At 41.8% G+C, this 144179-nt stretch overlaps 8 protein-coding genes across 18 annotated transcripts in view; 6 read left to right on the forward strand and 2 right to left on the reverse strand.

Annotated features, from left to right (window-relative positions):
• The first annotated feature begins 6073 nt into the window (after positions 1-6073).
• On the forward strand, positions 6074-39006 carry LOC103719050 (glycerophosphodiester phosphodiesterase GDPDL3). 2 transcript variants are annotated; one of them, XM_008808118.5, is made up of 9 exons: positions 6074-6438; positions 7310-7606; positions 21693-21805; positions 21915-22416; positions 23938-23976; positions 24081-24368; positions 26266-26405; positions 37320-37803; positions 38466-39006. In XM_008808118.5, the coding sequence occupies exons 1-9, from the start codon at positions 6318-6320 to the stop codon at positions 38762-38764; spliced, it is 2283 nt and encodes a 760-aa protein (XP_008806340.3). In that variant the 5' UTR covers positions 6074-6317; the 3' UTR covers positions 38765-39006. The 2 variants fall into 2 exon arrangements, with proteins under 2 accessions (XP_008806340.3, XP_017701195.3); XM_017845706.5 differs by having other exon boundaries at positions 6112-6438; positions 7307-7606.
• Positions 39007-40448: 1442 nt separating this feature from the next.
• Positions 40449-55959, reverse strand: LOC103719049 (E3 ubiquitin-protein ligase UPL5-like). Its single transcript, XM_039117365.2, has 3 exons — positions 53949-55959; positions 44044-44633; positions 40449-41008 (listed from the first exon to the last, which is right to left on the reverse strand). Exons 1-3 carry the CDS (start codon positions 55762-55764, stop codon positions 40745-40747), a joined length of 2670 nt encoding a protein of 889 aa, XP_038973293.2. The 5' UTR covers positions 55765-55959; the 3' UTR covers positions 40449-40744.
• Positions 55960-61543: 5584 nt separating this feature from the next.
• On the forward strand, positions 61544-81323 carry LOC103719062 (PTB domain engulfment adapter). 5 transcript variants are annotated; one of them, XR_003387879.4, is made up of 5 exons: positions 61640-61902; positions 70943-71024; positions 72444-72602; positions 73512-73675; positions 80210-81323. XR_003387879.4 is itself a non-coding variant. In XM_026809242.4 (4 exons), the coding sequence occupies exons 1-4, from the start codon at positions 61684-61686 to the stop codon at positions 79557-79559; spliced, it is 591 nt and encodes a 196-aa protein (XP_026665043.1). In that variant the 5' UTR covers positions 61544-61683; the 3' UTR covers positions 79560-81323. The 5 variants fall into 5 exon arrangements, 3 of the variants coding, with proteins under 3 accessions (XP_026665043.1, XP_008806353.1, XP_026665044.1); XR_003387880.4 differs by lacking the exon at positions 80210-81323 and adding an exon at positions 79429-79565; XM_026809242.4 differs by lacking the exon at positions 73512-73675 and having other exon boundaries at positions 61544-61902; positions 79429-81323.
• A 10550-nt stretch (positions 81324-91873) lies between these two features.
• Positions 91874-94664, forward strand: LOC103719048 (pirin-like protein). The gene is made up of 6 exons (XM_008808116.6): positions 91874-92144; positions 92250-92299; positions 92410-92448; positions 92542-92570; positions 92899-93065; positions 93846-94664. Exons 1-6 carry the CDS (start codon positions 92029-92031, stop codon positions 94342-94344), a joined length of 900 nt encoding a protein of 299 aa, XP_008806338.3. The 5' UTR covers positions 91874-92028; the 3' UTR covers positions 94345-94664.
• A 17383-nt stretch (positions 94665-112047) lies between these two features.
• On the forward strand, positions 112048-115252 carry LOC103719047 (tonoplast dicarboxylate transporter-like). Of its 2 annotated transcripts, none has more exons than XM_008808113.5 (6): positions 112048-112822; positions 113066-113543; positions 113965-114008; positions 114101-114196; positions 114311-114821; positions 114914-115252. In XM_008808113.5, the coding sequence occupies exons 1-6, from the start codon at positions 112400-112402 to the stop codon at positions 114946-114948; spliced, it is 1587 nt and encodes a 528-aa protein (XP_008806335.1). In that variant the 5' UTR covers positions 112048-112399; the 3' UTR covers positions 114949-115252. The 2 variants fall into 2 exon arrangements, with proteins under 2 accessions (XP_008806335.1, XP_008806337.1); XM_008808115.5 differs by having other exon boundaries at positions 112058-112822; positions 114170-114196.
• Positions 115253-115490: 238 nt separating this feature from the next.
• Positions 115491-116897, forward strand: LOC103699411 (uncharacterized). The gene has a single exon (XM_008781431.2). It carries the CDS (start codon positions 115640-115642, stop codon positions 116708-116710), a length of 1071 nt encoding a protein of 356 aa, XP_008779653.1. The 5' UTR covers positions 115491-115639; the 3' UTR covers positions 116711-116897.
• Positions 116898-139692: 22795 nt separating this feature from the next.
• On the forward strand, positions 139693-143364 carry LOC103723960 (tonoplast dicarboxylate transporter-like). 2 transcript variants are annotated; one of them, XM_017846844.4, is made up of 6 exons: positions 139693-141001; positions 141384-141864; positions 142225-142268; positions 142371-142466; positions 142575-143085; positions 143179-143364. In XM_017846844.4, exons 1-6 carry the CDS (start codon positions 140579-140581, stop codon positions 143202-143204), a joined length of 1581 nt encoding a protein of 526 aa, XP_017702333.1. In that variant the 5' UTR covers positions 139693-140578; the 3' UTR covers positions 143205-143364. The 2 variants fall into 2 exon arrangements, with proteins under 2 accessions (XP_017702333.1, XP_026656101.1); XM_026800300.3 differs by having other exon boundaries at positions 140431-141001; positions 142575-143352.
• Positions 143365-143481: 117 nt separating this feature from the next.
• EMB2761 (threonyl-tRNA synthetase, putative / threonine-tRNA ligase) overlaps positions 143482-144179 on the reverse strand; it is a 9810-nt gene continuing 9112 nt past the window's right edge. For all 4 annotated transcript variants that reach the window (XM_008815057.5, XM_088715732.1, XM_088715733.1 and 1 more), the window contains one exon: positions 143482-144041. In XM_008815057.5, the coding sequence (XP_008813279.1) occupies positions 143781-144041 (261 nt within the window). In that variant the 3' untranslated portion in view covers positions 143482-143780. The remainder of the gene's footprint in view (positions 144042-144179) is intronic.

The following is a 144179-nucleotide window of genomic DNA, read 5'->3' on the forward strand; positions in this document are numbered from 1 at the left end:
TCTTGATCAACGGCTCTCCGTCCCCATTCTTTAGCTCTACTATGGGGCTTCGGCAGGGATGCCCGCTATCCCCGTACCTATTCATCATCTGTTCTGATGTTTTGTCTCGATTGCTGCGGGCTGCATGTGTCGCCGGAGAGCTGGAGGCTTACGTCCCAGCTCTAGGGGCCCAGCCGATATCCCATTTACTATTCGCCGATGACTGCCTACTCCTGATGCGTGCCCGCGTAGCAGATGCCCGGGCTATTAGGCGGGCTTTGGCCGCCTATTGCTATGCATCTGGTCAGAGAGTGAATGCCCAGAAATCCTCTATCTCCTTTAGCCCGAGTTCGCCACTCGGGGTTCGACGTGAGATTCGGAGGATTCTGGAGATGCCTGAGCAGGACGGGACCTGGACATACCTGGGTGTTCCGATCACAGGTAGGAGACTGCGTGTATCTGAGTGCTCCGGGATGGTGCAACGGGTCCAGAGTAGGCTAGAGGGTTGGCGAGCAGCGTCTCTATCTATGATGGGTAGAGTTTTGCTGATTAGATCTGTTTTGGGCTCTATGCCTATCTATCTCATGACTAGCACGGTGGTACCACGATCCGTCCTACTAAAGATTGAACGATTGATTCGGGGCTTCTTATGGGGCTCGCTTGGTGGGGGCCGTGGGGTGCACCTGGTGGCATGGGAGAGTATTTGCCTCCCTCTCAGGGAGGGTGGCCTTGGGGTGTTGTCTCTCCGGGAGAGACGAGAGGTGCTCCTCGCCCGGCATGCTTCCCGCTTCATCCTGGAGCCGCAGAGCTTCTGGACCCGGATCATGACCGCCCGCTATGGGGGGGTAGGCCGGGAGGGCGGGGTTCGAGGTGGGCGGGGGTGTTCCTTTTTATGGCGTGAGATTGCGAGATATGTGCCCATGGTGTCGGTTCACACTCGATGGCTGATAGGCGATGGCCGCAGTATTGACGTGACCAGGGACTCATGGGTTGATGGCCTCCCCCTGTGCCGTTGGCCGACTACTGTTAGTGTTGAGGCTGGGGAGGGTTTACAGGTCTATGATCTTATGACTCCCGGGGAGGCTGGATGGGACGAGACTCGGTTAGCCCGCTTCTTCGGGGAGCATCTGGCGGAGCGGATTCGCTCCCTCCCTCTGCCACAGAGTGGTAGACCAGATGTACGAGTGTGGAGCTCCTCGACCAGTCCCAGAGTCAGGATGAGCGTCCTTTCTCGCATTCTTAGGCGGGAGTATGTACCTGGTCCTGACTGTGCCTGGATCTGGCGATTGGGCCTTCTCCCGAGGGTTGCGCTGTTCCTCTGGAAGGTGGTCTGGGATCGTCTTCCAACGAGAGCAGTACTTGGTGGACGAGGATTGAGGATCCCCCTGGAGTGTGGGGTGTGCGGTGTGGCCGAGACGGTCGACCATGCTTTGTTTCGGTGCTCTAGGGCGAGGGATACTTGGCGTTTGGCTGGGGTTCCGCAGCCGGTATGGTTCTGTAGGGACCAGTTCTTACAGGCCATGCGCCTGGCCTCGGAGTCCCCGGCGCTTCGTCAGGAGGTGACTCGAGTGAGCTGCACTGCTTACCAGATCTGGTTGGCTAGGACGCGCTCGTATTTTTGGTGAACGATGTATGCCGCCGAGATTTGTGGCCGAGAGCGCCCGGAGTCAGGCGGCAGAGATGTGTCATGCCTCCTCCACTGGAGGGACCTTGACAGCTCGGGACATCTGGGGCCCCCACCTTGCTTCGGCAGCATCTCACACGGTGTTTTTCACCTGGGAGCCCCCACCCCCGAGTTTCCTCAAGGTCAATTTTGACGGGTCAGTCCTAGATGGTGGCACGAGGGGTGGTGCGGGCTTCGTCATTCGGGACCCTTTCGCTAGGGTTGTAGCCGCTGGTGGTAGTCACTTATTTGATACCTCGGTTCCGAGTGCGGAGCTGAGCGCTGCCTGGGCAGGCTTTCGTCATGCTCGGTGCGTGTTACAGGCTAGGTCTATCACCCTAGAGGGTGATTCTGCCACCGTTATCAGTTGGATCCGAGAGGGTCCTAAGGGTGACGGTAGTGACCACCCTTTGCTTCGTGATATATGGACTATGGCGAGGGATGGAGAGGCCTTTCAGGCCAAGCACATCTACCGTGAAGCCAATGGGGCTGCGGATTGGGTGGCTGCATTTGTAGCTCGCCATTCCGGAGACACATTGTGGACTGGTGATGGGGAGTTGCCTTTGGCACTCCGAGGTATCCTATTTTTTGACTTTATTGGGTGTATCCGTACCCGACAGGTATGATCCACCCGTATTAGCAAAAAAAAAAAAAAAGAAAAAAGAAAAGAAAGACTATTCTGAATTAGTTAGAATTCCTTCTGAGCTAAGATATACCACCAGCCTTGCTTTGTAGGGTACTCTTTAAGGATGTAGCATGAATGGAACAATACGATAGTGGACTGTATATTGTATGGGGACAAAAGAGACAAAAAATCAATGATAATCCACCATGCATTGGGAACCAACTAGGCGGGAGCTAACCTATAACTATTAAGAAGAAGGATAACAAAGGGAGGAAGACAAAGCCTCAACTCAGCCTTTAGAGTCTCCTCATAAAAGCTAATCTGGGAGGGTAACAAGCATTGACCCTCTCCTTACCCCAAGAGAACCTAAAGAAGAAGCCAGTTGGGAGATGATAATATTTTTGGAACCGGCCTTAAGTCATCTTAGTCCAAGATGCACTCCTTAGTGCTGGGACCTAAGGTCTTCGGTTTAACGCCACTAGAGCTGTCCTGCCTAAGTCAACTAGCTAGTAGGATGCTCACTCTCAGACGAAGCAACTATGGCAGTCGAGAAAGATGAAAAAAAAAGAGCCAACCTACGAAGGTTCACCGGAAAAGTGACCGACAGAAGGCCACTTGGACACTGAAGAAATAAAGAAAATAAAGGGTCGAAGCTTTCACTAGATAGAGAACTCCAAGAGATGGAAAGACACTTGCAAAGTGGGGGGAACCGCCTCAAGCTTTCGCCCCTTATATAGAGCCTCAAACAATGCCGATCCCATTGCCCCTCCGATCATCTGTTTATTAGTAGCTATGCGTAAGCTTGGCATTCGGGGGTTGTGGATTTCCACGAATTGATCCTCTTCAGAACCGCAAGAAGGAATGATGGTAGCGGTGAAAATTCCGCCCATATGTACGACGCTTCGAAAATGGAACTGATTCTATGAAAATCATGCCCATCATTAAATACAATTTTCAGAAGTAACGAGGGCTGACAACTCCAATTCAACTTGGCTAGCTTACCCAGTGAATGATTTGATTATTTTCTTCGCCCGAGCTAAGCAAGCACTTCTTAGGTTTGAAAGTGAGGGGCAAGTGACATGGCTTGGATTTGCCATCCATAAAATCTCGCCTGACAACTCAGCCTAACAACTAGACGAAACATGTCTAGCAAAATCAATAGCCAATCAAATCTCTAAACAATCAGCATGATCAGTTACAACTCGATGCGACTTATTGTACCTGAAAAGAAATATCGTAACTAATCATCAGATAAGGAAAGCGCTCGATCATAGTGCACCTGAAAAAGAATATCCCAATTACTCCGATTAGTAATATGGAAAGAACTCAATTGCTCATCCGCAAATTGCGTGAACTTAATCATGCATATTTGCATCCACTTCTCTATAAATACTAGGCATGAGGACCCTCAGGTACGATAAAAAATCAAATTATCATGTTTTTCATATTTTTATTTCTCTTTTATCTCTCATGTTTCCTCTCAAAACTTTGTTTGACTTTAAGCGTCGAAAGATTCCCAATCAGACATATTCTGATGACCTCTTGATTGATTTATGTGGTTACAGAAGAACTCCAGCGTCGTGCTACACTCCTCCAATTCAATCGAGCAACGTAGCTCACCTATCAGCTAGTCCACCTATCCGGTCGAGTTTTGAGCGGCAACAGTATATACGAGCTAAAAAGTATGATCAATCAATATCAGTATGAGGTAGGAGATTCTATTTTTTTTTTTATGAATACATGAAATTAATCAAACCTTATAGGTATTTGTGTTTCACATAAACTAAGATTCTAAATGATTATGTAAAATACGTTCATATCTGAGTCTACTTACAAACATGTCATATGGCCTTGGACAATTTGAAACAGGACAAAAATTTTAATCAAACAAGATAAGAGTTTGATGGTGATGATTATTAATACTGTATATCGTGAGCTCCAAAACATCCAATACATCCAAAGGGTCAGCCCTCAAATATCAATTTCTTTTGTAATATTTTAAAAAGCCCAGAACTTGAATGTTTTAGATGTGTCATGGAAAGCAGAAGCCAATAGTAAGATATATCACGCTTATTAAATCAAAGGATAATTGAACAAACAAATCCCTCCCATCATGCGTCCAAAAAGATCAAATGAAAAAGAAGAAAATTGTAGTGAAAAACGGTGGCATTCAAGCAAATCCGGTCCTATATGAGGGGCTTCAAATTTCCCAAAGATAGTGGTGCCCTTTTGGTGGGTAAGGGGCCCCACCTGATCTCAAGCAGCCGGCGTCTCACTGGCCTTCTTCTGCACGGCGACCATTTGCCCTCTCGGCTTGTCGCCACGCTGGAAGAAATGGTGGACCGGCCGACCGCCGCCACGAACCCGCTGAACCGGCCCTCGCCGAGCCCACGTCACGGCTCGGCTAGGCTCAGACTCCGCGTGGAAGGCTGGAAGCTCAGTGCGGGTGCCGGGAGAGTCCATGGACTTGTGGTTCCGCCACCGGACAAGTGGGCTTACCCCCCACCTCAGCCCATCATGGGTTCCAGAGGCTGGCCATACAAAGGAAGCCTCGTTGCACCAATAATATATATATATATATATATATATATATATATATATATATATATATATATATATATATATATATCCAAACGCGGGTTGGATCGGACTTTGTCAATTGCGTTCGGCTTCAGGTTTTGCAGCTGGCAAGGAGCAAATGAATCCCGTGATCATATGGAACCCCCCCCCTCTCTTTTTTTTGTCATTTTGTTCACATGTATTGATGTGAACTCAAAATCCAACGGCTGATGATAGCCTCTTTTCTCATGCCATAATTTCTTTTTTTTGCCAATTTTTTTGTCATTTTGTTCATATGTATATCAAGATGATCACGAATGCAAAAATCTCTGCAACCAACTCTCTTAGCAAATTTTCATAGCAAATTCACAGTTGTATTAGAGGATATTGTGCACGTTGATGCCTCTGTTGAAAAAATTCTTATAGATAGAAAAAGATTAATGAAATTATGAGAAACTATAAATCTAAGATAATGTATAAAGAATTTAAAATATATTCTCATGCGTACACCTTCCTTATGTGCACCTGTAAATAATTACAGTGAATAAAGTTAAGCTACAGAGAGTATAACTGATGTGGGGTCTGCACTAATAAAAGTACAGGTTTGCCATGAATTTTCACCAGTCAAGCCATGATGGTTAAATTACCAAGCCAACAGTAAAACGAAAAGGTAAGGCGGCAACCGGATCGGATTGAGTATGCTTTAAGTCAAAAATTTATTAATTTAAAATAGACCAAAATTTTAAATTTTATTTTTATTTTTTTATTAAAATAGATAATTCGATTAAATCCACATAACTTATTTATTAAATCAAATAAATAAATTAAATAAATTTTTAACGAGTTAAATAAATTTAAATAGATTAAGTAAATCAGATTAAATAGATCAGAAATGGATTATTAAAGAAGTCGGATCCTGGTCTAATTATTAAATAGATTAAAATAGGTTAAACAGTTCAAAGAATTAAATCTAAATCTAATCTATCTATTAAATAAGTTTAGATGAGTTGTCTGGTTTATGATTTAAATTTATTTATATTAAGTTTTAATATGTTTAAAGTGGATCTTTTCGTAGATCGAATTAATGATCGGGTCATGAATTGCCGAAGTGACTCCTTCCTAAGCTTCAAGGCAACGGTCAAAAGTTCTAAAAAGCTTTCCACACCACGGCGGCTCGGCTCCAGCGGGTTGACGTTGACGAGAAAACAACATGTTATGTTCGTCTCTTTTTTCCCAATAATTAATTTCTCATCCTCAGCAGTGACCATCTCCTTCCTCTTAAAAAAGGAAACAATAAAACTAAAAAGAGAGCAGCGTACACGAACGTTCGAAATAAATCTTCGAGGCTTGTATGAAAAACCAAACATCTCTGGACCTGATAAAAGAAAACCTTATCGTCTCTCTCCTCCCAGTATACCAATCTTTGAGCTTCTACTGCAGAGAAAGAACCCACCTTCCTACTCTCTCTCTCTCTCTGTTTTGGTGGTGGCAATGAGGGGGAGGAGCTCAGGCTTGGAGGTCTTCTTCCTTGTTGCATTCTTCCTGGCAGTGCAGCACCTGGGTCTGGTCACAGCCAAGACGTCCAATTCCTCACGTTGGCAAACCTTAAGCGGTACACACAAACTCCTCCTTCAACCCCCTGCCCTTTATTGTTTTTGGAGGTTTGGTTCTTTGGTGGGATTAATATCGGCGTGTGGAGATAAAAGTTCTTTTCTTTTTTCTTTTTTTTCTTCTTCATGTTCTTTGTATGTGAATCTTGGTACTTTCTTTCTTTGTTATTTTTTTTTAACTGACAGAATTTTACGGATTTTGTATGGGAATCTTCTCGGGCTACTGGGTTTAAATGGGTTTAAAGAGAAAAAATTAGGAAAGTTTATAAATTTGTCGTGGGTTTTCCAAATATCGATGTCCGACTTACTTTTTATAAGATTCCATGAAGAGATTCTATGGGGATATAAGTGAATATACGTTTTTTTTTTTTGTTTTGATGGGTTTGATCTCCTTGATGTTCCGGAGAATTGATATGGGAAAATTCAGTCATTCGTAGTGAAGATGGTTAAGGGGTTTTAGTTTTGGGATTTTTTTTTTCTTTTTGAAGAACTTTTATGAGATTGTTTGAGGGAATTGAAGGGAGAGATAGGTTGCAATGAGAGAATATAAGTATTTTTCGGTATGCCCTACTAATAGAAGCCTTAATTTGAACTTTTTGCATTTCTATCCATCAACATTGGCTAATTAGAAGTATTTTAACCGACTGGAGATCAGGATTCTTCATCGAAAACTATGTCCTACAACCTTGAACTTCTTTCTTGGAGATATAAAGTTAATCCCTTTTTCCTGATAATGATGTAATTCATAGTCTTGGGAATGATATGTCTATCTGATTTAGATGGAAAAAAGCATTTAAATTTCAATTTCTTTTTTTTTTTTTTCTGTTTCTTTGTGCTTTCTTGAAAACTAACAAACAGTTTTCCATGTAGCAGGTAGAGCCCCTGCAATCATAGCTAGGGGAGGCTTTTCAGGGCTTTTTCCTGATTCCAGTTTAGATGCCTTCCTATTTGGAGTTTCTGTTAGCTCAAATGATTCATTTCTTTGGTGCAATGTGCAATTAACAAAGGATAATGTTGGGATTTGTGTACCGGATATAAAATTAGACAACTGCACTAATATTGCAAATGTTTATCCTGGCCGAGAGAAGGTTTACGTCGTTAATGGCGTGCGTACACCAGGCTGGTTCTCTGTGGACTATAAAGCGACCGAGCTAGCACAGTCGGTTTCATGTAAGTGAAGAAACATAGGTACTTTTAGCTTCTTACACTCCATCATGTTTAATTTTAACTTAAAGGTGTCAAATTAGAAAATTTCTAGCTTGGTTTTGTTTAACTATGTTGACACTCACCTGGTTCCTTATCCAATTTTACAAAATCACATATTTAAACTTTCAATAATTGAGAAAGCCATCTTACAAAAGCACATTTACAAACTGCTAATCGTTTAAAAAGGAGTTGACCATGAAATAGCAGTGATGAAGATAAAAATGAACATCTAAAATGACAATTTTTCCTAGCACAACTTTTTGAATGGTGCAACACTTCTTGTATATAGGCATGATTGCAATTCTTACTAGTTAGAAGCATCAAGAGGATTAGATATTTCAGATGACTAGTGCCATTTTCTGTTATTAAAATGTTAAATAATTATCTGGGTTAAATTTGTTTCTTTTCTTGGTAGATGGAAATTTCTTCTTATCAACATATTGATCGACATTCTTTATTTAATTCTATACAGATTCATCGTTAATTTTGTCCCATGTTAATCTTTGCCTTTCCATACTTATTATAGATGCAATGATAATCTAAATTCACGGGTAGGCCTGGTTGTGCATGTTACCCGTTGATGCTTTGGTTAATGGGGCATCAAAGGGGTGAATGCTAACGTAATGGAAGTTTTATAAGATAAAAAGGATCGAACTACCATATATTGTAGCTATTCCATGGTGTGCGTGCTTTGCCGTTACATGCTGGCATGCCCCACCTTGTTCAGGGTCAATGTTATCAAGTCTCAATCTGCATTGTTGGTTCTTGCCACCTGGAATCAGCATGGTCCAACATGTGCATACAGGGGTGTGTTCCTTTTGTATCATGCATGTATCTTGCAGGCTCGGATTGGCATGGCACAATCTGGGAGAAGTATGGTCATAGTAGTCAGATTTTTTGAAAAAAATCACATGATGTTCGGCTTTAGAGGGAGTCTATGCATTGATGAGGATAGTCATCCAGATCATTGTCAACAAATTTCTCTATTGTACAAAACAATGAAAAGACAAAAATGATTGTCAAATAAGAATATCAAAAGGATGTTTTTTTCGGGTTATTAAATATCATTTATATCTCAAAGAAATTTATAGAAGGCAGGTGTAGGATCAAATCTATTATTGGTCCAGAATATGCAAACAATGAAAATTTAAGAGGATACATGGCATGAATTATGTTACTGAGAAGAAGCTGAAGAAAGAACTAATCCTTTTTCGTGGGAAGAACTCTTTGTCGCAAGATCTATCATAATCAAAGCTACAATAACTCAATAACTAGAATCAGAATTTGTCGTACCATGTTGAACTAGATGGTACGCCCTGTACTGTACTGATTCGGTACCAATACTCAGTAGGAAAGATGTACCGACATTCGGTACACCGAAAAGACTCCATACCATATCGTAGCGACACAGTGCTAGTGTGGCACCGGTGCAGGTCCGGTACCGAGACGGTAAACCTTGACTAGAATGTCCCCTCACCCACCCTAACCAAAAAAAAACTACCCACACAATAAAATTTGCAGTTTATTTAAAAATTTTGTATCATTGCCTTTTGCTTAATTTATCCTTTCAGAGACATACTTTTGCCAATTTATGACATCATAGTACTTTGGCAGTGTCCCTATACCCAAAGTTTTAGGGATTGAAGGACTTTACACCAAAACATTCACTTGCATTTGACACCCATACCTGACTTAATATTATATAGGGCATGCACAGAGCTGAGTGAGGATGCAAGGTATTGCTGCCATATTTGGATCGCTGACATGTGCTGGTTCTATTGATCTGCAAGACAACAAAAGGGTTAGAGAATGCGTCAGAGCTTTGCTCCAGCCGGATCCTCCGATGCTTAAGTCAGAAAGGATGCTCATGTGGGAACGAAGGAGGAATAAGAGATGACACCGTTTTAATTGAGGTTTAGCAATTAACTTTCATGGAGCGTCTTTGGGTTTATTTATAACTGAGGGATATGGAATCCTTGAATGTTGCATTCTAACAGCCTAGAGTCATGCTGTAACCGTTGGAGATTCTACTGTAACTGCATGAGATCTGGCCGTAACCACCTATGATAATGCTGTAACAGCCTAAGATCGTGCCATAACAACGACAACATGCAGTAACCGCTCGGGTGAGTGGGTACCAGCTATAACTTGTGCCTTTAGCCATTGTCTGAGGTGAGAGGGCCCTGGTTGGCTTGGTGTTGAGTCGAATGGTTGTCTGGCTGAGCTAAGGAATCCGACCTCAAAGGTTGGTTTCTTATGATCTGCTTGGTTTGATCATTTGGTTAGCGGGAATTGACTCGGTCTGATCATGTGGTCATGTGGAGGTTTCAGGGTTGCCATGTCGGCTGTGAGCTGGTTGAATTTGGTCGCACTACGTCATCGTGCTTATTTCATGCCACATCATCTGCCCCCACTTTTTTGAAAATCAGTAGCTCGGCTCGAGGAAATAGTCTACTTAGGTGCCTTCAGGTCGACAACTCGATGATCTGCCCTATTGCGACCACAACTCTGAACATTTGATATTTATCTCGTAGTTTCAAATTTGCTGCTAGAATGTATGACGCTTGGAATCCCATACTTTAATCATAGGAATCACTTTGAATCCGCAGTCTGTGATCTGGTATTTTAATGCCGCCACTTTATGCATTGCGTACGTACCACGTGACACCTCCTACGTAAGGAGCTTAGAGGCGACGATTTGAACTGGGTGTTAGGTGGGCAGGGGCTGTCATCAAAGCCGTGCACTTGGCAGTATTTGAACTGTTCATCGCATTATAAAAAGGGGAGGTAGAGACTTTCTTCTTCACTGCTACGCTTTTGTTGTGCGAGTGCTTGAGACTAGAGTTCAGAGAAGAGTTTTCACCTTAGATAAGGGCATAGAGAGCACCTTCCTTCCTTCGAGGTATGTCTTCTTTGTCTTTCCCCTTTGCCAGGTCGCCCCCTTGGTAGCCTGCATGGCTGCACCTATTAGAACCAGAGAGGTTGAGTTAGGGAGAGGCAGTCTCTCTAAGGCCAACCCTGATAGGATTAGAAGTTACAACATTCCCACCTCTATAGGACTTCTATTGCCCCATCCTGATGAGGTGGTCTTCAAACAGAGGGTAGACCATTTGCCGTTGTATGAGGACACCTTAAGATAGGGTTCAGACTCCCCATACACCTATTCATTAAGTCCTTGCTAGACTCATATGGTCTAGAACCCATGCAGCTTGTCCCCAACTAGTGGCGGACGATTGTAGGTTTCATCTATTTTTTTTGCCTTCCATGAGCATAAATTGGTTTTTAAGTTCTTTTTTATTTTGAAAAAGCACCCCACCAAGCATGGGTGGTGGTACCTGACCTCAAAGAAAGCGGTTAGGTCTTTACTTGATAATACCTCCATCCATGGATGGAAGAATCGATTTTTTGTGGCTATCTCTCCCTCCAACCCGTGGTCTGTTTCGACCAGTTGAGGGCCCATGACCGGTAAGCCCAATAGTATGCACTTCTTGGAGCTCTGTAAGGAGGAGACAATTCAAACTGTGGGCCGACTGAGAGCGTTGAGGCCTGAACAGCTCTTCTCTGTCGAGAATCTAGCCTAAGCTAGCTTCTGCGATCCTGGATCTTCGAGTAAACCATCGTTAGCTTAGTTTTTTATTCTATTTACCTTCTTTCGTTGGTTTGTGATATCTTACCGAGCTGAATTTTGTGGCAGATATAGAGATGGTGCCTTCGAAAGGAAACTTTGATGAGAGTCGCCCAGGAGGCTAGGAAGAGGGTAGTGAAAGGAACCTAAGTCGAGCCTTCTTCCAGGAGACCGTGATTGCTTCCTTTTGTGCCTCAGGAGGATCGACGACCCAAACCATGCCCTACCTAGCCACGGGATGTCCAGATTCAAGTGGCTCGTGAGAACAACGAGCCGGAGTCCGCTGATGCTAACTTCGTCCCTGATCAAGGGGTGAACTTCAAGCTCACGGACAGGGGACTTCGGGAAGCAAAGCTTCTAGGTCCAAGGCTTGCCACCCTGTCACACCCCAAATCCACCACCCGAGTTGGGCATGTGACACAACTGCACATCCCTAGAACAAGATCCGAGAGTATTAGAAGGTTTGAATACAATTTCAACATTATCAAATAATGAGATCTATATTTCAAAAGAAGATAAAAAAAATTTCACCATTAACAACTAACAAAGGTTATCCAACTATAAATTTTAGTTATTTGATCTGTATCAATGACATTCTTACCATTTCGTCTCTCACTAACAATCCTAAACCATAGTCGAGTATTAAACATTTTGCGAGTTTGAAAAGTAATAGAATGGCTAAAGAAGACGACTCGCTACCGAAAACGGGAACAAGATTGCCACTGGACTATCCCATCCTCCTACCCTTACTCGTGCTGCCTTTTCTCCCCTAAGTCCCTCTCTCTCAACTAGCCTAGGTTCGACTGGGAGTGCATTCAGCTAACACGGGTCATAGGGTCCTACCTGACAAGCTACCATGGGTTGGTCTTTTGTTGGGCAGGACCTGGTTAACAAGGTAGTGGGCTCACTTGTGTAACCTATAGTCACATCGATCTAGATTGTGAGCCTGAGTTTGTTTTTGCTTTAACAAATGCTTACAAAATCCTATTACCATGTTTTTTAATCGTCAGTGAGAATTCAAGAGATACCTTCTTGGAACTATATCAAAAGTACTTTTTGAAAGACAATGAAGATAGCGAGCCACTCAGGAGGCATCCTGTGGGTTGGGGAGGGTGAGATGCATGTTGCATTACAGGACCTTTTGTTTGTCGATTCTATTGGGTGTATTCATACCCGTGATGTATGAAATGCCCGTTTCAGCAAAAAAAAAAAAAAAAAGATAATGAAGATGGGTTTCTTCCAATGTATCCAAGGAAGTAGTATGAATTTGTTTTTACCAATTTTGGTGTAACTTTGTTCAAATTATGACCTTTAATTATTATATTGTTGTTGAGATGAAGTTTTTCAGATTGCAGTGCTTGATGAGGCTTTGAACTCGATCATGCTTGGAGGCTTGCTTCAGCCAATACACTTTTCTTACCATCGTGGTGGTCTTTGTGCCGCCATGATGGTCTTTTGCCTTTAGGTAGGCCTTTGGTCCTGCTTGTTGGATGATTAGGCTAGGGAGGATCGGAATGTACAGTCTTGCTGCTATTATGGTTGATGGCTATGATGGAGACAAATCTCCTCAGATCCCAAACTTTGAAGGCGATAAAGTTGGGCCCAACCAGAGTGCAACTATGGTCGATGGCTACGATAGAGGTGGATCGCACAGACCCCAAACCCTTGAGGGCGGCAAAGTTGGCCGAACCATAGTTTTTGGCCTTGGGTAATTGGGTTATTGCTCTAATTGATGGCTGTGATAGAGATGGATCTCCTTGGACCCAAAAATCCTCGGCCGATAAAGTTGGCCCAACCATAGTTTTGTGCCTCGGAAAGCATAGCTCGTACTTGATGGCTGCAATAGAGACAGACTTCATCGGATCCCAAACCCTGAGGGCGGCAAAGTTAGCGCAACTAGAGTGACATTATGAAGAATGACTATGACAGAAGTGAATCTTCTCAGACCCCAAACCCCCGAGGGTCGTAAAGTTGGCCTTGGTCATAGTTTTCGGCCTTGGGTAACTGGGTTATCGCTCTGGTCGACGGCTGCAACAGAGATGAATCTTCTTAGATCCCAAATCCTCGGGCGACAAAGTTGTCTCAACCAGAGCTTTGTTTTTTTAGGGTAGTCATGTTGCCTTCTTAGTTGGTGGTTGCGGAAGTCTGGCATTCCTCATTCCCCACACTCCTTAGTGCGGCAAAGTTTGATCGACCTTCTTCACTTTGCAAAATTTTTGAGTTGCAAGCAATCAGAAAAAAATGTTCATTAATGGGATGAAGTGCAGAATTTACAACTTTGAAATAAGTAACAAGTGCTTAATGATAGTGAATCCTCATATTCTCAGAGTTTCATGTTCAATGTCGTGATAGTTCGTTGAGGTGCTATGGCCGGTATGTTCTAGAATGCATTTCCTCGGCAACTTTGTAGGGTCCTTTACAGTTTGGGGTGTGCTTTTGTGATTCTTCCCCTGCAAGTTGTGTTCTTCTCAGCACAAGGTATCTAGGTCGGAAGAGTCGCCCCTTCACCCTAGAATTGTAATAACTGGCCACCCTCTATTGGTATGCGGCTATGCAGATCTGAGCTCGTTCTCAAACTTCTACGATGAGGTACTGTTAGACTCAAAGGTCTTCATGATTTTGCTGCTCGTCATAGTGCTCCATGCTGTGAATTGGCATCCCGATCTCTACTAGTACCACGACTTCTACCCCGAAGGCAAGGTTAAAAAATGTTTCTCCGATCGGTGTTCGGTTGTGCGGTATACCCAAAGAATGCTTGGGAGCTCATATGCTTAGAGCTCCTTAGCTTTGTCATGCCGGATCTTCAAGCTCTGTAGGACTGCTCTATTTGTCACCTTGTTTTGGCCATTGGTCTGCGGGTAGACAATCGAGATGAACCTATTCTCAATGCCAAGCTCCTTGCAAAAGCATCTGAAGTGGGCATTGTCAAACTATTTGCCATTATCAGTCATCAACACCCTTGGAATACCAAATCTGAGATGATGGACCTCTAGATGAAGTCTCTTGCATTCTTTGATCCAAGCTAAGGGATCAACTTTGACCTATTTCGTAAAGTTGTCGATCGCCACGATAAAGAATTTTTTGTCTAGTAGCTAGAGGAAAAAGACCTAGGATATCCATGCCCCATTGAGCAAAGGGCCATAGTTTGCTTATAGGCGTTAGCTCGGTGGCAGTCTGATACGGGATATTTGAAAATTTCTGATATTGGTCGCACTTCTGGGTGAATTTAGTGGCGTCCTTCCTCAAGGTGGGCCAATAATAGCCCTGCCTTAATAACTTGGAAGCCAGTGGTCCATCCGCAGGTGATTGCCACAAACTCATCATGTTTCTCTTGCAAAACATAGTCCACTTCATCTGACTTGAGGCACCTCAAATATGGCAAAGTAAAGGATCTTTTGTAGAGGTTCCTGTTGAGGAGGGTGTACCTAGTAGCATGAAGTTTGATCCTTTTGGCTTCTTTTATGTCCTCAGGAAGGTTTCCGTCCCAAATATAGCTAAACATGGGGTCCATCTAGCTCAACTTATTTCCACCTGCATCATAGAACTATTTCCTTCTTCAATGATTATGCTCCGTAGAACTTCAGTCTAGATTATTCATCCAAGATTGATGGATGCCGAGCTAGCTAACTTCGACAACGAGTCTGTCTTGCTATTCTTGGACCTTGGTATACGATGGATCTCGAAGTGCTTAAAGTCAGAGACAAGCTACTGCATTTTGGCTAAATAGCGGACCATCATTTCCTCTTTGGCTTCATAGTCCCCTCGAACTTGGTTCACTACAAGCTGGGAGTCGTTGTATATTTTGAGCTGATCTACTTCAAGCTCTTTGGCAAGCTTAAGCCTAATCACCAAGGTCTCATACTCAGCTTCATTGTTGGAGGCTAGGAACCAGAACTGAAGTGCATACTCAAATGATTCTCCCTCTAGGCTCATAGTATCAGCCCAGCTCCGCTTACAGCTGTGACCCATCGATGTATAATGTCTAGGTCGGGAGGTTATTGGCTGAGGTAGGCACTTGTTTTACATTCTCCTCTTCTGGGAAGGTTCACTCGACAAAAAATTCTGCGAGGACCTGAGCTTTGATGGCAGGTTGGGATCATACTGAATATCAAATTCCTTGAGCTCTAGAGACTACTTGATCAACCTTCCTAATGTCTCGGGTTTTTGCAGGATCTGCCACAGTGGCTGGTCGATCAGGACCATAATGGTGTGCGCCTAGAAGTACGGCCTCAGCTTTCGAGCTGAGATGACCAGGGCATAGGCTAGCTTCTTCGCTCTTTGTACCTCGTTTCAGCATCATAAAGCATTCAATTGACATAATAAACCGGCCTTTATTTCTTCTCTTCTTCTCAAACCAGAACCGACCCGATGTCCACTAAGGAGACGACTGGGTAAAGATAAAGTTCTTCGGGTTTTGGACTATAAAGGAGTGGAGGTGCCCGAGGGCCTTTTTGAGCTCATCGAAGGCTTGGTGACATCTCTCGGTCCACTCAAAATTTTTGAAGTTCTTTAAGGCCATGAAGAAGGGGAAACAATTGTCCGCTGATCTCGAGACGAACGTACTCAGAGCGGTGACTCGTCCCATAAGGCGCTAAACCTTCTTCATGGTTCTCGACAAGGTCATTTCTTGAAGGGCTCAAATTTTCTCAAGATTTGCTTCTATGCCCTGTCGAGTCACCATGAACCTCAGGAGTTTTCTTAAGGATACCTTAAAAACACATTTCTTGGGATTAAGCTTCATCCCATAATGGCATAGAATGTTGAATGCTTCTTCCAAGTTGGTGATGTCTTGCTCGACTTTCAGACTTTTCACCAACATGTTGTCCACGTACGCCTCCATAACGCAGCCAATCTGATTCTTGAAGATTTTGTTCATCAGCTGCTGAAAGGTGGCCCCAACATTCTTCAGGCTAAAGGGCATGACCTTGTAATAGTATAGCCCTCTCTCTATGATGAAAAACGTCTTCTCCTTGTCTGCCGGATGCATCTTGATCTAGTTGTATTCAAAGAAGACATCCATGAAGCTAAAAAGTTCATGTTCCAAGGCGGCATTCACGAGCTGATCTATCCTTAAGAGAGGAAAGCTGTCTTTCGGGCAGACCTTGTTGAGGTTAGTGAAGTCGATGCAGATCCGCCACTTTTCATTCCTTCTTTACCATCACCATGTTGGCCAGCCAATCCAGGTAGTAGACCTCCTGGATAAATCCAGCCTAGAGAAGCTTGTTGATTTCTTCATTAATGACTTGTTGCCTCTCCAGGGTGAGGTTGTGCTTAGGGGTGGCAATCGGGCCGGATCAGGCATAAACAGGTCGGATCAAATACAGATCGGGTCAGAAAACTATAAATGTGAACCCGACCTGTTTATTAAACGGGTCAGGAATTACAAATCTGAACCTGACCTGTTTATTAAACAGGTAACTCGACCCGACCCGTTTAACCTGTTTAATAAACAGGTAACCTGTTTACCCAACCCGACCCGACCTGTTTAACCTGTTTGCCCAACCTGACCTGTTTAACCTGTTTAGACCTGTTTAATCTGTCCAACCCAACCTGTTTAACCTGCCCAACCCGACCTGTTTAGACCTGTTTAGACCCGTTTAACCTGTTTAGACCTGTTTAACCTGTTTAACCCATTTAACCTGTTTAACCCATTAAACCTGTTTAGACCTGTTTAACCTGCCCAACAGTTAAACGGGTTAAACGGTTTAAACGGGTCAGACATCTAAAACCCGTATCCGACCCAATTAATAAACAGGTTAAACGGGTCGACCTGTTTACAACCCGAACCTGTTTAGGCCAAACCCAAACCTGTTTATGGCGGGTCGAACACGGGTCGGGTTGGCGGGTCGGGTCATATTTTGCCACCCCTAGTTGTGCTTCTTTTGCCGAACGAGCTTGGGAGCGAGGTTCATGTTGAGCTAGTGGATCATCACCAAAGTACCTATACTAGTTTTAGCAAAAAAAAAGTACCGATACTAGTCATATCTATGGTTGTCCATGCAAATATATCCGAGTTAGCTCTAAGAAAATATACTAGTCGAGCTCGTACCTCTGGCTCCAATAGGAAACCAATTTGGACTATTTGGGAAGTGTCTCCTCGTAGGGGTGCCAAAACTAGATCCATAGGTTCCCTCGTTTACTCCCTCAGCTCGTCTTGGGCATCTAGTCCTTCGATGGGGAGCGCTTCTTTATTCTTCGTCTTGAGGGAAGTCATGTAGCATTACCGAGCAGCCACTTGATCTCCTCAGACTTCCTCAATTCCATGCTTTGTCAGGAAATTCATCACTATGGTATGTTGAGGTGATTGCTTTCATAGCATTAAGAGTTAGTCGTCTGACGATGGCATTGTAAGCAGAAGAAATTTGGACAATCAAGAAGTCCACCATCACCATCAGCTGCTTGAGATGACCGATTATTAATAATGGGTAGCGTGATGATCCCCTTTAGCTGCACTGAGTCTCCCGCAAAGCCGACCAAAGGCACCTCGAGCAGCTTGAGCCGGTCTTTTGGAATCCAGTTCCCGGTAATACAAGATATCGGCCGAGTTACTGCTGTCTACGAGGGTCATTTTTACTTCAAAGTCCAGAATGGTCATTGAAACGATCAAAGCATCATCATGAGGCCTGAACGCCTTGCAAGTCCTCCTTGGAGAAGGTAATGATTTCTCTTGTTCTTTGCCTCTGGGGAAGTGGTCCTCTATCCTGATTTGGCGAACATAAGCCCTTCGAGTGCAACTACTTTCTCCTCCGCTAGCAGGTCCACTTGCAATGACTTCGATGACTCGGGCCACGAGTCATTGTCAGGAGAGCGCTGGGCCGAGGGGTGCTATGTAGGCAAGCGTTGGTCTCTTCTATATTCTCTTTGGCCATGCTTGATGAAATAGTCGAGGTAGTCACATCGAATGAGCTTCTCAATCTCGTCCTTTAATTGCCGACACTCCTCCGTGTCATGTTCGTGATCATGGTGGAAAAAGCAATACTTATTTCAACCTCTCCTAGCCGGATCTGACCTCATCCTATCCGGCCACTGGACCTATATCCCTCCTTGAATACTCATGAGGTCATTACTTCGTGGGTATCAGGAGAGTATACTTCTCATACCTTCGAGGGGAGTCCTTGGACGTCGTGGGATCTCCTTCCCACTCCACAAGTTTCTTCTTGTGGTGGGCTTTCTCGTCATCTCGTCCCTTCCTTTTTCTTCTCTGCTCAGTCGTAGTGTGACTTCCTCCGAGCATTCATTGTCTCCTCGGCATTGATGTACTTTTCAGCCTCCGTAAGGAGCTTTATAAGATCCTTACAGAGCCTCTTGGACAGGGAGAAGCTGGATGAGAGTTCTTGAGGCCGTTCATTAGGGCTGCTACTGCCAGGCCTGATCAAGATCACGAACCTTCCGTATTCGGAGTTGAAGCGGTTAATGAACTTGCGGAGGCTCTCATCCTTGCTCTGCCTGATATTCATCAAGGTGGCAGAGGTCTTCCAGTGACTATAGCTGCTGATGAAGTGCCTAACGAACCTTAGACTCAGCTGGTCAAATGAGCTGGTTGAGTGTGGTTGAAGGCTAGAATACCACGCTCAAGCAACCTTCTTCAGGGTGGCTGCAAAGGCAGGACACATGACAGCATCAGAAGCTCCATGCAGCAGCATGAGTGCTTTGAAAGACTCTAGGTGGTCGACAGGGGTTTGTCATGTCGTCATACAGCTCTATCGGGGATATCTTGAATCTCGGAGGAAGAGGTTCCCCCATGATTTGCTCGGTGAAGGCCAACACGTTGCTAAGGAGAGGCTCACTCGAAGTGATGACCCTCTTTTCCTTCACCTCCTCCATGACCTAAGCCAAACACTCATTCATTTCATCAAGCCGGTGGGTTAGATCGGTCCCCAGCTCTTATGGGGACTGTTGGCCCATTCCACGAGCAAGCGAGTCTCGCTTAGCGCTAGGACTTCCCTCGGGCTCCCTTGATTTGTTCTCCGAGTAGGAGCCTTCTCTAGTGTTCTCTAGGGACATGTCGTGGTGAGACTGGTCATTTCTCAGACTAGGCCCTAGTTGCTGATTCGACCGGTCTTGAGGTTGCTTTGCTAGTCCTTGCTCTTTGGGACTAGGCTCCTAGATAGATTACTCAGGGCCTAGACTTGTTGTTGGAGCCTGTTGAACTACTCTATGGTCACTAGTGCTCTGGAAGATGGTTGTAGTAGTAGAGTTGACAGTTGCGACTGAGGGAGATGGGATTCTCTCAGCGTGTCCTTTCTTGAGGAACCCTAAGATATGATAGAAGATAAATCAAACCGGTTCCTTCTTCTGGGGGGCATGGCTTTTCATTTGGTTCGCACAGATGGTGCCAATCTATTGCTATCAATCTCCGGATCGCTGATATATTCTACTTCCATCGATATGCAAGACAACAAAGGAGTCAGAGAACTCGCGGAGCTTTACTCCAACTAGGCCCTCCGATACTCAAGTTAGAGAGGGTGTTTGTGTGGAAAATGGAGGAATCAGCGAGACAGAGTATCGTTCTAATTGGGGTTTAGCAGTTACGTTTCATGTAGGGTCTATGGGTTTATTTGTAGCTGAGGGATACTGAATCTCTGGAGATTGCATTCTAATAGCTTGGAGTCATGTTGTACCTGATAGAGATTCTGCTGTAACCACATGAGATCCGGTCGTAACCGCTTGGGATCACTCTGTAACAGCCTAGGATCATGCCGTAACTATGGCATCAGTGTTGTAACCATGGAATGCCGTACCGGCCCGTACCGGTCCGGCCGTGGACCGGTACCGGAACGGATAAAAAACCGGTATTTCCCGGTTTTTTATCCGAACCGGCCGGTACGGGCCCGTACCGGCCGATTCGGGCCCGTACCGGCCGGTTCGGAGCCCGTACCGGCCGGTACCGGCCTCGTACCGGAACCGGCACAATTTTTTTTTTTTTTAGAACCACAGCGCCGCGCGCTGTGGTTTTTGAAACCACTGCGTACCGGCCGGTACGGGACCGGTACCAGCCGGTACGTACCGGACCGGACCGGTACCGTACCGGTCCGGCCGGCCACCGGTACGCCGACCGGTACCGGTACGGCGGACCTTGGTTGTAACCATTCGGGTGAGTGGGTGCTAGCTATAACTCGCATCTCTGGTTGTTGTCCGAGGTGAGAGGGCCTTAGTTGGCTTGGTGTTGAGCCGAGTGGTTGTCTTGGCTCGACCATCTGGTCAACGGGAGTTGACTCAGTTTGATCATGTCGAAGAGGTGTTAGGGCTGCCATGTCAATTGTGAGCTGGTAGAATCTGGTCATGCCACATCACCATACTTATTTGATGCCACATCACAAGGGTATGATCAGAGAAATAGGGATAGGAAGATACTTCACTAGAAGATTCGGAGAAGCAACTATGGACATTATCATGATGGATGTCAATTTACTGACTTGGAGTTTGGACATCTACAACGTACAGAAGAGATATCCTTTGTAAGAAGGATGTTGTTGAAATCAGGTCAAATGAGCAGTCATTTAAAAAGATGAAGAAAACAAGGAGGACTTGGATGGAAGTTATAAGAAATGATATCGAATCATTTTATACTGATACAACTTGAGGAGCAAGTGTTAGTATGCTCTACTTTTAGTTAGGATATGAAATCAATATATGATGACAGGACTTACACCTAAATGAGCATAACATTAATCTTGCACTGCATGTTCTATATCGACTGCAATTTATATGCATAGAGAAGTTATAGAAGATCATGTTTGAGTATGAGGACAGCATATGAGATTTATGCAGGCACCATGTCACATTTTCTGAGAACTAGGATGGGTGGAAGCTCTGCTGAAAATCAGGTTGGGGACAAGATCAAACCCAGGTTTCTTGTGTCCACACTAAGTGCTACTCAACCAGTTGACACTCCTTGAATTACTTATGTATAGCACCTTTATGTTGAGATATAAACCATGCCATTAAGAAATCATAGCCTAATAGCAAACCAAAAGGTCGGAAAGAAATAATAACAAGGTCATCCATTTTTTTTTTCAGGAAGATCGACTAATAGCAAGATTGGCAGTAATGGTAGGCTATCTAATGTTTGAATTGTTAATTTTTTTCATGGAGTTAATAAAAAAGTCTGTAGTCCATCGTAGGCTACTATACTAACTATTAATCAGAACATTGAAGGATTTAGCTTTGGTTATGAACCACGAATAAAGAATGATTCATGCAGCCGGCCCAAGTCAATGGTTTTTTGTATGTTATTGATACAAAAAAAAAAAAAAATGTCTGCCTATATTTTCTTTTCTTGTTGTTAGACTTATTTTGGTTGATTGTGATTATTGAATTACAATGAAAACAAAATTAGAACCCTAATTTTTTTGTGAATTACTGCTTTCTGCAATTGTATTACATGTATAGCAATATTCTCACTGTCCTTTACAACTTGAGCAGTAATACAAGCAATTTATTCTCGGACCTTTGTATTTGATACCATGTTTCCTATCCTCGCCGTTGATGATGTGGTAACACAAGTGAGACCACCTGGTCTTTGGTTGAATATACAGGTATGCACACATTGGTTTCACCTACATTCTTTGGCACTCTTTCTCTATTTAAAATTTTTTATGCAGTTGCTTCAAACTAACTTCTTGAAATTTTTATTGTGCCATGCAGCATGATATTTTCTACCAGCAGCACAATCTAAGCATGAGAAGCTATGTGCTTTCTGTGTTCAAGCGTGTTATTGTGAACTATATCTCCTCGCCAGAGGTGAATTTTCTCACAAGTATAGAGAAAAGATTTAGACAAAGCACAACAAAGCTTGTTTTTCGCTTTCTCAATGAAGACATTGCAGAACCTTCTACAAATCAAACATATAGTTTGCTGTTGAAAAATCTTACATTTATCAAGACCTTTGCCTCGGGAATTCTTGTCCCCAAACATTACATTTGGCCTGTAACACCTGATAATTATCTACAACCCTACACTTCCATTGTCATGGATGCCCATAAAGCAGGGTTGGAAATCTTTGCAGCGGACTTTGCAAATGACAATATTATTAGCTACAATTACAGTTATGATCCTTTATCTGAATATCTTTATTTCATTGACAATGGTTTCTTCTCTGTTGATGGTGTGCTGACAGACTTCCCTATAACTCCATCAGAGGTTGTAGGTAATTTTCTCTTCTTTTCAATATTAAAATTTTGATGTTGACCATGTCAAATTTTAATTGTATAAGATTTTATTTCCCCATAGAAAAATATCACCATATAAAAAGGTCATATGCAAGAGGATTATCATCAACTTGGTTGCTATTTATCATCATCTCTCCAACCTCTCATGAATTGCCTCTCATTTGAGTTTTATGTAGCGCCCTACTTTTTGATGCTGATTGTCATGAGATAAATGGGCACAAACTCTAATAGAAATTGATACTTAACAGAATGGACCTTCTATCAATAAATAATCTATTATCCTTCCATCACATTATGCTAGAACTTCATTTGGCTGTTCCTTTTTTTTTTAGTATATATAATGAGGATTGTCCTACAAACGATGATCTATTAATGTTGGTTAATAGCTAAATAAGTCCAGCATTACTGGAAACTCTGGATGTGCAGACCATGTTTTGATGAACTGAGCAAACTAGCATGATTTGGTCCACCTTGATATCAAGTAGGTTGGTCAATTGAGAGCAATATAGGAGAGTAGTTAAAATATCTGAACTGGATGCTTTTTCTTTTTTAATCTCCCCTCCCCTCCTTTGGAGAATAGGAAAATATCCCCAGATTTCTCCTCCCATATGCTTCCTTTTATCTAGAACATAGAGTCCTTCTTTAATATTTAGTTTGTCTTTTGTTGTGAAACCATCACATCCATTTGCTGATGCATTGCTCATGGACTCAGGAGCTGTTCATGTATGCTCATCATTATTTCATTCATAAGTTTATCTCATCTTTTCCGTGAGGTCCATTCCATTGACAGAGATCTTGTAGGGGATTATATATCTATCATTAAAATAGACATGTATATGTGTGCATAATTGTGGTTAGTAACATAGCATGAACTAATGAACTTAACCCCACTTATTATGTAAGAGAACATATGAGGATTTGCATTATCATTGTTGTCAGCAAAAAACATCATTGTCATCACCCAAGGATAGATCATTAAAAGATATGTTTTCCTATTTCATTATGAATTCCAAGCACACTTATTTGGTTACTAAATCTTAGCGCTTGAGCATTCATGTTTCTAGCTATTAGCTCTGCTTGGCAAAGAGTAATGTCATAAGTAGCTATTAGCTCCGCTTTCACAAATTATGTTTCTCACCGAAACATAATTTGTGAAAGCGTTTTATATCATCATCATTGAATTGTTCTGGTGCTTGAAAAAATTATTCGCTTATTCACTCTTTGTAGCCAATTCATCACATAAGTTGGGTACTTTCTTCTTCTGTAAAATTTATAACTTAAAGAACTTATTTTCTGGCAACTTAGCCCTAATATGATATGCATATCAGGAAAACAAACAGGTAACTGCTATGAACTTCTTGCAAGATTTTACCTTCATTTGTATTCAGTTTTTATCAATTTTTCATTTTATTATTTATATCCTGATTTGACCAAAACTGTAATTTCTTTATGCTGATTTGAATGGAAAGAAAACATTGACATGTATCTTTATATTGCAGCTTGCTTTTCTCATATAAACAAGAGCAGCATTGATCATGGTATTGGCCTTTTCCGTTGTAATTTGACTTGCCTCTATTTGTCGTACCGCTTGTGTTACTAATGAAAGGTCAACTTTTCTAATCTTTTCATTCTTATGGTGCAGGACGTCCTCTAATTATCTCACATTATGGAGCCAGTGGAGGCTACCCAGATTGTACTGATCTGGCTTATCAGAAAGCAGTTAATGATGGTGCAGATGTAATTGATTGCCCTGTTCAAGTAACACACGATGGAATTCTCATATGTATGAAGTCGATTGACCTTCTGGATGATACTACAGTAACAAGATCACCTTTCAGTTCCTATGCTTCTATTATCCCAGATATTAAGAGGACTCCTGGAATTTATACTTTTAATCTCACTTGGAATGAGATTCAAAAGAACTTGCAACGTAAGTTGATATATGTACCATTTCTCTACCTTCAATTTAAAAGTTCAGAATTATTAAAGAAATCCGTTGCATGATTTTTCTTTTAAAAAAGTAATATGTGATGAAAAGACTCAATTTGTTGTATGGTACGCCATACCGTACTGAACTGGATAGTACGGGGCATACCGTACAATATCGTACTGGTTCAGTTCCAATATACGGTATGGGGGGTGTAATAACACAGTGACAAGATGGCACCGATTCGGGCCTGGTACCAAGATGGCATATCTTGATTTGTTGAATTTTTCTAGACGAGCTTTAGATGCACCAGTGCTAGTTTTATCCTGGATAGATTTTTGGAAAGATTTTCTAGATTTTTATCATGTATTGGTAGTTTGGTACAGTTAGTTGGTTGACCTGTGAAGAGGAGGTTCTTAATAATTAATCACAAGTATAGCACTGTTCATACATTGTTTAGCTTAACAATTGTTGCGAGTATTATAGGGAAGCATGCTTAGCGTTGTGGACTCATGTACATGCCATGGCTTGGCATTTGAGAGTGAAAGCAAATTCTGGTAGCTACCTTCCCAAGTGTTGACCCCATAATTGTATTGAGACAAGTCCTCATAATCAACTTGGTGATACTCAGCCATCTGCCTCCATTGCCAAGTAGACTCCACAACCATTCCATTGCCTCTGTCACCTTTTTGAAGTTTGTTCTACACATCTCAAACGTCAGGTTTCCTTATTTTCCCAGCAAGCAATACTATTGCCCATTCACATTCTTGCCAGATACTATGGAGGAAGCAATGACATTAGAATCAAGTTTTCATCTCCATATTCAAGCTTACATTGACGCTTTGAAGTGCTTCAAGTGATGCGATTGTGTAATGATTATTGATTTTTTCCTGGGCCACCAATTCTTCCTTGAGAATCGTACTTCTCTACAAGATGGAAGCACGGTCCTCCTGGCACCATGATAATGTAGCTAAATCTTCATGAGATATGCCCATCAGTTTCTTTGCCCTCTTTGCTGCACCTTGTGTAAGCCCTGCTGAATCAAAAGTATCTGGAACCTTTTTTGGTGTAAGTAATTCTCCATCAATTTTCACCTGGAAATTTGCATTGGACATGTGCCACAATATTAGAACCAATGTCTATCAAACAATTGCTCATGACATTAATTTGTGGCCAAAAGCTTGATTGTTTTAGAAATTCATTCATTTGGAAACAAAGTCAACACAATGAATAGAGCACAAAAGCACATAAATAATTTCACGGTAATGCTGGTGAAGATCATCCAAGAGAGACCACCACTGTCCCATTACAAAGAAGGATTAAATCAGCGTGACTGAGTGTTTAATCTTCTTTGGACTTAAAATGCCATATTCCCAAAAATGTCCTCAAATAGGATCCATGATAGCTAAAACCTGTTTGGACTGCCCATTATGTGTCAGCATGCGGGTTCCTAAAAACTCGTAATGAATGGAGGAATGTCACAGGCACCAGCACATAACCATCATGTCTCGAGCAACTGCTGCCCTAAAAACAGAATTAACAAACTTAACTAACACATTGAAGTTGTTGCTCCCATGTTTTTCTTTTCTTCTTCAGGTGAAGAATACTACTTCTATAGACTACCTATGTATAATCAGATGAACCTTAAGTCTTTCAGCTACTGGTGACAGTTTAACATGTAATGGTTTTGATTTGTCACTGGACTTTCCTGCACCTTTAGTCTGTGTTTGACAGTCATGGATGCTTGTATCCTTCATTTGAAGCTTACCTTTAGTTTGAACACCGTCATAAATATAATCCATTAAGAGATTCCTTTTCTGCACATGCAAAAAAAAAAAAGTATTGGTACTTTTTCTTTTTTCAAACACTGAAATTAAATATTTGTCTCTACATGTTGCAGCCACCATGTCAGCTCCTTTCATTGAATATAACTTGGTGCGAAATCCACGGTACAAGAATAAAGGGAACTTCATGACATTATCTGAATTTCTAACCTTTGCGAAAGGCAAGGATCTATCTGGAATCTTGATCACCATAGAGGTAAGAGTTTTAATGGCACATCTTTTTCACTAACCACTGGAACCCAAAAGCTTACGCTGTTAGGGAAGGGGACCATGTGAAGGCATAAATGAGTCAAGAATGACTGAAGAATCAAGAAAATGGCTAGAAACAAGTCCACGTAAGAGAAGACTCAAGAAAATAAATTGGTAAAATTGGCCTGAATGGGATTTGAACCACCTTTGGCTATGATCCATGTTACCTAACCGCTAGACCACAAAAACTTAAGCTGTTGGGAAAAGGTCAACAATGTATATTAGGCCTTAAAACATCTCTTAGTCTATGAGATGAAACTGGATACTAATACATTTTGACCAACTGCATGCCGTTTTCTATTATTGCACCGGACAACATAGCAATCTGTTCTCACAACACTACTTTTAAGCTATATTTTTCTATTTTTAACTTAACTACTTAAGGTAAATGCTGAAGCTTCAAAAGTAAGTACTTCTATTATTGGTAATACAAAAGTAAGTGCTTTGCCTAGTCAGTTTGATACTTTGTCAATGTTGGTTCTCACTGGAACTGTTGCTTGATAGCAATGTTTTTTTTGCTTATTTCAGTAAGATAACTGGAATGAAATGTAGGGAGTGGTTGGGTTCTGTTAAGGAAATATTGTGATAGGTGAGCCTTTTGTAATGTTTTATATCAACCAGCATACATATAGATAAATTTAATGTGCATGATGAATAACTAAAGTGCCTCAGATTAGGTTTTAGATACATAGTCACAAGTTTGGCATTTGAGAACGATGCAGCTAAGCCCAAATATTTCAAGAATTCCACACAAAATCGCCAGAATTCGACAAAGATCTTCCAAGAATTTATGAATAGAAATTACAAATGTATCAAGGTTTTAAAAACCAGTATTGGGCCTATTACCAGTTTTTGGCTGGACTAGAACAATATTGGGTCATCTTGTACCAACACATAATATGGAGCTTTGTACTGGTATCATTCCAGGATGGCTAGAGATCTTTTTAATTTTTTTTTTAATTACTTTTGGGATTTTATGCATGATGAAGATGCTATTTTTTTAATATTTAAAGGATGTTCTTAAAGGTCTGTCAAATCAGTATGGATGCTCAATTATCAATCAACTAACAATATTTATGAGTGAAGGTTGGCAAATATAATATAGTATTGGAAAAAGAAAATCATAATAACTCATTTTAATAATCTGATCCCATATAGAATGTTGATGCCTCTTATATACAATGAAGTTTTGCTCGTAGTTTGGAATCGAAATATTGTACCAGCTTGGATACTTTCCCCATCCCTATTGGACGTAAGATGTCGGATGATGGACTGATTGTGGTTCCTCATGTCGTGAATGTGTGTTCATTTGGTACTCATTGAAGCCCCATCCCTCCTCAGGATAGTAGGAAGCAGCATTGTACTTAGAGCCTTGGCTATAGTCATATCTATAGGAGGGATAATATGCAAAATCAGATCTTGCCAGATATGATGAGTGGAAGAAATCAAATGGATCATACGTGGTTGTAGAATAATGTCCACTATGACTATCTCATGCACTAGGAGATCCATCCTTGGCATACGATGAGAAATGCTATTCACTATAGCTATATGATGCATTGGTGGTGTGTTACTAATAAGGTTCGCCGTATCGATATCGGACCCCATATCGGTGTCACACTATCATAGTATCGGTATGGTACAGTACGCGGTATGCTTGACATATCGAGTGTCGGTATGCCACCGGTACCGACCGGTACGGTACGGTACAGCATACCATAGTTACTAATATTAACTCCTTCCAATCTATGTTATAGCTCCTAAGTTTTCTTGTCCCGTATCTAATCTTTTTCATCAGCTTAACTTCTAACGTACCAGGTGTGCGTATAATCCTCCTATCTTTGAACATAGTTTCTTGCAAATGACCTTCCAATATCTGTACATACCTATCCCCATAACCCTGATTCTGTTTGCCCCCAGCTACAGCACCCTTGGATCCTCTCCTATAAAACAATGTCTCCCTCCTAGGTCTAGTTTGAGTTCAGGCCCCATGGTCTATCCGACATGGCATGCATAAACTCCATTGGGGAATGGACGAAGATCCTAAGAATAGTAACCATCGTCATCACCAAACTATCCACATTGCCTGCTCTGGCCTCCAAAGCTATCACCTAAACTGTCATTATCATCATTGCTGTTATCGCAAGATAATCTAGACAAACTAAGATCCAATATCTCTGAAGTCTTATTATTATCTTCCTTGATTTTTATCGTTGGCTACCTCAACTAGATTGGTTTCTTCTTTTCCCTTGGACTTGCTCTTCTTACTTCACCAACTAGCCTTGAAGGCTTGTGCACCGTGCCATGACTCGAACATTTGGTGATCGAATTTCTTATCAGAATCCTCATATTCCTATCAAGTCTCCTGACGGGTGGGTAAAATATGCTTCTCTGCCCATATATCTACATCGCACACCCCTATGTCTTTCACTTATGGTTCTATCCTGCTGTGGAGGATCCCCTGGTTCATCTAGCACTCATATCTTGAGTCTGTTGATCCACCATCCATCCAAGTATAGGATCTTCCTCGTTATGAACAAAGTCATCTGCTAATAGGTCTTTTTACCCTTGTATTGATTCAAATATTTCTATCCCAATCTCAATCTGCAGTATGCAAAAACTAAGTCGTGTAGCTGCTTGCTTGTTAATTGGTTTCACATCTTGCTATGGATTAGGGCAAATGTAAACATGTTCCATTTGATTTGAGTACCAGCTAGCTTACCTTCTCCTTTGGTGCTCATGATCACGAGTGGAGAATTCCTTCTTGACTTTTGAGTGGAATTGGATGGATAGCTCGGGTCTGCCCCTGGCTATGTGCTCTCATATGGATAGGCGTGGCAATCAGGTCAGGTTGGATGCAGGTCGGGTCGAAAATTTGTCAACCCAAATCCGACCTATTTATTAAACAGGCCAAAAGTTCAGATCTGAACTTGACCTGTTTGTTAAACAAGTAACCCAACCCAACCTGCATAACCAGTTTATTAAACAAGTCAAGTCAGGTTAAATAGGTTAAACATGTTAAGCTGCTTTTTAACGGATTAAATGGATTTAAACAGATTAATCAAGTTAAGTAGGTTGGATTAAACAGGACAAAAATAGGTTAAGTATGTTTTAAATGGGTTAAACAAATTTTAAACGGGTTAAATGGGTCGGGTCATGACCCGACCCAATTATTAAATGGGTTAAATGGATCATCAAAATTCTAACTTGAACCCAGCTCATTTATGACCCAAACCCATTTGTGTCGACCCCGAATTTGCTTAAAGTGGGTCGTTTGCGAATCGGGTTGATAGGCTGGGTCATAAATTGCCATCCCTACACATGGATGCATCGGACCCTCCACTCTACTGATAATGTGAAAACTGAATAATCCATGATACATCATGTCCTCGTACTCCCACAGTGCTTACTTAAAGATCCGGATGGCCTCCTGCGTCTAGCAGCCTCTGTATCATCTGAATCAGCTTGCTTATTCCCTTTGCCTTTGTCATCGCTATCATGATGATCATCGATCTCCACTACCCTATGGTCTCACCGAGCTTGCTTATGTTTGGCCACTTGCTTTGCTTCCTTTAGACTTCACATGTGGTCTCTTATTACTCATCTTACCTCACCATAATTCTTGGCACACTTCTGCTCAAAACTATAGTCGCCTGCTAAATGCCGCTTCAATTGGGTGACTCCAACTCTTTTATTGTCCATGTCATAATAATTGCATGCCCAGTAATGTCTCTCCGAGCCCATCCTTCCATGCGCCAATCAAAAAATCCATGCTCCCTGTGTATCATCCACTCAAAACAAGAATCACGAAGGATGTTTTCTATGCATATTTCAGATTGCTAGAATCTTATAATATTATTCATGATATATTTTTTATTTTTTAAATAATTTAAAAATTATGCTATTCTCTATGAAAAAATGCAAGATAATTGGTTTAGAATTATCAAACATATGTTCTTGTTTCTAACAATAAAATCATTTTTATAATTCTTTTACTAACTTTGTAACAATAGCTTGAAAATCATAAAATTATATGTTAATCCATAAAATACAAGATGGTAATTTTAAAACTCATCCTATTAATGCATCTTCCATGTTTATTACATTTAACTAATATTTTAAATTTTATTTTTTTACCAAAAATATCTAAAAATCATGAAAAATCCATAAATTTCTGAAATACATGACAATAAAATTTTAAAAAAAATCATCTGTACTTTAGGCTATATGCTGATAATTTTTTAGATTTATAAGGAACTTGTGATATTTTTACATAATTTTTTGATTAAAATATTAGTCAAATGGTTGTAACTATTTTCAAGAAGATATTTCATCCGCAAAAGTTATAGCATCCACATAAATTCAAGCATGCTAAATTTTTCGGAACTAAATTTCCATTTATTTATTTAATATTAATATTTTAATGTTGAAATATATATTTTCTAAAATTAAGATATTGGTTAAAAAATAAAAGTGACAGGTTTTTTTTCAATTTTTGCCTACTTTGGGCCAAAAATGGGGAGTCCGGAGGGCCTCACCCAAGTGGAGTGCCCTCTCTTGCTGCGGTGTTGTTGACACCTCCTTGGTGATGAGGGAAGAAGCCATCTCCCATTCCCCTTCTTTTTCTCCTCTTGTCCCCTCTGTCTTCCCCCCTCTTCTCACATTATGGAGTCAAGAGCCTCATGAGATGCCTAAAGGCATCTTTGAACCCCCCTGAGAAAATGAATCATGTGTCATTCCCGGTCAGGACACCCTCATACCAATAAAAGTCGATATCAGTATCGGTCAATACTCATCCCATTTGACTAGGATGGCCGATAAAGTTCGTTTTACCGGTCAGTACCGTACTGAACTGGTATGCAGTCTCGTACGGTTTTGACACTCGGCACATTTTGCTATCTTGTATTGTACCGTATATTGATACTGTAATAGGATAGTACCGGTTCGAGGTTCGGTACGAAGATGGCGAACCTTGACCAATACAAGTGCAAGTTAAGGATCTTGCAACCTTGTATATTGTAAAATTTTTAACCATAATAGTTGAACTATTCGCCTCAACCAACATTCTGCACTTATAAGGTTACTTGGAGTTTTAGAGCAATCATCATTTCATTTCCTTTTATAGTTTAATCATTGTGCATTCAGTTAGGGAAACTTGTCAGATTCAAATTTGGGGATTTATGTCACATTCTTTCTTCTTTCGCGATAATCTATTCTTACAAGCTTACAAGAATAGATTACTAATGATTCTAAAGTAGGCTTTCAGCGCGGCCCGGCACGAAGAGGGCCGTGCCTGGCACGGCCCGATAGCTACAGTGCTGGGCCGTGCCCGGCACGGCCCATTTAAAGGGGCCGTGCCGGGTCACAGGTTACTGGCCCGCGGGCCGACCCAGGCACGGCCCGCTTCGGGCCTGGGCCGGCACGGCCCGCTCTAGGCCCGCGGGCCAAGCACGGCACGGCCCGCGGGCCAGCCCGGCACGGCCCATCAGGGCCTGGGCCGGGCTGGCCCGCGGGCCTGGCACGGTCCGGGCCTGGGCCCGGCCCGGCCCGATAAAAATTAATGCTTCATAAATTTTTTTAATAAATTAATAAATATTGAAAACTAAGGATTTATGAATATAAAGCCACCTTAATGTTGGGGGGTTTGGCATAGACCCCTACCAGTTTATTAATTTAAATCAAAATGGTACATGAAGGGAGGTTTGGACCTTGGTCTGACCTCTAGAATACAATAAGAAAGGGGCCAAAGGGCTGAGGTTTGGACCTTGGTCTGACCTCCAGAATACAATAAAAATGTACAATTATAAAAAATTAAGAAATCTTACTAATCATCAGTGATTCAGTGAATCAGTATTCACTCTTCAGTCTTCAGTAGTGTTTGTATCATCATCATCAGAGGATGTTGTATTATGTCCACCTTTATCTTGAAGTCTTGCCTCAGCATCCAACCAATCTTTGAAGCAGAGAAGCATCTCTACCGTTTCGCCCGTCATCCTACTTCTCTTTTCGTCAAGAACACGCCGACCTGCACTAAAAGCGGATTCCGATGCTACCGTGGACATCGGCACAGCTAAAATATCGCGTGCAATTGCAGACATAACAGGATATTGATTTCTAACACTCTTCCACCAAGATAATACATCTAGATTCTCTATTTGATTTTCATCATATGCAGACTGAAGATCATTTCATAAATAAAATTCTAGTTCACTACTTAAAGATGAAGAAGATGAAGATAAACTTGAAGCATGTGTGTGTCATCTCTGTGCAATGAATGAAAAAATAGATGACGAACGAGAACTACTAGAAGAAGGAATAGAGGTTTGTATTTGTGTTCTAGATCCACGAATTTTTTCATCATATATAGCATAAATATCATAAAGAAGTTGTTTTACCTCATTTTTAGCAGGTTCAGGATCTTTAATCATATTTTCACAGTATGCATCAAGTAAAATTAGCACGCCATTTAATTTAACTCTAGGATCAAATACAGCAGCTAAGTTATGCATAGGACATATCTTGTCCCAATACTCATTCCATTTAGATTCCATTAGGTCAATAATAGGCATTAAAACATCATCATATCTATGTTCTGCAAATTTTTGACTAATTATATATGCTTGTTGTAAAAATGAACATGAAGTTGGATAATAAATACCAGAAAGAACATTGGTAGCATTATAAAAACTAAGCAAAAAATCTTCCAAAATTTTTCCTTTATTCCAATCAGTTTCAGTCAATGTAAAGCCTAATCCACGATCATTAATATATGCACTTAATAAGTTTCTATATGGGTATGCATCATGTATCATGCTATATGTTGAGTTCCAACGAGTAATTACATCAAGTTTAAATTTTATAAAACGTTTACCATGATTTATACATAGTTCCTTAAATTCTTGATGTCTTGATCTTGAAGCATGAATAAAAGAAACTGCATTTCTAATTTTACCAATCACATCTTGAATCATACCCATGCCAGCTTGAACAGAAAGATTTAAGATATGACATGCACATCTAATATGCAATAAATTTCCATCTAACATGGGATGCAATGAGTCTTTTAATAATGCAACAGCAGAATTATTATTAGATGCATTATCAAAAGTAATAGACATAATTTTATCATTAATATTATATGAACATGCAGTTTGATAAATGATATTTGAAATTTGTTGCCCAGAATGTGGAAAATCAAAAGCACGAAAAGCAAGAATACGTTTATTTAATTGCCAATCATTATCAATATAATGAGCAGTAATGGCAATAAAACAATTACTACCTACAGATGCTGACCAAATATCAGAAGTTAATGAAATTTTTACATTTAAAGTAGAAAGTGATTCAATTAAATTTTGTTTCATTGTTAAAAAGTTAGTCATAGCTACTCTTCTAAATGTACGCCTACTAGTTCTTTTGTAAGCAGGTTGTAGGTTTAATTGAACATATTCTTCAAAATTAAAAGATTCACATAAACTAAAAGGTAATTCATCCTTAACTATCCATTTTACAAGTGCTTTTCTTTGATTTTCATGATTATATGCAAAATTACCTACAAGTAATCCCCCTTGTATATTAAGGGTACTTTGAGTTTGAGCATGAGAATCATGCATCCTATGACTCTCTTGATGTCTTTTTAAATGCCCTGTTCCCCCACTACTACTACAACTATAAAGTTTGGCACATTTTTTACATTTAGCTTTCCAGACTCCATCAACCATAACTCTATCAAATTCAGTCCATACAGCACTAGTCCTCTTACGAGAAGAGGTTTGATCTTCACTCGGTTCACTAGTTCTAGAGGAACTAGGAACATGGGGTTGGGGATTAGTTTCTTCTCCCTCAGAAACAGGAGGAATGCCAAACTGACTTTCCTCAAAAGATGACATATCTAAATTGATGAATTAAAAAAATAAAAACTAACCACAAGGAGGATTGGAGGAATTGAGTAGAGGGTCGGAGGGCAGAGGCAGAGCCGCAGAGCCGAGATTCTGAGCTTCCTCTTGTGCTCTCAACAGGAGTGACCTTTTCTTCTCAACAAGAACCTCCTCTTGTGTAGCACTTGAACACTTGCTAAATGCAAACTAAAAATTAAATTGCTAGAAGAGCACTTTAGAAGAGAGAAATAATAGTATTAGAGAAGGAGAGAATAGTTGGTTTGGTGTGGTGAGAATGAGGGAGGAAAGGGCTATTTATAGAAGGCCAAAAAAATTTTTCCCAAAATACCCCTCAATTCAGCCGTTATTGGACTGTTGGGAGGGGTAAAACCGACTTTTTCCCAAAATAGCCGTTGGAAACGGCTATTTTCCTTACCCCTCACCGTTGCGGGCCGTGCCTGGCACGGCCCGTTTGCACCCGTTACGGGCCGTGCCTGGCACGGCCCGTGGCGTGCCGTGCCCGGCCCGCCAATAGACGGGCCGGGGGCCGGGCCGGGCTTCCTTTTGCGCCCGCGACGGGCCGTGCCGGCACGGCCCGCTTCATAAGCGGGCCGGGCCAGGCACGGCCCGTTTAGACCTTGGGCCCGGTGGGCCTGGGCCGGGCCGGCCCGGCACGGCCCGATGCCCAACACTACTTTCAGCCATGCATTCTAAATATTTGGTGTTAGTCAAATGCATTGATGAGCTACATCAAGGTTTATTTCTACATATGATTCCACTAATAGAACTTATAGAGCAATGATTTTGACTTACACATTAGCAGTTTAGGAATGGTTTAACAATTGTTCCTATTATCGATTATATGTTATCATGTTATGTTTTCTTAGTGGCCAGTTAACGAGAAGGTGTACTCTTTAAAGAAGAAACTAATTTAGTTTTGATTTTAAAATGGCGGCCCCGGAGAATTAAATGCAGTAATACTGGTATTCGTGGGTCTTACGTAATATGAGGCTTGGGGTTGCTGTAGAAGCTCATATTGGTTATAAGGTGGTGCTTGATGAAAAACAGGATTATACCTCATCTTTACTCAAAAGGGAAAAAGAGAGGGAAAAAGAAGCTGCAACTCCATAAAAAGTCACTTCATTTGAGAAAAGTGCAAGCAAGAATTGCCGAACCGGGACCAGTCGGCGTACTGGTCGGCACCGGTACCGGTTCGGCCAAAACCATTTTCTGTGGCCGAACTGGACCCCGGTCGGCACTGGTAGCAGTTCGGTACAAGCTGAACCAGCCGGTCGGGCCGGTTCAGCATTCGCATTGTGCAAGAAAAGAAAAAAAATCCTCCGGTTTCTTCAAATATTACAAGTTTTTACCTAGGAAAATGACTTCATAATAGCATCTAATATATGCTAAGACCATTCTAGTTAAGGGGGTACCTACTCATTTGAGGAAAGTGCAATACAAGAAAAAGAATCTATCTATTTCTTCGAATATTACAACTTCTTACCTTGGAAAATGGCTTCACAGTGGCATCTAATATATGCCAAGATTATTGTAGTTAAGGGGGGTATGTATTCATTTATATGAAATTCTAGGATATTGGATACAACAATATCGAAGAGAAGCTTATTGGAGTGGGACTTTTTACTATTACAACTGCATAACTGATCACTTTTTTAATTGTATTCATAGCACAACAACTTATAAAATAAAGGTCTTTCATTAGCTTAGTGGATTAGACTTGTTACTATTCTAACTTCATAACACTGTTACCAATCTCATCATTAATTCTATCATAAAACATAGTAACATATAAGAAAGAGGCCTTTGATTAGCTGATGTCTGAAAATTATGAATATAAGGTGCTAGTTTATTTCTAGGGAGTTGCTTTGAAGGGTTCCATATGATTGATGAAAGGTATGTCAAAATTTTGTATACTTTTTGGGATACTATATATGTATATAAAGGCTCGTTAGAAACAGGTAAGGGAAATGGTGTTGTCTACACTAGGATTGGTGCACTAGTTAGGGCTTCTGTGGATTTTCCTATAGGATTGGGCTGAAAATTCTGTAGAATTTGCGGATTCGGCTACTACAACCAGCAAGATCACAGGCCTATGGGCTTGTCTAAGCCTACTATATTCATAAAAATCCTATCAATAGATTTGGAATGGGCCAGCTTGAATCCTATAGGGAGAAAAAAAGACCTCAGGTCTTTCTTTTTCTCCTACAGGAATCGGCTGGAAAGATCTAATACATGGGCTGAGTTAGGCCTTATATTTTGTAATCCTAGAAATACTGTTTCCAATCCTGAGGATCCAATAGGATTATCCAAAATTGCCATAATGTTGAAAAATGATGTGGTGGGCCACCTAATGGTTGTTCAAGCTTGCATCCTTCTGTGAATTTACGTGACTGAATTTAGTTTTACTAGCTTTACTAGTTTTGAGTAGGATTGATCTTAGTTCTATATGAAAAGCAAAGCTTCATAAGTGGTGCTTACAATCATCCTTCCACATAATTATGTTCATAAAAACATCTTAAGAAACATGTTGAGGTTTTACAATCAGGGATAGAACATGACATGAAAGAGGTACCCTAATTATCTGACAGACACTAGCAATTGATCATGCTCTTGTTATAGTACAAATTGGAGGGAAAAAAAATCTTTTCCCAAGAACTCTGTCACATAGGATAATATTCACCAAATAAAAGATAGGGAAAACTGCATTTAATTCCTCCATTTGAAATTACGAAAATTTGTAAATATGAACCTCGAAGGCATCTTTTAGGAACTGTATTGTCTGTCATACTCGACCAGCTGAACTGTCATCTTTATGAATCCTGCTTCCCCAGGCATTAGTATTGTATATTCACAGAGTCATCCTAGTCATAAATATTTAGGACTTCTGATTGTCATTAAAATTAGTCTTCATCATCACCAGTTGCAAGGCTGCTGTTACAGTTAATTGCTTTATATGGTTACAGAATGCAGCATTCATAGTGGAGAAATTAGGAATTGGTGTAACAGATGCTGTCATCAACGCCATAAGTTTTGCTGGTTATAACACTCAGACCACTCCAGAAATTATGATTCAGTCTACCAATAGTTCTGTTCTGAAGAAGTTCAGGCAGCATACCAAGTACAAACTTGTTTACAAGATAGATGGACCGGTTGGCGATGCTGTCAATTCCTCGGTTGAAGATATTAAAGAATTTGCTGATTCTGTGGCCATTTTAACGGATTCCATCTATCCTGACACCCAATTGTTCATTACCAGTAAAACTGATATCGTGAATAAGTTTCACAGATATAACCTTTCTGTGTATGTATATCTTCTTCAGAATGAATTTGTATCTCAACCATGGGACTATTTCTCAGATCCAATTGTCCAGATCAATTCATTTGTCGAGGGAGCTAAGGTGGATGGAATCATCACAGATTTTCCACGGACAGCTAGAGCATACAAAAGTACGTATCCTTGACCATTTTCACATGATGCCCTTATTCTTATCCATACTTACAAGAACTAAGGTGTTGGAGGTTATGCTCATCATTGCAGATGCAAAAATAATATCAGTAGCATTGCAGTAACCTGTTGATGCGATGTTGCTTTGAATGTGAAGCACATAATTAGACCCATGATGTTATCCTTAACTCTTGTTTTCAATATGAGGATCCTAATTACCAAATGCAAGCTCCTATGATACATGGAGTTATGTCTCCTAATCAAGATCCGCAAAATCAGTATCGTATGGTACATTATAGTACACATCTCATACCAAGATAGGCTGCTAGCTCTTTTTTCTCACCCCTAACCGTGATACTGTCCAAAACTGGTTGGCACTGAGCGGTAGGAGATGTTCTACTCAGTTAGTATGGACCGGTTCAACTAATATACCAAACTTAACCTTAGTACCTTACTAGTACGGTCAGTATGGGATGATATGGGTCATTATGACCGACCTTGCTTCTACTGCTTCTATATACCTGGTCATTAGAAACAAAAGCATGCTATAATTATATGCCTCTCAAAACAAATGCAGCTGTACAGAATTGCTAATGATTCAATCCAAAATTAGCGATCTATCTGCATTTGTAACTGAAACCAACTGGTGCTTTGGATCATGCAGGAAATTCTTGTAGGAATTTGGGACCTAAGGCGCCCGTCTTTATGGAGCCTGTTGAAGCTGGAGATCTGTTGCAACTCATCCCCTTTGCGGCGCAGCCTCCAGCCTTAGCTCCCATGCCTGTCCTGAATGTCTCCAATGTGGTGGAGCCGCCTCTGCCTCCTGTTGCATCAAAGACACCACCCCCTGCCGGTGGAGGAACTGCAGCACCACCTTCTCAGCGGCCATCTGATGGGCCACGTTGCACTGCCTCACTCTTCATCTCGCTATCAATGCTCTGTGGATTCTTTCCATTCATCTGAGTCAACTGCATGCACGATCTTATCTTTGGACTCAGTTTGCTGAAGCTTCAACTATCGATGGCCCACCCACTGATCCTCTTTATTTTTGTTCATTGTGATTCCTTCTGTATTATTATCATCAATTTTTCTGTGTATGATTATATCCTTAATCATTCTCGATGGTGTTGTGAGCATCTGGTCATCCTGTAAGCATTTCACACATATCATGGAAATAGATCATTTGCGCTAGCTTCTCACAAAAATTAGATGGTACTGCCTGACTGGTCATCAAATTGTTCTGGTTTCATATAATGGTTAGCACAGCAGTATGGTTGTTAAGCACAGAAGTAAGTGCCGCTTGGTTGACTAATATCCTGAGAGATTTAAGGTGGTTGGTTTGTTGGAAGATACTCAAAAGTGTGATACACTGTTGCTTTGTCTAGAGGTGAAAATGGGCCGGCCAGACTCTGACCACATCCTTTTCCTTATCCAATTTGGATCAAATTCATCCGATCCAAATTCAGATATCTACGAATCTTACTGGATCTATATTTTTGTAACATGAGCGCTCGACCAGTGTATTTCAGTTATTTATCTACTTTTTGTTTTATTTGTTCATATATAATTCAAATATTATTTATATTTGAATAATATCTAACTTATATCTATATTTGATTAAAAAATATGAATATAATTAATATTTGACTTGTATACATACTCATTCAAAACAAATATGCAGACTTAATATCAGACTCGTCTGTGTATCTATTTAGAGAAAAGTTGGATACTATTTTTGGTATTTGTTTAATATTTGTATTCATATTTGTATTCATCGAAAAGTGTGGACCTAAATATGGACATACCATCATTCAATTCGTATCTGACCCATTTTTAGCCCTAACTTTGTCCCGCCTGTCTTAGCTAATATCTCAAGAAATTTAAAGAGGTTGGATTGTTGTCAGGTATAGCATGCATGGTACTTGGTTGCTTTTCCAAAAGTGAAATGGGAAAACTGTAGAATCCGTTTGAGGATACAACATTTCATCCCCTTCTGCAGAAAACCTTTGATTAAAAGCTCTGCAGGTACCAATTTACCAAGCTGGTCTTTTGTGGTTGTACCAAATGAAGAGGGTGCGTCTTTTCTTTCCCTTTAACCGAAAAGTTTATATTGATAAGCCTTAAAGGTGCCAATTTATCGAGCTGGTTAAATCTTTGATGATCATATCAATTGACCTTGATCAAATCCCACTTGGAGGGTTGCGGATACTTCGAGAAAGCCTGCCCCTGTTATATTCATATGTGGATCCATCTCCTGGGAGCAACTTGATTTGGCATTCACGAACTCAAAAGAGGCCAGCAGGAAAGTCAGTAGGCTTTCAAGTAATAACCTTTCCCAGAAATTGAGTCCATAATTAACTACCATCACAGCACCATATTTAACCAGTGATAATCACCTTTTACTTGATAAATTGACATCTGTATTTATCAACCTTAGCTCAAGCCAAAGGTTGCATACGAAAATTTACAAAATATGATCATTGAGCAATCATCATGCACTTCTAAGCGCTTATATTGCATGCATCATGCTTCCACACAACCATCAGCACTTCCATTTCAGTAATGGATATTTATTTTTTAAAAATAACAACACTAGATCAAGCCCATGGCAACATAAAAATTCTCAACTGCAACCAAGGAGAAAATCTGAACAAAATAATAGATCATGAAAAGAATGCAAACCAAAGGTACATTCTTTTTGTTCCCCGTTGGTATTCGCAGCACATGAGATTATTCAAGAGAATTCCAAAATAAAAAGAAATTTTTAGTCCTTTATATTTTGACATTAGATAGACCTCCTGAAGAGAATCCGGCCCTTCTATTTACTACACATATTAACAAGTTGAGCTGGACACCTTATATATGGCTGCTCTGCAACCCTAGGATAGATATTAATATGCAAGCAACTATACAGACATGGTCGTTCCCTTTGTCCGCTGATAGCTACCATATACCAAAGGTGCAACTAATATGCTCTTGAGTGATCATATGTAGCCGGCTACGCATGATGGATATGGAGTTGTAAACGGGGAGGCACAGGCGGTAGAAGCATGTATGAGATGTAGGTAGGCGGTCCTGAGATTCAGAAGCCTTGTATATGTACAATTTGGAACCCAGACCACCAAAACCATCAACAGGCAAGTATTTCACAGATGTCCAGAAGAAAAGAAGCACCCTCTGCTGCTCAGCAGGCATGCCCTCAACAATCTGTGGAAAAAAATCCAATGATCAGAGGCTGTAACTTCAGCAGGCACTGTGCTTGTTTAAAAATTCTCTGATCACTTCATTAATATTACTCATTGTGATTCTGCGTGAGAATTATGCTACCTAGAATATACTGTGAAATAAAGCACCAAGTTTAATCCAACAGATATTTTCACATATCCATTATCTCAAATTTTACATCATAGCATGCTGTCAAAAACAAAGCAATATATTATTTTAAGATTAGAATTTCCTAAATTGTGGACAGAATAAATTATAGCACATATACCATATTGTAAGGAATATAAAAACCGCATAACTCAGTAAGATTAGGATAAGTAAGATTATTTTATTGTTTGCTTGGCTCTTGATAAATAAATTGTTTGTCTGTTCATAAATATTTAATATAAAGTTGGGTTATTGGACTCCAACTTTTGTGTTTCTTTATGTTGTATTTCTCAAATGAAAACTTTCAAGTTACTGAGAAACCAACAGAAATAATGAAGTTAGGCAAGCTTTGCCTGCATACTACAAGAGATTCAATAAATTTCTAAGCATACAAAACATCACAAGGTCGTCGACAATCATGCCAAAGTACCAAACAATATTTTACACATAAGAGCTTCAAAATCACTCAAAAATTATCATTCAGCACATGAAATGCTCTAAAGATAACAAAGATTCAGATTAACTGCCAAAGAATCCTCAGGGACATTGAAACAATAAAATAAAGATGAAGCAACCGAATTGGAGATGCAAATGGATTAGGTTTACCATACCAAAACAAAACTGACATGAAAATCATCCAATCCAAACCAGAAGTGAAGTATGCAGTTCTGGTGTATGTTGAGAATGTATCTCATTTGATCTCATAGATCTGTTGAGCATGAATGTAAAAGAATAAAAGGATCCAACCAATTGAGAAGTATAGTATGCGTATCAAAAGTATGCGGATCAAAAACAACTACACAAGTCCCAACCCAACCCTCCCCAAAATTTAGATTTACAAAAACTTCACTCAATGTGGGTTACCTCCAGCTTGATGAGATACGGGCCTTGGAATCACGGCCTAAATGGTTAAGAGATCAGACCAGTTTGCAACCCAAACAAAAATTGCTACGAAAACTTTTTAAAGATAGAACTCCCATTATGATAATAAGTGTGGTTTGAAGACACTCCAAGTTGCCCACATAATGTTAATAATTGATTCATATCATGCTTTTCGAATTAAGATACAGATTTGAGCCATTTTCCATTTTGCAGTGCTGCTGTTTTATTGGCATCTCCATGTTATTATATATGACCTGTGACCAACCCCCCCTCCAAAGAAAAAAAAAAGAACCAACATCATATTGGTTCATTTAATCTTCGGAAAATGAGTCAGGTGGCAGTAATTCACATAAGGTATCCGAGATTGGTATAAAAAGAGCCAAGATCATATTGGTTCATTTAATAGTGGTGTGAGCGTAAGCCTATGATGTTGGGAGAGTCCACAATCTTCGGAAAATGAGTCAGGTGGCAGTAATTCACATACCTAAGTAAGGTCTGCGAGATTGGTGTAATGCATGATATACTCCCACAGGAAATTAGAAGGTTAAAGGAAGGGGTGGAAGCAAAACTTGATGAACATTCAAACCCATCTAATAGCACCCAAAGGCTAAAGTGAAAAGCAAACGGGACTGAAAACCTACTCTTTTTCGCACTGGCCCTACCCTTTTCTTCCATTTATATGGCAAACCCCTGTGGCAAGAATACAGATCTTGCACGATACTAAAAAGGCTGTACAGCTCTATTTTTCTATCCCTCTTTCTTGTCCTTCCCCCTTTCTCTGTCTCTACCTCTTGTTTGCTTCCACTCTCACTCTGCTTTCAATTGCATTAGCACTAAGGCTTCCCTATCATGAAGGCTGCAACCAAGAATTGAAAATTGTGTTTGCGCTCCCCCATAAGAAGATTCCAAATATACTTTCTTCTTTTATTTCTCATTTCAGCCCTCCGCCTCTTCTCCACCATATATTCTTCTTCTGTTTTTCTATCCTTGCACATTCACATTGTTGATTGCTGCTTAGATTGCAGAACTCAGCCCTAATTATTTCTTTGCATGACTATGTTAGGACTCATTTTCCTTTATCTGTGTTTCTGGTTATGGCAGAGGAAGGCTCTTCAGCGTCTATCGCATGATTTAGAAATTGAAAGATGCAGAATTTTATTTTAAATGTTAAGCTTGCCCTCCAAATTGCTTAGCTGATTTGACACTTCTGTTAAGTCTCTCAGGAAAATATCAAAGATATATTACCTAAATAATGATGAAATTGTTAAAGACTTTCAACTCCTAGATCGCATTAACAGCAGAACATTTTAGCCAGTTCTTATATGCACAGTTTGAGCATTCACCCACATGTGATGCCACATAACCAACTAGTTTTATGCAAAATGTTATGAATACAGCATTAGCAAGGACCATGAACAAGAATCATGCAACAAAGGTAAAATAAGAGAGCTGCTGTTTATCTCCTATGAGCATCAAAGAACCTGCTTGATATGCTCTGATCTAAGTCAAGATTACTAAACCAAGGAACACATGATATAAAGCCGCCTACAAAAACAAGCTATACAGAAACATGTAGTGGGTTAGGAGAAACCTCCACTATCACATGCAGGGCAATATAATACCATCACAAGAAGCAACAACAAATACATAGAAAAACTAATCACCTGTGACTGAAAAGGCTCTATTGGAAGCCTATGATAGTAATATAATCACTTATTCTTGAAAAACTTGTCTATATATTGTATATTTTATACTGAAAATGGAAACCAATTGTCAGATCAAGTGCTTACCTGAAGAAGTTTAAATTGGAAAAGATTATGCACTGCAGGAGGGAGGATTCAACTACGCTAGAACAAAATGAAGGTAAAAGTTGATATTTTTTTAAAAAAATAATCCATTTGAAAAATGGCTGAACTACTTATAGATTTAAAAGAGTGAACATATAGCATGGTAACAAGTTAATTTATTAACTTTAAATAAACCAATACCTTCCAAAACCAACATATTTGACGGTCTCTTGCCTTGTAGCCATTGTATTCAGTATGCGCCTTCCATTCCCTCATGCTAATGACACTATCACTTCCACCTAGCATTCGATCAAAATCTTCGAGGTCCAGACTTTGAAAGAAAAACTTCTGTTGGTTTGAATTAGCAAGTATATCGCTAAATCCCTGAGCAAAATGAGATATTTGTTCAGAAATGGATGTAACAAAGCAATGCTCAATTAGAAGGTTGATGTATTCCTCTTTATTCTGGCTATTTACAGCAATTTCCTTCCCTCCCGGACAGAGTTCGACAACCCTATGAGTCCCTAATTCTTCATATTCTCTGATAAAAGTTAGCCCTAATACATCTGAATCCAAAAGCTCAGCATCCATCTCCAAAATTTTTTTGCAGCTCATATATAAGCATGGATCTGCATTCTGAATATCTTCTAATGTAAGACCTTTCCCAGCTAGTTGCAAGAAGAACACACGATCAAAAACAACGCCTACTTGCACTCTATGCAGTAAAGCTAGTGCAATCACTCGTCCACAGAAGCCAAAGTACTTCAGGTGCAAAGGATCCACAGCAGATGCTGCAACATGCATAAATGATATATGTATGACATAATAATTCACACAGATAACTGAAAAGGCAGATAGAGTAGCATAAATGGATAATACTTGCTGAAGTACTAATAAATATTAAAAACAATTCATAAGTAGTTAATTCTAATATGACAACCCTAAAGGCTACCTGAAAGACTTTTGTCTGGGCTATAACGTCCACTACAAGGACTTGCAATTACTTCGTAATGCTAATGGCCTTCTTCCAAAAGGTATGATTACATCTATGAGAGATAGCCACCATAGGGTTAAAAAGTCTACTCTTCATCACTGAGATATTCTCAAAAAATGGAGCAAAACTTGGTGAAGTATTCCCCAATAATGAGACAACCACCTATTAGACAGAGAACTACCTTTTACTCTAAAACCAGGTCATCACTCTCTCATTAACAGCCAAAGTTGCAAAATTCAAGCTAAGCTAAACATACTGAATTTATTGCTAGACATTTGTTTAATGTAACAGAAGGCAAGATTCAAATGTTTAAATTGATTGGGACCCTCCGAACAAAGAATGAAATCATTGTTCACGTCACAGATGATAGATGACAGGACCACCACTAAGAGCAGCAAGGTCCTTGATAAAACCTGTTATGCATTAGGAATGCATGAAGGTAAAAAAACAACAGTGAGAGGGAGTTACTCAGACAGAAGCTTCATGAAGCAGGTAAATATCCAAAAGGAGGTACTTTATTAAGCGCCAAGAAGTTAAGGCATAATGACAAGGAATCAATCCAAATATTCAATTAATCCAACAAAACAGGAAACTAAAGGTTATATTTAACTCAAAAGGTGTCAAGAATCATATTGAAAACCTTATTGTCATCCAACTTGCAGAAAATTATAGGAAACCTTTGATCATATGTAAATGAGCATATTAAACGATCTGGATACTCTTACCCTCAAGGAAAGCATTTCATTTCTACAGACATATTCATTCAATGCATACCTTGTTCCATCAGCACAAACAACGTCAGCGATCACCTCTCTGACAATCTTCAAATATTCTTGAAGATCATGAAGAACCCATGTCCTTATGTTCAAAATTTGTAATGGTTTATTCTCTATGCCAACCTAAACAATTAAGTCAAAAGACCATCCATAAGACAATTTTTTGTTCTATTACAACTATAACAATGAAAGGATGTGATCTGCACTCCAGACTTCAGGCAGCTGATTTTTACCAACCTTTACTAGACATTCATGTTGATTTTAGTATTGGCAGTTTGACCACAAAATTTACATCGAAGAGTTTACATCATCATAATTGCCAATTTTCCCTCTTCTATGTTCGGCCTATGAAAACTACTTAGAAATTATAAATAGCTGACCTTTCTTAGAAATTATAAATAGCTGACCCCAAGGAAGAAACAGATAAAATCATTGCCATCTAGCCGCTTCAACCAATCAATTGCTCATCATGAAGAAGTTGAATACTCTCACTAAAGGGTAGAAGTAGTTGCTACAGTGAGTCAAAGCAAGGCAAAACTTGAGCCATCATATAATCATAAAACACATGCTTAATCATTTGTAACGAGTAACGACAATAATAATTTCCTGCTTTACGCTCATGGCATACTTGTTGGACTTGATTTACCAAATCCCCTCACACCAGGATCTGATAAGCTAACAAATAATCATCTTTGTAACCACTGACTTGCAGATTGAAGTGTTGTAAAAAGCACCCTTGTCTCATTGCCCAGTACCCAATCACAAGTACCTCTTGAAAGCAGGTCTTTATCTGCCCAAAAATTGCAATCCTCTAATAAGACCTTTGGTCACCTTGTCCACAGCTCAGTCTAAGCTCTAAAACCACCAGCGTTCTAGTATACACCATTAATATTTATGGGTTTCCCTTAGTGTATAACTACTCTACTAGGCACACCTAAATTCCCATCCTAAAAAACAGCTACCACCCTCCATGAACACTGGAAACCCCTCAATCTCAGAGATTATCTTCAGCCACCTTCCCAAATGAATGAGAAAGCGAGCGAGCGAGCGAGAGAGAGAGAGAGAGAGGGAGGAAAAGGATGTCCAATACAAATACTATACCAGCAGCCAGTGAGTAAACACTTCTTTCTATATCCAATCATTGGAGAGGATGTATCATTTGGTGAAAGGTAAGAATTAGTTTATATTTCCTGTTTTCTTAGGTCGAGGTGGAGGGAGGATGTTGCACATCCATCATTTATAATTGTCACAAAATAATCTAGGTTCATGTGAGATGTATAGATGATGACTAAACACCAAATCCTGTAAAAAGTGCGATGCTCCTCTCTTCCTCTATTTCATTTCATATACGGTATTTCCATCTTTTGCTCACCCCCATTGCTTGCTGATCAGACAAAGAAATATAGGTGGTTAGGCTCCCACTTACTATATTTTTTTCTCAGTTCTCTCTCCTCTTTTTCCCCTTCCCCTCCTGTATCCAGGACCCTCTGCCTTTGCCTTTCTTCACTTGGCTTGACAAGGAGGGGTGGCAGAAAAATGCAGTAATGCACACTTCCATTACCCCTCTTTCTCATGTACCTGTTCTTCCATTACCCTCCGTTTAATATGCTTGTCCTCCCTTCCTTGTTACTCCCTCTACATGGTTTCAAAACCCTAAAATTTTCTCTAGACTTCAAAAAGATTGGTGTCTTCAATAGTTAAAGCCTATTGAATCAGTAGCAATCCATCAATCATCAGACCTTTGTCAGACCCTATCATCATCCCCTCATGTGATAGACGCCATGATTTGCACCCACCTCCAATTGTGCATGTCTATCATAGGAGGTGTCGGATTCCTTATTCGAACGGAATTAGGTCTTAATTGCCTTAATTTGGAATTAGTAAATTAGTTATCTTATATTTGGTTGTCCTTTTCAATTAGACCACCTCCACTTTTGCATGTCTACTACAGGAGGCGTCAAATTCCTTATTTAGACGGAATTAGGTCTTAATTACCTTAATTCCGGATTAGTCAATTAGTTGTCTTTTATTTTGTTGTCTTTCTCAATTAGGCATATTGTCTTTCCATTGTAATAAGAGTCCAAGTTAGGTAGGACCGTAGGAGTCTAATTGGCATAAGGGTGCCCGACCCCTATAAGAGTTGTAATTATTTTCAATTGAGGGAAGAAATAACAATTCCGAAATTTTTCTACGTACTCTCTCTCCCTTTCTCACACTCTCTCTTGTTCTCTTTCTCTCCACCCTCTTCTCCTAACAATCCACCGGTGAGAACTGCCTTGCAGATCTTATCAACTAGATCTGCCTTGCAGATCTTATCAACTTGGTATCAGAGCTACAATAGTTGATCTGCTGCAATAGTCAACTCGCTACGGTAGCCGATTCACTACAGTATCCGATTGGCATCTAGCGTGGCTTCCACGTGCTCAGTTACAGATGAAGATCATGTGTCGAGGGTAGAGGTCGAGCTTCACAAGTCAACATGACCATATGTCGACATGTGGATGCTTTCGAATCCATCAATGCCCCCCTAGAGACCCTTTCCTCTAACGTGACTCTCCTCCTGAAGGACACGGAGAGTCCGCCTCGGTCTCTAGGAAGCTCGATTCGACGGATTCCGTTGGGTGACGGTGGAACAATTCAACCATGGCTCGCGCGGATGGACTTTTCGAAACTTACGTATGAAGATCCGACGGGATGGATCTATAATGCCGAGCAGTTCTTCCGCTACCCAGGCACCCCAGATGTGGAGAAGGTATTGTTGGCTTCCTTTCTCCATGACAAGGCCCTACAATGGTTCTAGTGGTATGAGACCACACATCCCCGAGTGAGTTGGCCAGAGTTCACATAAGCCCTCTATGTTCGTTTTGGGCCATCTGAATATGAAAACTTTAATGAGGCTCTCGCCAAACTACAACAAACGGGGTCGGTGCAAGATTATCGAAACCAGTTCGAGCGGCTAGCTTCTCGGGTTCAGGGCTAGCCAGAAGGGGCTCTTCTAGAAAGTTTTATAAGCAGCCTTCGAGAGGACATTCGTTTGGAGGTTAAACTTTTCTAGCCAAAGACAATGGCGCATGCAGTGAGTTTGGCACGACTACAGGAAGACAAGATTCTTTAGGCAAGATATAACTTGCCTCATCAGGGTCTACTTCCTACACTAGTGCAGAAGCCGCCGTTGGCCCTGCCAGCGCCCAGACCGGCCCCGAGCATTGGGCCAGGCCGACTCCCACTAAGCTTGTTAACAAGCCGAGCTGAGTCCGAGCCTCCCTCAGGCTCGGGCTCAGGCTTGGTACCGAGCTCTGTATTAGGCTCGAGCTCGGGCTTGCTTGGCAAAGTAAAGGCTCGGCCTTGAGCTCGTAAAGCTTGTTTCAATTACGAGCTCAAGCCCGAGCTCGTCTCTGCCGAAATCCTCCATATCAATCAAATGTCCAACCATCCAAAACCCTCTGACTCCATACAGCGCACCTTTGCGCTAACCCTCGAGAGAAAGAAAAGCCCTTCTCCCTCCAACGCCAGGAAACAAAGCCCAAACTCAGCAAGAGAGGAAAAAAAAAAACCCTCACACCCCTCCCTCCAATCCCTCTCCCTCCCCTGTTCCAACACACACACACTCTCTGAGATGGTGTTGAGGTGTTGAGAGATCGACGGGATGCAGAAGCCTCTGCCGGCGGCGGCAACGGAGGGGTCCAGCTTCTCGGTCCCCTTCAAGAACCCCACACTCTGGTGGGGCAGCACCCGCCTCATGCACTGCCAGCTAGTCTCCGACCACCACGACCCACCGACCGCCGTCCCTCCTTCGCCTCTCCTCTTCGGAGACCGCATCAAACCAAGAATGATCTGCCCCTTCTTCTAGACGCCCGAGGTTCGTAATCCGCATCCCCTACCGACCCAACCCGAGGATCCGGAGAGAGACAGGCCTCCCGCTTCGGAGGAGTGTTAAATCACGAGCCCAAACGAGCTCGTGAGCTGCTTGGGCTTAAGCTTGAGTTTAAACGGGCCTCATTTTGGGCTTGGGCTCGGGCTCGTTTGACTAATGAGCCGAGTTTGAGCCGAGCTTTTATCGGGCCGAGCTCGAGCAGCTCGGCTCGTTAACAGGCCTAACTCCCACCCCTGGGAGCCCCATCGCAAGTTTCGACAGGTGCTAGCCTCAAGCGCCTGACTTGGGAACAGATGCAAGCTCGTAGGAAGAAAGACTTGTGTTACAACTGTGATGAGAAGTTCGTACGAGGACATGTCTGCAAATCTCAGCAGTTGTTTTTGCTGATATCGAAGACAGAAGAGGGGGCGTCGGTACAGGAGGAGACGACTGCGGAGGGTGAGCAGGACCTGCTCGACTACCCCGAGATCTCGATTCATGCCCTGTCGGGATGTACCTCACCTCAAATGATGCGAGTAGCCGGGACGATAGAGGGTCGACCGGTATCGATTCTGATAGACAGTGGTAGCATCCACAATTTCATGAATGATCGGTTGGCTCAGAAGCTTCATTGTAAGATCACACCCGCAATGCCTTTCATGGTGATGGTGGCTGATGGCAACCGCTTAGCATGCAAGGAGGTCTGCAAGACTACAGACATTCAAATTCAAGGGCACCTGTTCCAGGTTGACATGTATCCTTTGGGTCTCCAAGGGTCAGACATCGTCCTCAGCATTCAGTGGCTTAGGAATTTGGGATCGGTCCTTCGTCATTGGGAGAAACTCACAATGCAGTTTGAGGTGTAGGGCGTCCGGTACCAGTTGGAGGGCGATTCGAAGGCACCCGTGCTGTCAGGTACCCTGCATTCGATCCAACGACTCCTATGTCAAGAAGCCGATGTGTACATTATGATGACGGGCCATACTGGGCAAGGGAGCCCGAACGGTGAGGAGCATGCTTTCCTCCTGGACCCCTTGCCGGAGGAGTTCAACCATTTGTTCAAGAAGCCACATGGACTACCGCCCTCTCGATCGCATGACCACAAGATCAAGATTGTTCCAGGAGCTGGACTGGCTAGCGTGAGGCCACATTGTTATCCGCACATTCAGAAAGAAAAAATCGAGCGTATTGTTCGAGAGATGCTGGATACTGACATCATTCGACCGAGTACGAGTTCATATTCTTCTCTGATCCTGTTCATGAAAAAGGATGGTTCGTGGCGGTTTTGTGTCGATTATGAGGCCTTGAACGACATCATAGTCAAGGACCAATACCCGATACCTGATACCAGGATTGACGAGCTGCTAGATGAGCATCATGGGGCAGTATTCTTCATCAAACTGGACTTAAAAGTCTGATTATCATCAGATTTGGGTCGCTCCAGAGGATGTACCAAAGACAGCTTTTCGCACCCATGACGGTCACTATGAGTTCTTGGTGATGTCGTTTGGTCTCACCAATGCTCTGGCTACCTACCGGGCCTTGATGAACGACATTTTCAGGTCCATTCTGCTTAAGTTTGTTCTCATTTTCTTTGACGATATTTTGGTCTACAAGAGGACATAGGAGGACCACTTGCGCCATCTTTGATACGTCTTCCAGACCTTGTAGGAGCATTGCCTCTTTGCAAACTTGAAGAAGTGCACTTTCGGCCAGCGGGAGGTTGACTACATTGGGCATCTCATATCCGCCCAAGAGGTAGCAGCTGATCCAGAAAAAATTCGGAGCATGGTGGATTGGCCGAGATCGTGAAATGTACGGGCTCTGCGGGGCTTCCTTGGGCTGACCGACTATTACTGAAAATTTGTGCAAAGATACCCAATGAAGATCTCTGATTTCCGTTGGGTTAAAAAGAAAGGGGTCTATGTGCAGGAGGCCCTCGTTCAGTGGATGGGATTACCCAAGAAAGATGCTACTTGGAAGGAGTATGACAAGTTCAAGTTACAGTTCTCTCATCTGAACCTTGAGAACAAGGTTCGTCTTGAAGGGGAGGGGAATGATAGACGCCAGGATTTGCGCCCACCTCCAATTGTGCATGTCTACCATAGAAGGCGTCGGATTTCTTATTCGGACAGAATTAGGTCTTAATTGCCTTAATTCAGGATTAGTCAATTAATTATCTTTTATTTGGTTGTCCTTCTCAATTAGGCCACCTCCACTTGTCCACGTCTACCATAGAAGGCGTCGGATTCCTTATTCGGACGGAATTAGGTCTTAATTACCTTAATTCCGGATTAGTCAATTAGTTGTCTTTTATTTGGTTGTCTTTCTCAATTAAGCATATTGTCTTTTTATTTTTAATAAGAGTCCAAGTTAGGTAGGAGTCTATTTGGCATAGGGACGTCCGACCCCTATAAGAGTTGTAATCGTTTTCAATTGAAGGAAGGAATAATAATTCCGAAATTTTCCTATGTACTCTCTCTTCCGCTCACGCCCTCTCTTTTCCTCGCATGCACTCTCTCTCTCTCCCCTTTCTCATGCTCTCTCTCTCTCGTTCTCTTTCTCTCCACCCTCTTCTCCTAACAATCCACCAGTGAGATCGCCTTGCAGATCTTATTGTCATGCCACTAACAGGTCTTAGTATACATGGTGCATAGTCATGATGTATGATATCAAATTTTGTCTGGTTTAGTTTATTATCTTATAGATGATCGTTTTAATTGTCAAAATTATGTGAAAAAATATATCCTTTTAATTATTGACTGCTTTAGGCTTAAAATCTGCTGATTGTGACACAATTTTTTGCTACATTTTTGTTTCCAATCCCTAGTACTATAAAATATGCTAACCAAGAACGATAAAAGTTGTTCAGATGACTGTAGAAGCAAGTTCTTACCAGGGTTGCTGCAATTTCCTCACCCTACTAAGGATACAATTTTTATCTCAATGTATTGTCTTGTCCTAGTAAAATTCTATTATATCTTAGGTGGTAATTATAGGATATTTGATTGTTCTTTTAGCACTAGTTAGCCCACTGTACTGTTCAATGTTTTGGATGGTCTAGGTCCCAAAATCACAATGTAGAATCTTATATACATCGATCAGGCTCTTGGCATGCAATAGTAATCTTAAGTCCCAATATATGATAGATGGTTGAGATAAAATCTCTTGCAGACAGCTTTGTATAATTGTTATTGATAGTGGGGGTACCAAGAATCGCGACTGAAAAAAGTGATCAGCAAAATGAATCTAAAGTAAGAGGCGGGCATTAAACACACCAACAATGTCATGATATTAAAAAAAATAAGCTATTGATGTCCCTACCACAAGGATGTGCTTCATGATTCCGCCAAAGAAAACTAGAAGAGCCCAACCCCCACCCCCCACCCCCCACCCCCTCCTCCTCACCCAAAGAAAAGGGTATTGCACTGCAGAAGAATATGGCATAATGACTCCTTTGCAACAGCAGTGAAAAAGGACAGTTATTGGAATGCAACCATTACTTTTCTCTAACTTATAACTTATAAAAAAATTATGACCAATGACATATACTGTGAATGGACATACCAGCAAAATGTGCATCAAACATAGTCCACATCAACAGCACATGTAAAAGCAATAAAGAACATGTCTCCTTCTGCCACCACCACTTTCCATCAATAACTCTTGGGTAATCTTACAGAACTCATAAAAGAACTATCTTATAGATGCCTCAATTTCATTATTGTAAGCCACTAAATTAAGGATACCAAATTGGTTGGCCACACTTTTACAAGAACATCCCCAACCGGTTTAAAATTGATCACTACCTAAAACAGCCAGTTACAAAACTGATGGATAACTAAATGGGAAATTCGATTGTAACAACTTAGACATGCAATCTCCCACAAAAAGCCCTTCCTTTCTAACTCACAATGATGCTTCAGTTCTTGCGACCACTTGATCCTAATCATGAATTTCCTGATAGCCAATCCCCAAAGGAAGACCTAATACTAGATAACATCGTGATTTTCAACCATACAAACACTTATATTTCTACCCAAGAAAGATTCTCAGCCTTTTTTCAACAAAATCTCCGAAAGCCATCGAAGTAACATGTAGGAACATCAATTTTTCATTTGTTCAATATCCACATTTTAGAAAACAGGTATTTGTTAGCATATTGTCCTATAAGCACCTCCTCCACACCCTGCTCTTTGGATAACACTTTAACTGGCACTAGCACTGTCACAACAGTGTAAGGGTGGAAAAGGCCTCTAATACATTTTTTTTATTTAACACCTTGAGATGAAGTCTTTGACTTTGTCCTTCATTATCTCGAGCGAAAAGTACATATATGATCAGTGGTGAAGCTGTACCACATTTATTCACTGTAATGGACAATCATTTCAGTAGGATAATGAATTCCTAGGTGGTAAGTACTATAATAACAGAAAAGAATGCGCCATTAGTAAAGGAAAAAATCAAAAGCATGAGAATATACCAGGATTTGGAAAGACTCTTCGACGATCATTTGCACACGACAAGAACAGGACATTTTGCGGACTGAAGATTGCTTGGCATACCAGACAAAACCACTCCCTTAAAACACCAGGGCCTGTGGCTACCTCATGTTTAAACTCCATGAAAAGTCTACCATGCAATGCACTTGCTTCAGCCTGGCCTATGTACTCAAAAGACTCAGCCAGCAGCTGTGACCTGTCTATAAGCATCTCGTGCAGCTCATCATAGTCATCCTTTCCATCAGGAAACATCATCAGTACCAAATTCTGCCTCGCCTCAAAATCTGTTACATCCTTAAGCTTCAGAAGCCAGCGAAGGTTTTCACTTCTCTTTGCACGTCTGATAAGAGCATTCAGAGGACACCGCCGAGCCACCAGAACAGAATGAAGCGACTCCCCTGCACCTTCATAAATTTTAGAAAAGCAATTCAACTCCGTTAGAATGGCAAGGATATGGGACCACCCAGCCCAACGGGCCTCGCTATGCACTGAACCTTTCTTCTCCAGGAAGCACTCCACCTTCTTAAGACACTGATCGGCCTCCATCAGGAGTTCTGCATATATATCATGTAAAGACCCAATCCAATCCTCATGCCGAGGATGTTGACCATTATATAATAGTTTTGGAATTGGACCAGTCTCACCCATCCAGTCCTGAATTGCCCCTCGCAAGGCACATGAGAACTTAGTGAACTCATTAAGATCGGCGGTTGCAACCATCATCGACTCTGATGACAGTCCTTCCATCACTGTACCAGCCATCTCACTGACAAACGGGAACAGCTCCACTATCACACTCACCACCGACTTCAACTGGCTGACGCACCTCCAATCCGGCGCCTCCAACAGCATGGAGTATGCACTGCGGCATGATAAATAAAGCTGCTCCTTCTTCCCCACCGTCCCGGCCAGCAATTTACAGAACTCCAGCACGATCGGGGCGCACCGCACCTGAACAGACTTTGGAAGAAACTCGGAGTTCGAGCTCAGAAAGAGCCGAATAGCCCTCTCCGCGACAGCCCGGTATCCACGGACCGCAGAAAGGTAAAGCTTGACGAGCACCATTGGGGCGCCGGCCAGGAGGAAGACCTGGAGGTGGCCCCAGGTGCCGTCATCGCTCTCGCCGGCCGCTTTGGCTAGGACCATGATGAGGAACTCCTTGACAAGTCCATCAATGTTCGAATTCTCCCTCATGGCACGCAGCCTGTCGGTATAGCCGCTCTCGATAAGCCAGGAGACGGAGGCAACGAGATCGTTGACCACCTGCCAGGCCCGGGGGAATCGGGTACTCCGCAGCCGCCCCGTGAGATGGAGGCAGCAGTCGTTCACGAGCGAGCATTGGGCGAGGGTGCAGTCGCCGGGGAGCTGCCGGCCGGCGTAGATCAGGCGCTGCTCCCACGTCGTGATGCCGGTGATCGTCCGGATCTGGTCGATCACCGAGTCGACGGTGTCGAAGGGGCTGGCGTGGATGACTAGGGTTTTGGACATGGCGCGGACGAAGAAATGGAGTGTAGAGGAGGGGGAGGGGGAGGGGGAGGAGGAGGAGGAGGAGGATGGGAAAACCCTGGAAGCGGCATCGGCGAGAGGGGGAAAGGGGGCGGCGGAGGAGGAGGAGGAGAAAGGATCGGGCGCAAGCATGCTCACGAGGTGGCGGGCGGCATCATCGGAAATGGAGTTGTCGTCAGATTCGAGGCCATAGTCGTCAAGCTTGCGCTTGGAGGGGAGGAGGTGGTGGTCGAGGCGCTGACGGAGGCGAGCGATCACGGCGGAGAGGGAGACGGTGGGAAGAACGGACATCGCACGCGCGGCAGCGGAGCTTAGATGTGGAACCCTAGGTCGGCATGGCCGGCGGACGGCGGCTGAGGAGGAGAGGGGATTGGGGAGAGAGGAAGGAAAAGGAGGTTGGGGCCTGGGGGCGAGGGGCAGAGAGGGGCACTGAACCTCGACGCGAACGCCGTCCAGTAGAGAGGAGCGACCGTGACGCAACGTATCACGTTAATGTTTTGTAGGGTTTTGTATGTAAAGAAAAATGATGTCAAGCTTGCACCAGCTGCCTCTAGCTAGAACCATTAATTTTACAATTAAGTCCTTCAGTATTTTTAAAATATATATATATTCGAAAATAATAAATTAAGTTTTTATAGAAATATGTGGATGATGAACTTTATACGAAAATTAAGAAAATAACAACGATTAAATGCTTTTAAAGGTAATTTATATTTTTAGTCCTCCAAATTTAGAGAAAATTTTAAATTCACATAGTTTAAAAACATAGTTTAAAAATTTTAAATTCACCTTTTGGTCGATTCCTACAATTTCTGGCACCGAAAAACCTTATTGGCATTATCGTCAATGTACCGATGATGATTAGGCATAACAAATATTTTTTAAAAAAAACATAAAAAAAAATCCTTCACTTCTCTTACTATGTTTCATCGTCATTTCTAAAATTCGGTGGCTACGATCGAAAAACTACCAATAGCGCTGCCACTAGACCTCGAGATATGAGGGCCATCACTGTCCTTGGCTGTGGCGCCAAGGGCATCATCTTCTGGAGATTTTCTGTAGACCCAGCAATCCTCTGTTTCTTTTAGTTTATGTAGTTTTCTTAATAATGATGCGGCTGGTGGTACTCATACGAGAGTAGTGTGAGCAGCCGATGTACCAAAAAAAAAAAAAAAAAAAGGGCATCATCTTCCGCATTCATCCCCCCTCCTCCCTAGAGGCCCTTGCCCTCGAGGCCATCTCCCGCTCCTCCATCAAGCACAAGAATTCCGTCTCTACCGGCACTTACTGTTGGATTTGGTTTGACCATAGCATCCTCCTCACTATTCGCCAACCCTTGCCTCCTTCTATGGCATCATCTCCGCCAACAAAAATGTTGGCTTCGTCATCCAATATTGCTCCGGTGGCAATCTCAACACTCTCTGCTGGTGCAAGATGGAGCAAATGTTCTCCGACTACATAATCTTATAAGCTTCACCATTCTCCATCTCCCCAAAATCGCTAGATCCATTCAATTTATTCTGAAATATTTCCCGGCTTTGAACATTAATTTGGTGCTCCTTTGATCTTCTTCAGGTTCTACATGGTGGAGCTGGTGCTCACCCTTGATTATTTGCATAGTTTGGGCATCATCTACAGAGATCTTGTCATAGCCCATTGGGTTGTGGGCTGCTGAGTGGCCAGGCCACAATGCCTCACATGCACGGCACATGAGAAAACAGGAAGGAAAACTCCAGCTGAGACTCTTCTTCCTCCCCGATCCTGATCGAAATCGCCCAAAAAGCATAGAGTTTCAAGGCGATCCAAAGACTGATTTCCCGTCTATTTAAGATCTCATCTTTCTCCTTTGAGATCCATCAACGATTAGGAGAGAAATCACCACAAATTCGAGCTCTCTTCTAGATCCTCCTTCCTCGATTCGTCGCCAGAAAACCACCGGAGCGCCTCACCAGACCGAGGTAAGGCTTCTCCTCCTCTTTCTTCTATGTTGTTTTTGGTCTTGTTCGTCGTGATTGGAGCCAGTGAACCATCAAAGAATCCCCAAAACAGGGGTGCCCCATTTCGGTCTTCATCGTCCTTTTTTTTGCCGTCATCGGCCGCCGGTTGGCCGAGGCTGCGGCCGCCATCGAGTGGGGGAAAGGCCACCATGGCTGCCACCCCCTTGGTTCTGCGAGGAGGAAGAGAGGAAGGGGCAGGTCATTCATAAAGAGAGGAGAGAGAGTTTCTCTCTCTTCCTCTCTTCTCTTCTTTCTTTCTCTCTCCTCTTTAGTTTTTCTCTCTTTCTATTTCTTTCTCTTGGTATTTTCTCTCTCTAGCTTGATCCGAGAAAAGTTTGGTTAAAGGGACTCAAAGGGTAGTCCTGAATTACTACGTGATAGTAGACTCTTTAGTAGACCAATAGAGGATTTTTGGTTGTCGGTTACCTCGGATAATTTTTGATGTTGATTTAGTTTTGTAGGAGAACAATCCTTTGGGCAAGAAGATGTTGAGCAGAGTTCTATGCACCTCGGTCCGTAGATCGCGGTGTGAGCAGATGATTAGTCTATCTGGATTATCAACAAAGAGGTAAGAATTTTTGTACACCGACCTATATGATATAAATATTTTGTACATATATATATATATATATATATGATATGCTAATAATCAAGATAAGCAAAAATCAAGAATAGTTTTATGATGGTTTCTATATTAAATCATATTTTGATCATATATGCTTATGATTGATAGTATGATAGATGCATATTTAAATATAACTTACACCTGCATAATTAGATTAACGGATGTAGTGCTCTGGACTAACTATGTTATATTGATTACCCCATTACAGGTGGAAAATGTGATCGTGGTTATTCTAAAGCCGAAAATAAAAAGAATTGATGTGTAGATATGAACTTGATTGAATGAACAAGGTCTTTGGGCTGATCTTATTATCACCAGTTGCCCCATCACAGCTGAAAATGTGATATTATCGAAGGACTCATCACAGACTAGAAATATGATACCATCGAAGGCTCCATCACAAGCTAAAAATATAATACTATCGATTGCTCCATCATAGGCTAGAAACATGACACCTATTGATGGCCCTGTCACGGGTAGGAGACGTGACCAAGATTTGCCCTAAAGTTAAAAAAATAATGGATATGGATCAAGTTAAAGATGAGTAAAATAAAAATCATTAAAAATGCTATTAAAATTTTATGAGATGTGGTATAATATATCACTCTTGAGTAGCTAGATTTCTATTGATATTTGATGTACATATGTATACTATTTATTCAAGTATTATTAATAGTCAGTTTGTGATTTCATTATGTGTGTAACAATTTCTTTTTGTTTTCAAACATATATCACACCACCTTTTTTTTTTTAGGGTCGCAGGATCCATAGTTTCAGATGATTTGGGTATGGAGTTCAAATATTAGAGTTATCAATTAGTTAGTTTGTTTATTTTTTGTGATACTGATGAATATTTGAAGATCTTGTAACTAAACTAGTTTGATTATTTGGATATGATGGATTTATTTATTTGAATTAATTGATTAATTGTGAAGTTATTAGTTTTTTTTTGTTCATCTTAGACTTTGTATGACCTTTAGGGCACTGTTTCAGGGCTCATGCGATTTTGTCACATGGTCAGCCTGAGTGATGGGTTCGAGGCATGACAGATCTAAAGCCTGAGAATGTTTTGATCCAAGAAAACGGTCGTCTGATTCTCCTTGACTTCGCCCTCTCCACCGAGCTCCTGATTAGATTGTTGGAATTCTCAAAACTCCCCACCAAGAAACTCGGCCCCCATTGCTGTTGTGATCCTTCATCGTCGCCAGCCCAAAATGAGGAAGTGCTTGCGAAGCACCTTCTCCTGCAATGCCAGAGGAGGACTACATCTTTGCTGGGGATGAGTCCACCTCTAGGTCGTCGGCATTGGGGAAGTCAAACTCATTCGTGGGGACAGAGGAGTGCATGGCACTGGAGATCTTCCAGGGGGAAGGCCATGATTTCGCTATCTTGCGCACAGTTTAAGTTTTTTTTTTTAAAAAAAAAGAGAAGGAAAGGTTTACTAGTGATCTCGCCAAGAGTTCGAGAGGTTCCGACAATTTTGCCACATCATCACCAAGAGCATGAGAGGATTTGGTAATTCTCGCCAACAACCTTACGCCACCTAATCCGATCAGGGAGAAACAAGAATTCCCTCAATCAATTTAAATCGAATCTCTCCAAAAAAAAAAAAAGATGAAAATAGAAGAATTACACGGCTTAAGCCTATTTTTCTTTGATTAATCTAAAATCAAGGTACAGAGTCTTTATTTATGACGGTGAGATCCGTTCCTGTCCAATTCAAGTCAAATTTTTTTCCTAATTTTAATAGAATTTTTTTTAATATATATATATATAAAACTAGTAAAAATAAACTCAAAAAAATTAAAATTATTTAGGAGGTACATCTCGATTTTTATAGCAACTCTGCTTTTTGTCGCTTCGCCTGATTCTTCTCTGGTTGGAAGATATGCCCGGTCAAAATCTTACTTAAAAAGAAAATTTTTGGTTTGATCGTCGTATTTTTAAATCTTAAATAATAGAATTTAGGTTTGATCACTAGAGATGCTGCCCCCTATGAGGTGAGGTGTCACGTCGTAAATTTCAAAAAGCAATTTGATTTTTATTAAAAAAATTAAAATCATTTTAATTAGACATCGTAAGATAAAGTTATGATCTTTGAAAGTTTGACATGCTATTCGACTTTTCGATATGATAGATTTTGTTTCTGGACCCTATCTAGTCATACCCGTAGTAGTCAAGGTAGACTGACGGTTTCTCTGGATCACCACTGCCGCTGTTTGATGTGATGAGGAGTTTCTCGTTGAAGAGAAGAAAAGGTTTATTTTCTTATTTTTTAAAAAAATCAACTATTGTGCTATTTCATCAGTATATGCTAATATTGGTGCCAGCAAAATTTTCCAGCACCAAAAATCTGCCAGACGAGCTATAGTTAACCACACGCAAAAACCTAGGAACCTTATTAGATAAAAACTATTTAAAAATATTTTCTAAACTTGTAGAACCAAACATATAATTTATTTTATTTCAAACTACAGATAAACTGCCACTTTCAAAATTAAATTTAAATTTATCCCAACAATTATCTTTGCAAAAAGCAATTCAAAAAATATTAATTTTATAATATCATTACAATAAAATTTTATGTATAATTGCTATAATGCATTAAATTTTATGATAATTATTTTAAATTCTCTTTCAAGACATTCACTTCTTGGATTAGATGGCAACATTCCATAATCCATAGTTTTTTATTTGTAATTCTGCACATCCTTCATAAAATTTTCTTTGGCCTACCATTTGGATTCTAATACGGTCTAAAGTATAAACGCATCCAAAATCTATTATTAGGATATTTATTGCCGGGACCACATGACAGATCCCATACATCCTTTATGGATAAAACAATCTTCTGCGTACCATCTTAGATCCGATATAATATTTCTTTATAGACGGATGCAAAATATTAAAATATAATACATTTTAAATAATATTATTTTAATATAAAAATAGAAATTATTATATAATTTTTTTTTAAAAATATCAACTCTCGTATAATCAGGTATTCTCTGAGACATATTTTTTAGAGTTATTTGCCATACAATTTCACCAACTCTTTCGGTTTTTTATCAGGCTCACACAATATAATCCACTTCTCTATGTGGCTTTGCATATATTGCCTATATACCAATATTAGATCATGATTTGGGACCGCAATGCTTAACCAATTTAATTTGATTTAACTTGTTGGAAGTTAGATTAGATTAGGTTACTTCTGGATCAAATTTAGTTTTTTGATTTATTTAATTAATATATCTAGTTTGGATTGATAGTTTTTAATTTATTCTGTATCCGATCTAACCTACATCTTGGCCGGCAAGGCCAAATCTAAAATTTTAGCCTATTTAATTAATACATCCAGTTTGGATTGATAGATTTTTAATTTATTCTGTATCTGGTTTGATCTGTATCTCGTTCCAATTAGACCGAATTGCTATCCGATTATTATTGGCTATTTAGTTGTGATTATTAACTTAAATAAAAAATATCACACCTAAGTATGCAAGCTTCTATCTCACGTGTACCGCGCGTGCCTTGATTAAAGGCGCATGGCCACGCTATATCCGTGGAAACCGGAAAGCTTCGTTAATGGCTTCTGCGACGCTCTTGGCTTCGCCAAAAACCACTCCTCATCCTTCTCCTTTTCTGCAACAGGGCAAGGGCAGAGACGCCGTGTACGTGGCGGCAGTGCCACTGAGAGCGGCCAAGGGCCCCTCCCAGATGCTCATGTCTGCAGCTTACTCTCTCGGCCTCTGGGATCTGCAGCACTTCATGGTCATCATAAAGCCCGACCCTTCTCGCCCTCAGGTCTCCTCCTCATTCTCTTCACCTTCTTTCTTATTAATTTCCTCTGATCAGTTGTTGTTTTTCCGTTCATTTGATGATACTGGTCTCTCTCAAAATTCTATCTTTTTGTTTCTCCTCTCGTCTCCTCTTCTTCTATGGATTTTTTTGGTTGTTTCTGTTGTTCTGCGATTATTATTATATTCTTTTAAATTCTATGATTAATCTTTTAGGTGATAGCATTGCTGGTGCTTCATGGTCTTTCTCTGTCCTATAACTGTTTGACAAGTGGTGTAAATGAGAATGAGTGACTTCATTTGCCACTTCTGGGAGTTTTCTTCTTTGAGTAGGTAAAACTGTTGCCACTTGAGAAAGAGATGCAATATGGATATCGGAGGAAAGGGATGTAAAAGGTTGAGGGTTCAAGAATCAAGAAGGTTGTGGACTGAGAGCCATAACCCTGAAAAAACCTAAAAATTGATCTAGACCAACTTTATGACAATTTCGAGTTTAAATTTAAGCCAGTTTAGCACAATATAGTACCAGACTCTGGCTTCGTTTGTGATCAGAAGAAATAATGTAGCTCATTGGCCCTTGATTATATCCATAACCTAGTTTTCGTTGCTGATATCATCATTCTTTTTCTCCCCTTTTTAGGAGTTATTTTATTTTCTTCCCCTTATCCCATGCCACCTATGTACTTGCATATATGTTGTCAAGCTCCGCTTCATACTCACGCCAGTGTATTAGACTGTGACAAATCGAATAAATACATATTTCAGATATTGATTTTTTTTAATGATTTACAACTTTTGACACATTTGTCTTGGCTTGGGGAGATTAGTGATCAGGAATTTACAGGGTAAACTGTCGCTGTTTGGTGGCAGATAAAACTAGATAATTACATTAACAGCATATAAGGGCATTTAGAGAGTGATAATGTTACACCCCGAACCCCGCACCTAGGTTCGGTACGCGACACGGCCGCACACTCTTTAGAGCAAAGCTCTAGAGAATATGCAAGGCCTAAAAATATAAATCTATACCAGACAACCCAGTTGATCTAATTACAAAATTTAATCATCCAACCAAAATCCGTGGTGCTCTATCTAATCATCTCTCCACCTATGATCTCAACCATAGACATGCACAATACAACCTACAACTCTGAAAAAGAGAAAGAAGAAGAGGTGGTGAGTTTTACAGCCTAGTAAGAATCCCTACATATCCACACCAATACAATAATAAAATAAGTTTGAAAACTACAAGAATACGTTGCACACATCATGAAATCACAAATTGGTTATCAATAATGCTTGAATAATCGGTATAAATATGCACATTAAATAACGATATAAATCTAGCCACTCAAGGGTATTATATCATACAATATCTCATAAATCTTCATTAATATTTTCAATGTTTTCCATTCTGTTTCTTATTAACTTGATCCAAATCAATTATTTTTCGGACTTTGGGCTGCATCCCTGTCACATTTCCGGCCCGTGACGGGGCAATCAAAAGTATCACATTTCCAGCTTGTGATGGGACAACCAATAATTTCATATTTTTAGCCTGTGACGGGGCAATCAATAGTTTTGCATTTACAATTTGTGATGGGGCAACTAATAGTTTCACATTTTCGACCTGTGATAGGCAACCAGTAGTTTTAAATTTCCAGCCTGTGACGGGACAATCAAAAGTATCACATTTCTAGCCTGTGATGGGGTAACCAATAATGAGATAAGCCCAAAGTCCTTGTTTATTCAATCCAGTTTATATCCACACATCAATTCCTTTTTATTTATTTCCAGCTTTTGACTAACTACAGTCACATTTCCAGCTCGTGACGAGGCAACTAATATCAAATGGTTAGTCCAAGCACCATATCTATTAGTTCGATTATGCAAGTATAAGTTATGCACATACATGTATCCATCATAATACCAACCACAAGCAAATACGATCAACATACAATTTATGCAGGTCAACGTACAAGGATTTATACCTCTTTGTTGATAATCCAGACGTCTTCACCTGCCCGCACCACGATCTACGAACAGGGGGTGTAGAACCCTGCTCAAGATCCTCTCGTCCAACAAATTGTTTTCCTACATAACCAAATCACTATTATAAATTATCCAAGATATCTGACAACCCAGAACTCTCTATGGATCTTCTAAAGGGTCTACCAGCATCTAGCAACCTAGGACTAACTAGCCATCCATGATCTTGCTGGATCAAACTAGAGAGAGAAAACCTCAACTAGAGAGAGAAACTAGAGAAAAGAGAGAAAAGGACATGGAAAGAGGAGAGAACCAAGTGGCTCTCCCTCTCTCTCTCTCTTTTTCTACCTTCTGCCTGAGGCTTGCTCGGCGGTAGTAGCCGCCTGTGGCTGGCAACCCCCAGCAGTCGACGGCCCAAGGCAGTGCCGGCCGCACGCCATGCCCGGCAACGGCCGGCCGAACGAGAAGAAACTAACGCAAATAGGGAACTCGTTTGTCTCCGAATCCGGTGGCTCGCCAGCCGGATTCAAGAGGAACAAGGGCCCAGAGATCGAAAAAGGAGGAGAGACGACTCACCTTGCCTCTGGCGAGATCATCCTAGCTGGATCGACAGCGAATGCTCCAATCCCTCCCGTGGCAAGCTTAGAGCTCCAACTCTATATTGGAAGAACTTCTGGTTGATGCCCAAGGAAGAGGGGGAAAGGGGGTCTTTATGGACAGAGATTTGTTTCAAATTAAGTAGGGTTTGATCGCCTAGCTCTCTCCTTCCGGTGGACTCGAGGGAGAGGAGTCGGAACAGGGGAGGGAGAAGTCTTCGATCGGGACTTCCCCTCCCCTTTTCACATGGGTCGGCCGATGTTGTAGCTCAGAGGCCGGCCCAGGCTCAATAAGGGTTGTGGGCTCTTACAGATAATTTGTTAAAGTATTGTGGTGCAACTAGGGGCCTTTTTTTACCTGGTATATAGCATAAACCATGAGTCAATTTTCATTACTTGTGTGGACAAACTACTCGTATTCAACATAGAACACCATGGCATGCTCTTTGTGTGGATGGTGTAAATTGTAATGTTAATGGATGGGAGTAATATAGAACCGTATGCAACATGTTGGAAAATCTGCATATAGTAAATAGTCAGATCAGGAAAATGAGCATGCGCATCAGGATTTCTTGGTGAGCAAGGTGTAGTTGAAAGATTTTCCTAATCAAGGGAATTAGATCTAATTGGTCCTTTAATATTCTTTTGTAATTTATTGATTGATTCATTAGATGTGTTGAAAAAGAAGAATAAAGGAAGTGAATTGTATTTCTGTCTATATCTTACAATGTACAGGAGCAGCCTTTATATAGACTAGGAGGTTGATGAAGTTTGGCAAGGCTACTAAGTTTGGCACAATCAATCACAAATCAATCAAGGTGAAATTTGGTAAAGTCAACTAAGTTTGGCACAATGTCCTACAATGATTCTAACATCTCCCCTCAAACTCAAGGTGGTAAAGTGGACACCAACTTGAGTTTGGAAATAAAATATCGAAAGATGCCCGGAGGATGAGCTTTGGTGAAGATGTCCGCAAGCTGATCAGCTAAAGCGATAGGACAAAGACGAAGAGTGCCCTCCTATAAATGATGACGCACAAAATGACAATCGATCTTAATATGTTTGGTGTGCTAATGGAAGACATCATTGTGAGCAATCTGAATGGCACTATGACTGTCGCAATAAATAGGAGTGCTCGACTGCTAGGGAGAACCCATATCCTGTAGAAGCCAACGAAGCCAAAGAAGTTTGAAAGTAGTATCAGCAAGGGCTCGATACTCAGCCTTGGTGCTAGAGCGAGCAACAACTGTTTGCTTTTTGCTTTGCCAAGAGACGAGAGAGTCACCCAATAGGAAAAGAAAACCAGTGGTAGAGCAGCGGTCGGTAAGGTCATCGACCCAATCAGCATCAGAATAAACCTATAATGCCAGGGACAAGCGAGAAGAAATATGAAGTCTATGAAACAAGGTACCCTTCACATAGCGTAAGATGCGAAGAATAACTGCATAGTGAATAGAACGTGAAGCCGTCATGAACTGGCTGACAAGATGTACATCATAGGCAATATCTGGTCTGGTAACAGTGAGATAAATGAGGCTCCTAACGAGCTGTCGATGAAGTGTAGCATCTGGAAGGAGCTCCCCATCTATAGCACGGAGCTTGATGTTGGACTCTGGACTGTCAGCTGTCTTGCAATCAGTAAGACCAGCAAGAGAAAGAAGATTAGAGGCATACTTGGCTTGGGTGAGATAGTAGCCATCAAAGGCGGGGGATACCTTCAGTCCTAGAAAATAACTGAGAGAATCAAGATCCTTCATCTCAAAGTGCTGACACAAAAATTGCTTAAGCTCATGAATACTAGAAAGATCGTCACCAGTAATAATCATGTCATCAACATAAAGTAGTAGAACAGTGATACTAGCAGCAGTCTGACGAGTGAAGAGAGCAGAGTCGTAGGGGCTAGAAGTAAATCCAAGATGTGCAACAGTGGAGCTGAATTTGGCGAACCAAGCCCGTGGAGCTTGCTTAAGTCCATACAAAGCTTGTCGAAGACGGCAAACCTTACTCGGATGATGAGGATACCCTGGGGGAGGCTCCATGTATACCTCCTCAGCCAAATCACCATGGAGGGAGGCATTCTTCATATCCATTTGAAACAAAGGCCAGTGGCGTGCCGAGGCCACAGTTAGGAGGGAGCAGATAGAGGTAATGCGAGCAACAGAGGCAAATGTCTTCTCATAATCAGTGCCATACTCCTAGGTATATTCATTTGCCACCAGACGAGCTTTATGCCGCACCTCAGAACCATCAGAGTTAGTTTTTATCTTGTAGACCCATTTACAACCAACGGCAGTCTTTTCAGGAGGAAGACCAACCAAATCCTAGGTATGAGTTTTGTGAAGGGCATCGAGTTCTTCGGTCATAGCTTGCTGCCAAAGAGGGTCAGAGAAAGCCTCACGGTAGGCATGAGGTTCGTGTAAAGAAGCACGAGCAGCATAGCAGTGATAATCACGAAGATGAGTAGGAAGTGCTTTTACCCTAGTGGAGCGGCAAAGGATGGAAGGATCAGGCTTAGAGGAAGACAACTTTGGCGGTAAAGTGGGAGGACCTGCAGAGAGATCAGGAGCAGTAGTAGTGCTCGTCGATGGATCGTCATTAGAGCTCACTGGTCCTGCATCAAGGTCATTAGTGTTTGGTAGCAAGTTAACAGAAACATCCGTGAATATTGGTACATGACCCTAGAGTGGAGGTGGAAAGGAGGACATGCTGCTAAACATCTTATGCTCCCAAAAGGTGACATGGCGGGATATCCGAAGACGTTGATCAATAGGATCATATGAGCGATAACCCTTATGTTCTATACCATATCCTAAGAAGCAACACAAGCGGGATCTAGGTTGTAGTTTAGTATGCTCATGAGGCTGAAGAAGAATGAAGCACATGCTCCCAAAATCCCGAAGGGAATGGTACTCAAGAATTTTCCCATAGAGAAGTTCATAGGGTGACTTATGTTGTGTTGTGGGTGAAGGAGTGCGATTAATAGTATAAACCGCAGTGAGAGCTGCTTCGCCCCAAAAAGATTCTGGAATAGATGCAGAAAGTAGAGGGGCTCGAGTACTATCCAAAATGTGTCTGTGCTTACGCTCAGCACGCACGTTCTGTTGGGAGGTTCCAAGACCTGAACGATGTGGGATCGTGCCATTTTGTTTCAAGGTGTTGAGACAAGTGGAATCCCAATACTCTATGGCAGTATCAGATCAAAAAATCTTAATTAAATGAGAAAATTGAGTCTGAATCATTTTCTGAAAATTAATATAAATTTGTGGAAGTTCAGACTAGTTGCGCATAAGATAAAGCCATGTGTATCGAGAATAGTTATCAACAAAAATCACAAAATAACGTGATCCCTCCATAGTAGGAGTATAGTCAGGCCCCCAAACATCAGAATGTACTAGATCAAAAAGTGCTGAAGAAATTGAGTCACTATTAGAAAAAGGCAAATTAGATTATTTTTCAAGTTGACAAGACACACAATCAAATGACTTAGGACTTAGAACCTAAATGACCACTAGACATTAACGAGCGAATATGAGACACAGGGGCATGCCCTAGTCGAGAGTGCCCAAGACTGGAGTAGCTGACGACGTACAAGATGGAGTTGCAGCCGACACATTGACCGGAAGATGCAAAGAAGTGAGCTCGAACAAATGACCAACCTTACAGGCAGTCCCAATGACCGTCCTGTCTGCGGATCCTGCACCAGAACATGATTTGTGAAAAGTAATTCAAGACCTAGTTCACAAAGTTATCCGACAGATAATAGATTTAAAGATAATTTGGGAATAAGGAAGGTATCAGTGACAGATAGCTGAGGAGTAGAAACAGAACCATGATGACTAACATGCATATGAGAACCATTGGCAGTGTAAATTATAGGTGAATGAGATAATTTAGTTGTGGAAGTAAGAAGAGAGGAATCAAAGGTCATATGGTTACAACAAGCAAAATCAAGATACCAAGATTGGTTACCTGAGGTGGTAGTCAGAGCTGAAGAGAGATTGGCCTTAGATAAAACCTGATGGATAAGGGCTTCAAACTTTGCAATAAATATACAGTTGGGGTAGAACGGTCTACAGATGAACCTTTCGAAGATTCTGAAGGACCAACGACAATAGTCTTTGGAAAAGGAACTCTTTGGCCGAAATATTTAGGACGTCTCCCGCACTCGGTGATCTTATGACCCAACATCGTATAGTAGTTGCATCGAATAGTGAGGTTAGAAGATGTGGGTCGAGTAGGAGGTGCAGAAGGAGTGGCCAGAACTGGCTCCGAGGTGGGCAGCCTTATAGTGGAAAACTTGGTCTCTTCAGAAATGAGCTCACTCAGCGCACTCTTTAGAGTTGGCAGGGGAGAACGGTGCAATAAAGCAGCATGAGTGCTTTCAAAATCATCCCTGATAGCCATCAAAAGTTGAACCAGACGCGTACCATCTCGATATGCCATAAACTTCTTGACATCTTCAGGATCGGTCAGTTCGGGCTCACACAAAGAGAGTTGATCCCAAACATAATTCATCTAAGAGAAGAAATCAATAATAGACTGACTTGGTTCTTGTCGCATGCGATGAAGGTTGGTGGAGAGTTGATACTGCTAAAAGGGGTCGGCTTTGTTGTATCGATGTGCCAGTAGATTCCATGCATCTTTGGCATTCTCAATCCTGTTAAGAGTATTGCCAATGGAGACAACACTTGTGTTGGAAAGTCAGAAAATGATTATGAAGTGTGTGCTTTCCCAGTTGTCGAGAAGGTTGTCAAAGACATCTTGTGGCTCTTTCTCTCCTTTCTCGAGTTTGTGCTCGGCACCGGTAACAAATCCCCAAAGACGATGTCTGCGAAGCCACATGCGCATAGCATTAGACCATGCATTGTAGTTCGAGCCATTGAGAATGACAGAGATGGGTTGAGTCACTTCTTTGGTGTTGGACAGATTTTGGGCCATGATTCGGAAAGGTGGTCGCTGGAAAGATTGTCGAAAAAGGAGGTTGTCGGTGTCAAAAAAGAGGTGGCCAAAAATGGCAAAGTTGTAAATATGCAGTAACTCTGCACTTCCGTTTTTTTTTGTGGTGGTGCAACTTGGGGACCTTTGGTATGTGAAAGGATTGGCTAAGAGGATGGGGGCTTCTATTCAGAGCCTTACGGAAGCTGAGAGGATGGGGGCTTCTATTCAAAGCCTTACAGAAACCTTTGGTACATGAGGAACTTGAAAGAGAATTGGCTTGTGTCTTGTCAGCTTGAAAGAGAGAGGATGGAAGTGCTGATGGTGAACACGGAAAGCCGACTTCTCGAGCTTCCGTCAAGGATTTAAGAACCTCAATTTAAGCTTGGAGGGGGCAATTACACAACAGCAGAGGAGCGGGTCACGAGGCCCAATAAGACGCGCGTTGGAAGAGGAACAAGACACGCATAGGAAAAGGAACAAGATGCACGTACCAATTTCTCGCAAGAGGAAGTCTAGGTCGCGAGGCCCAACAAGATGCACGCAGGAAGAGGAAGCTTTGAGTCGCAGAGGTGTTCTTCCCTTCTATCGGTATCCAGCAGAAGATGCTTGTAGGCCGAGCAGGAACAAGAAGAAGTTGTTGAAGATGTGCGTGGGGGAACGACCGCTCGGGGACGAGACAGAACAACTTTGCTCTGATACCATGTTGAAAAAGAAGAATAAAAGAAGAAAATTGTATTTCTGTCTTTATCTTACAATGTATAGGAGCAACCTTTATAGACTAGGAGGCTGATGAAAGTTTGGCACAATCAATCACAAATCAATCAAGGTGAAATTTGCTAAGGCCAACTAAGTTTGGCACAATGTCCTACAATGATTCTAACAAGATGGATACCTGTTTTAGGAGGTATGGAGTTCATTAGTTTAATCTTCCACAATCAGTCACTTGTGAAGTACAGGATAGAAAGTTATCCCAAAAAATATGTTTGTTCTTAAAACTATTAAAAAATCCTGAATAGAATTAAGACTTTCTCAACTCTCAAGATTTATTTCTGTTGGAGTTTAGTCGCAGCTGGAGATGGGCAAACTTTCTTTGTGATATTGGCGGCCATCTGTGGATAATGTGCTTAAGCAGACTTCAATGAGTTTTTTGCTTGGGAACCTGAGGTCGATTTGTTAATGTTTTGTGAGATGTGGATTACCTTTGTGGACGTGAATAAAAGATGGAAATAAACTACCTCATATCAAGGGCAAAACTATAGTTTTTTACATAGAAGTGATATCACAGATGCCTGAATACATTGAAATTGCCATGCTCAGAATGTTAGCCCTAGTTTCTTTTAAAGGATTGCATTTTTAGTTTTTCTTCCTCCTCTTTTTGTTTCATGAATCTTAAAGATTACAATTATCCTGGCACCAATTACGTGGAGACCTTAAATGGATGTGTTGGCATTTCATTCTGACCATTTTTTTCAAGCCAAACTACAGATTATTGATAGACATACTCCTATATATTTTTGTCCTCAGGCATTTGTTTTCGATTTTCAACCTCAAGATCCTGAAAATGTTTATACAGCAGTTGCAGCTCTATCTGGGTGGAAAATTCCAGGTGAATCCTCATTTGATGTACCAAATTTTGGCTTATCATCCATGGATTCAATCCCATGCATGCTATCTTATAAGGAGTTGACAATTTGTGGTTTTATGATACTGGAATTTCTCCTCTCAAAAATCATGGGATTTCTATATCTTAGCTCCCCATTATTTTAGTACTACTGATTTCCCACTATAATGAGGGTGCCAACTAGTCGAGTTTGTAAAGTCTCTTGTGTGAATACAAGAGGCCATGTTTTGATCCTGCTCTCACCTTGATTTTCATCCGGGCTTCCATCCGTCCTAGAAAGAAAAAGAGAGAGAAAAAATAAAAGAACCTCTTATAACCTGAATCTAGCTTAGGTCTCTTTAAGTGTTTCCCTTAACATCCGTGACCTCTAACAAATTACAGCATATTCTAATGGCCAAATTCTAATGTTTACTTGATACCTTTCACCGTTTTATCTAGCTTGACAAAACTGTGAGGGGTTATAGATAAGAAAGGAAAAGAAAAAGCCTCCAACATTGCCCCCTTCAATTTACTCATTTCTTCGAGTTATGATTTTCATATATTTTCCCTAAATTTTTGGGAATGGCTGTCCTCATAGGTAAAGCTACCAAACTCGTAATTCAACTATGCAACTTACAGCACATCTTTCTTCCTGAGGAAGGCTATTGAGAATTTCTATTTTCATGTAATGATAGTTGGAACTTATCCTAGGGGTGGAACATGTAGGGTTTTTGCTTAAACCAGGCTCAAAGTAGAGTCTGAATGAGATTAAATGTGGCCCAAATGCCTGAGCTGTAGGCTGCAACTTACAGGCCATTATACACATGCTTTAATTGCATCTGTAGCAGTATCCAGAATTATGGCTGCACCACATGTGCCAAATCAATCATGTGAGGCCATCCTGCATATTATCAGCCATTCTGTAATTTCTGTCACACACTAAACAGTCTATCAAAATATTGAACCTTTAAACATTTGTCGGTAGAAGATCCCTACTGATCTACCAACGAACATCGGCACCTTAGGTAGAGGCCAAGATTTCTAGGGTGATTTTATATTTATAGTCTAGCTTCTCTCATTATACAAGCCTTTAGTGGCTTCCATACTATATTTCCCACTAGGAAGAAGCCTCCAAAGAAAGCTAATAGTGCCTTAGTTACTGCTGCCCGCTAGTTTGTTATGGTTGCCCCTACTCTAAAATCAACTGGTTTTTTTTAAGTGCCTATAATTTGTTTGTCCTGTTTGCAAGTATTTCTGATGTCTCTTGGTCATCATTAGTATCATCTGAAAGGCTTATAATATTGACCAATTGGCTTGCATTTTATTTATTTATTTATTGAAACTCAAAATAGTTGGGTAACAACAATAAGATGTTTAGTACGAGACTAGTGCTATATTTTATATGACTTCCACCCTCTTTCCCAGGAGTTATCCGCAGGAGGACATTGAGAAGGATACCTATAAGTAGATGCTGGTTTGTTGGATTTTCTATAAATGATGGTGTAGATTCTGCCATCAAATTTAATGAAGTCTGGTCAACTGATCTGATTGTTGGTAAACGCGACTGTCGCCATTACACCAATGGTAACTTCTCTCTTTGAATTATAGCTATTCTTTGGCTTAAGTTAGAGAATAAGAAATCTTTCAGCAATATTCATTTCATGCTGCTATGCATAAGTAATGGATGAATTTTGTGGAGTTTTACATTCTACAGTGCTAGATTTGTTTCCTAGTACACTGCAGAGACAACAAGCATCTAAAAAAAACTGAGGTTATTTAAAATTTGGACTTGAAATCATTCTCCAATATGCCTTTAACCATTGTTGACATAATTGTTATTGTATTTCTGTGTATGCATGAACGGCTATAACTTATGTATGGTTAGTGAGTTGAGGAGTGTTTCAATAAGGAGTTTCAAAACCCTGAAATATATAGTTCACTTGTGTAACAACCCAGGACCTCACCCAAAATAGCTAGCCCGAAAGTATTATTTTGGTTCCTTGATCCTATATAAGTACCCAAGATCTACCCAGTAAATAACCGACGTGGGACTAAACACATGCCCGCACGGGTCCTCACATACTCCTCTTGTTTAAGCCCTGACGTCCTCGTCAGACTAAGGGTTCAAATCCATTCAAATCTAATCACAAACACCACGATCGGCCCATGGTCAACCCCAATAGATCTGTGCTGCAGTGTCCCCTAGTCCACATAGGTTATGGGCCGGGTCCGCTCTAATACCATTTGTAACAATCCAGGACCTCACCCAAAATGGCTAGCCCAAAGGTATTATTTGGATTTCTTGATCCTGTATAAATACCCAAGATCTACTCAGCAAATAACCGATGTGGGACTAAACACATGCCCGCACGGGTCCTCACAACTTGCATGAGTTTGAGTTAATGCATGTGGATACTTGTAATGCATTCTATTTAAGCACTGCAATGATTTGCATGCTCAATATGTAAAAAATTTTATCTTGCCACATTGAAGGATTGGTTGAACACCTAACTGGAGAACCACATGCCCTGGAGTGTCTAAGAGAAACTTCCAATGGCTAAAATTCCATCATTCTGGATTGTGATATACATATTGTGGCTGTGCTGAAATCAAATCCTCTAACAAAGCACATTTCTACTCTCTTCAATTACAAAAAGGTACATGTTGTTTATCATGTATTATATTTTACTTCTTGATCCTTGGACATATTATGATATAATTCATATTATTCACAATATACTGCAGCACTCGGCAAAGTTTGCTTTGACTTGAATATAAATATATTAGATGGTATGGGGAATTATTCTTTGAAAGAATATATAAGCTTGATACTAGCATAGATTGTTAATAGTGCTATTTTGGTGAGAAGATGACGATGGAAGTTCTACCTCATTTCTTAGATTTCATATTTAATTGGTCAAAACAATCTTTTCTACAATCATGGTCATGATCCATAAGCCGTCTCATGTAAATTTGCTCTGGTTAGCTCTACTAGTATTGTTTTTCCATCCCAGATGTCAAGAAAGCTAAGATCCCAATGATAATATTTAAAATTCCTCTACGAACGTTGGTAGCAAGAATCTTGTGAGACCCAGCTCTTCTTTGAGCGACTCTTCCAGTGAAAGCTTCTACACACTGTCTGTCGAACTTATCTCATGTTGGGTATGTCCATCCTTCTCCATCTTTGGTATTACAACCACTTCAATTTTAGGCTTACTGCCCATGCCAGTAGCTTGTTCACAGCAAAGGCAGTAAGCCAGGCAGAGAGGAGTACAAGACCGGAGTTTAAGAGAACTTAAAGAGTTGTTCAAATCTAACAAACATTACCAAGCTTGCTTGCAATGCTGAGGGCTCACCATTACTGGAAACTTGTAGTTCCATCATTTTTTTTTTTTGATGCTTCTACCTACATTATGATCTTGGCTGTTAAATTATAAGGATTAATTTTTGATCTAAAAGAAACAGCTCTAGCAATACCAACGGTCGAGAATTGTTTCTAGTGAAAAGACTCACTCAAAGCTCGGAATACAACTATCAAACTTTATGTGATTTGCTAAGATTACTGTCAAGTAATGTAGGTATGATTGATATATTACATAGAGTTGAATGCACAGGAGTGCAGGGTATCCTCCTAGAAGTGAACATTGAAGTCTAATCTGTGGGACCACATTGGTGAACTACGAGCTGTGAACTTTGAAGACAACCCAATAGGAGAACCCAGTATTGAGCATATAGGTATGATAAACTTAAAAGAGGTACTGACAAAAGGTCTGACTCCAAACAATCTGAAGTTATTTCTCTTCGTTGTTATTTCTTGCTTCTTTCATCAATAAAAAGAATATTGATAGTCAAAGATACATTAAAGGGAGGGAAAAGAAGAGAAAGTCTGTAGAAAGGCATGGATGAAGGAAAACAGTCCTGACAACATTAGATAGTAGTTTATCTTCAAGTAAAGAAATTTGCGGGAAATGGATAACATGATATGACAACAGTATGATGAAAATTGTTTAAACAAAACCAAGTTATACAGTCGGAAAAGAAAGGAAGAAGAAGAAGAAACAGGAAACTAGACCAACCTAACCACCACCATTCCAAGAAATTGTAGTTCTTTAACTACTGTGTTCATTTGAAGACCAAATCTAATAGATAATTAGTACTTTTATGTATCCCACTTTTATACTAATAATTGAAGTCTAAAAGTTTCCAAGTACAGAATATTTCTCCTGTACTCACATGCAATATAGTTCTCTGTCCTTGATCTTCGGCTTGCTTTCTAGAAAGCAGAGGGAAAGAAAGCTGATCCACATTCTCTGAGATTTATGGAATCCATTCTCTCACAGTTACCTCTTACTAAGACACCAATAAGATTTAAGCCATTTGATGTCAGCTATCCTGAATGAGGCTTCTTTCAATTGTCGTTAGCTGTAGCGTGACGTATCCTACTGACTACCTTATCAAAAACTTGCAAGGAGAATGGGATGCGGGGCCACCAAAGGCCCCACACCCTCATTAGGGGTGGTTCTATATACACCCCCCCTGTTGCTCAGGACACCCCCCAAAAATTAAAAAAAAATTAAATACTCTCTACACCCCCCCATTTGCTAAGGACACCCCTAAAAAATTAAAAATTCCTAAATTACCCCCCACCCTCTCCACCCCCTCACCTAAATTGCTCTCTACACCCCCCAAACCCCCCCCCCACCCCGCTCTTCCCCTCCAAAACACCTCGCCAACGCCCAAAACCCCCCCCGTTCCCCCTTCTCCCTCTCGTCGCCGGCATTCTCCCGATCTCCGACCACCTCGCCGGCTTCTCCCGGAACCACCTCGCCGGCTTCTCCCGAAATTTTTTTTTTTCACGGTTCGTGCTCCGTTCGGCACTGGATCGCCGAACAAAAGGCTTCTGTTCGGCTGAACAGTGCCGGACAGAAGCCTTCTGTTCGGCACTGTGCAGCCGAACATATCTGTTCGGTTGAGGGTTGCCGAACAGAAGGCTTCTGTTCGGCACTGTTCAGCCGAACAGAAGCCTTTTGTTCGGCGATCCAGTGCCGAACGGAGCACGAACCGTGAAAAAAAAAAAATTCGGGAGAAGCCGGCGAGGTGGTCGGAGATCGGGAGAATGCCGGCGACGAGAGGGAGAAGGGGGAACGGGGGAGGAGGGGTTTAAGGGGGGTTTGAGGGGGGTTTTTTTTTTTCTTTTCAAAACGAAACGGAGGAGGAGGAAGGGGGGTGTATGAGAAAATTTCAAGGGCAATATGGTAATTACACTAAAGGTTAGTTTGGGTATTTTTTTTTTGGTTTTTGGGGGGTGTCCTGAGCAATAGGGGGGGTGTATATAGAACTACCCCCTCATTAGCCATCCGTGCGTCTACCACCACTATCACTTCGTACCATGACAGGTCTAGTCTCTGATTTGGAACATGCGAGCTATCCAAGCTCCATATGGAATATCATTCCCTTGCCTCTTCTCCACTGTTATGGCAGAACATGACTAAGCTCCAAATTGTTTTTCTCGGCTTTTGTCTGAAGTAGAGCTGATCACGGGTCTTCTAATCCGCCCAGCCCGGCCCGAAATTTTTCGGGCTTGGGCATTAAAAAAAGGCCCATGGGTTGGGCCTGGGCAAAAAAAGCGGCTCGACAAAAAAAATCGGGCCGGGCCTGGTCGGGCCATTCTGGCCCATTTCCAGATTTCAAACAAAAAAAAAAAAATCGAGCCTGTCGGGTCGGGCCTATCGGGTCGGGCCGAACTAGACGGGCCTAGAACCAGATTTATAAAGTCGGATCGGGCCTGGACAAAAATTTAAGCCCGACAGTCGGGCCGGGCCGGGCCTGGGCATAGCCATCGGGCCTAATTTCTGCTGTAGAGCCCGGCCCGAGCCCGACCTGGCCCGGATTTTGATCAGCTCTAGTCTAAAGTCTAAACTTGTGATATTTTTCTTGGGAACTAGAGTGGAGTCTAGCTGAAAACTGGAGTGATGAGGGAGTCAAGCCTAGCCTTGTATCGATTCTAGGGGCGCAAATGAGCCAAGCAGTTTGCAAGCTACTTTAGCTCGACTTTCGATTTTTACCATAGCTTGAAGGCTCACATATCTAGCCGAGTAATTTTATTTTTAATAATATTATATTTTGTTTAGAATATATATTATTAATTTAATGATTTAAAAATATAATATTATGTTATGTTTTATTTTAATCATATTTTTAATTATGATCGAGACTCAAATTCGAGCTCGAGAAAGGTTCGGTTGATATTCAAGCTGAGTCGAGTCAATCTCGGATATTGTTTTTTTGATCGAGTCAAGTTTAAGCTTGGATATCAAAAGCTTGATCGATCACGAGTCCAATTTCGAGCTCAACTATTTTAAATCGAGTCAAGCTCAAACCTTTAACTATTTGACTTAACCTAGCTCGGCTCGATTGCACCTCTAATCGATACAAGAGATTCAACTGACTCAACTACTTAGGAAAAAGAAAAAAAAAAACTCAGATGGTTGGTACCCTCAAGCTCTTGATGATTTCAAGCGTGATTATTTCAAAAATTTACCTGTTAAAAATGTTTATATCAGCAAAGCTCCCAACAAATGATGATCTAATTCATGCTATATCTCATATTAGTTTCTTGATAACGCTTAGCTGCCAATATCAAATTCCGAAGCTACTTGACCCTGCTTTCTTTGCTCAACTTGCTATTATTGGAAGATAATTTAAGAAAGAGAAAAAACCTTTTCTTGATGTTTATGGTTTTTAATCTTGACTACTTCCAGATTAACCCCAAAAGGAATCAATATATATCAAACCTAAACTTTTAGAAAAAGATACATAAAAATATCCCAACTTCTTAGTTTCACACATGATGGTATGTTCTACTTACAGAACTCTCTCACGACTGATAACCAAATAAAAAACAGATCACCTCTAGAACCAAAGCATACACCAGACTCATCAAAACATCTTAGTCCCATAACCTTCTTAAAATCGATTTCAACATCAAATCTGAAAACACACGACATTTTCCGAGAAGGAAAACAAGTCAACAAGAAATCCTACGCGTAGATGCGGTAGCGCATGCTGTCGCGCACCATGAGGTGGTTCAACTCGTCGTCCCTTGGTCGCCGGCCCGACATCCAGCCCGGCTCCTCCTCCTCCTCCTCCTCGGCCTGGCACGCCAGGCACGACGCCACCGCCACCAGCGCCGCCAGCCCGCCCCCCGACACCGGCCCCGGCTGCGCCTCCGCCTCCCTCGCGCTCGCGACCGCCCCTTCGTCCGCCACCTGCGCGCTCCTCTCCTTCCGCCACCACAGCCTTCGCCTCACGGCCGACAGGACCCGCCACATCTCCTCCATAGCCCCAAAGATCTTCTAAACCTCTCTCTCTCTCTCTCTCTCGGTGAAGATATAAAGATTTATGATGGAATCATGGGAGGTCGGGCGCTAGCATGAAACTTTTTCTAGTTGTGGGTCTGTCTTGCATGCGTAGGCTATTTTGAGGGGTCTTTTTGATGAGTATAGCAGTAGAAATTTTTTGTTGGACCAGATCCACCAGCTTAGCAGTAGACTAGTCCAACCACAAAAGGGCATACCTATACGTGAGGCAAAAAAGAAATAGGAGAAAAGGAGGCAATCGTGTCCCTTTATAGTTGGACTAGTCCACCACTAGCTGGTTGATCTGATCCAACCAATAATATCATATACACAAAAGACTGATTTGCAGTATAAAAAAACGAGTTGAATCTTTCACACAAAGGGATTCACCTTTTTTTCGCACGAATCCACCATCGGATCAGCCACCACACATATCTCAAAATACTCGAAAATCTATCATCCACCTGTATGTACAAATATCAGAGCGACCGATAGATGATCCAACGGTGGATTTGCACAAAAAAAAGGTGAATCTTTCTTCCCTGCGAAAGGTACAACCTCATCCCTAGGCTATCCTAAGTATAGAAAGATAGGGAGGTATGATATATGAATTTTGATTAATTGCTTCTTGGTCTTCAACTGGGAACTTGGAAGATGATCATGGCCGTTGGACATGGGGGGTTTAGAATGGCGGAACTAGATTGGGTGGTTTGGATTGGAGAAGGAAGGGCTAATAGTGAGCTCCCTGTCTTATTATTCCATGTAGGGAAGTACTCAATGCTGTTAGGATAAGATGGATATAATGGGCGATTGTCAATTTCAAAGACAAAAGATATATGGATAGTTTTATGCCAAACTCGATTCTGATTCTGATGTGCGACATGCTTGTCCATGAAGGCAGTGCATTTCATTTTGCCCAGTCGTCTTTATCCCAAGAAAAATGCTGTGCCCATATATGGATCCTAAACACCATTTTTTTTTACATTGATGTGGTAGCTTGTGATTGGTTTAAAAAATAGAGGTTATTGAAATTGAAAACTGCTTTTACTCAGGTGCCTACTGGCCTATGAGCTGGGGGATAGAGAGAGAGAGAGCGCTCCTATGCTGCCCACCACTCTGGGGAGATTTTCTGGACCAAACATTCCGCTGTTGCTCATCCACTAAGTTGTTTTCTTTCTTTTGACTCTATTGGCGATGCTCACACGAGATTAGTATGAGTGGCTGGTGTATCCAAAGAGAGAGAGGATAGAAGAAATAGTACTTGAATTGGTATTGGGAGGACTAGCTATCGATTTTTCAGAAGAAATTGATTTTATTATTAAAAGTTTGATGGCCAAGAGTGGTTGAGGATTGTTTTGTGGGCATGAGAAAGCTGGTAGGAGATTCTCATTCATCTTTCAAATGCAACGCCAAGATATCAACAAGGACACTGAGAAATCCATCCTTGTGAGGAGGGGGTGGTTGGCAAGCTCCTGCAAAGTGAAGATAATATCACTAGGCTGGAGGGTTTTGTTTTTCTTTTCTGCATCGTTGTTTGAATGTTTTACAAGACGAGACTCATCGGTTGCTCGAAGTATTCCTTAAGCATGATTGGCAGAAAAGATGGACCAAAATGTCATATTCTTTCTGAAATTTTGTTTTATTTGCTCAGAGAATATAACATCTTGATGATGGTAAGGGAGTTGTATGGCCTCCCTTACTATCAAAGTGTCATATTTTTTCACCTGGAACATTTTATCGGCATGCTCCTTTACCTTTTAAGCCAAATACTTTCCTCTCCGGTTCTAGTCTCTGAATTCTATGTAAGATAAATATTAACTTGCACCTTTGCAGGGGTTTGAGAGCGGCAGTTTTTCAGTAAGAATGCAAAAGTGAGGAACCTACTAACAGCCAGTTAAATCCAGATTTAAAGATCACTTTGCTATTAGTTAATATTTTGCTAATTCTCTTTCTCTCATTGTTGTGGTATATTATCGGTATATTTCAAATTTATGTGTTATAAACCAAATTGCAGTTCCAGATGCCATCATCTCGCAAGAGTATGAATAATGCATTAAGAAAACTGGCCTCCTCCTCATGTAATTATATCTTCTAAATAGATTATTGTAATAGAGTTTGGAGGAAGTGCCTCACTTCCTCCCTTTCCATGCCAGAGAGCCTAAGTAAAATACTAAAATACTTGATTCGAGTTTGACAATATTTGAGAATCTACTGCAGATGTGGCTGAGTCAGTGAGGCTTCACTTTTGACCAGTGATTACTTATATCATTAAAGATGTATGGCACTTGAATCATAGTGCACTGCTGAGTGGCCGCATGGACTTTTTTCACAGAATTCTCAAGTGGCATTACAATCTGGCCAAGCACCAACCAAGTGAGACCCACCTCCAACGTTTCAGTGGAAGTTTTCTTTTCTTTTCTTTTCTTTTCTTTTCTTTTTTCCTTTTTGGATGAAACGCGCTACGGAGGCTTGATTATCGTGAGGAAGCTTGAAAGATTGGCTGTTTTCTAGTATTTTTGGAGCAAAATTCTGCCAATTTCAAGGATAGGTAGAGGAGTCTCTTTGGAGATGGCTAATGAAATTGGAATATTACAGACGAGATTAGTGTGGCCACTCTATAAAGATGGAACGGAGGAGATGTTTTGAGGATCGAGTTTAGTAACTAGTCTATCTTAATGCAGCGACATATAGGTAAATTTTGGATCATAGAATAAGACTTGATCGTTCAACAGTTTGAGCATGAACATGGTTTAGATCTGAAGGCAACATAATTTTAAAGCCATACTTAGATAATACTTTCTGCCGATCTCAAAATTCACCTTGTGTATGGCAAGCAGACCTGAAGTGGAGGCTTAATTTCTGTTTCGTAGAGATCTTAAATTATATATTTTGAGGATAACTTTATGATTTTTCAGGCTATATATATATATATATATATATATATATATATATATATATATATATATATATATATATATATATATATATATATATATATATATATATATATATATATATATATAATAGGAAGTGACGATCAAGAATAAGATTCAAAAATTCTTCTACTTCAGTTGCTGAAAAGAAAATCAAACCAACAGAACCAAGACTCATCAACAATTGAAGCTTAATGTGACTAGAACAAATAGCTCATATATAATATTGATTTGACCAGTAAATTTGAAGCTGTCACCGTGACTCTCCAATATCTCATGCTTAACCTTCGTGCAAATTTAACTGCAGATACTACAATTGTATTTGGATTGTCCTAATTACAATTACACAAATTGTATCAGGATTATTTATAGGACATACAACTATATCAGTTTTACGTGTATACATGCATACAATTATTTATTTATTTATTTATTTTTGGAACTAGGATAGGAGAAATCTAGCCAAAAATATGTAAAGGTGAATTAGAAATGCAAGTAATTGGTACTAAATCTCAATGACTTCACTAACCGCAGTGTTTGCATCATGTCAATTTGTGGGTGAGAAAGATGCGAGCCCCAACTTGCCTCCTCTACTCTCAAACACCTCGACACGTAGAGCTTGTGGAGGCCCAGGAGGTCTCAGCTTTTAACATCGGTTTAGTGTTTATCTTTTACTTTATGAGTTAACAAGCGCATATAAGGATGCTCAGGAATGATTGCAAAGGCAGGACCATGCTTTCAATAGCCAATGGTTAGAAACCAAACCTGAGTCAAGCTTTATCCTTCTTTTTAATAAATCTTCTTTAAGCCAATAACTAAGATTCTTGTTCTAGTATTAGTCAGACCCAGGTCCTGTCAAGTGGGCCCATTTAATTCAGTTGTGTAACCAAGCTCATATGCTTGCATGTCTCATCATCATGGAAGGCTAATTATTGTCTGAAACAAGATACTTAAGTCACACACCTATGTGATTTCAGTTTTGTTAAAAAGGTTGAACCTTGTGGACAACAAGATTGCAATGTCCTATTTACTAAGGAAAAAGATTGCTGAAATCTAGAGCTTATAAACTTCTACAGGCCATCTTTGGTACTACATAATCTTGAGATACACAACAACAACGAAGGAGATATTTGGTGTTAGTTTTATAAGAAGATCTAATTGTGACTGAAATTAATATAGCCTTCTATGGATAGCATTCTATTTGAAAAATTGAATGCTCATCTATCCTCTCTTCCTCACCTTAATTTGAAATGCTCATCTCTAATATATAATGGTATACACGTTTGAAGATCAATGAAATAAACATAATAACGTTGAAAAATTGAGATGTTTTGTAGTGATGCAGTTACCTAGTTGCTGCTAATCGTATGATCATAACATCCTTGGAGATAGAAGCTGAAATGGAATAGTAATTCTAACTTTCATCCACTTGCAACTTTCCATTTCCTTTCAACTTTGGCTGCAGATCCCTTCCCTTCATCCAATTCATACTTGAGGGTGGAGAGATTAATTTGATAGCCACATCCTCTTTGTTGGCCATCAAAACTAGCCTGGACTCCATCAATAGAAGTTACCTGTAGCTTGAGGCATAGTCATGAGCTATTGCCAAGCTACTGCTTGGGTTAATAACACCCATCCCGATTTCCTTTTCTAAGTTCCAAACCACTTCCACATCTTATCATGACATCAGTTAAACAAATGCAGCCACATCGTGGCTCTCCTTGGCTACGCATTTGCATGTGATTACGTGTGAGAGAAGGAAAAACCAAGCATTTAGCACTGAAAGAGCAAAAGAGGTAAAACGGATTTTAGTTTCTGAGAAAACATATAAAGGTAGCACAAAAATGAGGCTAATGGCTTATGACCCTCTTTGTATCTAGGAGAAAAGGGAAAAACTCGGGTGAAATCCAAAGCTAAGATTGAGAGATGCTGACCTCACATTACTTCTGGCAAAATTTATTATCTCGGTGTCGGATCCTATTCTGATACCATCTTATTACAATATCAGTATACAGCATAATACAAAATGGCAAAGCGTACGAAGTATCAATATAGTATGAGATTGTATACTAGTTCGGTACCAATAAAAAATTATATACTAATTGGATACTAGTATGTTACAATACTGATCTATATGGCAAATCTCGACTTCTAGGTAATTTTGTTAGCAAAAAACTCAGTAACTTGAAAGAAGTTTTAAGAGATAAAGGTAATAAGTTCCTTTGTTCAACTATGCATATCGAGAGCTCGGTGCATCGATTTAAGAAAGAAGGATCAAAAAAGTGCTTGAGTGAATGGGTTTAAACTTGAATATAATTTGTGCTTGCTTGCTGTTGATATTCTCTTACTTTGCCCATGGAAGCAGCATGGCTAGGATATTCCATGTAGAGGATTTTGGTGCGATTTCTGACGGCATGACAGATAGAACCAAGGTAATCACGTTTATGATAAAGCTAAGAAATTATGGACTCCGAGAACTGGGACTTACAGTTGGGCCGGTCCGCGCGTGGCTTTTCAAGGCCTAATTCACTTTTGGATCGGGCTCATGTTAATATTTGTTTTAGCTCAATCCAATCCATTCTGGTCCTATTGCAGAAATAAAGTTGGGCTTTGACCTGGAGGAATGTAACCAAGCCTAAATATACCAAAAGGTTACTACAAGCAATCAAAATCCGTTTGAGATGTTAGGTTTAGCTTATTAACTTAACTTGTAATCCAAATCTTTGTTAGGCTAGGACAAAACTTGACCACTCCCATCGAGTAGATTGGTTGAGATGGATTCAGAGCGTGAATCCTAAGTTAACTATGGTTTTATCATCAAGCCACATGTTTATGCCTTGCGGAGCTGAAGGTCGTGGGTCCCGACACCATTGAACCCGTGCGTGTATATATTTAGTTCTACGATGGCTACTCACTAGATAAAACTTAAGTTTTTGTAGAAACTCATATAACATCTTCCGGTTAGTCTTTTTGGATAAGATCTCATATTGGTACAAATAATATCGGAGTAAACCAAGTTCATAGCCTATGTGGATTGGTGGATATTGCAACGTATGACCACAGGTTGATCGTAGTATTTGTAATTAGATTTGTGGTACTTATGATTGGATTTTAACAAATTTGGATTTTTAGCCTAATAAGAATGTTAGGGCTTCAACGGTCGGAGTATATAAGGACCCACTAGGTAGATCTTGGCTGCTTATAAAAGGTTGAAGAATACAAATAACTAGCCATTTTGGATAAGATTTTGGGTTGATACATCCTCAATCTCAAACTCTTATTTGATAGGATGGAAATCTTCTTAATTATTTTTGCTCAAATAAAAATAAGATGGTGAGGGACAAGATGCCTCATGTGCTAAATGTTAAAGGCAGTCCATTTTACATGATCTCTGCATTTTACATTTGTTTAAAATTTAACAATCCAAACCTCAACGTAGTCACCCTTGTAGAGGGTCAGAAAAACCTTGGCTAAACCATGGGTGTTCATGCTTTAATATTAAACATAACTAATCTTTTTAAGAAAATCAACATAAGTATATCCGACAAATTATCATGAGCCATGTTATAACATTAGGCAAACCCCGAAGGAACGGAATGTAACATTCTCTTCAGCTTTTGTTCAGTGATGATTTACTGATAATCAATACTAAATGCGGGGTTGGAACTAAACTTTTTGTTCAGGATTAAAGGAAAGAAAATCTGAATTTCAATAACGGTACAAGTACAGTACAGAGCCTTCAAAAAATAAATAAATAAATAAATCCATTGAGAGAAAACAGAAACGTCAACAAATCAATTACATGATTGATTTAAAACTTTTAAAACACCATACGCAACACCTTCAGCAGCTGATGCGTCAGATATTCGTTAGCTTGTACAGTGTGGGTCCTGCCAAGCCGAACATCTTTTGCTCTAAAGCCAATGGACCAACCTTGTTCTAACCAGGGTCCCACCTGATGCGGCCTCCACAACCACATGTCCTGTCCTCTTCATACATCTCCTTTCATTTGAGCTGGCCTGATCTACAGAACCAGCCAGGGAATGCTTGATACATCAGCTATACAAGACCCACCTTGATCAAAAAGAATAACGCCAGTGTGACAGAGCAATTCATGCAAAAAGATTACAAAACCAGCCAAAAAATTGCTCCAAGAAAAGACTGCATGCTAGATGCACCTCAAGTATCCAGCCTAATAGGTACGTTCGCAAGAATAAACTCAAAGAAATCGATAAGAGCCTGCACAAAGAGTAAAATATGTGGTTTAATTCGATGCAAAGTGAAGAACTTTATCGAAGCTCAACATACTGTGAATCCTCTTGAAAGTGAGGGGTGGCTTCAATGAGCATGGAAATTAGCACACTTTATCGAGAGTTCTTGCTTGCAGGATTGTTTTCCCCTTGATTAAAGAAGGGCCGATGCTCGGAGAAAGAGAGGCATAAGGAAGCTGAATAATAGCGTGATAGAGAGAGTAACTTTATAACTGGTCTTTGCTCAAATACACACTGCTTATAAGATGATAAATAGTGTAAGTTACACATTACTTGGTAAGAATCCTGTCCTCACCCAAGTTTTACTAGATATCCACCTGTTCTTTTTTCTTTTTTTTTCTAAAAAAAAGAAAAGTGCAAGATTTTCTACATTGTTCTAGCACAATCATATATGTATAGCCAAGATGTTGCTCGCACGTAATTTATAGTTTACTAGCATAGATTGTAAGTTAGAGAGAAATTTTATTAGACTTATCATGATTCAGCATGCAACGACCATAGGCTTGCTGAGGTGCTGAAGCAGCACAGAAGTATACAGTGAAATATAGAGCATCCATCCTCTGAAAAGGCTTTCTTTCTTTCTTTCTTTCTTTCTCCCCAAGACTTGGGACCTAAAGCATTTTCAGTGAAATATACAGTGAAATATAGAGCATCCATCCTCTGAAAAGGCTTTCTTTCTTTCTTTCTTTCTTTCTCCCCAAGACTTGGGACCTAAAGCATTTTCACTAATGATCTGAACTGCTGCTTTCTGCGCATGGCTACTAGCATGCAGTCATGTTCGTGAAAATCTTTTTACATAAGCAACTACGAATCGGTAGAGCATCACTCAAATGTCAACCCTAACACATAATCAGAGCATCTCAGGATGCTTAGCTCGGACGAGGATCGAACAACCATGAAGCATCAACAATCAAACTGCATTCGATATATATACCTAAAATCTTGCTATCAACCCTAGCTTCAACATTAACTATTGTTCGCGCTATGTGATCATAGACAAATCATGCCTCTTTCATAGACCTTCCCTCTCCACATGCTTGCATCACATGTAAATATCAATGAAGGTCCACAACCACACATTTTTCCTCAAGCCAAAACGTCTACAGCATTTGTTACCTTCCCTTCTTTGCAGAATTCATCCAGCTCATTAATAGTACCCTTACAACCACTAATTTAAAAGGCTCACAAGTAGATAATTTATGATGAGAATGGTCAATTCTATTATGAAAAAAAGCAAAGTTTTGCTGAAGATTATTAGAGCCCATTGCTTGATACCGCGTTGGTCTCTATTAAAAAAAATGTACAGGTCTTTCTAAATAAGATCCACTCGGCTTCTATGGATATCTGTAGCTCTTTCTGTCACAACCTTTAAATCTATTCAAATCTAATCACAAGCACCACGATTGGCCCGTGATCAGCTCCAATGAATCCGTACTGCTGTGCTCCCTAGTCCACATAGATTATGGGTCAGGTCCGCTTGGTACCATCGTAATAATTCAGGACCTCATCCAAAAAGGCTAGCCAAAAGGTATTATTTGGGTTCTTTGATCGTTTATAAATACCCAAGATCTATTCGGTGAATAACTAATGTGGGACTCAACACATGCCCACATGAATCCTCACACTTTCTTCATAAACCCTTTGTGTATTATTTACGATATCACCTCTCTAGTTCTTCTTATTATATAAATTTGGATTTTGACAAATTTACCCTAGCTCATTACCTATTAGGCACTTGCTTAAATACAGCTTGCGCAATAGAATATTTTTTTTACATTCGAATTCCCTCCAGACAGCTTAACTCCGTCAAGCCTGTAGGAGGATTCCAATATGGCTCCCTAAACCTTACCATGCTGCAATCATTCATAGCATTCGGGTTCTGCCAAAGTTTCTAAAAGACCCTCCTCTCTGTTGCCAATTAGTCAGGGTTTTGATAATATTGTTTCTTATAAAAATCCACTGGGATTCCTCTGATTCACCTCTTCGACATTCCTCCCATAACGCCCTTCAGGTCTTATATGGCATTCCCCACTAACTCTTCATACCACCATTCATATTTGAATTCATACAAAAGACTTTTGCCCTGGGGTCCAAAAATTGCCTTATATTAGAATTATTGTAGGACCATTGATTGTGCCAAATATTATCGGTTTCTATAAAGACTGATTATGCCAAACTTAGTCGGCCTTACTAAACTTCGTCAGTCTTCTAGCTCTATATAAATGTTGCTCTTGTATATTATAATAGATAGACAGAAATATAATTCTCTTCTCTCATTTTTTTTAACACCTTTATAAAACCCATTGGGTTCCCCCGTAACCCTCCCCAAAAATTCTACCTTTGATGCCGATCAAGGCTTGAGAGCATTCAATATAGAACCCATGCGGCCTTTATTGGTAATAGACAGTGAGGCCGGGATGAGAATCTTTGGCTGCCTCTACCCATGGCTGAGAGGGTTGGAAGCGAAGTCAGGCTCATTTTGTTTTACCCAACAGCACCAACTCACATCATCCCTCCATTCTCCACCGGACTTTTCTCATCAAACTCTGGTAACTAGGCAATGAAGAGGCTATGCTAGCTTAGCCTTTGGTTACTCTGGTAACTCCGGTTTTGGAGTAGGACAAGAGGGGCCAGGATGGCATTGAGAGAGAGGTGATGGTGGCCCCGGCAAGTCCACCATATGGTCATTGGGCCAAATGGCCAGTACCAATCTTTCAAGCACCATTGGCAGAGAGAGGGAGGATGAGGATGAGATTGGATAGGAGAGATGCCTAAAACTATCCTTAATCCTATAAACAAAGGCTATTATAATCGTAAAACTAGTTCAAATTATCATGTGATGATTATGTAATACATTTTTTCTAAAACTCATTTAACATAGATAGATTGTTGGAAGGATCACATTGCATTCAAAGTATAATTTTTGAAATTAAAAAAAATTATAGTGCATGATGCTTCATTGTAGATTTGGAAAGGACCAGATATACGCAGTCTTATCTTATACATAGAGATATTTTTTTTAATTTTTTTAGAAATATAATTAAAACTTTAAAATCAAATAAGAGGTTGTGTACCTTTGGCAAAGTTGACGAAGTAAGATAATAATTTACCATTTTTCTAGACGTTTTTTTATCGTAGCAAAATTATGGCACTTCAGACATTGGTGACCACGCCATGCATCATTCTTGTGTCATCATGCTTTTGGTATGGCGTCGTACATACGTCACACTTGCTTCTTTTTTTTTTTCTTCTTTTGGGTACAATGTCGTTGTTTCCGCGCTTCATAGCTCGCATCAGGGTGCACATAAAAGTATGAATTCTACTCTAATCCATGCTTTGACTCAAACTCCTTGATAAATTTAAATATCATTTAACAAGTAAATAAATGCAGATAAAAGTATGAGACAAGACTAAAATAAGTACCAAAAGAGGAAATAAAATAAAATAAAATCACATGAGAAACTATGCATGTGGATAAACCGCAAAACAAGGACTTTTCAAATGTTATGGTTATGCCCTCATGGATTGGCCCCTAGTTTGGCTCATAATGCCACATCAATGCAAAAGTGTGTACATACATACATACATATATATATATATATATATATATATATTATATATATATATCGTAATGCTGCCATCATTTTTAGGATAATTATTGGCACCTGCTTGTGTCAATACTTATCTTAAAAAATAGATGTACTTGATAGTTACGTTTGCTTGAGATAATTTAAATCTAATTTTAAACTAAAATTATCTTAATTATCATATTTAATTCACAAACTTGATCCTTAAACATGAATTGGATAGTTTAAAGATGGCTAGATAGCCTAATCCGAGTCTAAACCAATCCGAATTAGTTTAGAACTAATACAGTAATTTTTCTAATTAATCCTTCTTGAATTGAAGATACAATTTACGCTTCATAATAATTTAACTATAGCTATTTATCAATTTACATTAATAATCAATATCTGATTGTGGATCAAATTTCATGTGCAATGAGTTGTTGTTACTTAATAATGCCCCTATATTATTTGATTACTATTTTCTTAATCAAATAGCTACTTCATATACGTCTCTTATAATTTGTTTTGGGAGCTAGTGCAGCCAAAACTAAGTCTATCAAGCCCAAATACTTTTGTGTGTTCTTGATATGACTCGCTTAAAAAGACCTGATCTGGCCTACGTCCAAGAAAATAATCCAAAGGATTTTGGCATCAGGTACGTAAGATTGCGTCTTGCCAACCACAAACGGCTTTCCTGGTCGCTATTACATAATTTGACTACTACGTGCCGCGTGGCAAAGGCCCCTTGAGGGCACAAATTCCATGGGGAGATGTAGAAAATAAACGGCCAGGATTTTCTGGTAGTGTTTTGTCACCGAGATAGTCCTTATTCTTCTCCGCGGTCTATGATACCCAGGCAATGGCCGTCACCCTTTCATCAGACTTGCCTCAAGTCATGCACACGTCACTGCTACGTCTTGATCCATAAGTCCGCATGGAAGCTTTGGCTTCCACGTTGTCGTCACCGGCGTTGCAGTCTTTCACGTCTCTTAATCAAGTCATAAAAAAATGGACAACTTAATGTATCCATCCGCCGAGAACATTTGAGTTGAACTCATCCAAAAATAACTTTAATATGCTAATCATGACAAGTGAATGATTGAAGATAGATCGAGATTAGCACAAATCCCAGTACCAAAAAGGGACAATTCTAGTCAAACTCCACATGCTGATAGAAGAAGAGAGTTGGGATTTGAATCTAAAAGTTTCTTCAAAACACATGTACATGGTGAGAGAAACAAAATTGTCATCATTAGTATGTCATCATGTCATGCTGGTAATTGGCTAAAAGCACAAGAGGTTATAAAGGGAAACGCGAAATAAAGAATTTGTAGTCTGTTGGGCCAAACATAATGGTTGTATTACCAATTTTGAGGTCAAAATTAAGTCTGGACCATTAGGGTTAATGCATGTGATCCATCAAAATGAACAAAAAAAAAAAATCTAATTTTCCAATTTATATGCAATAAAACCATGATCACATATCTTTGTGGATATTTTTTAGGGATTGTCACTATATGTCATTATGACTCTTGATTGAATCCTTCATGTTTACAGTTAAACATCTCATCTTCGCTATTCCTTATATATAATTCTTGGTTCATTCTTTATGCTGCTTGAATGATGGTCTCTACCATCAATGTCTTTTTTAAGTACATCCATGAGAGTTATCCTATAGCAGTTAAGATAGTTGAGTTGTAATTCGTCCCTTGTATCTTTCATGCCATGTCACTACATTTATCACATTAAAAATGATATAGACAGGTATTCATAGGAAAAATGGAGATTAGCGATAGGTATGGAAATAACTTGTATTCTTTAGTTTATTTTTATTTCTTTTTATTTTGATTTTGATCTTTTTTTAATTATCTATATTAATACATAAGAAGGCTAGATAACTCTTTTTTATTTTTTCTAATTCTAATTTCTCGAAGGGAGAAATTCACTTATTTGTCCTGTTGATAGAAGGTTCGTGATTACTAATCCAGAATAGAGGTAGGATAAAAAGCTAGATCTGAAGGAAAAATAAAAAGCATTATGGAATTTTTCTAAATAAATAAAAAAATATGTTTTTTAGTTAATCACTAAGAGTATATGCATTTTCACCTTAATATATATATATATATATATATATATATATATATATATATATATATATATATATATATATATATAAACACAATCCTTTTTCTTTTTTTTTTTGCTATATAGATTTGAATCACCCCATTGGTGCCCATTTTGGGTACATACGAACAAGCAAGGTTGCAACATTTTTATATGGGCATTTATAGATAGTTCATGGGAGGTAAATTTTATCTACACATGCAAGTAGGTCTAAATCACCTGCACATAAGTCATACAAAAATCTAGCTACATAGTATAGCACCTTGTTGAGTTTGGCTGTATCCATATACGTTATGTTTAATATTGCTATTTTTAACCCAAAAAAAAAAAAAAAATCTAGAGCAAGCCAATTGAGTCAACTCATTTATTCCATAAAGGAGTTTGCCGAGTCCCTAAAACGGAGGGAACCTTAACCAAGTTCTTACAAAGATCAGCATAACATCAGCATGACATCAACTCATAGGCCGCGAGACTTGGGACTTCCAAAGCCGAGAATAAAGGCAACACGAGATGGCCAAGGCTTTGTACCTTTGACCGAAAAGGTGAAGTCTCCCATAACGAAACCCCCACAAAGTCCAAACTCCAATGGAGGAGATCCCAAGTTGCCCCCTATAAAAGCCCCACTTCCCCTTCTCTCTCTCTCTCAATCTCCCCAACCCATCAGGCTCCATCTCCCGCTCTCCAACAAAAAGAAGCAATCCCAAACCATTCACGGTTTGTCAGAGTTCCCAAGCTCTGTACAAACAGAGGATTCAATGGCTGAAACAGAGATCTCCCCTGTTCTCCAAGAGCCTCGCCATGTGGTAAGGAAATTTCAAGCAAGACCTCAGCATGAAGGCGATGGCGCCGTTGTCAGAAGAAGCATTGGAAGGTGCATATCGAAACTTTATGAAACTTTCTACGATATTAATCTTCTTGGAATGCTTCGAAAATCGGTTATTTTTCCGTCGGCTTAATGGTAGTCTGGTGTTACCAGGTTTGAGCTGAAGTACTTTGATCCTTTCCTTGTTCTGGATGAGTTCTCAGGTGGGTTTTGGTATCTAATCTCATTTAAAAAATTTAATGTGATGCTAATTTAATGTTGCTCTGTCATTTTCCTAACCATTCGATATTTGGTTTCTGCTAATGCATTGCAGTTGCTGCTCCTGCTGGATTTCCTGATCATCCGCACAGAGGTATAGATTTGAAAGATTTACTTTGCATTCCTGGAACCGTTGATATGTCTTTGTTCTAACTTATTCCTCTCTCTTTCTTCTTCCAAACCTCAGGTTTTGAGACTGTCACCTACATGCTCGAGGTAAATATCAGACCTACTGCCTTGTGAAATCTCTCTCTCTCTCTCTCTCTCTCTCTCTCTCTCTCTCTCTCTCTCTGTGGGACTGGTTTAGAAGTGGGGCAATGGTGTCCCAGATTTATAGAATGGGCCGCCACCAATTAGGTGAACGCCCATGCTCGAGCCCCACCAATGTTGTTAGTCCATCAACTTCGAACCTCTTGCTTAGCCACCAACTGTGGGGTTCTCAGCTCAAACCTCCCAAGGCTTCTTTTACTTCTAAGAGCATATGTATGAATCTAAGCCATGATGTTAGATAAACAAAGCCTCTATGTGATGATTCAAATCTCAGGGAGCAGTCATGCATGAGGATTTTGAGGGCCATAAGGGGACAATAAAGGCCGGCGACCTGCAGTGGATGACGGCCGGCAGGGGGATCGTGCACTCCGAGATGCCGGCGGGGCCGGGGATCTCCAAGGGCCTGCAACTATGGGTCAATCTCTCCTCCACGAACAAAATGTGAGTGTGCCTAAATGAACCCTTCATAGTTAATACATCATCATGATGCACGCTATTATCATGAAGTGTCACTTTCTTAGATACTTTTATTAGCACACTGGAATATGAAACCCGGAGAAGTTTCCTGGAACTTAAATCTATGGATCCGGATGCATGCGTGCTTGGAGGGCAATTTCCTGCCCATCTGGTGGGGTAACTCGGAAGGCTCGGTGTAATGATTCAGGCATTGTTAATGTTATGGTGGTTGTGTCCACCTCACGAACACCTTTCCGTCGCAGGGCAGCGACGACTTTCGGAGCTCCTATGTGAATTGCCTCGGTTGCATCTTGGCATTTTGCTTTGGGTGGTGCAAGTGGATCTAGTCAATTATTCGCATTGATTTTGGCACCAGGATTTGGACTTTGATGATTAATGAGACTTTGATCCACATCATTTTTTTGTGGTTTTAGGTCAGGCCAGGCTCCAACTTTATGGGCCAGACGAATAATTGTGGTGGTAACACCTGCTAGGTTTAGTAGTTTCTCGGCCGGTCAGCTGACTCTATTTAGAAGCAATTAAAACATCAATCAGTATTTCATTTCAATTTTTCCTGATCCGCATTAAGTTCTCTATCATTGATATTAAGTTCCAGTAGTTTTTTTTTTTTTTAGCAAAATCGTTAATAACCACCACACATTTCATTGATTATTGAAATGGGATATTAGGTGCTAGCTATACTAAAACTTATAATCTTAGGAATATTTAAATGTCATGCATTCTTAATCCCTTCGTTCGTTGCAGGATCGAGCCAAGATATCAAGAAATACAAAGCAGTGACATAGCTTGCATGGCTAAAGATGGCGTCGAGGTCCGAGTCATAGCCGGCGAGTCCATGGGAGTCCAATCTCCAGTGTACACCAGGACCCCAACCATGTACTTGGATTTCAAAGTCAGGCAATCGGCCCATCTTCGTCAGCCCATCCCAGCAACATGGAACTCATTTGTCTACGTCCTGGAAGGCGAAGGAGTGTTTGGTTCTGAAAGAACTGCTCCAGTTGGGCCGCACCACCTCCTCCTCCTGGGCCAAGGTGATGGGCTGGAAGTGTGGAACAAGTGCTCCAAGCCCCTTAGGTTTGTGCTCATTGGAGGTGAGCCTTTGGGTGAGCCTGTGGCTCAGCTAGGTCCCTTCGTGATGAACACTGAAGAAGAGATCGATCGGACGATCGATGATTTCCAATTCTATGTCAACGGGTTTGAGAAAGCCAAGCATTGGAGATCGGAAGGCATGGGGGGCCTTTAAGTATGTCAAGATCTTCCTTTAGTGCAAGAAGAGTAAAAGGATGTCTTATTTCATTCGATCGCCTTATTTTTTTTTTTCAATTATCATCATACAGAATAAATTCCGGTGGTGCTTAAGTTTTATTAAATTGGTTGTGTTATAGACACTTATATTTTGCCAAGGTCAGAAGCAAGGGAGGACTAATAGGGGAAAGGCCTTTAGTGCCCTGTATATAATGAAGTGTAGGCCAGATGACCGACTTGTTGGTGAAGCTCTAGAGAGCATATGTTCTTGAACACTTGCTTTTAATGATTTCGTAGTCTATAATGTTATATGTCTAATTTTCTACTGTTGAATGGAATTGCTTTTCAGACCTCAATTTATGGAATGACCAACATAGCTTTTTTTCATTTCTTTTTAATTCTTACCAAAATAATAGCTGTTCAAAAGAACAAGTGTTCCTTCTAGGAGGCAATGGATTGGGTTCGGCCTAGGACTGATTTCAGGCTGGAGCACAGAACTCAGGCCCGGCGAAAGCTTGGGCTTGTCATGAAAGAAGCTGACCCAAGTATGGACATTTCTTGGGCCAGGCTATCATTCATGGCACATGTATTTTCTAAAAGAAGTCAATTTGTGGCATGGCCTGAATATGCTTCCTAAGATTCAGGCCTAATTGGGTTTTAGGGCCTGAAATCTTGACCCAAGCCTTTTTTTGGATCGGGCTTGCAGGCTGCTGGGCCCATCAGGCCCAGGTTATTGGTGACCCTAGCCAAAAGTAATAAATAATTAAGCAAAGCATTATCTAAGAAATGTCCCGAAGTCCATCTTATCACACTTACATCCAGTTGGGACTCTTATTGCTGCTGCTGCTGCTCCTGCTGCTCTCTACAATATAATTGCCCTCGACCAACTTCAAAAATTTGAGGCTTGTCTATAAGCTGGCAAACATGTTTACACCCACAGAATGGGTATGAATTTCATTGCATCTTGTTAGTGTTGCTAAAGGAATTCAGTTTGCTTCTTCAAATCCCCCCTACTTTGAAGGGTTTTAGGCTGACTTATCCTAGTTGATTACAAGCAGAGAGGGTTAACTCTTCTCCAATCATGAATTTTGCAAATTTTAGTGCAATTTACTCCTACAACAGCTATAACCAAGATTGAAAAAATGTCGCCTTTTAATTGGTGTTTATCAAATATATCAAAAAATGTTCCGAGATTCATATTAACTAAGTTGAGTAAGCTCATATTTCTTCAAAAAAAAAAAACAAATTGTACCAATTTAATACAAAACCTATAGTTGCTTTTTCACCTACATTTGGTCAATCTTATCTTAGCAGTAAAGCGTTTCGTAAAGCCAAGTCCCCCCCCTCTCTCTCTCTCTCTCTCTCTCTCACACACACACACACACACACACACACACACACACACACACAAACAGACACACACAACGCAGAGGCAGGCACACACTTATACATGCATTGGCTATTCTGGCTATTGAATACTAATCCACCATCCATATAAGAGTGCGGTAGTTCCGGTTGTGTGCAACCACATTGGGGATTGGAGGCTGATCTCAACCACTCTTCTTATTGTATTGTAGTGAAGGCGAGAAATGCCCATTCACTTCTTCCACGATATCATCTTTGTTAATGATTACAGGCGAGCAACATTTGCTCCTCTGCACGATGTGACGATAACATGTTCTTTCTGTAAGATTTTATTTAAAATATAGGCTACCATTGATTGTGTGTTTTATATTATTTATGAAAAACGAATTGAAAGTGATTCAGATAGTTGATTGGTGAAGTCCAAATAAAGTTGTGATCCATAAAGTTTTGGGCTACAATCCATCTCAGTGTTTTTCCGGTATATGTATGTATATATATATATATATATATATATATATATATATATATATATATATATATATATATATATGGAAATATGGTATGGAGGTGTAGGGCTTGGTTCTTAGTTATTTAGGTACCTTAGTGGGAGGGCCCAATAAATGTTTTATTTATTTTGACCCAGTCCTCTCTCCCATCCAAAATCCTACTCTGACTCAATACTATATATATGAGTTAGAGGGTTGTCTGCCCCATTAAATGACAACATAAATAAAGAAGATGGAGAGAAAGAGCCGGCCCTAGTGACTGGTGAAGCCCAAATAAAGTTGTGATCCATAAAGTTTTGGGCTACAGTCCATCTCAGTGTTTTTCCGGTATATATATATATATATATATATATATATATATATATATATATATATATATATATATATATATATATATATATATATATATGTGGAAATATGGTATGGAGGTGTAGGGCCTGGTTCTTGGTTATTTGGGTACCTTAGTGGGAGGGCCCAATAACTGTTTTATTTATTTTGGCCCAGTCCCCTCTCCCATCCAAAATCCTACTCTGACTCAATACTATATATATGAGTTAGAGGGTTGTCTGCCCCATTAAATGACAACATAAACAAAGAAGAGGGAGAGAAAGAGCCAGCCCTAGAGTTTCTCCTATACGTAAGAACTGCTCTTGAAAAAAACTGTATCAGAATGGATGGAATAAACGGTATGTGATAAAATTTATTTTATTATGGTGTTTTAATTCCTAGTATAATGATCCAGAAATTCTAACATGTGGTATCAAAGCCATATTAATACTAGGATTAAAACCTTAAAAAAAAATTATAATTAACAAAGGGGTATTTTGTTCTTGTAAATCAATCTGCTAAGACTGAATTCGAGTTACAAAAACTTGAAAGGTTTTGCTCTTCTAGTCAATATGAGTTCATAGAATCAAGAATCATCGAAATCTGATTTGTATAATAAGAGTAATCACATTTTTAAATTTTTGCATCTTACAAATCTCTAAATCAAGTACCAAACTGAATCTGAAACTTGTTGCAGAAATTATAAAGACAACCATAGATCTGAGTTTATGTAAAAGTTTAATACTAATAAATCTGAGATTTGCATCACCAATCTCAACCCAAACAATCCTAATACTATAGAAAGTTTAGAACACCCCATATCTAAACAATATATGTTGCAGAAATTTTAAAACTTTCTCAGATCTAAGATATAGGTTGCAGAAATTTTAAACACCTCCAAATCTAAGAGATATATATGTGGAAAAATCAAATACCCACAGATCTACAATGTAGGTATTGCAGAAATTTTAAATCAGCCACAGATCTACAATATTCTCCACAAATCAACACCCCAAACATCCAAAAATCAGATCTGAAAATTTTCTTCAGTTTGAGAACGTTACCTCTTGAGAGATTTTTTTTTTTTAAAGGCTTTATATATTGTTTCAATTATTATGCATATTCGAGTTTCTGAATTGGCGTGGATGGCACCACCAAAGTGGTTCATTCATTCCAATTTTTGGAACTCTTTCAATAAGAATACTGTGAAGCTCCTTTAATTTTATAGCATGCCATTAGCTACCCAAAGGAGGTTAATTATGTACATTAATTTTAAAGGTAGTGTAAGTTATTAGTAAGAGAGTTTATTGACTCTACAGAAATCTATCTACCCAAAGGTGATAGTTATTTTTTTCTAAGGACTCATTCTTACTAATTGAGATGTGTCCTATATATTCAGCCCAAAGGTGTTTATATTGTGATGCATTTCAAGCTTCTGAGAATATTGCTAAAGTTTATTTTTCAGCATGTTCTTGGAATTATTATTAATGCTCAAACATAACTAATTAAATTCTATGTTGAATTTTATTTTTATTTCAGCTACTAGCAGTATTGCTGTGAATAATTAGATTTGCTCTATTGACCGGAAATAATTTTAAGGGATGGAAGAGAGATGTTGAGTTGGCCCTAGGTTTGGCTGACTTAGATATTGCTCCATATGAGGATGAACCCCCAAAGCCTGCTGAGAATAGTACTATTGAGCAAAAGACCTATTATCAAAAATGGAAAAAGGTTAACAGACTGAGTATAATGATTATGAAGAAGTTTATATCAGAGAGTTTTTGGGGTGTTATGCCAAATGAGACCAATGCTAAATCATTCCTTGATGCCATAGGACAGAAATATCTAGAGTCTGAAAAGGCCGAAACTGGTGAGCTTATGTTGACGTTGTCCACAATGAAATATGATGGAGCGAGTGGTATTAGAGCATACATCATGAAAATGCAAGAGATAGCTAATACGTTGTCTAACCTCAAGGTATCCATTGCTGAAACCTTCCTTGTTCGCCAAGCTCTTAACTCTCTGCCTTCACATTTTGATAACCTGAAAACCACCTATAATGCCCAAAAGGAGACTTGGAATGTCAATGAACTTATTGTTGTTTGTGTCTAAGAAGAAGAAAGGCATAAGAAAGAAAGAGGGGAGAGTATGGTGCATCAGCCACATTTTTCTAAGGGTCCAAAAAATAAAGGAAACTCACATCGGCAAAAGAACAAATTTCACCAACCTCAAAAAAATTAAGTAAAACACAGTTAGTCTAACAATTTGAATGCCCCTAAACCTGCCATTAAGAAAGACTCAAGCTGCTGGTTTTGCAACATGAGTGGTCACAAGAAAGTGAATTGTTATAAATACAAGGCATGGTTAGAAAGGAAGAATAAAAAAAGGAGGTAATTCACTTGCCTTTGTTTGTTTTGAATCCTCTTTAATATATGTGCCACCAAATTCTTGGTGGCTTGATAGTGGAACATCTATTCATGTTTCCAATTCTTTGCAGGGGTTCATAAACAAACACAGGACAAGTAAAGGGGAAGATAGCATCAATGTAGGAAATGGTGCCAAGGTCTATGTTGAATTTGTTGGAACGGTTAAGTTATTTTTTAAGTTCGGTTCTTATTCTATTTTAGAAAACACTGTTTTTGTACCATCCATGAGACGAAATTTGGTGTCTGTGTCAAGACTTGATGGGTTAGGATATTGTTTTAGTTTTGGTAATGAAAAATTTGAATTGTTCCAAAATTATGTTTTCATTGGTAATGGTTTTCTGTGTGATGGTTTATATAAATTAAATCTAGCCTCAAAACAATTTTTTATGAATATTGAAGGAAGTGGCGCCAAAAGAGCTTTGATAAAGGAGAAATCTTCTATGTTATGGCATAGAAGACTAGCATATATTTCTAGGGAACGAATTGAAAGATTGATTAAAAATGAAATTCTCCCTAACATTGATTTTAATGACTATGAAACATGTGTGGATTGCATAAGAGAAAAATTGACCAAAACAAAGAAACATGGAGCCACTCGTAGTAAAGATCTCTTGGAAATTATATACACTGACATTTGTAGACCCTTACCTCCTGCCTTGTGTAGAAGAAAATATTTTGTCATATTTATAGATGACCACTCACGCTATGGTTTTGTTTATTTAATTCATAATAAGTCTGAAGCCCTTGAGAAATTCAAAAACTATACGACCAATGTTGAAAAACAAACCGGCAAGGTGATTAAAATTATTAGGTCTGTGGAGGTGAATATTATGGTAAACATGGTGATATTGGACAACATATGGGACCTTTTGCTGAATTTTTGCAAAGTTGTGGCATTAATGCACAATGCACAATGCTGGGGATCTCTGAGCAAAATGGTGTGGTGGAGCATCGTAATCGCACACTAAAGAAATGGTTAGATGCACGTTGAGTGAGTCCAAATTACTAGAGTCTCTTTGGGGTGAAGCTCTTTTGACTGCCATGTATGTCCTAAATAGAATACCCAGCAAATCTGTTCCCAAACACCTTTTGAGTTGTGGACAGGTAGAAGGCCTAGTTTGAACCATTTTTGGGTTTGGGGTTGTCCGACTGAAGTAAAAATTTATAACCCAGGGGAAACCAAATTAGGGCAAAGAACCACTCGTTGTTATTTTGTAGGCTATCCAGGAGGCTTAAAGGGCTATAGGTTTTACTGTCCTGGTCATAGCACAAGGATTGTAGAGGCAAATAATGCAAGATTTTTAGAGCATGATGTTGGTGATTGTGTGTGTGCTACAAGATAGCATGATGCTTCAAAAGGTGACTTTACTACTATATCTCTACCTGTTGGATTAGATTGGTTCGTTTCTCAACCTATTGGAAGGGTGAAAATACGTGTAGAACAAGAACAAGAAACACCAAATCAACCTTTACCTACACCTCAACCAGTTAAACCTACTCAACCTGTTCAACCTCCTAGATGCTCACAAAGAGAAAGAAGGCCGGCAATTTCTAAAGATTATGTTGTCTTTTTGGAGAACAAGAGCATGGTGTTGATGAAGTGATTGATACAGACACATATAGTCAAGCTTTACTAATAAGTTGATTGATGCAATGAGGGAGGAAATGCAATCTATGGCACGAAATGGAGTATGGGAGCTTGTTGAGCTTCCAGAAGGTTTTAAACCTCTTGGTTGTAAATGGGTGTTTAAAACCAAGAAAGACTCAAAGAAAAACATTGAAAGATTTAAGGCTAGATTGGTGGCAAAAGGGTACACTCAAAGAGAGGGTATAGACTATACTGAAACATTTTCTCCTATTTCTACAAAAGATTCTTTCAGGATTATCATAGCCTTGACATCACATTTTGATTTAGAGCTTCATCAAATGGATGTTAAGACAACCTTTTTAAATGAAGATCTTTACGAGGAAGTTTATATGGTGCAACCTGAAGATTTTAAAGAATCAGGAAGAGAGAATATGGTTTGTAAGTTGAAAAAGTCTATTTATGGTCTGAAACAAGCCTCTAGACAATGGTATCCAAAGTTTCAGCAGGTTGTGTTATCTCTTGGTTTTATTGAGAATACAGCTGATTCTTGCATATATCTCAAAATCAGTGGAAACAAGTTTATTTTTTTGGTTCTATATGTTGATGATATTTTACTTGCTAGTAGTGACTTGGGATTATTGCATGATGTCAAAAAGGTGCTATCTAAGAATTTTGATATGAAAGATCTTGGAGAAGAAGCTTATGTGCTTGGTATTGAGATACACAGAGATAAATCAAAGCAACTTTTAGGTTTGTCTCAAAAGGCCTATATTGACCGTGTTTTTAGTAGATTCAATATGGAAAACTATAAGCCTGGCCTTGTTCCTGTTTGTAAAGGGGACAAGTTAAATAAAACCCAATATCCAAAGAATGATGTTGAACAGGATGTTAGATTTATGCCTTAGAAGCCAATCTGGCTGACACATTATTAATTCTGGAACATAGTTTTGTACTTGACTTTATTATTATTGAATAATAAAAGGGCATGTTTTTCATTTATATTGTTTATGTGTCTATGAATCGTTCAAAGAATTAATAAGATGATGATTCATATTCTCAAGAGTTGAGAATTTGAACCATGTGTTATTGGTGATTAATTCTTTAATGCTCCTGATTGATGGATCATCACGAGGATGGTGATCGATCCGATAAGATCAGTGCACAGATTGCTTTTTTTATGGATGAACGAGACTTGAGTCCACAGTGTAGGGACACTGAAGTGATACTGCAGGTGCTTGTTAGAGAACAATAGTACTGAGCATGACCAAACAAGAAGTCACTTGGATGTCTATCTACTCGTCAGTGACTTGCTTGATGTTGCAGTAGTATGATTAAACCTTGGACCTACGGTGTTTCGGCTATTCACAGTGAGGTTACTGTAGTTTGATTATATGTATACATGGTCTTTAGTCATATGGGTCCTTGTGGTATAGATTGGCTACAGTAGGTTCACTGTAGGAGTAGTGCATGCACCTATATGGAATCTATCGATCTTGGTAGATAAGGAGTGATCCTATGTGATTTATAAGACTGAGTTCGTAATACCTCGGTGAAAGTGAATCCTAGGTTCTTCGGTATTAAGCATGCTGATTTTTTTTTTTAAAAAAAACATGGTTGAACCTGATCGAGTTGCCTACGTACCCCTTCATAAGGGGGATCAAGCCATACGTAGTTCTTTTAAGTTTTAAAACGCAGCGGAAAAAACCGAATCAAATAATTTAATTCATGCATGCTTACAAGATCAAATCTAAAAATCAGCACCTTAAGAACACATAGGATTATGCCGGAATCGTTTAAACAATTATGCTAAAACTTTCATGCATGATTAACTATCAGATCTGAAACTTAAGAACTCTATTCCGATTAATCTCCGAATATCCATCGAATGGATTCTGGAGATAACTCCGTGAGGAGCCCCAAAGGAGGGTAAAACCTCGGAGAATCAGACCTAGACCCTGACTCCAAAATAAAATATTGATGTGGGATTAATACCTTTTATGATGGAAGAAACTTATGGATATGATCCTTGACTTCGCAGCCATGCACACGAATGGCCTCTATGAGAAGTACACGCGAAGCCCTAGGTAGATCGTCTTCCGCGGGAGTGCTAGCTCGCGCAGGAACGTTGCAATGGCTGAAGCTTTCTCCTTCTAAACACTCAACCTTTGATTGTTCTTCAAGGAGATGAAGGATGGACGTGAGGAAGAAGGAGAAGAAGGGATGGAGGCCCTCAGTAAATTTTTTTAGAATTTTTTAAAGCCTCTAAATATCGTATCTCTTAAACCCAAGGCATGGGGGTCTTTTATAGCCAAAAGACCACCCCACGCCTCACACCTAATTTAGACAACTAATTTGGCTGATAAAATTCCCAAAACATTCTGGTGGTTTGGCAGATAAGAGAAGATAAACATATCTAAATTTCGTACATTTTGGATCCCTAAAAGATAGGAATTCATGCATCCAAAGTTCAGCCGCAGACCATCCTATTTCATGCACCATGCAATCCCTACAAATTAGGAAATTCATCTAAATCTTTCTAGAAAGATTTAAGGCGCCATTTTTATAGGAAATATAGCCCCACGCCTCCTCTCTTCTCATGCCAATTTTTGGCTAAAAATAAAGAGGATAGGCATAGAAAATATTGGGGATAAATTAAGGTATCATTCTTCTCCAAGAAGATAAGGATGGGTTCCTAAAATTTAGGGATTCTTCTCCTTATCCAATTCTGATTATTTGGACTCATAATCCTCATCAAATAAGGTCTTCTAATTGATTTGGATCAAGCCCAATCCAATTGGGTCAAGTTCCATCAATTGGGACAAGCTCAATCTACTTGGGTTGAACCCAATCCAATTAGGTCAAACCCTGATGCAGCCCAAATTGAATCATATTCAATTTGGCTCAACCTAAGCCCAATTACTCAATCAAATTGAGTTCATTAGCAATCTAATTTCTAATTAATCCTCCAATAATTCAATAATTATTTTAATGCAACTTTTGCTTTGGATAATTTGTCAATCGAATTGACCAAATTATCCCTGAATGATTCTTAATCATCAATCAGCCATTTGATCAACCTAGAAACTTCTATGCGTGTGACCTCATAGGTTCGAACCTAAGCCGATAGTATAGGAACGTCTTCCTATACTAATCGATGTGACCATCTAGCAATGGTACCCGACGTCCGGATAGGCCGAATATATGCGAAGCAAATATTCTGGAACCCTGGACTATGGTTACTGTATAATTCAATCCCTTTGACTCCTAATGCCAGGATGACTTAGAGCTCACTGACAACCCTATAATTAGTACATCCATTATGTGATTAATTTTAGATATCCCGTGACTCCTCACTGGGATTACCCTGGCCAAGGTTTTGCTAAATTAATCACAAGACATTATCTTCTGTTTCCAGGAGGCGTCAATTCCATCTCGACTCATAACTGACTACACAAGTACTTGACTGCACCCAGTGACCTTCCGTCACTGAATTAGAAATTCAGGTAGTCCGGTACCAAAGTACAGTGAGTTGCTTGCTAGTCACAGGTTGCGATCTCAGGTCAGAGGGCCAAACTTATACCCATATCCACTCGGAACATCTCTTGACAGTAGAGCGTTCTGGAATTGGTCACGTTCGGTGAAATGTACTCCTACACTTCACCTGTGTGGCATACCAGTGTCTCCACACTCTTTGGTTAAGAGGATAACCAACGTATATGTCACACAACAACCTAATCTCGATAATGTTGTCGTCCTAGTAACAACATATCATTTGGTCGCGAACAAGTTTAAGGACTCAAAGATAAATCCTCCTTTATCATAACATAAGTCCTAAGGACTTCGTCATATAAGAGTTCATTTGAAGATGAAATGATGAATAATGCCAAATAACACTTTATTAATTTGTCAATTCATTTACAAAATTCAATCATCAATATGCTGACGATTGACATTTAGGATACAATTTCCAACACTCGACCGGGGCAGTATGTACAGTGCAAAAAGAGTTTTCCACTTTTCGAACTTAAGTCGAATAAATCTTGACATATGACAGACGATGGGGTTTGACGTGTTATCCATGACCTCCGTCCTGTAGGGATCAACGATAGAAGGACTGTATCATACGATAACTGCACTTAGAGGTTCATTATTTCATTCTACTGGGTAGCCACTACATACTGCTAGGTATCACTGGTGGATGGTGAGACTTACAGGGACTATCTTGATGATCGATGATCCCTGATGAGTTAAGTTGGAATTGTTCCAACCCATTGAAAGAAGTTTTCAATGATATTGTCATAGAGATCGCAATATATCTCACTACCAGACAGAATAGAACCTATGGGGTCACACACATTAGATGTATTGACCGATCTGATGGTTGAATTGTGATTTGGAATCATAAATAATTCATAATTATCAATTTGATTGATAATTGATGAAATCCGCTAAGAGTTAGTGAGTTAAAGAAGGAATAATTGCAATTAGATTGCATTTTAATTGAATCAATTGGATTTAAATTAATTGGACTTGATTATATTAAATTAGAGTCCTACTTGGAGTAGGATTTCTAAAGTTCTAATTGGATTAGAACTAAAATTTAATAAGTCCTAATTAGATTAGGAGTTCTTAAATCCTAATTAATTTTAATCTAATTAATCTAATGGCTCCTAATTAGATTAGGATTGAAGAATTTAATTGAGTCATAGTTCAATTAAATTCTAATTGGATTAGGATTTGAAAGAAAAGGAAATGGGTGCACCTAATCCTCTTTAGAAGAGAATTGGACCCCTAGCATTAGACCTAACCCCCTCACTTAATTTAATTAAGTGGGGGCTGACTTAAGGGGGGATAGGAAGGAGGGGTGTACGCCCCTCCTTTGCATTTGCGTGAAGAGAAAAGGAGGGGCGTACGCCCCTCCTTTGCATTTGCGTGAAGAGAAAAGGAGGGGCGTACGCCCCTCCTCTCTTGAAAATGTGGGGATAAGGATGAGCTCCTAAAATTTAGGAGCTCATCCCAATCCGCAAGGGCTTCAAAGAGGAGGGCGTGCGACCCCTCCTCTTATGCTTTTCCTTTTGGAAATACAGCAGAAAAGTTCTCCCCTCTTCCTCCTTTCAGCTGCAAAGGAAAAAGGAAGAAAAAGCTTATGACGTGGCCTTCTTCCTCCCTTTTTTTGGTTCCAACGCAAAAGAAAACAAAAGGCTGCAAAGGTTTTTTGTTCTTTTTCATTGAACCATCCTTCTTCTTCCTCCTCTCTTAGGCATTCAAGAGTTGATTCAAAGGAAGGTTATCAGCTATCAAAAGTCTTCTCTACAAGGGAGCTAGCACCTCGAAGAGATTTAAAGATTTAGATCGGTCCTTTGCCACGTGTGGATACCCATAGAGGCCGGACGTGTGTGTGGCTTCAAGCGAACCTTCAACAAATCCACGATCATCAAATTTGCGGTGATCATCTACCTGCACAAGGTGAAGATCTGATCTTTCTAATCATATAAAAAGTTTTTAATCCTAATCTATCTACGAATGATAATTTTAAAATACGTTCATGCGATGAACGGGATCTCGCGTATGCCCTTCCACCGCGTTCTGATTTTTCTGCAGCGTGCGTGGTGTCCCAACAAAGGAATCTATGAAAAATGTGCCATATTCTAGTGCTACACGTAGCTTGATGTACGTTGAGGTGTGCACTAGACCAGACATCGCCTATGCAGCTAGTTTGTTGGGTAGATATTCTTCTAATCCTGATCATGAACATTGGGTAGGAGCTAAAAAGGTGTTGAGATACTTGAAGAAAACTAAAGGATACTTGCTTGTTTATAAAAAAGTTGATAACATTGAAGTCAGTAGTTATGCAGATTCAAATTTTGCTGGTTACTCAGCTGATATGAAGTCTACTACAGGATATATTTTCATGCTTGCTGGAGGAGCTATATCTTGGAAGAGTTTCAAACAGTCTCTTGTTGCATCTTCCATGATGCAAGCAGAGATAATTGCATGCTTTGAAGCGGGGCTCATGCCATATGGTTAAAAAACTTTATCTTAGGGTTGTTGATTCCATCTCAAGACTTATAACAATTTATTTGATAACATGGTTGCAGTATTCTTTACGAAGAATACTAACAACTCGGGTGGTGCTAAATACATAGATCTCAAGTATTTTAAAATTAGAGAATGGGTTAATAACAACGACCTTTACTATGAGCATATTGCCATAGAAGATATGGTTGCTGATCCATTAACCAAGGGGCTTAGACCTATTGATTTTGTTAAACATGTTGAGCACATGAGCTTGCTGATGTCATTTGATGTGTTTGGTTAGTGAGAGTTATATATATATATATATATATATATATATATATATATATATATATATATATATATATATATATATATTCTTAAGACCATGTTGTTATTTGCTATATTTGAAATATTGAAGTTTGAAGTGATTGCTCTTTAAATACTTGTTATTTACAGTTATACATGTATGCACACTTGGCACTGCTTGATATAAAATATATCTTTAATTTACAGCATTGATGAATTACTTTTTTCTTTTTTAAAAAAATCTCGAGATGTAAAGTTTCACACTTCGGTTTAGAAGTGTAAAGGCTTCTATCTAGAATCATAAATGATATATAAAGTCTAATGCTTTGATTTAAAGGCATGTTGTCTTCTTTAGGAAGACAAAGGAAAGAAAATTCAAAAGGGTCTTTATGAGACCATAAAGTGGACTGGATGTGGAATTGGCATGTTATATAGTTGTGGATCACTTGTGCACAAATGTCACACTACACTTTACCACATTCAGGGATGCATGTCAATGAAATATTGATATTTGTAATTATGGAAGGTCTTGTGTTGATGAATAACACAATTACCGCCATTGTTCTTTATTGATATTTTCATTGGACCAGGTCCTATACTGAGATGTTCTCTTCTGAATCATGTTTATGTGGCCACAAATTTGTTCAACCCGAAAGTCATTTTCCTAAAATAAGTATAACACTTTTTTTTAAAAAAAAATAATCCAGCAATCAATGTTGCCCAAGTGGGAGAATGTAAGATTTTATTTAAAATCTGGGCTGCCATTGATTGCGTGTTTTATACTATTTGCGAAAAATAGGTTGAAAGTGATGCAAATAGATTGATCGGTAAAGCCCAAATAAAGTTATAATCCATAAAGTTTTGGGCTATGGTCCATCTCAGTATTTTTCTAGTATATATATATGTATATGGGAATGTGGTATGAAGGTATAGGTCCTGGTTCTTGGTTATTTGGATACCTTAATGGGAGGGCACAACAATGGGAGTACCTTAAAACGCTACTCTGACTCAATACTATATATATGAGCTAGAAGGTTGCTTGCCCCATTGAATGACAACATAAACAAAGAAGAGGGAGAGGTAGAGCCAGTCTTAGAGTTTCTTCTATATGTGAGAGCTGCTCTTGAAGAAAAATTGGATCAAAATGGCCGGACTAAATGGTATGTGATTAAATTTAGTTTATTATGGTGTTTTAATGTGTAGTATAATGATCCAGAAATTCTAATACTTTCTTACAAAGCTAATTGCCATGAAGATATGCGCCATGCATTTATATAAACAAAGATGCATTTTCGCATATGAAAGCAAATGACGTCTCCTGCTTCGGAATATTTGGACAATGGTGAGTGACGGAGTGGCCTTTCAGACTAAGCATATGTTCAGAGAAGCCAATAAGGCCGCGAACTTGGTGGTCTCTTATGTGGCCTGCCACTCTAAAGATACCGTATGGGTTGGGAAGACGGAGTTGTCTAGAACACTTCGAGACTTATTTTCTGATTTTATTAGATAAATCTGTTTTTGTGATGTTGGATGTTAAGACCCAATATTAAATGCTATGTGTGCAAGAACAGTCAACTTTGTTCGAAATCAGTTGTTAATTTTTCTTTTCTGTCTCTCTCTCTCTCGTGTTTGTTCTTCCTTCCCTATTTCTTTTCTTCTGAAAGCAACGGTTACTTGATCATACCAGTCATTAAAACTATGAGCAAGTCATGCATGTGATCAACGTTTTTCCACTTGCGGTGGAGTCCGGACTATATGTTTTCAAGGGATACAGGTGATGGGGCCTTTTGTCCTTCAGCTAACCTTGAAATCTTCAGGCATTGCCTGGGGCGGGCTTTACCTAGGCTGTAACATCGCCCCCTGATACCGGTACTCTCGGAGCGTTTCCATTCTGGCCTGCTCTCTTTGCGCTCAGCGCTCACCTTGGCAAGGAAGCATCTTGGAAATCCAGGTATCCCTACTTGGGGGTGGGCGGACATCAAATAACTCCTTCACCACGCAAAGCCAACGGTTGGCGAAAGCCGACAGCTAACAGTCTCACTGCCGCAAACCCCCCTACTTCTGACCAGAACCAAGTAAGAGCGCCAATTTCTGGCGGACGTTCAATCAAAGGACTCCAAGTTGATGTTGAGGATGAGAGAGCACCATTATTGGAGGTGGACCCTGCAAAAGAGCACCGCATAAGGAAAATTAAAAGCATTTTTCTTTTCTTGGAGATAATTGTTTTTTTTACCATGCCGATGGATTTTATGAAAATTATTGCCACTGTCTGCATACTTTCTGCACTCCAAAAGTAAAGAAGAGGAGAAAAAAATTTATCACATCCCCTCACCTCTCTTTGGTTTGATATGAAGCTGCCAGAATGCTGATAGCAGAATCCAGCAAAGTCCGGAAATGTTTGTCTCATTTACAAATTATCTATATCACATCACCTCACATCTCTTTGGTTTGATATGAGAGGAGTCTCATCAGTTTGAATAAGTTTATGGGATAGAGTTGGAAAACAATGGCACTGGTTAAGATAGAGATAAAGCAATTAGCATATAGTTTTAATTAATTACTCTGTACCATTAATATTTTTTGAATAAAATTTTGTTTCAAAGAGTGCCAGTTACCCAGGAAGAAAAACTGATGAACCCCTAACTGAACTCGCACTTTATGTAACATGGTAAAGATATATAAGATGAACATTTTTTATATGCTCTCGCTTTGATCATAGATTCAAAACCTAGTACAGGAAGAGTCTTTCTGCTGTCTATCATATAAAAGGAGCGTTCTTTTTCCACTAGTAATTAGTATGTGAGCCTTGTCTCATAATGTTATCATATGTAGGGCCAATATAGGGTATGGAAGACATGTGTCAGTTAGTGTGAAAGTTGCAAGGAAACGGGCCTTTATATGGATGCAATTTTGAAGATAATAAGATTATCTGTCAATTATATGGATAATTTGGTGAAAAATTCAGTTAATTATTTTGCAAGTTCATTCATGCATTATATGGATTATATAGGTTAAACATGAATACGAAGCACAGTTTTGCATAAAGATAATCATGTATTGTCATGATATATATCAGGGAGAACAGTACTTTGTAAATGGATGAGTGGTTAAACAAAAAATTGCTAATAAAGATGCATAATAATAATGCTAACTTCTTCAACTAAGATAGACTTTGTTATCTACTATTTTAGTTACAACCGTGGTATCTAAAGGATTCATACCATGATATCTGTTTGTTATCTAGGTTCAACGTACACTTCTAGTTGAAGTTATGGTTCTCCTACCTTACAATTTTTTTTTTGAGAGAAGTTCTCAATGACCTAATAGTTGCACTCTTTCTTTTAGCTCAAGCTGATACTCTCCGCGTCTCTTTCCCTAGACTGTAATCGGGGCTTTGCCCCTTTTCCCTTACTAGAAAAAGTAAAAAAAAATGTACCATTTCTCCAAATGAATTAGGGTTGTCAACCTTCCCCTTTCCTCCCTCTCCCACAAGAAAATAGTATGTCCTAGAGATGAAAGATAGGAAAAAACATGTAGATTCATTGAGTGGGAAAAAAAAAAAAATGAAGAGAAGACCTTTTCTAATTAGTAACAAAATAGCGTTAGCTAAGCTAGTTGATGGTGGCATCCTACAATATTTTTCAATTAAAAAGATAAAAATAAAATAATCTTTTAAAAGGAGGAGAAATTTTTTTTGAAAAAAAAAAAAGGCCACGCCGAGTCTAACCATAGCATAGAATTTTCTTTGCAGGAGGTTGCTAAATCGAAAACGAACTCTCTTCCACTAACGTCATGCCATGCCTAAGCATCTCTATGAATGGACAAACTGTATCCCCACAAACACACAAAAGAAGTTATAAAGTCCATAAAAATTTAGCCGATCTACACGCACGTGTGTATGTGTGTATATATATATATATATAGTCCGTGGCACTAATTTTTCTTTTTTTTTTTTCTTTCCTTTCTCAAGAAAAACATGATACATAATTTTTTGTGGTCTATATATGGCTAGGATCCAGCCAAGTATTCTTATCAGCTGCACCATCGACCGAAATTTATCCACGCTTGGTCCAGGCCTTTCCCCTCATAGGATTCCATCGCGTTGTGGTGAGGGTTTTGGAAGGGTCCACCATTGTTTAGGTGCGCCTCAAAAAAATAAAATTTCACAAGATTCGCGTACCAACGTGGGACACGTCCACAATTATTTAGATCATGCGGACCCATGAAAGTGGCCTGGTCCAATGAACGGAAAGCATGTGCGCGGGCGAATGGACCCCATGCGTCCGTCGTTGCCATCTCGATGGGTTATCGCCACCATTAATAATTGAACCATGTAATCATGCTACCGGCGGGCCAATGCATGCCATGACCCAATCCTCGATTATTGATGAGAGCAGAGAAGTAGTCGTCTACCTGAAAATTTTGTCTTCTGCCACGAGCTTATAAGCTGAATTTTTTGCCGTCTAGAAGCCAAGTGGCTAGGCATTACTTGGTTTGTACTGGCCCACCAAAGAAACTAAACATAAGTTCAGCTATATTTTGCAATTGATTTAGTATAACATAATAGCAAAAAAAATTTAGGAATTCTTTGTTGCGTATTTATGTATTATAAATTGATAGCTTATGCTTAGTTTTATTTATCAATCAGCGTGCTCGTATTTATGTATTCTTTCTATTGACAAAAAAAACTAACTCAAGCTAATAAGACGAAGGGAGAGGATACAGTGAAGGATTCTAAGATCTGTGGATTGGAGATGGGGAGCTGCTTAGAGTGCTCAAGGATCTTTTATTTTCTGATTTTGTTGGATGTATTCGTACCAAAAATATATGAATTATCCATTCTAGCAGAAAAAAAAAGAGAAAAGAAGAAGATCCAACCTTATTATTAGGTCAGTCAGCCTGGTTATGGTTATAGAATAATTATGTTGGATTATGGTAGTCATTGGGAGAGAGGGAAGGAAAGAAAGAATTCAGAGAAGGATATCTTTGAAGAACATTGAGAATACATAAACAGAGGAAACTGAAAGAACGACCGTGAAGAAACTGTTATCTAATTGAACATAATAACTTGGCATATACGATAGGTCTACTTAGGCACCGTATAATAACTTCTACACGCTTCTTTCCTCAATTAGAGTAATGAAAAGGCCTCTTCCTGATCTGATGAGCTGGATTAAGGAAGCAATTGAATTGGTGACGCACAAACTTTATCTCCTGGCTTTTGGAAGTCCGCTTGGACCTTCTCCTAGGAAGGAAAAACAGAGCTTTTAAAACTCTCTTCAATACAATGACTCCGAGTTAAACCTCCAATTCAAGGGAAAAGTATAAGACTGGACACATCCAACAAACTTTTCCTCCATTTGTTTAGGTGATTCCAAGCAATTCATGAGCACAAATCAAAACCACCCAGAGGTCATCTCTCTTCAATAACCTATAAAGGAGAGATCTTTAGAAAGCCAAACCACAACCAACAACCAGCTCTCTCTCTCTCTCTCTCTCTGTCTCTCTCTCTCTCAAATGGCTAATCACGCATTGAATCCAAGCTCAGACGATCCCAAAGCACCACTCCTCCCCCTCCATGAGCCTCCAGAGAGCTCCCACCACACTCCCAAATCAATTCTCACCTCCAAAACGCTCTCCATTATCTCGGGCCCTCTAGTATGCATGCTCATATTCTTCTTTGTCGACCTCAATGGAAAGCATGCAAGCCGAAACATGCTCGCCGTCCTCTCATGGGTGTTCTTGTGGTGGCTCACGGAAGCCGTCCCTATGGCTGTCACGTCCATGTCTCCTCTCTTCCTCTTCCCCATCTTCGGGATCGCCTCGGCCGACGATGTTGCGAAGTCTTACATGGATGATATCATCTCTCTCGTGCTCGGCAGCTTCATATTGGCATTGGCCGTCGAGCACTACAACATCCACCGCCGGCTAGCTCTGAAAGTGAGTTCTTTTACTTATTCAAATTGTTCGATTAGAGAAATGAATTCGGAAAGGGACTTTTTTAAAGGTATCTAGCTTTGGAACTTCGAACTAAATCAAAAGCAGTAATAAACTCATACATAGAATCATGTTCCGTTCGCATTCGAAACAGGCACCAGAAAGACCTGCTCAAGTTAGTTTCATAGGTAAATTTTGATATTGAGGTCCGATCACCATTGTAGTTATTATTTGATTGGGATGCAGATAACCTCATTGTTCTGTGGAGACCCTCTGAAACCACCATTACTTCTACTCGGGATCTGCGGCACCACTGCGTTCGTGAGCATGTGGATGCATAACACCGCAGCAGCAATGATGATGATCCCGGTGGCCACCGGAGTGCTGCAGAGGCTCCCCGACGGGGACTCGGTCCACCCGGACGTCAGGCGGTTCTGCAAGGCAGTGATACTTGGAGTAATCTATTCGGCAGCGATCGGAGGAATGAGCACCTTGACGGGAACAGGAGTTAATCTCATCTTGGTGGGGATGTGGGAGAGCTACTACCCTCAGGAGAAGCCCATCAGCTTCAGCTCTTGGTTCCTTTTTGGGTTCCCTCTGGCTCTAGTCCTCTTCTTTGCCCTGTGGGGTATCCTCTGTCTTCTCTACTGTTCAAAGAATTCAGCGAAGGCACTTTCTGCTTACATGGATAGAGCTCACCTGAAGAGGGAGCTTGAGCTACTAGGTAATTCTTCATTTACTGGTCTTTGGGGGAGTCTCTCTGTTCTGCTTTATATCTTCATACCTTGTATAGTTTCATAGAATCCATTAGTTCTCTGAATGATGCTATCTTATTAATAGAACATATTGCTGTTATAATTCTAGTTCTCTCTCTCCCTCTCTCTCTCTCTCTCTCTCTCGCTTATTGAAAAGGAGGTATTACCACCCGGTATTTATTGCTGGAGAAATATGTCATTACGTACGTAGTATGATTATATACATAGAAGGTGCTGTTAGAATACTACTTAATACTGCATGCCCTACTGGATAGAATACAGTAGAAATATTTTCACCATTTGATTTCACCTATAATGACATAGCCGTTCAAATCTTTTGTTTTGTCGAGCTTTTGTGTTGAGAAATTTGTTTTCTGTTCTGTGTGGCAGGTCCTATGGCTTTTGCTGAGAAGATGGTTTTAACCGTGTTCGGAGTAAGTCCTGATAATCCCCAAGCCTCTTATATATCTCGGTTCAATTAATCACAGAACTTAAAGTAGTTTTTTTGTGGGGCTGTCGCTTGCAGTTGCTCGTAGTTCTATGGATGACAAGAAGCCTAACAAATGATGTCCCCGGATGGGGGGCTCTGTTTCAGGATCGTGTGGGTGATGGAAGTGTCAGCGTAAGTGAATCAAAAGCTAACAACAACCATTTCCACAGTTTCGTAGACCAAGATCCTTGAGAAAAAAAGCACAGCTAAATGCAACCCTGGGTCCATTCTCTCTTTTCGATTCAGGTGATGATGGCAACCTTATTATTCATAATTCCAAACAAAAAGAACGAGGGAGAGAAGCTAATGGACTGGAACAAGTGCAAGAAGCTCCAGTGGAACATCATTCTCCTCCTCGGTGCAGGTTTTGCAATTGCCCAAGGTGTTCAAACTAGCGGCCTTGCTGATGTGATCTCTGCAAACTTGGACTTCCTCGAGACCGCCCCATCCTTGGCAATTGCACCACTGGTTTGTCTAGTGAGTGGGACGATTACAGAATTCGCATCGAACAATGCTACCACCACACTTGTACTCCCTCTTCTCGTCGAGCTAGCTCAGTCCATGAGGGTACACCCTCTCCTCCTGATGGTCCCAGGAGCCATTGGAGCTCAGTTTGCATTCCTTCTCCCCACAGGCACTCCTTCAAACATTGTGGGGTTTACAACCGGGCACATCGATATTAAGGATATGATCAAGACCGGAGTGCCGCTAAAGATTGTCGGCATTGGTGTGCTATCCCTGCTGATGCCTACTTTGGGTGAAGTTTCTCCCACACTCAAATGATTCACTTGTTTAGCTTGCACAATTGGATAGAAACATCGGCTGATCTCCTTTTCTAAATTGATGCAGGGACACTTGTTTTCGAGACCAACAAACAAGGATGAGAACAATGCCAAGCTCGATTCTCTTTCATGGTGCCACTTCATGCACGTCCATGGCAGATGAAGCTGTTAGTTCTATGAAGAGCCCTTTGCTGTAATCTATTCCTTCTTCTTAGGAAAACAGTAGTTATAACTTACATGTCCAGAGTTCCTAGATCTCCTTGAGTGGAAGTGGGGGCTTGCTCTGTTGGAATATTTCAACAATTTTTATGCATCAGCCAAGGAGCATTAATATTTTGCTTCTGTACATTTGTGTCTTATCCATTTTGAATTAAACAAGTGGTGGTTAATTAACTACCTTGTTAAATTCGAATTTGCAACTATCAAAAACTGTTTTGGTTAGTTAACTGAATTTGAACAGTTATAACTGTTCATTTTTTGAACAGTCACAACCATTGGATTATAACCATTCGTTGGTTATTAATTTGGGCTGTAGAGACAGAAGAAGGATATGGTTACAAAAAATCTTTGTTCAGAAATACATGCCTTGCAATCTGCATGTATTTAAATCAAAACAGTGTTGTATCGCCATAATGAAATTGCCAAGTGATTTTTCCCAATTGCAAACTAGCGGGAGGCAATATTCGTTTGTGAGATAGACTTACAATCGCCTCACTGTTTTACGACCAGTAGATTTCCAAATTCTTTTCTAACAATTCCTTTCCAACAATTCACAAATGAATATTTTGTTTCAATGGCACAATCATCAAACATGAGTACTGCCATCACTTCCCTCAATGTTATGCCGCAAGATCTATCAAAGCTTGATCGATTTGATGGCAACAACTACAAACGGTGGAAGGAGAAAGTGGAATTTCTACTTACAACTTTGAAAGTTCGATATGTTTTGGTCACTCCATGTCCCGCTGTTTCTATAGAGAATGCTACTAAAGATCAAATTGCTGCAAAGGCCAAGTGGGAGGATGACAACTACACATGTCGTGGGAACATCCTCAACACTCTTACTGATTCTCTGTTTGATATGTATGCACCAATGAAGCAAGCAAAGGAAATCTGGGATGCGCTGGAGAATAAGTACAAGACTAAGGATTCAAGAAACAAAAGCTATCTTGTGAGTAATTATTTTGATTTTAAGATAACTGATAATAAGCCTATTTTGAATCAGGTGCATGATTTGCAACTTATTGTGCATCAAATAATTGCTGAGGGCATTCCTATTGATGAGAAATTTCAAGTTGGTACTATTATTGCCAAGTTACCGTCATCATGGAAAGACTACCGAAAGACCCTTAAGAGAAAGGGTGATTTTCTCAATCTTGAAAGCCTTCAAAGGCAACTTCGGATTGAAGAAGCAAGACTTCGGGACAAGCAAGAAGAAAACGCTAAAATGACAAAGGCTGCCCATGTTGTTGAAATAGACAATAAAAAGGGGAAGCGGCCTTGGGCTGGAGATTCCTCAACTAAAGAAAATAACAAAAAGAAAAAGAAGGGGGCATGTCATTTTTGCAAGAAGAAAGGGCACTACATTAAAGAGTGTAGGCTCAAAAAGAAGAAAGATCAAGCCAACACTGTTGAAGAAAGTCTTGTTGCTGTCATAACTGAAGTGAATTTGGTATCTCATAATGCTGGTTGCTGGGTAGATATTGGAGCAACTCGTCATATTTGTAGTGACAAAAATCTGTTCAAAAAATATGAGAAAGTTGGTGACGAGATAGAGCTCTACATGGAAAATTCTTCTACTACTAAAGTTGCTGGAAAAGGCATTATAGAGTTGAAGTTCACATCTGGCAAATCAGTGACCTAACTTGATGTTTTCCATGCACCAGAAATTAGGAAGAATTTGGTTTCTGGTGGTCTTTTGTCTAAGCATGGTTTCAAGCTAGTCTTTGAATCTGACAAGTTTATCTTGTCAAAGAATGGAATGTAGGCAAAAGCTATGCAGAAAATGGGATGTTCAAACTGAATTTAATGAAAGAAAGTGTTTCTGTTTACATTGTTGATTCCTTTTCATTATGGCATGCTAGACTAAGACATGTTAATTATGGTTCTGTCCAAAGAATGGTTAATTTAGGATTGCTTCCATCAAATTTGAAAAATGATAAAGATAAATGTGAAACTTGTGTGAAAACAAAGTTAACAAGAAAGCCATTTCGTAATTCGAATAAATTTACTACTCAATTGTTGGAGTTAGTGCATTCCGATATTTGTGATTTGAATAATAAATTGACAAGAGGTGGTAAAAGATACTGTTACGGGGGAAATAAGCCGCCATGCCCCACGTGACCGGCACGCGCGCCCAGGAAGACTACGGCTGCCCTTTGATCCAGCAATCCGACCCCGAGTCGGACATCCTCGGCTCCGCAGCCCGACCCCGAGTCGGCTGCCCTTTGATCCAGCAATCCGACCCCGAGTCGGACATCCTCGGCTCCGCAGCCCGACCCCGAGTCGGCTGCCCTTTGATCCAGCAATCCGACCCCGAGTCGGCTGCCCTTTGATCCAGCAATCCGACCCCGAGTCGGACATCCTCGGCTCCGCAGCCCGACCCCGAGTCGGCTGCCCTTTGATCCAGCAATCCGACCCCGAGTCGGACATCCTCGGCTCCGCAGCCCGACCCCGAGTCGGCTGCCCCTTGATCCAGCGCTCCGACCCCGAGTCGGAGATCTCCTGATAACGACAGGCTATGCCCCAGAGGCACGACGCGGCCTCCTGCTCCACTACTCCCTGCAACGGCTGTATCCGATGCTGCTCCACGATCTCCTGCATCAGCCGTACAAAGCGGAGCCCCACTATGCCCTGACGTGGCCGTACCCGGTGCTGCTCCACGACGCCCTGTAACGGCCATGTCAGTGGCCACACCATCGTGCCCCACGATAACGAACCCCCCTGAGAGACCCCCCGGTCAGGTATATATGCGGCTGGGGGGAGAAAGGGGGGGAGGTGAGCAATATCTCCCAGAGCACTCTCTTACTTGCGATTATCACCTCTCCTCCTCCTCCAATCTCCTCTGACTTGACCGTCGGAGGGCCATCACCACCCTGGTGGTGGTGCAAGGCTTGTTTGCAGGTTTCTTGGCGGAAGGTGGAGCGCAGCCAACACCAACCAAGACAACTCAGACGGAACCCCGTTCACACCGCAGTGCCAATCGTTCTCGGTTTGGACCACCAGCAACAGTTGGCGCTAGAGGAAGGGATGAATCTTAGAACGATCGTAATGGCACGGCGAGGTGGTCGTGGAGCTTCCAATGCTTCCGGTCGCGGAGCCTCTCGCGCCTCCGGCCGAGAGGCTGCTGCGTCCCCAACGCACTCTCAGCAGCACTCCACCGCCCCTTCTCCCATTCAGACGGTCGAAGCTGCTCAGTTCGACCAGCTAGCCCAGCAGGTTCGCACCCTCGCGGAGGCAGTGCAGAATCTGCAGGGTGTGATCTCTCGGGTGCCGCAACGGGCTCAGGAGCCGCTGCCCCCCGAGCACTCGCCTCTTCCTCACAACCCGCGCTCCTTCCTCTCCCATGGAGAGGAGCGCCGGCGCGAGGAGGATTCTCGAGTGCGGTCCATTCTGCCAGGACCTTCTCATCGGAGCTGTGCGGGGTACGAGCGGCGGACCCGGGCGCGTTCCCAGACACCCCAGTCCTCGAGGGGCCCGCACTCCAGTCGGTCCCCCTCGCGCCGCTCCTTGTCCCCCACCCACCGGTCGCGCTCCCTGGACCGGCGGGTGGACGATCTCCACAGACAACTCCAGGTCCTGAAGGGCCACTCCAAAGATCCCTTCGCTGACTTGGAGATCTCCTCCCAGCCGGCGCTTGCCTCGAGGATCCTGCGGACCCCGAACCCGCCGGGGTTCAAAATGCCGGCGATCGAACCCTACGACGGGGCGGCGGACCCGCGGGACCACGTGGAGAGTTTCAGGACTCTTATGCTCCTCCATGGAGCATCGGATCCGCTCCTCTGCAAGGCCTTCCCGGCGACCCTCCGTGGCCCGGCAAGGGCATGGTTCGCCGGCCTGGAGGCTAACTCCATCCAGTCCTTCGACCAGTTCACCCGCTTCTTCATCAGCCATTTCGCCGTCAGTAGCAGGCGGCGACTGGTCTCCGACTCCCTCTTTGATGTCCGGCAAAACGAGGGAGAAAGCCTGCGGGATTATCTCACCCGCTTCAACAAGGCTACACTGGAGGTCCGGAACCTGAGCCAGGAAGTGGCTCTCTCAGCCCTGAAGCGTGGCTTCCGGAAGGGCAGACTCACCTTCTCCCTGGACAAACGCCTGCCGCGGAGCTTCCCGGAGCTGTTATCTCGGGCAAACCAGTATGCAGACGCCGAGGAGGCAGCCTCCCACCAGAACAAGGAGGCCGCCGAGGCCCCTCTAAAGCCCGGGAAGAAAAGGCGAAAAGAGGCACCCCAGAGGAGGAGCCCGACGCCTCAACGCCGGCGCAGAAGCCCGTCACCAGCAAGGAACCACGGCGCCACACGCCCTCGTTCTCCGCACCGACGCTTCAACCGGTACACCCCACTCCTGGCCCCCCGGGCCCAGATCCTCATGGAGGTCAAGGGGCGAGAGGACCTCCCGGTCCCGAGGCAGATGAAGAAGATCCCTGGGAGGAGGCCTTCTCGGGCGTACTGTGAGTACCACCGAGACCACGGCCACGATACCGAAGACTGCTTCCAGCTTCGGGACGAGATCGAGGCTCTCATTCGCCGAGGGCGTCTCGGTCGATATGTAAACGACCGACGTCCCCCGGCAGACCCGCGTCCGGTCGACCCGGCCCCTCAGGAGCCTCGGGAGCAGAATCGACCCGTTGCGGGAGTGATCCACACCATCACTGGGGGCTGCTCTTGGCCCGTGAGGAACGCAGGGGGCTCGGCGGAAGCATCAGGAGTGGCCGTCGCGAAGAGGCAGCGGGTCGGAAATGTAATCACTTTTTGTGATGAAGATGTAAAGGGGGTTCAGACTCCCCACGATGACGCCATGGTGATCTCTCTCACTATGGCGAACTATGATGTAAGGCGTGTTCTTGTGGATAGTGGAAGCTCAGCTGATATTTTGTATTACGAGGCCTTCCAAAAGATGAGCTTGTCCCGACAATTGTTGCACAAAACATCCACCCCCCTCATAGGATTCACTGGAGACGCTATCTCGGCCGAAGGTGTCATTGAGCTGCCTGTGACTGCGGGCGTTGCACCCGCAGAAGCCACGGTGCGACTCGGGTTCTTGGTCGTCCGTGTCCCCTCGGCCTACAACGCTATCCTCGGACGACCCGGACTGAACGCCCTTCGCGCGGTGGTTTCTACCTACCATTTGCTCATGCGGTTCCCCACGGCGGCCGGGATTGGAGAGGTCCGAGGTGACCAACCAACCGCACGGCAGTGTTTCCTAGCAACTCTCAAAGGGAAGAAGCCCATAGAGGCCCTAAGCGTCGAGTCCCTTGACGCCAGAGACGAAGTGGCCTTGCGGCACGGGGAGCCGGCCGAGGGCGTAATCGAAGTTCCCCTCGAAGAAGGCCGCCCGGACCGCACGGTCCGGGTCGGTGCCAACCTCGACTTGGAAGCTCGGCTCCAATTAGTGGAATTCCTCCGAGCCAATGCTGATGTGTTTGCCTGGTCGGCGGCCGATGTACCTGGGATCGACCCGGAGGTCATTTCTCACGCCCTCAACGTCGACCCGACCCACCGACCAGTAAAGCAAAAGAAGAGACACTGTGCCCCGGATCGGATCCGGGTGGTCGACCAGGAGGCAGACAAACTCTTGGAGGCAGGTTTCATAAGGGAAGTGAGCTACCCCGAGTGGCTGGCAAACGTCGTACTTGTCCGGAAGGCGAGCGGGAAGTGGAGGATGTGCGTCGACTACACCGACCTGAACAAGGCGTGCCCCAAGGATAGCTTTCCGCTTCCGCGAATAGACCAACTGGTTGACGCGACTTCCGGATATCAGCTGCTGTCTTTCATGGACGCCTTCTCCGGCTACAACCAAATAATGATGGCTCCACAGGACGAGGAGAAAACGGCCTTCATAACAGACAGGGGGCTGTACTGTTACAAGGTAATGCCCTTCGGTCTGAAGAACGCTGGCGCTACTTACCAGCGCCTCGTCAATAAAATCTTCAAGGAGCAGATCGGCCGGAACATGGAGGTGTACGTGGACGATATGCTGGTAAAGAGCCGCCATGCGGATCAGCACATTGCGGATCTGGAGGAGACCTTCGCCACCTTGCGGAAGTTTCGTATGAAGCTAAACCCAGCGAAGTGCGCCTTTGGTGCTTCGGCCGGAAGGTTCCTCGGCTTCATTGTCAACCAGCGGGGGATCGAGGCCAACCCGGACAAAATCAAGGCCATCCAAGATATGTCCCCTCCGACCAAAGTGAAGGAGGTTCAGGAGCTCGCTGGGAGGGTCGCCGCGCTCGGACGATTTGTGGCAAAATCGGCCGAACGCTGCCAACCGTTCTTCAAGGTGTTGAAGCGCCCGAAAGACTTCCTCTGGACGGCTGAATGTCAAGTGGCGTTCGACCAGCTCAAGGAGTACATGGCGTCTCCTCCCCTGCTGTCCAAGCCGCAAGAGGGGGAGATGCTCTACCTTTACCTGGCGGTCTCCCCAACCGCAGTCAGCGCAGTACTGGTTCGGGAAGAGGCAAAACTTCAGAAGCCCGTGTACTACACCAGCCGAGTCCTCCGGGATGCCGAGACGCGGTACACGAAGGCTGAAAAGATCGCCTTCGCGCTGCTGACTGCGACCAGGAGGCTTCGCCCCTATTTCCAGGCTCATTCTGTCACCCTTTTGACCGATCAACCACTGCGGCAGATCCTCAGCAATCCTGAGAATGCGGGACGGCTGGTGAAGTGGGCAGTAGAACTTGGTGAGTTCGACATCCGCTACCAGCCCCGGCCCGCCATCAAGGCCCAGGTGCTCGCGGACTTTCTCGCTGAGTGCACTGTGCAGGAGGCGGAACCTAGGCCGCCGGAAACACCCAGCCTCGATCTCCCGATCTGGACGCTCCACATTGACGGGTCGTCGAACCCTGAAGGTGGAGGGGCTGGGCTGGTCCTTACCAATCCCGATGGAGTGATAGCCGAGTATGCCTTGAGGTTCGGATTTCCAGTGACCAACAATGAGGCGGAGTACGAGGCCCTAGTCACGGGACTCAAACTCGCCAAGGAGCTCGGCATCCGGCGTCTGAAGGTCTTCACCGACTCCCAGCTGGTGGTCGGGCAGGTTCGAGGGGAGTTCGAGGCACGGAGCCCGACCATGCAGAGCTACGTCCGGAAGGTGCAAGCACTCATTCCCGACCTCGGCAGTATTGACATTCAGCAGGTCCCAAGGAGCGAAAATGCTAGGGCCGACAGGTTGTCCCGCTTGGTGGGCGCTGAGGCACACAACTTGTCAAGGGCGATATACCTGGAGACCCTAGATGCCCCGAGCATCGGCGAAGCTGAAGCGGTAATGGCAATTGATCCGGAACCATCTTGGATGGACCCGCTTGTAGCTTACCTCGCCGAAGGGATCCTCCCCGAAGATGAAGATCAAGCTCGGCGACTTGTTATGAAGTCCGCCCACTACGTACTCTACGAAGGGAGGCTGTACCGGACCTCGTTCACCGCCCCCCTCTTAAGGTGCCTCCGCCCTTCGGAAGCGGCTTACGCCCTCGGCGAAGTCCACGAAGGCATCTGCGGATCGCACCTGGGGGCTAGGTCCCTGGCACATAAGATCATGAGGCAAGGCTACTATTGGCCGACCTTATTGGAAGACTCAAAGGATCACGTATGGAAATGCGACGCCTGCCAGCGCCACGCCAACATCCAGAGAGTCCCCTCTGTTCCCTTGGCGCCAATCACCGCCCCCTGGCCCTTTGCACAGTGGGGAATGGATATCCTCGGACCATTCCCCATCGCTTCGGCCCAGCGAAAATTTTTGATTGTCGCCATCGACTACTTCACCAAGTGGGTGGAGGCAGAGCCACTGGCCACCATCACGGAGGCGCAAGTCCGGAAGTTCGTAAAGAAGAACATCATTGTCCGATTTGGGGTACCTCGGGTCCTCATCTCGGATAACGGTCGACAGTTTGATAACAAGCATTTCCGAGACTTCTGCGAGGAGTTCGGGATCGAACATCGGTTCACGTCCGTGTCGCATCCCCAAACCAACGGCGAGGCCGAGGTCACAAATCGGACAATCCTCCAAGGTATCAAAGCGCGGATCGGACGGACGGGGCAAGCTTGGGTCGAGGAACTCGAGAATGTCCTTTGGGCGTATCGGACCACGCATCGGACTCCTACCGGGGAGACGCCTTTCAGCCTAACCTATGGCACGGAAGCCGTTGTCCCCGTAGAGCTCGGACTTCCCTCACCTCGGGTAGCCGCACACCGACCCGAGGCCAACTCGGAGCAACTCCGAGGGAACCTGGATCTCTTGGAAGAAGCAAGGGAAATGGCGCAGGTTCGGATGGCAATGTATCAGCGGAGGGTGGCCCGATATTACAACTCCAAAGTCCGACCGAAGCTTTTCAGAATTGGAGATCTGGTGCTGAGGCGAGCTAAGGCATCTCAACCTACGGAAGGTGGGAAGCTAGCGCCGAATTGGGAAGGCCCGTATAAAGTTCGTTGGGTAAACCGACCTGGCTCCTACCAGTTGGAAGCCCTAGATGGCCGAGAAATTCCAAGGGGCTGGAATTCCGCTAACCTGCGGATGTATTACCAGTAGAACAACAAGGCTAGAAAGACAATTTGAAAAGGTGCAACACTTTTCATTTCAATAATTTCTGGTTACAATGGCGTGCTCGTGTGATTACAAGAAATTCCCAGAGGGGAATTAGGGAGTAAAGAAAGCAAAGAAGAGGTGGAGAATCCGTGGAGCTGAGGACCGAGGATCCCAAACCCTCAACCCAAAGCAGCTGCAATCCCACCGGAAGTGGGTGCTTCTAACCGGAGGCGCCATCCAGCACCTCACCAAAAAGACGAGGAGCCGCCGCAGAAGAAGCTCCCGCTGCCCCCAGGGGAACGCCGCCTCCAAAGGATATTCCCATCCTCCCCAGTGGTAGGAAAGAGAAGGAATTCGAGGGGGAAGAGCATACGGAGGCGCGGTCCCGGACTGAGCGTCTGGTGCAGAGCTCGATCGGGAGGCTGAACTTCAAGGAGGGGAGATGTGATCCCGGATGAAACGCCTAGAGCGGAGTTCCGCCGGGAAGACCCTCCTTGTTGATCCCAGATGAAACGGCTAGTTGGCTGAAGTCGCAAGGGGAGCGCCTCCCCTTTCCTTCAACAGGAGTCTCTCAGTCATATGCCAAGGAGGAGGTCCGCGATCCATGGCAACCTGAACAGCTCCGGCTTGGCAAACTCCATCGTACCTGCACCTGTATTTATAGCCAAACTGCGGCCCCCTGGTCGTTCCGATGCGGGTGGCTCCAATAAATGCAGGCGCATTGAAACCGGAGCCGTTCCGGCTCCCGAGGCGTATCTCCCCGCGATTTTCTAAGCGTCATTCTCCTTAAACCGCATTCTTTGTGCAGGACAATCCGGGTGTCATGTACCCCTAGGTCCACATATCTCCGCTCGCGCCCAGGCCGTATCCTCCTCGAAGAACCCGCGTATCGCGGCCGCTCAACTAACACTCCTCGCAAGCAGCAGCTGGCGATCCGATTTCCCAGGTAACGCATTAATTAGCGTTTAATGTCCTTCTCGTGTTCCCCCAGGCAACGCTTAGAGAAAAGGAGAAACATGATCGCGGCTGGCCACGGAGAAACCCCGTCGGGCAGCGAGCGACAAGCGCACGACCAGCGAGCGGAATTTCCCGAGGCTCGGCCCTCGGATGCCTGGCTAGCCCGATGATCATTCCGGGAGCAGACTAGCCGGAAGCCCCGACCGGTCGCCTCGGCTTGCGCCAGCCTTGGCCGACCAACGAGTGGAATGTCCCGAGGCTCGGCCCTCGGATGCCAGGCTAACCCGATGATCATCCCGGGAGCAGACTAGCCTGAAGCCCCGACCGGTCGCCTCGGCTCGCGCCAGCCTTGGCCGACCAACGAGCGGAATGTCCCGAGGCTCGGCCCTCGGATGCCAGGCTAACCCGATGATCATCCCGGGAGCAGACTAGCTTGAAGCCCCGACCGGTCGCCTCGGCTTGCGCCAGCCTTGGCCGACCAACGAGCGGAATGTCCCGAGGCTCGGCCCTCGGATGCCAGGCTAACCCGATGATCATCCCGGGAGCAGACTAGCCTGAAGCCCCGACCGGTCGCCTCGGCTTGCGCCAGCCTTGGCCGACCAACGAGCGGAATGTCCTGAGGCTCGGCCCTCGGATGCCAGGCTAACCCGATGATCATCCCGGGAGCAGACTAGCCTGAAGCCCCGACCGGTCGCCTCGGCTTGCGCCAGCCTTGGCCGACCAACGAGCGGAATGTCCTGAGGCTCGGCCCTCGGATGCCAGGCTAACCCGACGATCATCCCGGGAGCAGACTAGCCTGAAGCCCCGACCGGTCGCCTCGGCTCGCGCCAGCCTTGGCCGACCAACGAGTGGAATTTCCTGAGGCTTGACAACCCTCGGATGCCAGGCTAACCCGACGATCATCCCGGGAGCAGACTAGCCTGAAGCCCCGACCGGTCGCCTCGGCTTGCGCCAGCCTTGGCCGACCAACGAGCGGAATTTCCTGAGGCTTGACAACCCTCGGATGCCAGGCTAACCCGACGATCATCCCGGGAGCAGACTAGCCTGAAGCCCCGACCGGTCGCCTCGGCTTGCGCCAGCCTTGGCCGACCAACGAGCGGAATTTCCTGAGGCTTGACGGCCCTCGGATGCCTGGCTAGCCCGATGATCATCCCGGGAGCAGACTAGCCGGAAGCCCCGACCGGTCGCCTCGGCTTGCGCCAGCCTTGACCGACCAACGAGTGGAAGGTCCCGAGGCTCGGCCCTCGGATGCCAGGCTAACCCGATGACCATCCCGGGAGCAGACTAGCCTGAAGCCCCGACCAGTTGCCTCGGCATGCGCCAGCCTTGGTCGACCAACGAGTGGAATTTCCTGAGGCCTAACCCTCGGATGCCTGGCTTGGCGCCGGAAGAATTTTCTGAGGCCTAACCCTCGGATGCCTGGCTTAGCGCCGGAAGAATTTCCCGAGGCCTAACCCTCGGATGCCTGGCTTAGTGCCGGAAGAATTTCCTGAGGCCCAACCCTCGGATGCCTGGCTTAGCGCCGGAAGAGTTTCCTGAGGCCTAACCCTCGGATGCCTGGCTTAGCGCTGGAAGAATTTCCCGAGGCCTAACCCTCGGATGCCTGGCTTAGCGCCGGAAGAATTTCCCGAGGCCCAACCCTCGGATGCCTGGCTTAGCGCCGGAAGAGTTTCCTGAGGCCTAACCCTCGGATGCCTGGCCTAGCGCCGGAAGAATTTCGGGAGCCAGGAGTCAGCAAGACGCTACCGAGAGTTAAAAGAAAAAGAAGGACGAAGGCGAGATGAGGAAACATTCAACTTGCATTAATTTTCATTGTTTCAGGGCCGAGGCCCATACAATTTGGCAAAACCCCGGTATACAAAAAAAAAAAGAGAGAAGACAACGAAAGGTACAAGAGGTCAGCTTGGAGGAACTCCCGGGTCGGGAACGTCGGGCTCGTCCGCAGGAGGTAGGGAAGCAGCAGGAGAACCAGCAGGCAATGGCGCCGGAGAGGAGTCGAGAAGGGAAATCTCGCTCAGGTCAACTTCGGGGTACTTAGCCGACACCCTTGCCAGGCCCTCCTCGAAGCCTAAGATAAAGGCTTCGGCCCCCGCGTCCGACGCGTCACGGACAAACTCGTCGGACTGACGATAGGTCTGTACTGCCTCCGACATATCATGAGCGAACTCGGCGGACTGGCGATAAGCCTCTACCGCCTGACGCCCGATTTCCGCACTCCTCTCGGCCAGCGCCGCCTCTGCCCGCTCCATAATCTGGGCTTTCGCCTCCAAGACCTTCGCCACAATCCGGCCTTCCGCCTCGGTGGAGACCCTCAGCAGCTCAGCCCGAGCCTCCTTGTGCTTCGCTTCGGCAGCAATGCGAGCAGCCTCAGCCTCCGTCAGGCGCAAATGAAGCTCCTGATCGCTCGCACGGGACTTCTCCAAGGCCGACTCCAATTCGCCCAGCTTAGCTTCAAGAGACCGGATTCGGTTGCGGGCGTTGTCGGCTGACCGCTGGGCCTTCTCCCACCTCTCCCGGTAGTCGGCAGCCTTCCGGGACTGCTTCTCGGCCCGCTCATCCGCCTTCTTGACCTCGCCCTCGAGACCCGAGGCAACCTTGAGCTGCTCCTGAGCCTCCAACAGTTGCTTCTCGAGGGCAGCAAAGCCGAGTGCCCGCTCTTCGGCCTCCCGGAGCCTCGCCTCGAAGTCCCCGGTCGTCCTGCCTGCCACAGCCTGGCCTCCCTTTTCCACTGCTTTCAGCCGGTCCTCGGCCTTCGCCAGAAGCCCCGCCTGTTCCTTGTAGCACTCCTCCAGACGGATCATGTACTGGGCGAGCTAAGAAATAGGAAAAATAAGGGAGTCAGGCGGAGAACAACAGAGCCAATAAATGGTGAAAAGCGGCCAGAAGAACACTCACCGACATGAGACAGACACAGCTGGCAGCCCCAACGTCAGAGACCTCCAACTCCCGGACCCGCCGACGGTCCTTCTCCAGCAGCACTGTTTCGATGAGATTTCGGGCGCCATCGGTAGTAAAGGCAGACCCCGATTTCTCCCCAGAGCCGGACGGTGGTTCTGCAGCCTTACCCCTATCCATCGCCTGGGGAAGAGTCCGGCCGATCGCGCTCGGGGCGGGGGTCACCCCAGGAATTGATAGGGTCCCGCTCGGTCGGGGCCTCGGCGCGTCCCTCCTCGAGTCATCAGGAGCCGACCGAGTCGAAGGCCGGGTCGGGGACCGATCACGTCCGACCCGTCCGTCTCGGGCAGGCTCGGATGATACCTCCGGAGTAGCGGCAATCTTACCACCGGAGGGCTGATACAGCGTCAGCTGCCGGTCCGTGCCCACGACGTCTCCCTGATCGGTGGGCCCGGACTCGTCGGTCGGCGTCGGAGGCACCTCCTTACGGGACTTCTTCGCCGGTGGGGCCCCGCTCGGAAGAGCTCGTTTCCTCCTCTGGGCTGCTTCCAGCAGGGACGCCCTACCAACAGCCTTTGTCTTCACCGACCGCATGACGTCGTCGATCTCTGCAAAAAGGACGGGATAGTCGGAGACGGAGAAACCAAAGGAAAGAACGGGACGAAAGAAGGGAAAAAGTCAAGAAAGAATCGGTGGCGGACTCACGGTCGGTGGGGACCGAGCTCAGACCGACATTCACCAAAGTATCCTCGGAAATAAGGCGGGCCACCGGGGGGAGCTGGCCCTCGGCAACCAACCCCTTCAAGGCGGCCAAGCCATCGGACTCCTCCCTTGACAGTCTCGATAGGCCGATCGGAGACTTCATCGGGGTCTCCCAGGTCGCCCTGATTTCCCAAGAGGGATCTGCATCAACAAAAAAGAAGCGCTCCTTCCATTTGTGAATGGAGGTAGGAGCCTCCTTGACAAGGCCGCATCCTCGCCGCGCTGCGAAGCACCACCACCCTTTGTCCTGGGGGTGGCCGCTCAGGCTGTAGAACTCCCAAAAAACGTTCAGGGTGGCGGGGATCTCGTGCATACGGCAGAGAACCTGGAAGACCGTCAGGGCCCGCCACGAGTTCGGCACCAGTTGCGTCGGTGCCACTCTTAAACCCCGTAGCACCTGCATGACCAAGTCCGAAGGGGGAAAGCGGAACCCGGCCTGGAGAATGCCCTCATTGATGGCGATCTTCCCTGGAGGAGGATGGGACATCCTCTCCTCAGGCCCCGGGAGCGTGGCGTTGCAGGCCTCGGGAAGGTGGTACCGAGCCACGAGTCTGTCTAAGTCTGTGGCGACCAGCTCCGACTTAATTTGGTCTGCTCTCACTTCGCCCATTCCTAATGGCCAATAAACCTACGGTCAGGACGGGGACAGGAAGGGGGGAAAGACCGGAGCGACTGGAGTACACTAGTATAAGAGGGGAAAGTATGGAGAGCCCTAAGTAGAAGAATGGGGAAAACTCACCGGAAAAGAGGTAAGAACGGCTCCGAGAGCGCCAAAGGGGAAACAAGTGAACAGTCCGACGGCAGCAACAGCTGCGCAAAGGGGAAACTTGAAAATATCTGTAAAGAAGAAGACGGACGGAGAAAGACCCCCGATTAAATAGGCGGAAAGGCAAGTGACGCCTCGATGACGCCAGAGGACGCCTGGCTGCCGAAGGGTCGCTCGCGCCCCAAAGGCGAATCGACACCATTAAGGAAGGATGTCCGCCGAAATCCTCAGACTGCCAGGTCAGCAATAACCGCCATACGCCATAAAAAGGGCGGGGAGCTCGAAGCGCGCGCGCCTCTCCGAGGAACGGCGGCAATCCCGAAACATCACTCCCTTCACCTGTTCCCCTTCTAGTTCCAGGCTCGGAAGTGGGGGGCTACTGTTACGGGGAAAATAAGCCGCCATGCCCCACGTGACCGGCACGCGCGCCCAGGAAGACTACGGCTGCCCTTTGATCCAGCAATCCGACCCCGAGTCGGACATCCTCGGCTCCGCAGCCCGACCCCGAGTCGGCTGCCCTTTGATCCAGCAATCCGACCCCGAGTCGGACATCCTCGGCTCCGCAGCCCGACCCCGAGTCGGCTGCCCTTTGATCCAGCAATCCGACCCCGAGTCGGACATCCTCGGCTCCGCAGCCCGACCCCGAGTCGGCTGCCCTTTGATCCAGCAATCCGACCCCGAGTCGGACATCCTCGGCTCCGCAGCCCGACCCCGAGTCGGCTACCCTTTGATCCAGCAATCCGACCCCGAGTCGGACATCCTCGGCTCCGCAGCCCGACCCCGAGTCGGCTGCCCCTTGATCCAGCGCTCCGACCCCGAGTCGGAGATCTCCTGATAACGACAGGCTATGCCCCAGAGGCACGCCGCGGCCTCCTGCTCCACTACTCCCTGCAACGGCTGTATCCGATGCTGCTCCACGATCTCCTGCATCAGCCGTACAAAGCGGAGCCCCACTATGCCCTGACGTGGCCGTACCCGGTGCTGCTCCACGACGCCCTGTAACGGCCATGTCAGTGGCCACACCATCGTGCCCCACGATAACGAACCCCCCTGAGAGACCCCCCGGTCAGGTATATATGCGGCTGGGGGGAGAAAGGGGGGGAGGTGAGCAATATCTCCCAGAGCACTCTCTTACTTGCGATTATCACCTCTCCTCCTCCTCCAATCTCCTCTGACTTGACCGTCGGAGGGCCATCACCACCCTGGTGGTGGTGCAAGGCTTGTTTGCAGGTTTCTTGGCGGAAGGTGGAGCGCAGCCAACACCAACCAAGACAACTCAGACGGAACCCCGTTCACACCGCAGTGCCAATCGTTCTCGGTTTGGACCACCAGCAACAGATACTTTATCACATTTATGGATGATTTATCAAGGTATTGTTTTGTTTATTTGCTTAAATACAAAGATGAGGCATTAGATAAATTTAAAGTGTATAAAGCTGAAGTAGAAAACACCCTTGGATGTAAAATTAAAACTCTTAAAAATGATAGAGGTGGAGAATACTTTAGCAATGAGTTCGATATTTTCTGTAAAGAAAATGGCATTATACACCAAAGAACAACACCTTATACACCACAACAAAATGGTGTGGCTGAATGAAAGAATAGGACACTTATGGATATGGTTAATGCAATGTTAGATTATTCTAGCTTACCTCTTAATTTTTGGGGTGAAGCAATATATTCTGCTACACATATATTAAATAGAGTTCCTTCTAAAAGGAACCAAATATCACCTTATGAATTATGGTTTAAACGAAAACCTAATCTAAATTATTTTAAATTGTGGGGATGTGTAGCATATGTTAGATTACCTGAAATTAAAAGGTCTAAATTAGGACCTAGAACTACTAAATGTGTGTTCATAGGATATGCAATTAATAGTAAAGCATATCGGTTTCTAGACTTAGAGTCTAATACTGTTATTGAATCAAGGGATGCTGAGTTTTTTGAAAATGTCTCTTTTAAGGATTCTAAGACTTCTGAATTTAATCCTTCTAAGCAACAAGTTGCTGTAGAAGAAGAAATTCCTACTAAAGAGGAGGATATAGTGGTTCGAAGGTCAAAAAGAATTAGAAAAGAGAATAGTTTTGGTCCTGATTTTATGACATATTTTATAGAAGGTAGTATTAAACATATTTTGTATGAGTTTGGACTTTGTTGTAATATGGAAGATGAGCCTTCCACATTGGAAGAAGCTATGAAATCAAGAGATGGCACATTCTAGAAAGAAGCAATTGATGATGAAATGTCATCAATTATGTCAAATAATACTTGGGTTTTAGTTGATTTACCCCCTGGTTCTAAATCGATTGGATGTAAATGGATCTTCAAGAGGAAGAAAAAACCTGATGGATCTTTTGACAAATATAAGGCTAGATTAGTAGCCAAAGGGTTTAGACAATCCAAAGGGATTGATTATTTTGACACTTATGCACCAATGGTAGGAATTTCATCTATTAGAATCTTGATATCCATACCTTCCATATATAACCTAAAGATTCATAAAATGGATGTGAAAACAGCATTCTTGAATGGATTTTTAGATGAAGAGGTATACATGGAACAACCGGAAGGTTTCATAGTACCTGGACATGAAAACAAAGTTTGTAAATTAATTAGGTCATTGTATGGTTTGAAACAAGCACCTAAATAATGGCATGAAAAATTTGATAATGTAGTTATTTCTAATGGTTTTAAATTAAATGAAGCGGATAAATGTATTTATTCTAAAGTTGTTGGTGATGAATTAATCATTATTTGCTTGTATGTTGATGACACTCATTTTTAGCAATAGTGATTCATGCATTAATTCTACTAAGGATTTTCTGTCATCAAATTTTGATATGAAGGACATGGGTATTGCCAACACCATACTTGGAATCAAAATACATAAAGATGACAATGGATATGCTATATCTCAAAGTCATTATATTGATAAGATTTTGAGCAAATATAGTCATATGTTTGATAAAGTTTCAAAGGTTCCATATAATCGTAGTTTGAAACTTGGAGTAAATGATGGTCGATGTGTATCACAACTTGAATACTCACAAGTCATTGGAAGCCTGATGTATGCAATGCATTGCACACGTCTAGACATAGCATTTGCCGTGGGCAAATTGAGTAGATACACGAGCTGTCCAAGTTTAGATCATTGGAAAGCAATCTCCAATGTGTTGGGTTATCTAAAAGGAACTAAATCCTATGCTCTACACCATGGAGGAAGTCCATTTGTAGTGGAAGGGTATAGTGATGCAAATTGGAACTGTGTGGATGATGGTTCAAAATCCACAAGTGGTTGGGTCTTCACCCTAGGTGGCGCTGCCATATGTTGGGCATTAAATAAACAGACTTGCATAACTCACTCAACAATGGAGTCTGAGTTAGTAGCCCTTGGAGCGGCTGGAAAAGAAGCTGAATGGTTAAAAAATCTTTTGATAGACTTGCCTTTGTGGCAAAGTTCATTGCCTCCTATTTCCATACATTGTGATAGTCAAGCCACATTGTCAAGAGTGTATAGCAAGTCATACAATGGAAAGTCAAGACACATAAGCCTTAGACATAATACTGTGAGACAATTGTTGGAAGAAAACATAATCACAATTAATTATATAAAGTCGTGCACAAACTTGGCAGATCCTTTGACAAAAGGCCTAAATAAGGATCTGATTCATAAAACTTCGGCTGAGATGGGTTTAAGACCAATTGAATAAGTCACTAAAAGATGGCAACCCTATCTATACTTGTTCTACAAGCTCATAGGTTCAAAGGGAAAAACAAGTTTTGAAGGTGATTGTTATAGCACTAAACTAAGCCCATCAAACCATATAGTATTAGTGCTAGTCCTGTAATGATAATGGGAAGGTTGAGTATAACTCTTAATGAGTTCACATAATAGGTGTATTAATCTACAGGAATACCTAAAAGAACTCTACCTATATGAGTGTAAAGTCAGGCCGCTTTTGTTGGGGCTTGGTTAGCCACATAGAGCGCTCATGAAATTGGGATAACGCGTAAGGCCTCAAATGCGCAGCTGATATAGAACAAAGAATCACATATGTTGATATGTGAATATTATCCGGTTTTATCATAAAGTTCGATAGTTCAAGGACATCAAGTCTACTGTCCAACTGATAAATCTTTGAGAAATGTTTCACTACGTGAAAGTTCAAACCCAAAAGGTACTTTCTCTTTAAGTATTAACATATACTAAGGTAACCGCAAAATTATTTGAAATAGTGGGGGATTGTTGGAATATTTCAACAATTTTTATGCATCAGCCAAGGAGCATTAATATTTTGCTTCTGTACATTTGTGTCTTATCCATTTTGAATTAAACAAGTGGTGGTTAATTAACTACCTTGTTAAATTCGAATTTGCAACTACCAAAAACTGTTTTGGTTAGTTAACTGAATTTGAACAGTTATAACTGTTCATTTTTTGAACAGTCACAACCATCGGATTATAACAATTCGTTGGTTATTAATTTGGGCTGTAGAGACAGAAGAAGGATATGGTTACAAAAAATCTTTGTTCAGAAATACATTCAGCCTTGCAATCTGCATGTATTTAAATCAAAATAGTGTTGTATCCCCATAACGAAATTGCCAAGTGATTTTTTCCAATTGCAAACTAGTAGGAGGCAATATTCGTTTGTGAGATAGACTTACAATCGCCTCACTGTTTTACGACCGGTAGATTCCCATATTCTTTTCTAACAATTCCTTTCCAACATGCTCCATTTAATTCTAGTCCTAATCTTCTTCTTTTTTATTTTAATTTGCACAATGCTTCATAGATATTAAATGACAAGTGTTTTTATCAGAACAAGATGTTATGTGAGAAGCTACGATGCTCAAGGGACCATGTCTTGTTGTCCTAACAGTTTAATGACCTGAACTCAGTTTTGTTAAGATAGAATGGCAATTCTAAGATGAGATGATTCCGAATTTACATTCAACTTAGGTGTTTAAATTTTCCAAATTAGCTAATAAGGTTTTCCTCAAACATGTGTAATTTACATCCATAAAAGTGATTTGCAATGTTAATGCAGACATTAGAATAAGAGTACATCCATAAATATGGAAGGAGATCCGATACTAACAAGATTGAGATAAGGAAGAACTCATTGAAATAATCAATCAAATTTCTAGTTCATAATCCTAATGTCCAAAAAATGATTAGTTACAAGAGTCAAATGCCTCATTTTTGCTTGGCTTTTCAAGGCAATTAACAGAATATCGCAATGGCAACCTGCCAACCCCATTTCCTCTTCCGAAAAACTATAGTTTCTATCCATGTTTGGACATCCTGTGAGAGAACCTAGAAGAGATCTTTGACATGGAGCTCTGCAACAACTGGAGCATCCCAACTCCGCAGGAAGCCTTCAAAAAAAGGAGAAATTATCCAACATTGTGATTGGAGACTTCAGAGATCTTGGACATTGCTGCTTAGAAAAATCGAGCATGCCATATCATGAATTTCCTAATCCTGCCATGAAAACATATATCTTTTCTAACATTCTACCAAAATAAAAGTTTTCTTTTTTACCTTCTTTAATTAGAGGTTTTGTTTCTCCAAAACTCTTTTTGATTAGAACTAAGCTTCTATAGTCAAAAATAATTTCATGGATTAAAAATATTTTTACCCTTGCATGTGCATTGCACGCGTAGACAGCGGTATATATACATAAATATGTGAAAAACCAATTACACATTTTGGTTTTATGTGAACCACTGGATAAGGCTGCATCTTCACTTTCTAATTTGCAAAGGAATTTCTTAGGGGTGGCAGTGATAACCTATAACTATTCACTTGACCAGGTCATCAGACTTGCCCAATCCAATTTGTTTTGGTTTGGGCGTCAGTCCAAGTTTGTTCCCTAGTACGTCGAATGAGGCTCATGTCAAAACTCAATTTGTCCACTCATGAGGATATAGATAGAAATTAAATTTTAATGTACATGATATAGTTTTCAGAAAGAATGATGCAAGTGTTTAGATATTGATTCAATGACATATACATTTGATGAGAGAGTGGAGATTAAGAAGAGTTAGACTAAATAGTCAGTAGTTGAAAATAGTCAAAGGAAGTCTAAAAATAAATAGCATAGTTTGCTTAGCCATGCAATAAAAAGTGCAAGACATGAAACAACAAATCAAATTCAAGTCAACCGAATTAATTTGGGATTGGATTTGCTAATGCCTATTAGCTTAGCTAGTTGGCACCTTTATCCAAAAGCTTGCTCTTGGAGGAGGAGATCCAGGTTCTAGTCATGGATATTGCTCCAAAAAAAAAAAAAACTCGGGTCAGGTTCAAATTGTGTCATCTTGATCTGTTGATCTGTTGATCTATTGGACAACTTGGCAAAGAAAGAAAATCAAAGGAGACTTTAAAGGAGATGGGACTAGCTCACCATGGCAATATGTTGTCATATTTGGTTGGAAAGGAATTTTTGGATTTTCCTACAAATGAAGTCTTCCATTTAACTCCATCTTCCACAAAGCTCTTCATTCCTTCATTCAATGGGAAGAAGAGCTATCAAGTTCTTGTAAAACTCCTTTGCCCTTTGCTGCCTAATCAGGGAACTTAGGCCCCATTCGGCAGAGTTTTTGGAGGGGTGCTTTTTGGCCCTCCAAAAATACTTTTATATGAAATTGAGGTGTTCAGTAAAAATTTCGAAAAGCTGTTTTAGCTTTTCCAAAAAAACTAAAAACAGCTTTTTGGGAGAAGCTTTCCGAAAAAGTACTTTTAGGTCCTATCGGTAAGCTATTTTTTTGACCAAAATATCGATGATAAAATATAACAATTACACAAAATATCTCAGAGGTGGCTCCCTTCCTGACCGCTTCACCTTCCCTATTCTTGCGAAGACCAGCTCCATTCTCCATCTCGTCTTAGAAGGCCAGCAGACCCACTCCCATGCGCTGAAACACGGGTTTTAATCCGATGTCTATGTTGTACATACTCTTCTCAGTTTGTATTGTTCTTGGCGGGTCATGAATTCGGCTTAGAAGCTCTTTGATTCGGCTCCGAGGCATTTGATATCATCTCTTGGAACATGATAGTCGATGGGTACATGAAATTCAGAGGAATGTAGGTCGCCAGACGACTTTTTGATAAAATACCGATAAAAAATGAGGTATCTTGGAGAGCAATCATTTCGGATTATTCCGGAAAGGGTGAGCTGGACGTACCTCAATCCTTATTTGATAAAATGCCAGTTGGGAGGAATTCAATGGTGACCGCGTTCACAAGGCATGAGTTGTTGCTGTTGGCAAGGAAGCTGTTTGACAAGATGCCAATGAGGAATGTGATGTCATGGAATTCGATGGTTTCAATGTATGCTTTGAATGGGTAAATGGATCTGGTGAGGGAGTTATTTGATCTAATGCCAGAAAGATGTGTGGTTTCTTGGAGCTGCATGATTTCGGGTTATGCAGAGTAACAGATTCATGGAGGCACCGCACCTTTTTAAAGAGATGCAAATGGAGAGGAGTGCAAAGCCCATTGAAGTTACAATGGTCAATATGCTCTCAGCTTGTCCACAATCCACATCTTGCAGCCTTGGATCGGGGGATGTGGGTCCGTGCTTACATCGACAAGAACCAGGTGCTTACATCGACAAGAACCGGGTGACTTAGGATGTGTCAAAATTACATGCACAACAAATTCTTGTGAGATATCAAATGAAGATCCATTTTCACCATTTCAAAGGTGGCCTTTGTTCATTCAAGGAGTATTGGTGATATTAAAGCATTGCTGAAACCCATATTTTCTCACATGGGTTGCAATAAATTTCAAAGATTGTATTTGGTGGTGCCAACTGCTGCTAGATGACTGCATTGTGCTTGAAGTTTAAGATGCTCTTTTAGCCCGCAGTAGGAACCTTACCAAGATGCAATGAATTCAATAGTTTCTACTGATTTTTCATCAAATAGTTTACTGCAGTCAGATGATCAGCTTGAACAGCTGAAGGATTTTACTTGGTGCCTCATCTCAAGAAAGCTGTCGGCATCTTTAAGATGTCTTTGAGAGATCTATGGTTCCTGAGAACAAGGTGAGCAATGAGGTCTCAAGGAGAGTGTGTCAGTTGCTCATATTTTGAGGGAAAATGATAATATTCTACCTCATGTTTAGTCACCTCCCATCCATCATGGATGTTGATATGGACTAATGGTGGTAAGCCACTCCAATACAAGGTTTTTTTTTTTTTTTTTTGGTGGCTGATTGCTTCATCTCTTGTTAATAAATATGCAAGTGGCTAAGCAGATTTTTACTGGAGTTGAGAGGGAAGCTTAAATGATGAATAATACTTCCAGTGCTGATTGCTTTTGAGCTACTATTTGAACCATTCCAAACGGAAGGCACTGCATGTGTTTAGTAGCACAATGAGGTCTGCTTTGCTGTTTAAAATCAGCAAAAGACAAACTATATCTAGAAGTTTTTTGAAGCTGCAAAGAGATGATGCATCGCTATCAAAAGCAATAATACAAATCTTGACAAATGCAGAATCTTGATATTTAGGGCAGTTAGAAGAATGCAATTTCTTGACTTTAGGAAGGCTGCTTTTTTTGTTGCTGAAATATCCATGTGCTAATGTTGAGCATTCCATGTGAATTATGATGCAGAAAAATTAATTTAATATTATGTTATATTATAAAAAATTAATTTATGCTAATAATTAAAATATTTTATATTTTTATTATTGTATTATACTATAAATATAATATTATATTACATTATAACATAATACATTGATATGTTATGTTAAATAATTTAATATTATGTTAATTTATTATGCTATAGTATAGAATATTATATTAGTATATTATAATAGTATTATATTATATTGCAATAATATTGTACTATATCATATATTTTTGCATTAATACATATTATATTTTATTATGCTCTGTGGTATAATACTATGTAATGTTCTTTATGGTCATTTTGTCATACCAAAAGTATTTTCTTAGATTGTTTACCAAACACATGTTAAAGTTCCACATCACTTTAAAAATATAGTTACCAAATAGCAAACAGTTTTTTATAAAAACTTTAGTTCTAAAAGCTCTACTGCTAACAGCTCCTCCAAACGGGCCTTAGTCTCTCTTGTCTTGTGGGCTTATCATATTGTTTTATCATGAGACTGTGTATCCTTGTTACTATGTGACTCTGTAAATAGCTTTAATCTTAATCAGGGGGAATCAAGTCACTTCCTCCATTTTCCTTCAAAAAAAAAAAAACTCTTGATAGGTCAAAATGGATTTATTTTAGACTTATGAAGACGTGATATAGGATCTTGACCTCACACTAGAATTTCATGCTGTGTAAGCCCACACTGCATGAATCACATAAATCTTATTCGTCATTGCTTCTGTCTCCATTTTCATACTGCTACAATCCGCCCAGGGGATGGAAGAATCTTTTTATTTGGCATCAGTTGTTTGCTCTCCCTCCCTCCCTCCCTCCTTTTCTTTGAGGAGTAATATTTGATTTTTGGAGAGGAAATATTATTATTATTTTGCTAAGACGGGCGTTTACACCATTCTAGTGTGAATATACTCAAGAGAGTCAGAAAGCAGCAGAACCCTTGGAGCAAGCATCACATTGATCTAGAGCACCCCATCGGAGTAGTCAACTATAAAGGAGGCCACCCAATCCACATCCTTGTTCATCTTTCTGTAGATGCATCTCACCATAAAGGAGATGTACCTTCTCGCCAAACTCCAAATATTCTGAAGCAAGGGGTGAGCACCCACCTCTCTAGCCCGCCCTTAGATCTAGCTCTCAAGCAGGATGAAGTCAGCTCTCAAAGTAAGTCGAGCATAGGTAAAGCTGGCTCAAACATCCCTCAACTTCGCTTCTGCAATTGAAATATCGAAGATTGGGCTATCGCTAACTGTGGCAAGTGTGGAGTTTAGGTCTTCAATCATAAAGTCCGCTCCATCTCTACTGCCACCATCCATCACATCTCCTTCGAAGTTAATCTTGAAGAAACTTGATGGCGGAGACTTTTAGATGATAAATACTATCCAAAATGCTACAAGAGCTGAGGTAGAGACCGAGGTGCTACCCAAAACTACTAGCCACAGGCTTTGGCAGCCAAAACAAGGTACTCAATGGGAAAAAAAAATTGGACTCTTCTTTTAACGCAAGTATAAAATATTGTGTGCGGCATTTCTCCAGAGACTGATGAGCTCCCATGTCTCGCTCGACACCAAAATATAGTCGGCATTCTGTTGGAATATGCTTGATTGGGACGGAGAAAACCACATGCATCTCGCCCAATGCATTCGCAGGCAGCACAAAAGGCCGCACTGCTAGTTTACTGGATCTAGTGTCAGCTGATCCACACTTTTGAAGAAAAATTTATATTCCTCCTTTCCTAATATAATTTCTCATGCTTGTCCCTTTGCTTTCTAAGAGCTTTCCTTGTTCTTCTAATCCACAACCAATAAGGATAACCCAATCTACGTGTACTTATACATAATCCCTTAATCTTCTTGTTTGTTAGACTAATCCATGCACTGTTTCTTTGCGATGTTTCTAAATAAACAATAAGAAAGGAATCAGTCAAATATCAATCGTGCAGGAAAGACAAGCAAATGCTGACCAGCTTTATCACTTACCTGGTCCAAGTTTTGTGGACCCAAGATGATAGTTTAGTAGGGACTCTTCCAAAGTTTCTCTTGGTACAAAGTTTTAAGTTCCGTTGGATGGATCCTGATTTCTCCGCAGAACAGGATACATTGCTATCCCACCTATCCCGATAGCCTTTCATTCCTTCTTTCCTTTCTTCCTTTTGTTTTTCTTCTTCTCCCTTCTTTCCTCTATTCTTTCTTTCCATTTTCTTCTTTTCTTCTTTCATTTCTTAGTCCTTTCCTTGTGTTGCCCTCCTTTTTTTCTTTTTTTTTTTCTCTTCCTTTTCCTTTCCCCTCATGGATGGATTCCAAGGTTCAGCCCCTAGCTCAATTCCATTTTCTCACAAAAACAGGACCACAAATCTGTATTAAACTTCAGTCTGCATGGCCACTATTTTGTCTTTACCACTCCAAGCTCTCCAATACCGAGTTCATACAACCACAGTCCTAATGACTGATGCAAAAACCAGATCCCCCCCCCCCCCCCCCCCCCATCCCACAAATCTTTTAATCAAGACTAGTGATATCATCACCATGGACAGTTTTTTAATCCTTCCCTATTTATTTCCAAGAAGGATGCATATTAAATCCAATGGTCCCTTTCTGAAAAAGAAAAGCCCAATAATCTGGAAAGGGACAGAGGGCTGTATGGCCCCATAACCATATGTAGGTGAGTCACATCCTTATCCTGCAATCAATACAACACCAGGAAACCACTTTTGACACTCTTATGGACATTGGTTTTCAGGTTTGATTGTTTTCAAGTCAGCAACTCGTGCAGGAAGAGAGAAGCTGCACACATCCAACCCACCCCATTTCCCTTCCATTGACCTGTTTGACAATCTATGAGCTCCAACAAAACGACCACCAATGGGACATTCCCTTCAGCTTCCCTCCACAGCCCACCAATGGGGAAGATGTATAAATATAGCAGGCATAGGATGTAATCCACACCAAAGACCCTTCCAAAATGGATGATCACCCAAACCATGCGAGCTCCCATGACCCCAAAACCCCACTTCTACCAATTAGAAGACCCCTACAAAACCAGCACTTCTCATTCAAATCAGTGTTGCCCACCAACTATCTCTTCATCCTTCTTGGCCCCTTGGCATGCACATTTCTATGCCTCTTTGTCGACCTCCATGATCATGGTTCGAGCAGAAACATGCTGGCTGTCCTCTCATGGGTCTTCATATGGTGGCTTACCGAGGCCGTGCCGATGCCAATCACCTCCATGTCCCCTCTCTTTCTCTTCCCCATCTTTGGAATAGCTTCATCCGAGGAAGTCACAAGATCATATATGAACGATGTCATCTCTCTCATGCTAGGTAGTTTTATACTAGCATTGGCTGTAGAGCATTATAACATCCACCGGCGACTAGCCTTAAATGTAAGTTGATCTCCCATCGCCCTTGTCTGTTAAAATTTCAGTAGAATGTACATTATGAAATTATAGTAGCAAAGCTTGCAACTGTAAAAAATTTGGAAAGAGTCAGAAGTATGCAGCCTTACTCTCGCTTATGAATAGATTGTTTATGTGTTTTAAACCTATGACATACTGTTCGCAATATAGCAACCCTACCATTATGCCAAGCCTTGCTCTTTCTTGATCTAACAATATAAGAGACTAAATATTTAAACTAACGATGTTTTTAGCTAGATTGTTTGATTCCACTTATTTCTTTACTTTAATAAATTTTCACTATACTTTGTAACTCAATTAAATCTCCTAAATAACTGATAACTAATCACAGTAATGATTTGATGCACAGGTAACCTTGTTGTTCTGCGGGGACCCTCTGAACCCCAGACTGCTGATCCTTGGGATTTGTGCCACGACAGCATCCATAAGCATGTGGATGCAAAACACAGCAGCAGCAGTGATGATGATGCCAGTAGCCACTGGCATACTGCAATGGCTCCCAGAAGGGGGTCTTGAGGTGCAGCCGGCTGTGAACCAGTTTCGCAAGGGAGTGATACTAGGGGTGATATACTCGGCGGCCATCGGAGGGATGAGCACGCTCACAGGAACTGGTGCCAACCTCATACTGGTGGGGATGTGGGGGAGCTCCTTCCCTGAGGAGATGCCAATCAGTTTCAGCACTTGGTTCTTCTTTGGTTTTCCCTTGGCAGTGGTGATATTCTTTGCATTGTGGGGTCTGCTTTGCCTATGCTATCTGTCAAAGGGTTCTACAGGTGTGCTTTCATGTTATATAGACAAAAGCAGCTTGAAGAGGGAAAAAGAGTTGCTAGGTACGTAATTACTTACATTAGTCCCTTTTACTTGATTTATGAGATTTATTAAACTGATATTACGTTTATAATTAAATAAAAGTTAAGACTTAGAACTCAAGCATGGAAAATGTTATGCTATGGCCAACCAGGTTTGCCAACCTAAGTTCTTCAAATAATCAAGAGATCATAAGGGGGGAGAAAACACCCCACCAGTCTTTTGGCACTCACTAATATCGCGGCCGTAGCTTGATAGGGTGGAAGTTGACAGAAATTATGCCTTAAACTTATAAAAAATCATAATTACATAATAAATTTCTCTTTGGTTACTTTCCCCCTATTGGTGTTTTTTTGAGTTCAGGTGTTATTTGTGTGTGACAGGTCCCCTGGATTTTGCTGAAAAGATGATTCTAGCTGTGTTTTCAGTAAGTATCTGAACTTCTAACACCTAAAAAGTTGTTCTCTTTTTGTCCTGATTTACTTCTTTTGACTTATCTGAACCCCCTTGTGGGGCTGCTTGTGTGCAGTTGCTTGTGGTTTTATGGATGACAAGAAGCATAACAGATGAAGTACCTGGATGGGGTTCTCTATTTCATGGACGAGTGGGTGATGGAACTGTTAGTGTAAGTGCAGAAAAGAAGCTAACAGCTGCAACATAGATTGCTGGCTTAACCTAACATATGAAAGAACAAATAAATATAACAGGCATACCTCTTTCATTTCTGGTGCAGGTGATGATGGCAACCTTGTTATTCATAATTCCAAACAGAAAGCAAGAGGGAGAAAAGCTGATGGACTGGAACAAATGCAAGAAGATCCCATGGAATGTCATACTGCTACTGGGGGCTGGTTTTGCGATTGCCGATGGTGTACGCTCGAGCGGCCTAGCCGACATACTCTCTGAAAGCCTGGGTTTCCTGAAGACAGCCCCACAGTTAGCAATCACTCCCCTGGTTTGCCTTGTTAGCAGCAGCATCACTGAGTTCACATCTAATAATGCCACCGCCACGCTGGTCATCCCTCTCCTCATCCAACTGGCAAAAACCATGAGCATCCACCCTCTCCTGCTGATGGTTCCTGGGGGCATTGGAGCTCAGCTCGCCTTCTTACTTCCCACCGGCACACCATCTAACATCGTCGGATTCACGACTGGGCACATCGAGATCAAAGACATGATTAAGATTGGACTGCCGCTAAAGGTGGCTGCCATTGGAGCATTATCACTGTTGATGCCCACACTAGGTAAAGAAGCTTTCATATTCTCGGACTAATTTGGTACATCTGATTTACTGCTAAATTTGATTTACAAGCTCTGACCTACTTCCATGTGTGCAGGTGCATTTGTCTTCAGGACCCAGTAAACCTGGCATTATCTTGAATTTGCACAGAGGTGTGAAGAGTCCATGAATCTGTAACGAAATCTTTGCATCCTATCTGTCGATTTTGAGCTGAATTTTTATGTATAGGTTTCCCTATTGGTCAAGGAATATATGAGTTTCACTCCATCTAGTTCAAGTTTTATATAACTTATTTGTAATCCAAAGTTCCAATTATGCCAAATGTTTCTAGCATACGGTAATGTCTTTAAAGTATACAAACTGTGTATCATACAGTTTGTATACTAGATGGGTAAGGAGATTTTTCTGGAAGAGTTGTGCACTTGTACAATTATAATTAGGTATACAAACTGTATATCATACAAATCTGTGTAATAAGTGCACATCTATTACAAAATAATTGAGTAAAAGCTTCATTTATTAGTTGAAAACACATGAAATGGATTTGTAAGCAAAAAAAAAAAGGATCGGGGGTGGGGGTGCAACCTGTAGCACACTTAAGATTGAACCTCTGTACTTACTGCCTATGTAAATTCAATTTATCTGGAGTCAAGATTGCTGCTTTTCGGATCACCATCAGTCACATGTACAACAGGCTCTCTATAATGAAGTTCTGTTCTCAATGGTAAACAGGATTTTGCTGATGAACTCATCAATAGTCATGGTCCCAACCTCACCACCCATTCGAGATCTAACAGTTACTGTTTGGGCCTCAACTTCCTTTGGCCCAACAACAGCCATCAGGGGCACCTTCTGCTTCTCTGCATTCCTTACAAGCTTTGGAAGGCGCTCGCCATGACAAAGCTCAGCTCTGATGCCAAAAGATTTCAGCCTCGACACCACCTCACCGCAGTATTTAACCTGAAATGTACAACTAAAATATGAAGCAGCTTTCAACAATTGTATCAATTTATAGCCCAGTTTATAGATGACCAGCACATCTCATGTATATCAAACTCGTCCACTGGAGGGCAGGACCTAAAATAACACTACCACTAA

The sequence above is a fragment of the Phoenix dactylifera genome, chromosome 2, assembly GCF_051530095.1.
Source record: "Phoenix dactylifera cultivar Ajwa chromosome 2, Ajwa_hap1_PhDact_Kaust_v1.1, whole genome shotgun sequence".
NCBI classification, from domain to species: domain Eukaryota; kingdom Viridiplantae; phylum Streptophyta; class Magnoliopsida; order Arecales; family Arecaceae; genus Phoenix; species Phoenix dactylifera.

Coding starts and splice junctions, on each gene's coding strand:
- LOC103719049 (XM_039117365.2), bottom strand. CDS start 55,764: ATGTCCGTTCTTCCCACCGTCTCCCTCTCCGCCGTGATCGCTCGCCTC. Junction 44,634..53,948: donor AAGAGTCTTTCCAAATCCTG/GTATATTCTCAT, acceptor TGCATGTTGCAG/CATCTGCTGTGGATCCTTTG. Junction 41,009..44,043: donor AAATATGTTGGTTTTGGAAG/GTATTGGTTTAT, acceptor TTTTTTCCACAG/ATTGTTGAGGGCATGCCTGC.
- LOC103723960 (XM_026800300.3), top strand. CDS start 140,579: ATGGATGATCACCCAAACCATGCGAGCTCCCATGACCCCAAAACCCCA. Junction 141,002..141,383: donor ACCGGCGACTAGCCTTAAAT/GTAAGTTGATCT, acceptor TTTGATGCACAG/GTAACCTTGTTGTTCTGCGG. Junction 142,269..142,370: donor TGATTCTAGCTGTGTTTTCA/GTAAGTATCTGA, acceptor GCTTGTGTGCAG/TTGCTTGTGGTTTTATGGAT.
- LOC103699411 (XM_008781431.2), top strand. CDS start 115,640: ATGGCACAATCATCAAACATGAGTACTGCCATCACTTCCCTCAATGTT.
- LOC103719047 (XM_008808113.5), top strand. CDS start 112,400: ATGGCTAATCACGCATTGAATCCAAGCTCAGACGATCCCAAAGCACCA. Junction 114,009..114,100: donor TGGTTTTAACCGTGTTCGGA/GTAAGTCCTGAT, acceptor TGTCGCTTGCAG/TTGCTCGTAGTTCTATGGAT. Junction 114,822..114,913: donor CCTGCTGATGCCTACTTTGG/GTGAAGTTTCTC, acceptor AAATTGATGCAG/GGACACTTGTTTTCGAGACC.
- LOC103719050 (XM_017845706.5), top strand. CDS start 6,318: ATGAGGGGGAGGAGCTCAGGCTTGGAGGTCTTCTTCCTTGTTGCATTC. Junction 21,806..21,914: donor GTCTTTGGTTGAATATACAG/GTATGCACACAT, acceptor TGTGCCATGCAG/CATGATATTTTCTACCAGCA. Junction 37,804..38,465: donor GACAGCTAGAGCATACAAAA/GTACGTATCCTT, acceptor TGGATCATGCAG/GAAATTCTTGTAGGAATTTG.
- LOC103719062 (XM_026809242.4), top strand. CDS start 61,684: ATGGCTTCTGCGACGCTCTTGGCTTCGCCAAAAACCACTCCTCATCCT. Junction 71,025..72,443: donor ATCTGGGTGGAAAATTCCAG/GTGAATCCTCAT, acceptor CCTCTTTCCCAG/GAGTTATCCGCAGGAGGACA. Junction 72,603..79,428: donor CTGTCGCCATTACACCAATG/GTAACTTCTCTC, acceptor GCTTTTACTCAG/GTGCCTACTGGCCTATGAGC.
- LOC103719048 (XM_008808116.6), top strand. CDS start 92,029: ATGGCTGAAACAGAGATCTCCCCTGTTCTCCAAGAGCCTCGCCATGTG. Junction 92,145..92,249: donor GTCAGAAGAAGCATTGGAAG/GTGCATATCGAA, acceptor TGGTGTTACCAG/GTTTGAGCTGAAGTACTTTG. Junction 93,066..93,845: donor CTCTCCTCCACGAACAAAAT/GTGAGTGTGCCT, acceptor CGTTCGTTGCAG/GATCGAGCCAAGATATCAAG.